The sequence below is a fragment of the Melanerpes formicivorus genome, unplaced genomic scaffold, assembly GCF_026170545.1.
Source record: "Melanerpes formicivorus ecotype bairdi unplaced genomic scaffold, bMelFor1.0.p_v2 SCAF_34, whole genome shotgun sequence".
NCBI classification, from domain to species: domain Eukaryota; kingdom Metazoa; phylum Chordata; class Aves; order Piciformes; family Picidae; genus Melanerpes; species Melanerpes formicivorus.
In genome coordinates, this window is record NW_027142386.1 from 690,342 (window position 1) to 828,582 (window position 138,241).

The following is a 138,241-nucleotide window of genomic DNA, read 5'->3' on the forward strand; positions in this document are numbered from 1 at the left end:
CCCCCAGTAGCCCACATCTGCCTAAGCAGCCCTGTTGAAACAAAACAAAACACAAAAGTGGTTTGACTCCTCTCTGCTTAGGGACACCAAATGCTAAACTTTTTGGTTGGCACAAGCAAAAAATAAGCCAAAACCAGACAGAAAAATGAACACCAGAGGCCTCAGCCAGCCCTGGAACACGTTTTTTTTCCCAGACTGTGCTTCTGTGGTGTGCTGGGTTCAGCAAATGGCTTGTGAAACCCTTTGTTAAAGCCTGATGTGACTTGTGTTGAGGTGTTGGGGGGGTGGGGGGAGGAGGGAGGGACAGGGAGGGGAGGGGTGGCAGGCAGTGTTTTGGAAGCCCTTCCTCTCGATGTCTCTGTTAATGCACTTCTGCTTTGGCAGGCTGAAGGGGAGAGGGACGCTCGCCGGCGGAGCTGAACGAGAGGATGCTGAGGGAGGAGGGGTCTGAGGAAGGCAGGACCAAAGGCTTGGGCTTGCCAACCAGGTAATAACTGCTCCTTGCCCTTCCCCTGGTAAAGGTTGAGAGGAGAGGATCTAGTCAGTGTAAATAGAGGGGGAGTGTGGTGTCTTGAGAAGGCTGAGAGGGGATCTCGTCAATATCTAGGGGTAGGTGTTGTGAGACGGCTGAGAGAGGATCTCAATATCTATGAAATAGGGGCAGGTATCTTGAAAAGGTTGAGAAGGGATCTCATCTATATCTAGGGCTAGGTGTCTTGAGAAGGCTGAGAGGGGACCTTACTAATACCTATAAACTGGGGTAGGTGTCTTGAAAAGGCTGAGAGGGGATCTCAGTATCTGTAAATAGGGGTAGGTCTCTTGAGAAGGTTGAGAAGGGGACCTTATTAATACCTATAAACTGGGGTGGGTGTCTTGAGAAGGCTGAGAGGGGACCTTACTAATACCTATAAACTGGGGTAGGTGTCTTGAGAAGGCTGAGAGAGGATCTCAATATCTATAAATAGAGGTGGGTGTCTTGAGAGGGGATTTCATCAATATCTAGGGCTAGGTGTCTTGAGGAGGCTGAGAGGGGATCTCATCAGTATCTAGGGGTGGGTGTGTTGAGAAGGCAGAGAGAGGATCTCATCACTGTCTATAAATAGGGATGGGTATCTTGAGAAAGCTGAGGAGGGGATCTTCTCAATGTCTATAAATAGGGTAGTGGGTGTCTTGAGAAAGCTGAGAGGAGATCTTCTCAGTATCTATAAATAGGGCAGTGGGTGTCTTGAAAAGGATGAGAGGGGATCTTCCCTATAAATATCTGAGGGGAGGGTGTCAGGATGAAGGTGCCAGGCTGTTGGTGGTGCCTAGTGACAGGAATAACAGGGACAAACTGGAAGCCAGTAAGTTCCATCTCCCCATGAGGAGAAACTTCTTTGGGGTGAGGGTGCTGGAGGCCTGGAGCAGGCTGCCCAGAGAGGTTGTGCAGTCTCTTCTGGAGACTTGCAAGACCCATCTGGATACCTTCCTGTGTGACCTGCTCTAGGTGACCCTGGTTTGGGAGGGAGGGTTGGACTCCCATCTCTTAGAGGTATCTTCCAACTCCTAACATTGATTCTAGCTTTGATTCTGTTACCATTGTATAGCCTCATTCTCTTTAACTGTGGAAAGTCTCACCAGTAGTTCCTGGTTGAAATTCTCCATGGCCATTCCTTGCCTTGATACTCACTTGGCTTTAATTTCATTTCAGCAATGAAATGCATCAGAGAAGACAGGAGGAGGAGACAGCCATTGACTGGAGTGGTGGAGATGGAAGAGCTTTGAGCAGTGGTGTGACTGGTTTTGTATAGCTCAACTGACTTGAGAAATCACTTAAGCTAGAATAAAACACTGGAATGTGGGGGGAAAAAAAACCCCAAACCCTGAATTCAATCTCTGTAGTACTTTGTGGGGGATACAGCAGAACATCCAAGCTGGTGCTCAGGGCGTGCAGCAGAGAAACCAAATCACCTGGTGTGAAAGGGACAACCAACTGCTGCTGCTTTGGCTGTGGGGAGGTGGGCAGAGGGTAACCTGCAAGGGCTTGAGGGAGAAATTCAGTTGCAGTCTTGCAAGGTCAAATTAAGCAGCCTCCACTTAGTACACATCTGCAAAACCTTGGATGGTGAACTCTCCACACAAAGTGGTTTTGCTGCTGGAAGCTCTCAGAGAGGAAGTTGGAGCTGTTTGTGAGGTCTTAGGTGTGGGACATGAAGAGGTTCAGCTGTCCTGCAGCTGTTCCTCTGTTGAATACTTGGCTCTAGATCAAGGTTGCCTCAAGTTTCCCACCTAGGTGAAGTTATTTGTGTCTCAAACCCCACAGTTTGGGGTTTAGAAGATTTAACTTGGGGGGGGTGGAATGTTAACAGTAGAGCAGCTTTATCAGATGAAAGCTTGGAGGGGAGTGAAGGGAGGGGGGACAGCCTGGAGAGGGGAGTGAGGAGAGGAGAGGGGGGACAGCCTGGAGAGGGGAGTGAGGAGAGGAGAGGGGGGACAGCCTGGAGAGGGGAGTGAGGAGAGGAGAGGGGGGACAGCCTGGAGAGGGGAGTGAGGAGAGGAGAGGGGGGACAGCCTGGAGAGGGGAGTGAGGAGAGGGGGGACAGCCTGGAGAGGGGAGGGAGGAGATGGGGGGACAGCCTGGAGGAGAGGGGAGTGAGGAGAGGGGGGACAGCCTGGAGGAGAGGGGAGTGAGGAGAGGGGGGACAGCCTGGAGGAGAGGGGAGTGAGGAGAGGGGGGACAGCCTGGAGGAGAGGGGAGTGAGGAGAGGGGGGACAGCCTGGAGGAGAGGGGAGTGAGGAGAGGGGGGACAGCCTGGAGGAGAGGGGAGTGAGGAGAGGGGGGACAGCCTGGAGGGGAGTGAAGCCAGCACTGAGCTGAGCAGCTTTGGAGTACTGCAGTTAGCTGCAGACAGATTGTGGGAGCATCCAGACTGACACAGGCTAGCAGAGTGCTAGTAAAGGTTGCTGGCAGGACGGTAACTGGTTTCAGCATCTGATTAATGCTGTGAGGGTTCCCTGAGCTGCCTGGCTGTGTCCTGACAGCTGGGGATTTCTTGCCACTTGGGGAACATTTCCCTATGTCCGAAGAGGAGCTGTAGAGCCACGACAGATCCTTGCTGCTAGGTGTGAAGGAGAAATTCAGCCCCAGATGAGAGCCACCAGTTGCTGAGGCTGCAGTTCTGTGCTGATGGCTCTGGGACAGAATGGGCCCTAAAATGCCATCTTCCCTAATTAGCAGATGGTGCCTTTTAATTGCCATGTCCATTTTCTTCTGCAGAGCCTTCAGTGTGCAGGAGTTCAAACACTTGGGTGTTTAATTAAGGCTCTTGATTGCAGTTTTGTTGCCCTGCTTTGCCCTGCCTTTGATCCAAACAGCTCCTGGCTGCTTGGATGTGATTCCTGCAAGGCTTTCACCAGCTGTAGGTTGGTGTTGGGACACCAGGGGTGGCTCTGTAGCAGGGGGGCAGGTAAGGGCACAAATTTCCTTGCAGGAGGTTTGCACTCTGGCATTGATGAAACATTTCCCTCTGCTCTGTTCCCTTCACCCCTGAAGTTAATGAGAGACCTTTAGCCTTTTGTGGTAGCTGGGGCTCTGCCACAGAGCTCAGACTTCCCAACCCCAGCTTTGTTGGTGGCTTCTCTTCCCCACTTTTGTCCTGGACCATCAGAAAAATGAACCCAGGCAAGCTGCCCTTTTGTCTTCCTCTAGAATATTTGTCCTTTATTACTACTTTTGCTGCTCACTTGCTGCCAAGTCCATGGCTTGGAGTCAAGTCAGATGAGTGCTGGTTGCTGAGTTCCTCCAGCTGGTCCTTGACTTCATCTTGCATGGTGTGAGCTTTAGGAACTAAGAAGTGGTGGTGGTTTACTTCAAACTCTCCTTGAGTGGAAGCAGGTTGGATTCCTTCATTGAGCCCTGGAGCAGGCTGCCCAGAGAGGCTGTGGAGTCTCCTTCTCTGGAGACCTTCAAGACTCATCTGGATGTGTTCCTGTGTGTGACCTGCCCTGGGTGCTGGCTGCTTAGGCAGGGGGGTTGGGTTTGATCCCTGGAGGTCCCTTCCAACCCCTGTGATGACCACTAGGTCACTGGCTGGCAGGAGAGTCTGAAATGGATCTGGAACTGTGCTCCTCTGGCTCAAAACCACGTGCCTGGCGCCCGTGAGAAAGGAGGTCTCATTCTTGGCTAAGCCCTGCCAACGTGGCAGCTCAACAAGGGGGATTTATGGTGCCAGAGAGGCTGGCAGCTGGGAGCCTATTTTTGGCAGCTGTGAAGAGAATGGGGCAGGAGGCAGCAATGTGCTATGCAAAGGCAGTTAAAAAGGTTTCTGATGGTCCCTGCTCACCTTCTTTTGTGTGTGTATGAACACATTTGATTGCTTTAGCCTGCCTTTCCTCCCCCCCACCTCCCACCCCCCCTTTAAAAAAGCTAATTCCCTGGGTTTTGGTTCTGCTGTGCCCCACTTGAAGGCAGTGTATGATGCAAAAACCTCTCTCTTTTACTCTGAAGAAATCGTGTGGGCATTGTGCGTGGTTAAGAGGCTGCTGCAGTGGTTGAAGGGCAGCCTTGGATGCACATTTCCCTGCTCCAGTTCCTAAGGCAAAGCCGTGGTGGCTGCTCAGCCTGCTGAGGTGGAGCTGCTGCCTCTGGGCTTGTGCTCAGACAGCTGTGATGGAGGCCAGACGCGAGCTAAACGAATGGGGAAAGGCAGCTTTAAAAATCGAGGCTGCTACTCAGTGTTTCCTCTTGCCGAGGAGCTGCAGGGAGAAGACTGCAGCAGGCTGCTCTCTGCAGCTCGCTGAAAGGAGGTTGCAGTGAGATGGGGGTTGGGCTCTTCTCCCTAGGCTTAGGTGATAGAGGGAGAGGAAATGGCCTGAAATTGTGCCAGGGGAGGGTTAGGTTGGAGATGAGGAACAGCTCTGTGCTGCCAGAGCGGTCAGGGATTGGCACAGGGCTGCCCAGGGAGATGGTAGAGTCCCCATCCCTGGTGGTGTTTCAGAACCCTGGGGCCATGGTTTGGTGGCCACGGTGAGGTTGGCTTGAAGGTTGGATTCGATCTTAGAGGTCTTCTCCAACCAAAACACTTCTGTGTGGTTGGAGCCCCATCCCTGGAGGCATTCAAGATCAGCCTTGCTGTGGCCCTGAGCAGCCTGCTGTAGCTGGAGGTGTCCCTGCTGCCTGCAGGAGGGTTGGACAAGATGACCTTTGAAGGGTCCCTTCCAACCTGCTGCTGACTTCCGTGAGGGAGCAAGCAGGGTGTGCTGGCTCATCAGCCCTGAGGGCTTGCTGCCCAGGAGCCATCACAGCTCGACTGTGATTAACAGCTGTAGAATTTGAGTGGTTTGGTCGGGAAAAGACCTTCTTAAGATCATCCCAGTCCACAAAGGTCAACAGAGGAGCCCTGGGGGGCATTGATGCATGGATAAAGCTTACCTCCCCAAACCTAATTTTCCTTCACTTTTTCTTAACCTTTTCTACATTATCTAAGGGAACAGGGTTTAAAAAAAGGCAACCAGCTGACACGCTTCTGGGGGCTGGAACACAGTCTCAAGCTGTGCCAGGGGAGGGTTAGGCTGGAGGTGAGGAGAAAGTGCTTCGCAGAGAATCGTTCACCATTGGAATGTGCTGCCCAGGGAGGTGGTGGAGTCCCCATCCCTGGAGGTGTTCAGGAGGGGATTGGATGTGAGCCATGGGTTAGTTAGTCAGGAGGTGTTGGGTGACAGCTTGGAGTTGGTGATCCCTGAGGTCTTTCCCAACCTTATTGATTCTATGAGTCAGGGTGGCACAGAGACACCCCCTGGGCTCCCGCGGTGAAAGGAGGAAGCCAGGAACGCTCAAAGTGCTCCTGTTTGAAAGCAGTGTTCAGAGCTGGCCCCGAAATGGGCTTCGTGGCAAGGGAAGGGCAGCCTGGAAGGGGGAAAGGGCAACACCCAGAGGGCAACCATGACCCCGAGGGGGAAACGGTGGCCCCGGGGCGGGCGGGGAGGCTGCCTGTGAGGGGGGACCCGGGCGGGAAAGGGTGGCCCTGAGGGGGCAATAATGGCGCTGAGGGGGTAAAGGGTGACCCCCAGGGGGAAGTGGCAGCTCAGAGCGAGAGGGAGCCTTGCTGAGAGGGGGGAATGATGGCTCCCAGGGGAAGTGGCAGCTCAGAGGGAGGGAGAGCCTTGCTGCGAGGGGGTAAATGGTGACCCCCAGGGGGAAGTGGCAGCTCAGAGGGAGGGAGAGCCTTGCTGTGAGGGGGTAAATGATGACCCTCAGGGGGAAGTGATGGCTCAGAGCGAGGGGGAGCCTTGCTGCGAGGGGGCAAATTATGACCCCCAGGGGGAAATGGCAGCTCAGAGGGAGGGAGAGCCTTGCTGCGAGGGGGAAACAATGGCCCTGGGGGGTAAATGGTGACCCCGAGGGGGTAAATAATGACCCCCGAGGAGGAAGTGGCAGCTCAGAGCGAGAGGGAGCCTTGCTGCAAGGGGGGAACGATGTCCCCGAGGGGGTAAATGATGACCCCCAGAGGGAAGTGGCGGCTCAGAGCGAGAGGGAGCCTTGCTGCGAGGGGGGAACGATGGCCCCGAGGGGGTAAATGATGACCCCCAGGGGGGAGTGGCGGCTCAGAGCGAGGGGGAGCCTTGCTGCGAGGGGGGAACGATGGCCCCAAGGGGGTAAAATGGCGGCCGCGGGCGGGAAATGGTGGCCCCGAGGGAGAGCGGACAGCCCTGAGGAGGCCATGGCGGCCCCGCGCTGGACTCGCACTGTGGGGGTGGGGGGAAACCCAACACCTCTCGGAGAGGCGGAAGGGCGGGGGGTCGAGGCTCGGGCCGGCCCGGAACGGCGCTGCCCCGGAACGCGGCGTGCGGCTCCGCAGGGCCCAGCCGGCTCCCGCACCGTGCGGCACCGTCCCGCCGCCGCCTTCCTGCGCCAGCCCGGCCGAGGCTCCGCTCCGCGCCGGCCATGCCGCGGCCGGAGCCCTTCTGCCTCTTCCTTCTCCTCCTCCTGCACGTCGCCCGGGCCGACTCCCCTACTGCTCCGACCGCCCCCAGCCCGGTCAACGGCACAGAGGCATCGCGGGCCGCCGCGGGGAACGGGACGCAGCAGGATACGCCGCCGGTGCCGGCATCGCGGCGGCCGCCGGGCTCGGGGCTGCTGCCGGGCTCGGGGTTGCCGGTGCTGAAGCGGGCGGTGTACGTGCTGAGCGCCCTCTCCTTGTTGGCTGCTCTCTATTTCCTGCTCTGGGCGTTCCGGTGAGTGCGGCCCCACACGGTTTGTCCCGGAGCCCCTATCCGAGCCCGGAGCCCTGCCCCTGCTTGTCCCGGAGCCCTCGTCCCGGCCCGGAGCCGTGCCCCTGCTTGTCCCGGAGCCCTCGTCCCGGCCCGGAGCCCTGCCCGTGCTTGTCCCGGATCCCCTATCCCGGCCCGGAGCCGTGCCCCTGCTTGTCCCGGGTCCTCATCCCGGCCCGGAGCCCTGCCCCTGCTTGTCCCGGATCCCCTATCCCGGCCCGGAGCCCTGCCCCTGCTTGTCCCGGATCCCCTATCCCGGCCCGGAGCCGTGCCCCTGCTTGTCCCGGATCGCTCATCCCGGCCCGGAGCCGTGCCCCTGCTTGTCCCGGATCCCCTATCCCGGCCCGGAGCCGTGCCCCTGCTTGTCCCGGATCCTCTATCCCGCCCGGAGCCGTGCCCCTGCTTGTCCCGGCCCGGAGCCGTGCCCCTGCTTGTCCCGGACCCCTCATCCGAGCCCGGAGCCCTGCCCCTGCTTGTCCCGGATCCTCTATCCGAGCCCGGAGCCGTGCCCCTGCTTGTCCCGGCCCGGAGCCGTGCCCCTGCTTGTCCCGGATCCTCTATCCCGCCCGGAGCCGTGCCCCTGCTTGTCCCGGCCCGGAGCCGTGCCCCTGCTTGTCCCGGACCCCTCATCCGAGCCCGGAGCCGTGCCCCTGCTTGTCCCGGATCCTCTATCCGAGCCCGGAGCCGTGCCCCTGCTTGTCCCGGCCCGGAGCCGTGCCCCTGCTTGTCCCGGACCCCTCATCCGGGCCCGGAGCCGTGCCCCTGCTTGTCCCGGCCCGGAGCCGTGCCCCTGCTTGTCCTGGATCCCCTCTCCGGGCCCGGAGCCGTGCCCCTGCTTGTCCCGGATCCTCTATCCGGGCCCGGAGCCGTGCCCCTGCTTGTCCTGGATCCCCTCATCCCGGCCCGGAGCCCTGCCCCTGCTTGTCCCGGATCCTCTATCCGAGCCCGGAGCCGTGCCCCTGCTTGTCCCGGTTCCCTTGTCCCGGCCCGGAGCCCTGCCCCTGCTTGTCCCGGATCCTCTATCCGAGCCCGGAGCCGTGCCCCTGCTTGTCCCGGATCCCCTATCCGAGCCCGGAGCCGTGCCCCTGCTTGTCCCGGATCCCCTATCCGAGCCCGGAGCCCTGCCCCTGCTTGTCCCGGATCCTCTATCCGAGCCCGGAGCCGTGCCCCTGCTTGTCCCGGATCCCCTATCCGAGCCCGGAGCCCTGCCCCTGCTTGTCCCGGATCCTCTATCCGGGCCCGGAGCCCTGCCCCTGCTTGTCCCGGTTCCACTCTGCCCCGGGCCTTGCGGTTGTGCCCCGGATCCCCCTTCCTCCTTTCCCTCCTTCAGGCCACAGCTGAGCCTCCCTTTGGCGGCACTATGGGAAAGGCCTTTGTAAATCGATGCCGCAGTTAATTACCGAACGTAATTAGCAGCGAAACCTCCCCCCTGTCCGCTTTGTTTTGCCCCTCGGCTGCTGAAGGCCCTTGCAAGTGCTCTGGTGTGACCCTGCCCTCTCCATGTCCCCCAGCCCTAGGTCGGAGGGACCCAGGCATGAGCGCAAAACTCGTTCCAGGTTGAAGAAGCCCCAAAGGAAGAAGTATGGCCTGCTGTCCAGCTACGACGAGCACATGGAGATGGCCTCCTTGGACAGCGACGAGGAGACCGTGTTCGAGACCAGGAACCTCCGGCGGTGAGCAGCTGCTGTGTGTGCTGCCCTGCTCCCCTCCAGGGGCTGAGGCTGCTTTGTGTGCTGCCCTCCAGGGGCTGAGGCTGCTTTGCTGAGCAGTGTGTGCTGCCCTGCTCTCCTCCAGGGGCTGAGGCTGCTTTGCTGAGCAGTGTGTGCTGAGCAGTGTGTGCTGCCCTGCTCCCCCCAGGGGCTGAGGCTGCTTTGCTGAGCAGTGTGTGCTGCCCTGCTCCCCCCAGGGGCTGAGACTGCTTTGCTGAGCAGTGTGTGCTGCCCTGCTCCCCTCCAGGGGCTGAGGCTGCTTTGCTGAGCAGTGTGTGCTGCCCTGCTCCCCCCAGGGGCTGAGGCTGCTTTGCTGAGCAGTGTGTGCTGCCCTGCTCCCCTCCAGGGGCTGAGGCTCCTTTGCTGAGCAGTGTGTGCTGCCCTGCTCCCCTCCAGGGGCTGAGGCTGCTTTGCTGAGCAGTGTGTGCTGCCCTGCTCCCCTCCAGGGGCTGAGGCTCCTTTGCTGAGCAGTGTGTGCTGCCCTGCTCCCCCCAGGGGCTGAGGCTGCTTTGCTGAGCAGTGTGTGCTGCCCTGCTCCCCCCAGGGGCTGAGGCTGCTTTGCTGAGCAGTGTGTGCTGCCCTGCTCCCCCCCAGGGGCTGAGGCTCCTTTGCTGAGCAGTGTGTGCTGCCCTGCTCCCCCCAGGGGTTGAGGCTCCTTTGCTGAGCAGTGTGTGCTGCCCTGCTCCCCCCAGGGGCTGAGGCTGCTTTGCTGAGCAGTGTGTGCTGCCCTGCTCCCCTCCAGGGGCTGAGGCTCCTTTGCTGAGCAGTGTGTGCTGCCCTGCTCCCCCCAGGGGCTGAGGCTGCTTTGCTGAGCAGTGTGTGCTGCCCTGCTCCCCCCAGGGGCTGAGGCTGCTTTGCTGAGCAGTGTGTGCTGCCCTGCTCCCCCCAGGGGCTGAGGCTGCTTTGCTGAGCAGTGTGTGCTGCCCTGCTCCCCCCAGGGGCTGAGGCTCCTTTGCTGAGCAGTGTGTGCTGCCCTGCTCCCCCCAGGGGCTGAGGCTGCTTTGCTGAGCAGTGTGTGCTGCCCTGCTCCCCCCAGGGGCTGAGGCTGCTTTGCTGAGCAGTGTGTGCTGCCCTGCTCCCCCCAGGGGCTGAGGCTGCTTTGCTGAGCAGCGTGTGCTGCCCTGCTCCCCCCAGGGGCTGAGGCTCCTTTGCTGAGCAGTGTGTGCTGCCCTGCTCCCTCCAGGGGCTGAGGCTGCTTTGCTGAGCAGTGTGTGCTGAGCAGTGTGTGCTGCCCTGCTCCCCCCAGGGGCTGAGGCTGCTTTGCTGAGCAGTGTGTGCTGCCCTGCTCCCCCCAGGGACTGAGGCTGCTTTGCTGAGCAGTGTGTGGTGCCCTGCTCTTCCCCAGAGGCTGAGGCTCCTTTGCTGAGCAGTGTGTGCTCCCCTGCAGAGGCAGCCCTCATCTCCACTCTGAGCCTCCCTGCATTGCACAGGAAACCTGAAGCTCTTGGGTGTCTCTCAGCTCAGGAGCTGCTGGCCCATCACGTGGCAGCTAAACCTGGCAGCCCCCTGGGAGCAGCTCCTGTTGCTCTCACAGTGCTGTGCTCTCACCCTGGGGCTTTGATCATCAGCTCCTCAGCTCTCCCAGCCCTGCTGAAGTCGGCTGTGGTCTCCACCTTGTCCCTGCTTGCTCTCTGACTGTGGCTCTCTGCTCTTTTCCAGATGATTTGGGCCTGGCCACAGCAGCTGCACAGAGTGACCCACGGGGGTGCAAGTCCAGTGGAATCACCCTACACAGTGCTCAAGTTTTCTTTGCTTCTGACTCTTAATTAACAGGACAAAGGGTTCCATAGCTGGGGCAAGGGCAAAGGGACCAAACCTGTTTTCTTTACAAGCATTTTAGAGGGGAGGGAGGGGGGGAAAGTTGGAGCTGAGAGCTAAATGATGCTGCTCTGGCTGCTAAGTGCACAGGGAGAGGCTGAGGAGAAGGTGGATCCCCAGGATGAAGGCTCAGCAGTTGGAAGTCTTAACCACTCTGGACTCAAAAAGCAGTGGTGTCTGCTGGCCCCTGGGTGTCTTAGAGGTGCTCACACCCCTGTGGCTGGTTGGAGTGTGGAGCAAGTGGAATTCCTTTTGCTTTCCTTCATGCACCATCAGGGTTGCTGCTTTAGGATCTGTCTCTGTAATCAGCTCTTGAGCTGGTGGGGTCGAGGAGAGCTCTTTGTGTGGGGATGGTTTGGAGAGGGAATAGCTTTGGGAATGAGTGAAACTCATCCCATTTCCATGGGTTTACAAAGATGTGTTTACAAATGAAATGTGCCCAGAGTTGGGGGGAACACACACACACACACATCTCCAAGAGAGCAATGGGTTGGGAGGCTGCAGGGCTGCCCAGCTCCAGTGGTTGTGTTCACCAAAGGGACAAGCTGACACCTGCCAAGCTTCTGGGTTTGGAGCTGCTGGCTCTGTCTGAGGAAGACCCAGAGAAATTGAACTGCTGGTGTGATGAGTGCCCATCTGATGGCTGGAAAAGGAGACACCCCCCCCTCCCACCTCCAAGCCCTTCAAAACCCAGCCAGCCCTGCCTCAGAAATCATCTCAGTTTGAAGATCAGTGGAGCCTGACTCCAAGCTGCTGGTCCCAGCTGTGCCCCAGCGCCAGCCCAGCAAACTGGGATGTCTCTGTCTTGGTCTTTGGGATCTTCTTGTGTAGGACCAAACCTGAATGTGTTAGGAGGTCCATTGTTAAGTGGATCTGCTGCTAAAATGCTGCAAACAGCTTCCAGAGTGCTCCCTGTTGCCCCCAGCACTTTTCAGCCCTTCCTTCAAATCCCCTGAGCCGGTAGCAGACCTGAATCTCCTGGTCCCACTTCCACCCCCAAGCTGGCAGTGCCTTTGTTAGGAGGACCAGGGAAGAACCTGCAGGCCAAGGTGTTCCCTGAGTGACCTTATCTTGAGATAAAGATGGAGAATGTCTCTGGAGTGATGCCTCTCTTCTTTTGCTTCCCAAATCCTCTGCAGCTCAGGGGACAAAGCTGCCCCAGAGCACGGAGTGAGCACCAAGGGGAGTCCTTGAGCAGCTTGCAAGGACAGAGGGCTTTGCTGCAGACCACCTGGGAGCTTGGGGGCTGCTCCACATGCTCCAAATCATAGAATCATGGAGTGGTCTGGGTTGGAAGGGACCTCTAAAGGTCATCCAGTCCACCCCTGCAGTGAACCAGGAGCATCCTCAACTGCATCAGGGTCCTCAGAGCCCCAGCGAGGCTCTCCTTGAATATCTCCAGGGATGGGGCCTCAAACCACCTCTCTGGGCAACCTGTTCCTGGGTCTGCTCTTCAAAACACAGGATATGCTCTTGGAGTGCCAGGTCTGTTCCCCCAGAATCCTGAGTCTGCTCTCAGAATCCTGTCTCTGCTCCCCAGAATCCTAGATCTCCCCAAGTCCTGGATCTACTCCCCAAATCCTGGCTCTGCTCTCAGAATCCTGGCTCTGCTCCCCAGAATCCTAGATCTCCCCAACTCCTGGATCTGCTCCCCAAAATCCAGGGTCTGTTCTCAAAACCCTGAGTTTGCTCCCCCCAAATCCTGGATCTGCTCCCCAAAGTCCAGGGTCTGCTCCCCAAAACCTGGATCTTCTCTCAAAATCCTGGATCTGCTCACCCCAAATCCAGGCTCTGCTGCCCCCAAAATCCAGGCTCTGCTCTCAGAATCCTGGCTCTGCTCTGAGAATCCTAGATCTCCCCAAATCCTGGCTCTGCTCCCCAAAGTCCGGAGTCTGCTCCCTAAATCCTGGCTCTGCTCCCCAAATCCAGGGTCTGCTCTCAAAACCCTGAGTCTGCTCCCCCCAAAGTCCTGGATCTGCTCCCCAAAGTCCTGGGTCTGCTCCCCGGGATCCTAGATCTCCCCAAATCCTGGATCTGTTCCCCAAAATCCAGGCTCTGCTCTCAAAACCCTGAGTCTGCTCTCAAAATGCTGGCTCTGCTCCCCCCAAATCCTGGCTCTGCTCCCCCAGTCCTGGCTCAGCTCCCGGAATCCCTCCCCGGGGCAGCCGAGGGGGTGGTGTGATGCTGGGAAGTGCCTTTCCCAGCGCAGCCTGGGGGAGGTTTCCTGGGGGAGGTTTCCTGGAGGATCCTCAGCCCAGGTGCCCGCAGCAATCTCGCACACGTGCAGGAGGGTTTGGGCTTTAAGAGCTTTCTATTTTTAGCGCCCCAGCCCTCGGCTCTGCCCTAATTTCATCCCGTTTCTACCCTTCCACGCCTCTCTCAGGTGCTCTCTGCTCGCTTTAGCTGACAGTGAAGCTTTTGGCCGTATTCCTTCCGCGAGGATCCCAGCGATGGCTTCAATCAGGCTGTGGCCACCCCCTGGGGTGAGCAGAGAGTTGGTTTGCCTGGGGGTTGGAGCTTCCATCCTCCCACAGCCTGGCAGGTCTGTGCCTGTGCTGAGCGCTTCCCCAGCTCTTCAGCTCCCTCTGCGCTGCTGTTTCTTGCCTGCTGTTGGGAGCCTGAGCTGTGGCTCAGTCCACCAAGGTGCCCTGGGCTTGGTCTTGAGACCTTTATGTGGGGAATGGTTCTTTCAGCTCTGCTCTGCCTGAGGACGGGAGGGGGAAGGTTTGATGCCTCTTGAGGTGGTGGTTGAATGGTACCAGAATGATTTGGATCAAAGAGGGGACCTGGAGCTGCAGGTTCCCTGCCAGGAAAATGATTCTTGAGAGGGTTTTGACTTTGCTGCGACAGGGAAAGATGTGGAGGGGCACAGCTGAGGTCCCTGCTCTGGCCCTATGCAGGCAGATGGTGGTGGAGGGGAAGGCTGGAGGGTGCTCAGCCCAATCCCTCTGCACCACCTAAGTGTTTTCAGGCTCCTGCTGGCTGGCTTTAAAAGGGTGAAGAACGAAAGGGTGGTTGTGGGGCTGTGGCGCAGCACTGCTGTCACTGATCCTGTTTGGGCTGGAGACAGGTTTGAGCTGCAATCAATGACCCTGCCTGGCTGTTTCCCCTCTTTTTTTCCCCCCTTCCCCCCCTGCCTTGCAGCATCCTGCAGCTGGGAAGGAGGATTTGCTCTTCACAGGCTGAGACATGACATTGCTGCTCTGCTCTAAATCACACTGAAAGGCACCATTTGAGAGGAGCAAAGCAGGCTGCTGATTGCAGATCTCAGCCTCCTTGGAGGGACAACATCTATTGCTTGGCACAGCTGCTCCTGACTCCATTTCCCCCTGGAAGAATAAATCTGGAGCTGTGGCAGCAGTGGAGCAGTGCAGCTGAGGGCAGTCAGCAGGAGGCCTTTCTTCCTTTGGTGTTTTTTGGGGGGGTGGTGTGTGGATGTGGATCTTGCTAAATCATAGTGGCTTGGAAAGGCTTTTTTTGTTTCCCCCCTTCCCTTTTTAATGGCCTTTAAAGCCTCACATTTCTTCCATAATCAGTGAGCAGCTCAGAGTGACCTCAGTTAAGAGTTTGGGTTCTTCCTATTCAATGTCTGTGGTGATTCATAGCCCTAGAATGGGTTGGACTGGAAGGGAGCTTCGAGATCAGCCAGTTCCAACCCCCCTGCCTTGGGCAGGGACACCTCCCACCAGCCCAAGGCCTCACCCAGCCTGGCCTTGGACACCTCCAAGGAGGGGGCAGCCACAACCTGACCTTCCTGTGGGCTCCTGCTGATCCTTGCCCTAAAGCTGCTGGGTGCAGGGCAATAGGGAGCCAGGTGTGGAGCAAGAGGTTCCCTCTGATGCTGCACAGCCAGTGGTGCCTGCATGTCACAGGTGAGTGTGACAGCACTGGCCTGAAGCTGTCACTGCTGTGTAAGCCCAAGCCTGGTTTCAGAAGTTTGCTTAATTGCCTCTCTGATCTTCCTGGAGGGCTGCATTCAGTCCTCCCCTGTTGGTATTGAGTGCTGAGGCTGATGGACTGCAGCCTCTGCTGAGGTTAACTGCCAGGGAGAGGAGCAGCAGCTCTGCTCCTGGCACCAGCTCCACTGCTCCTGGCATCAGTTCAGCTCCTGGCATCAGCTCAGCTCTTGGCATCAGCTCTGCTCTTAGCATCACCTCCACTGCTCCTGGCATCAGCTCTGCTCTTAGCATCACCTCCACTGCTCCTGGCATCAGCTCTGCTCTTAGCATCACCTCCACTGCTCCTGGCATCAGCTCTGCTCCTAGCATCACCTCCACTGCTCCTGGCATCAGCTCTGCTCTTAGCATCACCTCCACTGCTCCTGGCATCAGCTCTGCTCCTAACATCACCTGCACTGCTCCTGGCATCAGCTCTGCTCTTAGCATCACCTCCACTGCTCCTGGCATCAGCTCTGCTCTTAGCATCACCTCCACTGCTCCTGGCATCACTTTCACTGTTCCTGGCATCAGCTCTGCTCCTAGCATCCTGCTTTCTGTTTCTGTCTCCCTTTGTACACAGAACTGGAGCAGGATCTGCAGCCCTGGAGTGCTGGGGTGGAGCTGGTCTGAGCAGAATGCCAAGAAGTCAATAAAGCAGCACTGGAGCTCCTCATGTTGCCTGGAGAGCCTGAGGAGCTGAAGTCTTTCAGGCCCCTGTGCTTCAGTCCCTGATTCCTTTTTCAGTAGCAAGCAGCCCTGTATTGATTGAGGAGTTTGCTGTTGTTTGCAGCATCCTCTCACCCTTGTCATGTGGAAACAAATCAAATAGAAGCATTTTGTTCCAGCCTCCTCCTCCCTGGCAGCCTGCTGGGGGGGTGGTTGGGTTCTGTGGGGACACCTGGAGCTGCTGAGCCCCTGGGATGGTGGCTTCATGGAGCTTGGCTCTGGTTTGTTGTCCTGAGCAGTGCCTGGCAGCAGAGAGATGCTGGCAGCCTCTGGGGGTTACATCCAACACTTCTCTCTCCCCACCCCTGGAGGTATTTAAATGGTTGGAGAGAGGTTGGGGTTGGTCTTTTCTTCCAAGGAACAAGCAACAGGACAAGGAGAAAAGTCCTTAAGTTGTCCCAGGGGAGCTTTAGGTTGGTCATGAGGAACAATTTCTTCCTCTTGAGGGCTCTCAAGACCTGGCCCAGGCTGCCCAGGGTGTCCCCAGCCCAGGAGGGGTTTCAAAGCTGTGGAGATGTGGTGCTGAGGGCCATGGTTTGGGGGTGCCCTGGCAGTGCTGGGCCAAAGGTTGGTCTGGATGATCCTGAAGCTCTCTTCCAACCAAAGCTGTTCTGTGATTCCCTGTCTGCTGCTCACCTTCACCCCAGGGTTTGTTTCCATTCTCTTAATGACACAAAATGGTTTAGGCTGGAAGAGATCTTTTAGATCATTGAGTCCAACCCTTCACCCAGCACTGCCAGGGCACCACCAACCCATGGCCCTCAGCACCACAGCTCCACAGCTTTGAAAACCCCTCCAGGGATGGGGACTCCACCACTGCCCTGGGCCAGACCTTGGCAGCCCTTTGGGGGGAAGAAATTGTTCCTCAGGTGCAACCTGGGGCAGCTCAAGGCCATTTCCTCTTGTCCTGTTGCTTGTCCCTGGGAAGAAAAGACCAACCCCAACCTCACTGCAGCCTCCTTTCAGGAAGCTGCCAGGTTGATCCCAACCTCACCCCAGCAGAGCCCAGGTTGGGTTACTTGGGAGTCAGGAAGCAGAGGCTGACCCCTGGGTGGGGATGTCCTGGTTCCTCCATGCAGAGAATGAAAGCCTTGACCAGAAGGAAGGCTGTTCCCTGGCACTAACCTCTGCTTCTCATCCCTCTTGCAAGGGAGGGTGGCTGTGCAGATTTTGGATGCCCAGATGATGATGGACTGAGAGAGTTGGGGCTGTTCAGGCTGCAGAGGAGAAGGCTCCCAGGAGACCTTGTTGTGGCCTTCCAGGATCTGAAGAGGGCTACAAGAAGGCTGGGGAGGGAGTTTTGAGGGTGTCAGGGAGTGATAGGACTGGGGGGGATGGATCCAAGCTGGAGGAGGGGAGATTTAGATTAGACATCAGGAAGAAGTTCTTCCCCATGAGGGTGGTGAGAGCCTGGCACAGGTTGCCCGGGGAGGTGGTGGAAGCCTCAGCCCTGGAGGTTTTTGAGGCCAGGCTGGATGCGGCTGTGAGCAACCTGCTGCAGTGTGAGGCATCCCTGCCCATGGCAGGGGGGTTGGGACTGGCTGATGCTTGAGGTCCCTTCCAAGCCTAACAATTCTTTGACTCTGAGTGGCACTGAAGGGACAAGAAGGCATATTCCCTCTGTCCCACTCTGCCACCTGGCTTTCTGGGTCGTGTCCCTGTGTCTGATGCATGGGAGGCAGCCGGCACAGCCCCAGAGGCTTTCATCTGCTGCACTTTAAACCTCCTCACCGGCAGCTGCGTCTCCTGTGCTGTGCAGAGAGGGCAGCGGAGGTGGGACCAGGCAGGCAGCTGGCAGGAGAGGGGCTGGAACCCTGTAGATGGCACTCACAGACCAAACATGCAGCTGGTGGGGCACTGGCAGCACCTGGGCAAGCTGCAAAGAAATCCTCATGGCAAACAAAACAAAACAAAATCAAACCAAAGACAAAAACCAAACTAAAGCAAACCAAACCAAACCCAAATCAAATCAAACCAAACCAAAACCAAAACCAAATCAAACCCAAACCCCAAACCCAGCCCAACCCAAACAAAAAAACAAGCCCAACCCAAACCTAAACGAACCCAAACCAAAACCAAACCAAACCCAACCCAAACCAAAACCAAACCAAACCCAACCCAAACCCCCAAACCAAACCCCAAACCTGGCTGGGATCAGCAGTGCTGAGTCCAGCAGGAGCAGGGAGGGGATTGTCCCCTGGGACTCAGCTCTGGGGAGGCCACACCTCAAGTGCTGTGTCCAGTTTTGGGCACCAAGAGAGCTGTGGATGTGCTGGAGCCAGGGCAGAGGAGGGCAAGGAAGCTGGGAAGGGCCTGGAGAATAAATCTGACGAAGAGCAACTGAAGGAGCTGGGGATGGTTGGTGTGAAACAGAGGAGGCTGAGGGGAGACCTCCTGGCTGTCTACAACTACCTGAGAGGAGGCTGTGGAGAGCTTGGTGCTGGTCTCTTCTCCCAGGTAGTTAGTGACAGGACAAGAGGGAATGGCCTCAAGCAGCCACTGGGGAGGTTTAAACTGGACAGTAGGAAACAATTTTTCCCAGCAGGAGTGGTCAGGGGTTGGAATGAGCTGCCCAGGGAGGTGGTGGAGTCACCAGCCCTGGATGTTGCTCAGTTTTGATAGGTGGTGGTGTCTGTGTGAGCCATCCCATGGCCATACAGCCATCCCATCCTTATTGCCATCCCCTGGGGCAGTTTTCCTGGTGTCTGGAGCAATTCTCCTGGTGCCTGGGGCAGCTTTCCTGGTGCTTGGGACAGCTTTCCTGGTGCCTGGGGCAGCTTTCCTCACATCTGGAGCACTTCTCCTGGTGCCTGGGGCAGCTTTCCTCACGTCTGGGACACTTCTGGTGCCTGGGGCAGTCTTCCTGGGGGTTTGGATGTGGTGCTTGGGGCTGTGGTTTAGGGGTTCTGAGTTGGACTTGGTGATCCTGAGGGTCTGTTCCAAGCTGAATGTTTGATTCTGTGATCCTGTGAAAGCAGAACAAGTGAACAAGTAGGGGTTTGGGGGTTGGAACAGGCTGATCCTTAAGGTCTTTCTAACCCAACCCACTGCAGGACTCTGTGATTCTGCCTGCTCCAGGCTGCTTTCCCCTCTGCTCTCGCCGAAGCCTCCAGCTGGGGAGCAGCTCAGCCTGGGATTCCAGTCACAAACACAAGCTGGCGGCATGGATCTGCTCTGGATTGATTTCAGACTCCACTTGAAGTGCTCTTGATGCTTTGGATGCAAATTCCCTGCCTTGAGCCGGGGGCTTCCTGCCCAGCTCTGGTGTGAAAGCTCTTTTTGATTCCAGCAGCTGTGGAGAGCAGAACAACTCCTGCAGCAGGGCTCAGGGTGGGGAGGAACCAACCCTTGGCTTTGTGCTGGAGTGGAAAAGGGCTCTCCTCGCGCTCTCCCTACTCAGACCTGCTTTGGATTGAAGCATGGAATCATTTGGGTTGGGGAAAAATAACCCCTCCAGGATGATCAAGTCCAAGCACTAAAGGGTTGGTTGGACTCTGTCTGGGATCTCTGAGGGATGAAGCTGGCAGGGGGAGGTTTGGGGGCTGTGTGGATGAGAGTTCCTGTGGGAGTGTTCTGGTCACTGTGTGGAGGAAGTGGTGGTCCAAGTGCCTCCAGTTGCCTGGAGAAGGCTCCAGGGAGACCTCAGAGAAGCCTTCCAGGACCCTTTTTTTCCCCTTCTCCCCCTTCCCCCCTTTTTTCCCCTTTTTTCTTCCCCCCTTTTTTATTTTCTCTTCCCCCCTTTTTTCTTTTCTTTTTCCCTTTTTTATTTCTTCTTTTTTTCCCTTCCCCCCCCCTTTTTTCCCTCCTTTTTTCTTTTTTCTTCCCCCCCTTTTTTTCTTTCTTCTTTTCCCCCCCTTTTTTTCTTTCCCCACCTTTTTTTTTCTTTTCCCCCCTTTTTATTTTCCCTTTTTTCCCTTTTTTTCTTTTTTATTCCCCCCCCTTTCCCCCTTATTTATTTTTTCTTTTTTTTCCCTTTCCCACCTTTTTTCTTTTTTATTTTTACCCCTTTTTCCCTTTATTTATTTTTTTTCCCCATTTCCCCCCCATTTTTCTTTTCTCTTTCTTTCCCTATTTAATTTTTTTCCTTTCCCCCCTTTTTTCTTTTATCTTTTTTCCCTTTTTTATTTTTCCTTTTTTTAATCTCTTTTCCCCTTTTTTCTTTTCTCTTTTTTCCCTTTTTTATTTTTTTCCCTTTCCCCCCTTTTTTCTTTTATCTTTTTTCCTTTTTTCCCTTTCCCCTTTTTTCTTTTTTTCTTTTCTCTTTTTCCCCCTTTTTTATTATTTTTCCTTTCCCCCCTTTTTTCTTTTACCTTTTCCCCCTTTTTTCTTTTTTCCTTTTTTCCCTCTTTTTTTCTTACCTTTTTTCTTTTCTCTTTTCCCCTTTTTATTTTTCCCCTTTTCCCCCTTTCCCTTTTTTCTTTCCTCTTTCCCCCCTTTTTTCTTTCCTCTTTTCCCCCTTTTTTCTTTCCTCTTTTTTCTTTCCTCTTTTTTCTTTCCTCTTTTTTCTTCCCCCTTTTTTCTTTCCTCTTTCCCCCCTTTTTTCTTTCCTCTTTCCCCCCTTTTTTCTTTCCTCTTTTTTCTTTCCTCTTTTTTCTTTCCTCTTTTTTCTTTCCTCTTTTTTCTTTCCTCTTTTTTCTTTCCTCTTTTTTCTTTCCTCTTTTTTCTTTCCTCTTTTTTCTTTCCTCTCTTTTCTTTCCTCTTTTTTCTTTCCTCTTTTTCCTTTCCTCTTTTTTCTTTCCTCTTTTTCCTTTCCTCTTTTTTCTTTCCTCTTTTTTCTTTCCTCTTTTTTCTTTCCTCTTTTTTCTTTCCTCTTTTTTCTTTCCTCTTTTTTCTTTCCTCTTTTTTCTTTCCTCTTTTTTCTTTCCTCTTTTTTCTTTCCTCTTTTTTCCCTTTTTTCTTTCCTCTTTTTTCCCTTTTTTCTTTCCTCTTTTTTCCCTTTTTTCTTCCCTCTTTTTTCCTTTTTCTTTCCTCTTTTTTCCCTTTTTTTCTTTCCTCTTTTTTTCCCCTTTTTTCTTTCCTCTTTTCCCCCTTTTCCCTTTTTTCTTTCCTCTTTTTTCCCTTTTTTCTTTCCTCTTTTTTCCCTTTTTTCTTTCCTCTTTTCCCCCTTTTCCCTTTTTTTCTTTCCTCTTTTTTCCCTTTTTTCTTTCCTCTTTTTCCCCCTTTTTTCTTTTCTCTTCCCCCCCTTTCTTCCCCCTTTTTTTCTTTTTCTATTTTCCCACCTTTTTTCTTTTTCATTGTTCACCTTTTTTTTTCTTTTTTTTTTTTTTCCCCCATTTTTTTCCCCACCATTTCCCCTTTTTTTCCCCCTTTTTATTATTATTATTTTTTTTCCCCTTCCTTTTTTTTTCTTTTTTTTTCCTTTGGAGCACCAGAGCTAATTGAAGAAGGAATTCACACAACAAATCCCCCCCTTTTTTTTTTCCCCCTGCAATCTAAGGATGAGTAAACATTAAAGAGGATGCAGCAACTCCTGCTGCATGCTAATGGGAGGCTGCATGCGTGGCAAAGGGAGAAGGTTGGCCCTAAAATGAAACCTGAGCTGAACATCTGAGGTGTTCCACTTCAGAATCTTCTTCTTTTACCTTGCCAGATCAAAGCCAACAGCTGAAGCCCAGGTCCAAGGATACCTGTCAGGAGGATGGATCTTCAAGGCACCTAGGAGAGGAAATTCCAGGCAAATGGAGGGTGGTAGGGATGGGTTGGTGGAAGGGATTCCATGGATGGCTGTGGATCCCTGGGGTTCATAGAACTCTTTGAATTGGAAAAGACCTCCAAGATCAGCCAGTCCAGCCAGCAACCCAACCCCACCATGGCCCCAAGTGCCATGGCCACAAGGTTGGAAGAGGTCTCTACAGTCATCCAGGCCAAGCAGCAGCCCAGCCCCACCATGGGCACCAAACCACGGCCCCAGGTGCCACGTCTTGATGTTCTTTGAACACCTCCAGGCATGGGGACTCCATCACCTCCCTGGGCAGCCTGTGCCAAGCCCTGACCACTCTTGCAGCAAAGAAATTGTTCCTCAGCTCCAACCTAACCCTCCCCTGGTACAATTTCAGGTCATTCCCTCTCCTTCTATCACCTGAGCCTAGGCAGAAGAAGCCAACCCCCAGCTCACAGTCTCAAGCTGTGCCAGGGGAGGCTTAGTCTGGATGTTAAGAAGAAATTCTTCACAGGAAGAGGGATTGGCCACTGGAATGTGCTGCCCAGGGAGCTGGTGGAGTCCCCATCACTGGGAGTGTTTAAAACCAGACTGGATGAGGCACTCAGTGCCATGGTTGAGTTGATTAGGTGGTGTTGGGTGATAGGTTGGACCTGTTGATCGTGAAGGTCTTTTCCAACCTGGTTAATTCTGTGTTCTGTATTCACTCCAACCTCCTCTCAGGGAGCTGTAGAGGGCAATAAGGTCTCTCCTCAGCCTCCTCTTCTCCAGGCTGAACCACCCCCAGCTCCCTCAGCTGCTCCTCCTAGGCTTCATTCTCTGAATATCTCTGTGCTCACACCCAGCAGCACCTCCACACTCCCTCACCCACTGGTTCCCTCACCCTCTCGGTTCCCTTTCCGCTCTGCAGCCCCCGGCGGGGGTGGCTGCAGGCACTCGGGGATCCTCTTGCTCCCATCCACAGTCACAGCAACTCTCTTGCCTGTTGCTCGGAAAGAGCTGGGGGGGACCAGAAGTGTTGAGATCTGCCAGGATGTGCAGCTAGAAGAGACCAATCTGTTGGTGATGCTCAGCCCCCTGCAGAGCACCCGGCTGGGTTCGTCCTTCCCCGCCCCGGGTGTCTGTGTGTGCCTGCTGCAACTTAAAGGTTTCACTTGGAACAGAGCCTTCAGCTGAAGCAGCTGAGTGAAGGAGCAGTGAATATGTCCCTGATATGCTGCTAATGTGTTCTGCTGCTTAATTATTCTCCTTCTTTTAAAGGAGAAGGGGCGGGGGGAACCCACCCAGGTGTACTTAAAATAATCCTGATGGGTTCATTGTTCAGCCCCAGCTGAGAGCCTGCTCTCCCCTCTACACCCCCCCCCCCGAAGAGCTCTAAAATCTCCTTTTGGGAGTGAAAAACCTAAAGCCCTGAACAAGCACTTGAGGGGAGGGGGTCTTTGAACCTTTTATTTGGGGGGCGTGGTGCTGCTTCACCTTGGAATGGCCCTGGAATTGCCCCAGGCAAGGGTCAGGTTGGAGATTAGGAGCAGTTTCTACACTGCCAGAGTGGTCAGGGCTTGGCACAGGCTGCCCAGGGAGGTGATGGAGTCCCCATGCCTGGAGGCCACCACCTCCCTGGGCAGCACATTCCAATGACGAACGACTCTCTTAGCGAAGAACTTTCTCCTCACTTCCAGCCTAAACCTCCCCTGGCACAGCTTGAGACTGTGTCCTCTTGTTCTGGTGCTGGCTGCCTGGGAGAAGAGACTAACCCCCACCTGGCTACAACCTCCCTTCAGGTAGTTGTAGACAGCAATGAGGTCTCCCCTGAGCCTCCTCCTCTCCAGGCTCAGCAACCCCAGCTCCCTCAGCCTCTCCTCATAAGGCTGTGCTCCAGACCCCTCCCCAGCCTCGTTGCCCTTATTGTCCCCATGAAGGACAACGGCTTTGAGCTGGGAGAGAGGAGGTTGAGACTGGAGAGGAGGAAGAAATTCTCTAGAGTGAGGGTGGGGAGAGCCTGGCACAGGTTGCCCAGGGAGGCTGTGGCTGCCTCCTGCCTGGAGGTGGATGGATGAGGCCTTGAGCAAGCTGGGCTGGTGGGAGGTGTCCCTGCCCAGGGCAGGGGGGGGTTGGAACTGGAGGATCTTGAAGGTCTCTTCCAACCCAACCCATTCCAGGATTCTGCTTCTGTGCTGCTGAGGGCACAGCAGGACCCAGGGCTGCGCTGGTGCCAATCCTCTGCTCCCAGGGTGAGTTCTCCTCTCCTCCTCCTCCTTTTTTTTCTGTTGGTGTGGTCAATGTTATTTTAATCTGAGTTTCTCTCACATCCACATCAAACTCTCTCTCTCTGAACAAGAGGCATTAGGTTTGTGGCCTTTGTGAAATCCAGCAAAAAGGGTTTGAGATGCAGCTCCTCTTTCTTTTCCTTTCAGAAGTGGAGGTTTTTATCCATGTTTTATAGCTTCAGCTTCTCCACAGTCATCGTTTTTGGTTTCTCCACTGGCTTGGTTGAGTGCCCTGAAAAATGATTCCTGTGTTTATCAGGGGCAGGGAGGACTGAGTGGCCTTAATGAATGTTCCCATGCCTTCCTCACAGGCCTGGGCACGGTGCCTCAGGTCGGTTTGGAAAGCAGTGTTCACACCAGGATAACCCTGGAGGTGTTCCAGGCCAGGCTGGATGAGGTCTTGATGCAACCTGGGACTGGTGGGAGGTGTCCCTGCCCCTGGCAGGGGGTTGGAGCTGGCTGAGCTTTGAGCTCCCTTCCAGCCCAAACCATTCCATGAATTTCTGGGAATTCTCTCTCCACTTTGAAGCTGGCAGCAAGGTCCTTTCTCAGCTTTCTTCCCAGGATCCCAGCGTGGTGGGGGGTGGAAGGGGACCTCTGGAGATCACCCAGCCCAACCTCACTTATCCAGCAGGGCCACCCATGGCAGGCACTGTCCCTGTTACCAAATCAAAACAATTCCAGGGTCCTTATCAGACTTCAGCTCAATTCCAGGATCCTTGCTACACCCCAGATCAATTCCAGGATCCTTATCACACCTCAAATCAATTCCAGGATCTTTGTTACTCCTCAGATCGAGTCTAGGATCCTTATCAGACCTCAGATCAATTCCAGGATCCTTGCTACACCCCAGATCAATTCCAGGATCCTTATCACACCTCAAATCAATTCCAGGATCTTTGTTACTCCTCAGATCGAGTCTAGGATCCTTATCAGACCTCAGATCAATTCCAGGATCCTTATCACACCTCAACTCAATTCAGGATCTTTGTTACTCCTTGGATCAATTCCAGGATCCTTGTTACACCCCAGATCAACTCCAGGATCCTTATCACACCTCAGATCAATTCCAGGATCTTTATTACTCCTCAGATCAACTCCAGGATCCTTATCACACCCCAGATCAACTCCAGGATCCTTATCACACCTCAGACCCATTCCAGGCTCCTTATCACGCCTCAGATGGAGGTGTTTGTTATCACCTCTCCCCAGGGGTTACCTGGAGCAGCTGGACTCTGCTGGCAGGCAGCCAGGCTTCCCTTCCCTTCCCAAACCTCTCTTTCCCAGGCAGGAATTGTGCAGGGAGCCTCGCTGGGGTTCGCTGTTGTTTGAGTGAAGGAAGGATTCAGGTGCAGCCAGAGCTGATCTGCCAGGGGGCGGCCGGGGAAGCGGTGGGAGATCAGAGGAAGCTCAGCCAGCTCCTCAGCTCACAGCCCCGCCGCTGTGTTCCTCCCCTGCTCCTTGGCTGCCCGCAGCATCTTATGGGATAAGCAGGACTTGGATTCCCAGCCTCTGAAAAGAGGCAGTTTAAGGAGATTTCCAAGGGAGCAGAGCAGCCACCGTGCTCCTCCTCGGCCACCTCCCTGCTCAGTTCTTGCTGCAGGTCCTCTCTCCTTGGCTGGAGAGGGTTTTATTTTCCTTCCCCCCCCTTTCTCCATCCACAGGCTCCTTTCAGAGGCTCTTTGCTCTCCTCACTTTCCCACAGCTTAGAGCCATTCTCCCAGCTTCAAAAGGTTTACTAATTACCCTAATGAGGTCAGGAGAGACCAAACGCTTCTGTGACTTAAAGCAAGGGGTGGGAAGGGGGTTGAAAAGGGGGGGTGGGGTGGGGTGGAGGGGGTGCAAAAAATATCCTGACGGGTTCCTACACCGAGGTGTCAGCAGGAAGGGCTCTCTCTCTCCCCCCCCTCCCTCCACCACCACCTTCCCATCTCCAGCAGAAGGAAGGAGGGGAGGGAGGGAGGGAGGTGGGAGGGGGGGAAAAAAAAAAGCACACAACACAGAAAAGATGTGGACAGAAGGTCTCAAATGTATCAAACAGCTTTTAAAAAGAAATTCCTTTTGCCTGTCAAAAGAACAAACAGATACACCAAAACCTGTCAGAATTAGTGTTGGAGTAATTGCAGAAGCTCTCCAAGGTTAATGCTCCATTAACGAACAGCTCTGGCGCAGCTAAAAGCCAGGACGAGACAGGTTGTCAAAGGCTTGCTGGAGATTAAAGAGCTGCGTTCCCAGCCTAAACTCTCTTGTGGATGTTGTTTGGAAGGGGAGGGAGGGGTGGGGAGGGGGGGCGGCGGCGGCGGTGGTGGTGGTTGTGGCTAAAGATAACAGCAGCCCTGCCTGGCTGCTGCCCTGGCGTCGATGGAGAAGTGTGAACCCTCCACCCCAGAGATGGAGGGATGGTGATCAGACCTCGGTCAGGTCCCCTGCTCCCTGGATTTTGGGGGTGTGTGTGGGGGGGTGGGTTTGGAGGGTTTGCTCTCGGTTTAAAACACTCCAGAAATCCTTGAGAGCGTTTAGGCCAAGCTGAAAGGTGAATCCTGAGGGAAGAAGCAGCCTGTGGGGGGGTTGCTGGCAGCGCTGGGCTGGGGGAAGCTTTCTGGTCTGGTCTGGCCTGAGTTGGTGTCTCTGGAAGGGAGCAGGGCTTGGGGAAATCATCCTGGGCTGGCCTGAAGTCCTCTCTCCTGGAGAGAGGTGGGGATGGGAAACCATCGTGGTCTGGTCTGAGTTGGAGACTCTGGGGAGGAACAGGGCTGAGGAAACCATCCTGGGCTGGTTTGAGTTGGAGACTCTGGGGAGGAACAGGGCTTGGGGAAACCATCCTGGGCTGGTTTGAGTTGGAGACTCTGGGGAGGAACAGGGCTTGGGGAAACCATCCTGGGCTGGTCTGAGTTGGAGACTCTGGAGAGGAGCAGGGCTTGGGGAAACCATCCTGGACTGGTCTGAATTGAAGACTCTGGAGAGGAATGGGGATGGGGAAACCATCCTGGGCTGGTCTGAGTTGGAGACTCTGGAGAGGAATGGGGATGGGGAAACCATCCTGGGCTGGTCTGAGTTGGAGACTCTGGAGAGGAATGGGGATGGGGAAACCATCCTGGGCTGGTTGGAGACTCTGAAGAGGAACAGGGCTTGAGGAAACCATCCTGGACTGGTCTGAGTTGGAGACTCTGGAGAGGAATGGGGATGGGGAAACCATCCTGGGCTGGTTTGGTCTGAGTTGGGGGCTTGGGGGAACTATCTTGGTCTGGTTTAAGCTGGAGTCCCTGGAGAGGAGTGGGGCTTGGGGAACCATCCTGGGCTGGTCTGAGCTAGAGCTGCACTGGGTCTGCAGAGAGGAGCAGGTCTTGGGGGGCTGCTGGGTGCTGGAGACCCCAGCAGCTCAGGAATTCATCCTGCCTGGGTTTCCATGAGCCCAGTGGGATTTGTAGGGAGCAAGGCATCAGTTCTAAATCAAACTGGGACCCAATTTGATCTCCCAGGCCAGTTTAAGGCTCATTTAAATAGAACTGACCTTGATTCTTGTTTTAATGGGAGGCAGGAAAACCATTTCTGACTTCCAGTGAGGCAGCACCTTCGGTGCCCTGGTTGGGGGGGTGGGTGGGTAGGTTTAACAGGTCTGGGAAGACACAATAGCAGTGATGGAATCACCTTCTCCTGTGGCCCTGCCTTTCCAGCCTCTTCCAGCCAGGCTGTGACCTTTCTTAATGCTTCTGGGTCTGAGCTTGGGGTTGGTGTTTGGCTTTTTTTCCCCCCCCTTCCTCCACGCTCCACTTCTTCCGAAGCAGAGCATTGTCTCGCCGCTTTCTACCCGTGGCGAAGGTGCATTTAAAGGAGAGTGGCAAGAGGCAGTTAAGCTCTGCCCAGCCTTGGAAATGCCACGCTGAGGACCGGCCCAAGCCATTTCCATTGCAACTTTCCCTGCGTGTAAACAAATCCCCTGCTCAAAAGGAGCCAGCGGGTGCCCCGCAGCCGCTCTTGATCTGAATGCGGCCGAGCCTGGCGTGGCTGTGCTCTTTGTGAGGGCTGTCGCCGCTCTCCAGCTATTATGATGGTGTTATGATAGTGCCTGAGATCCCTGCCAGGAGCAGGGCTTTTGTTATGCTGGATGCTCCGCTCGCAGATGCTGAGAGCTTGGTTCCCTGCGCCGCAGCCGTGGCAGCCTCGCCTGAAAAGGCTGCTGAGAGAATGGGGATGGGGAGGAAACGAAATAGAAACGGTGATGATGATGATGATGATGATGGTGATGATGATGAGGCAAGGTCTTGTTGAAAAGGCGGGTGGGTGGAGAGCAGGGGTGGTTTTGTGGCTCTTGGATGTGGCTGCGATGTCCTCTTGTCCCTGCTGGAGCAGCTGCACCCCCAGAACGCAGGGCTGGGATCACAGGACGGGTTGGGTTGGAGGGGGCCTTAAAGCTATCAAAACTGAGCTTCTCTGTGCCCCTAGGGGAATCTACCTCCTGGAAGGTGTCCAGAGAAGGGCAACGAGGCTGGGGAGGGGTCTGGGGCACAGCCCTGTGAGGAGAGGCTGAGGGAGCTGGGGTTGCTTAGCCTGGAGAAGAGGAGGCTCAGGGGAGACCTTATTGCTGTCTACAACTCCCTGAAGGGAGGTTGTAGCCAGGTGGGGGTTGGTCTCTTCTCCCAGGCAACCAGCAGCAGAACAAGAGGACAGAGTCTCAAGCTGTGCCAGGGGAGCTTTAGGCTGGATGGTAGGAAGAAATTCTTCACAGAGAGATTGGCCATTGGGATGTGCTGCCTAGGGAGATGGTGGAGTCACCATCACTGGAGGGGTTTAGGAGGAGACTGGATGGGGTGCTTGGTGCCATGGTTTAGTTGATTAGATGGTGTTGGGTGATAGTTTGGACTCGATGATCTTGAAGGTCTCCCTTCCCTTCCCTTCCCTTCCCTTCCCTTCCCTTCCCTTCCCTTCCCTTCCCTTCCCTTCCCTTCCCTTCCCTTCCCTTCCCTTCCCTTCCCTTCCCTTCCCTTCCCTTCCCTTCCCTTCCCTTCCCTTCCCTTCCCTTCCCTTCCCTTCCCTTCCCTTCCCTTCCCTTCCCTTCCCTTCCCTTCCCTTCCCTTCCCTTCCCTTCCCTTCCCTTCCCTTCCCTTCCCTTCCCTTCCCTTCCCTTCCCTTCCCTTCCCTTCCCTTCCCTTCCCTTCCCTTCCCTTCCCTTCCCTTCCCTTCCCTTCCCTTCCCTTCCCTTCCCCTCAGGGTGGTGAGATACTGGATTCCAAGCCTGGGATCCTGCTCTGGCACTGCAGCCACGGATCCATTCCTGGCAGCAGAGGGGCTGGGAGCTACCTGGAGGCAGCTGAGCCTGGAGCCGCTTGCGAGGGGCCGGTGCGAGAGGCCTCTTCAAGCAGAACAGCCACGAGCAAGGTGGGGGGGGGGAGGTGGTGCTGGTGGGGTGGTGGTGGTGGTGAAATGAACAATGTCCTAATTAGAGGGAATTACAACCTTTCCTGTTCCTTTCTTTTCCCTACCCCTGGTATCATCTGGAACGATTAGACCTGGGGTGCAGCGCAAACAGACAATGCAGGTCGCCCTGTACAAGAGCAACAAACAAGGCTCCTGCACGGCTCCTCTCTCTCTCTATTAAGTTGATTTGCATTCATAATCTTCATTTGCCGTTATTATTTCCACCCCCCCTCGCCCCCCCCCTTGTGCTCAGTGAGTGATATTAGCATAAAGTCCCTTTTTTCTTGTTTTCTATTCACGCTCAAGGTCAGAGACTTAGTGAGACACCAACGAAAACAATCTCTGCCTCACCCTCTTTTAATTCTTTGCAGAAACATGTCCTGGGGATTTTAACATAACAATCGCTGGGAAAGGAGGGAGAGGCGGGGAGGGGAAGACCTGAACAGAGCCCTTTCTGTGCTGGAAATGGGAGCTGCCCGAAAAGAGAGAGATGCAAATCCACGGCAGGGAGGGAGCGAGGGCGGGGAGGGGAGGAAAGGATCTGGGAGCAGCCCCAGTCCTGCCTGGCTTCTCTCAAACAGGAGAGCTCCTGGAATCCCAGAATCCTGGACTCCTGGAGTCATAGAATCCTAGGATCCTAGAATCATAGAATCCTGGAATCAGAGAATCCTAGAATCCTGGACTCCTAAAATCTTGGACTCCTAGAATCATCAAATTCTAGGATCCTAGAATCATAGAGTCCTAGAATCTTGGAATCCCGGAATCCCAGTCACTAGTGGTGTGCCCCAAGGATCAGTGCTGGGCCCTGTGCTCTTTAACATCTTCATTGATGATCTGGATGAGGACATTGAGTCCATCATCAGTAAATTTGCTGACGACACCAAGCTGGGGGCAGGAGTTGATCTGCTGGAGGGCAGAGAGGCTCTGCAGAGGGACCTCAACAGGCTGGGCAGATGGGCAGAGGCCAAGGGCAGGAGATTGAACACATCCAAGTGCCGGGTTCTGCACATTGGCCACAACAACCCCATGCAGTGCTACAGGCTGGGGTCAGAGTGGCTGAGAGCAGCCAGGCAGAGAGCTGAACATGAGCCTGCAGTGTGCCCAGGCAGCCAAGAGGGCCAATGGCATCCTGGCCTGCATCAGGAACAGTGTGGCCAGCAGGAGCAGGGAGGTCATTCTGCCCCTGTACACTGCACTGGTTAGGCCACACCTCGAGTCCTGTGTCCAGTTCTGGGCCCCTCAGTTTAGGAAGGAGGTTGACTTGCTGGAACGAGTCCAGAGAAGAGCAGCAAAGTTGGTGAGGGGCTTGGAACACAGCCCTGTGAGGAGAGGCTGAGGGAGCTGGGGTTGCTTAGCCTGGAGAAGAGGAGACTCAGGGGTGACCTTATCACTCTCTACAACTACCTGAAGGGAGGTTGTAGACAGGCAGAGGTTGGTCTCTTCTCCCGGGCAGCCAGCACCAGAACAAGAGGACACAGTCTCAGGCTGCGCCAGGGGAGGTTCAGGTTGGATGTTAGGAAGAAGTTCTATACAGAGAGAGTGATTGCCCATTGGAATGGGCTGCCCAGGGAGGTGGTGGAGTCACCATCACTGGAGGTGCTCAGGAGGAGACTTGATGGGGTGCTTGGGTGGGTTGGATTGGTTGGTGGGTTGGACAGGATGATCTTGAAGGTCTCTTCCAACCTGGTTTGGTTTATTCTAAATAAAGGTTATTCTAGAATCATAGAATCCTGGACTCCTAGAGTTCCAGAATCATAGAATCTTGGAATCCTGGACTCCTAGAATCCTGGAATCATCAAATCCTAGAATCATAGGATCCTGGACTCCTAAAATTCCAGAACCCTGGAATCCTAGAATCATCAAATCCCAGAATCCTGGAATCTTAGAATCACCAAATCCTAGGATCCTGGAATCCTAGAATCCTTGAATCCTAGAATCCTGGACTCCTAAAATCCCATAAGCCTAGAATCCTTGACTCCTGGAATCCCAGAATCATAGAATCCTGGACTCCTGGAATCCTGGAATCATAGAATCAGAGGACCCTAGAATCATAGAATCCTGGACTCCTGGAATCTTAGAATCACCAAATCCTAGGATCCTAGAATCCTGGACTCCTGGACTCCTAAAATCCTGGAATCATAGGAAAACAGAACCCTAGAATCCTGGAATGGGAGGGGTTGGAAGTGACCTCTGGAGAGCATCCAGTCCAACCCCCTTGCCAAAGCAGCATCCCCCAGGGCAGGGCACACAGGAACACATCCAGGTAGGGCTTGGAAGGCTCCAGAGGAGACTCCACAACCTCTCTGGGCAGCCTGCTCCAGGCTCCAGCAGCCTCACACCGAAGCAGTTTCTCCTCATGGTGAGGTGGAACCTCCTGGCTTTCAGTTTGTGCCCATTGCTCCCTGTCCTGGCACAGGGCACCACCAAACAGAGCCTGGCAGCTTCACCCTGCCACCCACCCCTCAGATATTGATAGACATTGATCAGATCCCTTCTTAGCCTTCTCATGGAGCAGTGGCACAGCCTCTTCCCTGGAGCTGTGGTTGGAGTGGACCAAACAAGGCTCAGCTCTTTGGTGCATGCCAACAGGTCTGATGCTGTGGCACAAGCCTGTGGGATGGGGGCAGAGGGGCACCTGCTCTGCCCTGTGTGAGTCAGGTGCTGCTGAACCCTTATCCAACCCTCTGGAACTGGGGATGGAGGGAAAAGTCTCCTTCTGAGGCCAGAGGTGTTGGCAGGTTACTGTTGGCTTCGGTAGAGAGGGCAGTCAGGAGCTGGTGTGTGCCTGAGCTGTGATGATTTGAACGCCTCTGGGGCCATCTGAGGCTCCACTTTTGGGGCTGAACTCATCAGGGAGCTTGAGCAGGGGCTGAATTGTGACTTCTGCTGATGGCCCAAAGTTGTTATGGTCTCAAGTTGCCCCAGGGGAGGGTTAGGTTGGAAATTAGGAACAATTTTCTTTGCTGCCAGAGTGCTCAGGGCTTGGCACAGGCTGCCCAGGGAGGTGGTGGAGTCCCCATGCCTGGAGGTGATCCTGAACCCTGTGGCCATGGCACTTGGGGCCATGGTGGGGTTGGGTTGAAGGTTGGATTGGATGACCTTAGAGGCCTTTTCCAACCTATTCTCTATAGGCTCAGGTGATAGAAGGAGAGGAAATGGCCTGAAATTGTGCCAGGGGAGGGTTAGGTTGGAGATGAGAAACAGTTTCTTGGCTGCCAGAGCAGTCAGGGCTTGGCACAGGCTGCCCAGGGAGGTGATGGAGTCCCCATCCCTGGAGGTGCTCAAAGAACATCAAGACATGGCACTTGGGGCCGTGGTTTGGTGCCCATGGTGGGGTGGAGCTGCTGCTTGGCCTGGATGACCTTCAAGACCTCTTCCAACCTTAATGGCTCTCTGAACAGGCCTACAGGAAGGCTGGGGAAGGACTTCTCAGGATCTCAGGGAGTGATAGGACTAGGGGGAATGGAATGAAGCTGGAGGTGGGGAGATTCAGGCTGGAGGTGAGGAGGAGGTTCTTCCCCATGAGAGTGGTGAAACCCTGGAATGGGTTGTGCAGGGAGGTGGTCGAGGCCCCAGCCCTGGAGGTGTTTAAGGCCAGGCTGGATGAGGCTCTGGCCAGGCTGATCTAGTGTGGGGTGTCCCTGCCCATGGCAGGGGGGTTGGAACTAGCTGATCCTTGTGGTCCCTTCCAACCCTGACTGATTCTATGACACTATGATAGCATGAAACGTTCCCAAGTGACCCACGCTGGGAACAGGCAGGGATCAGCTGCAGGAGCTGCACAGCATCCAGTGGCCAGGCTGGAAATGGGGCTGGGAAGGTGGCTGGGGTGTGGCAGTTGCCTGGCACTGAGGCAGGTTTGCTGTGTGCAGAATTTGTCTCATTTCACACAACTGGGAGGTTGCTTTTAGTAGATTTTTTTCTCCCCCCCCCACTTTCTCTCTTTCTTTCTTTCTTTCTTTTATTTAGTGGTTTTTTTCTTCCTGAGGATGCTTCAGGGCTTTCAGTGCTCAGATGCAATGTGAGTATTTTCATGCCCCTTTAATGCTTCACTAAACAGTTTGAGATGCTGCCTCTTAATGCCCCAGCAAAGCACAGAATGCTCTAGAGCGGAAAGAGCATGCGAGGGAGATGGGAAAAGAGGAGAAAAGAGACTGTGAGGAGACATAAAACCAAGGAGAAGTCCTTCCCCCCTCCCTTTTCTCTCTGTACTTACCAAGTCCTTGCTGCTGGGAAGGCAGCTGGTTGCTGAGGGTCCCCCCTTGGCTTCCCTCACCATCTCCCAGCCCTTCCCAAGCTCTGTCCCACAACCTGGGGGGCTGTGTTGGAAGGGGAGAGGACCCTCAGCTTCCCTTATCATCTCCTAGCCCTTCCCAAACTCTCTCCCACAACCTGGGGGGCTGTGTTGGAAAGGGAGAGGACCCTCAGCTTCCCTCACTATCTCCCAGCCCTTCCCAAGCTCTATCTCACAACCTGGGGGGCTGTGTTGGAAGGGGAGAAGAAGACCCCTGGGCTGCTGGAGTGAAGCATGAGCCATGGCTGTGCTTTGGCCCCTGGTGGGGCAAGGGGAGATGCTGAGGGGTATTGAGCAACTTGGGCTGGTGGGAGGTGTCCCTGCCCATGGTGGGGGGGCTGGAGCTGGATGATCTTTAAGGTCTCTTCCAACCCAAACCATCTGTGGCTGATTCTGTGATATCTGAGTTTCTTCAGCCTTTTCCTGCCCTGCATTGTTGCCTCTGGTGTGCATGATGGGGCCACCACCCACGGGATGAGCACTGGGGTGGGTCCCAGCTTGCTGTCCTTAGGTGGGGGTGGGGTGGGGGTGGTGTTTCCCAAAGGGAGAGGACAAGGTGGGCTACAAGAAAGCTGGGAAGGGACTTTTCACAAGGGCTTGTGGTAGGGTGAGAGGGAATGGATTGAAGCTGCCAGAGGAGAGCCTGAGAGTGGAGATGAGGATGAATAGAATAAAATCAGTTAGAATGGAGTTAACCAGGTTGGAAAAGACCTTCGAGATCATCAAGTCCAACCTACCACCCAATTCTTGACAGTGAGGGGGGGTGGGGTGGGGAGAGACTGAAGCAGGGGAGTGGCTGCCCCCTCCCTGGGAGGTGCTGAAAGCCGGCTTGGATGCAGCCTTAAGCAACCTGGGCTGGTGGAGCCTCCCCTCCCACGGCAGGGGGGAGCTGAAACCCAACGATCTTGAAGATCCCTTCCAACCCAACCCACTCTGCGAACGCAGGACGAGGGCAGGGATGAGGATGCAAATAGAGAGAGAGAGAGAGATGCGAAGTTTTAACCCGAGGTGGCAAAGTTTGGGTCTCCTCCCGAGCAAGCAGGGAGCGGGGAGCCGCGGCTGCGGTGTTGTTAATTCAAGTCATTAAGTCTCCTGCACTCTGTGTATCGCTCCCCGGCACCGCTTGCCCTGCCCGTTTGATCTCTAAGTACCAAAAGTAGCGCCTCGGGCTGCAACATCGGCATCCTCCGTCGCCATAGGAACGGGAGATGGGGGCTCCCCTGCGCCCCCCTCCCCCGGGGCTCAGCTCCTGGGGCTGAGCTCTAATGAGCCTCTGAAGTTGGGTTTATCAAGGCTGGGCTACACGGCCCCCAAGGCCGGCAGGCTGCTGCTAACCTGAAAGGCAGAGTTTTTTGTCTGAGGCAGGAAGCACAAAGGCAGAGGTTATTGGTGTCAAAGAACTTGCAGATGGGGAGGCTAAACTGCTATTACAGTTCTGTTAGCAGAGGGGAGTTGAAAAGCAGGAGGAGGGATGGGGGGGGGAGAGCTGTGACGGGGGAAGGAAGGAGCAGGCTTGGAGCCAGTTAGTGCAGATCAGGCTGAGGGAGCTGGGGGGTGTTTGGTGTGGAGGAGGCTGAGGGGAGGCTGAGGGGAGACCTCGGTGCTCTCTGCAGCTCCCTGAGAGAAGGCTGCAGTCAGGTGGGGGTTGGGCTCTTCTCCCTAGCCTCAGGTGATGGAAAGAGAGGAAATGGCCTGAAATTTGTGCCAGGGGGTGGTTAGGTTGGAGATGAGGAACAATTTCTGTGCTGCCAGAGTGGTCAGGGCTTGGCACAGGCTGCCCAGGGAGGTGGTGGAGTCCCCATGCCTCGAGGTGTTCCACAACCCTGTGGCCATGGCACCTGGGGCCATGGTTTGGTGGCCATGGTGAGGCTGGCTTGAAGGTTGGACTGGATGACCTTAGAGGCCTCTTCCAACCTATTCTCCATAGGATCAGGTGAGGAAAAGGCCTGAAATTGTGCCAGGGGAGGGTTAGGTTGGAGGTGAGGAACAATTTCTGTGCTGCCAGAGCGGTCAGGGATCGGCACAGGCTGCCCAGGGAGGTGGTGGCCATGGTGGGGTTGGGTTGCTGGCTGAGCTCAAGTTTCAAAGGCTTCTCCAGCCTTAATGACCCTGTGGTTCCAGCAGCCCTGGGGGCTTTGAGCCTTGGTGTCCAGCAGAAGCACCCAGCTCTGGCTGCCTTGTGCTGGTGGTGTCCCAACACTCAGCTGGGATAGGCAATGTGGGAGAGAGACCTTTTCCTCCCACAATAAAAGGCACTTTCAGCACAACCTCTGGGTGCTGCTTCCCACCAGGTACCTCTCAGCCACTGCTCCATGGTGGCCCCAGGTACAGCTGCAGTGGATCCCTCAGGGGATCCAATGGCCTCAAGTTGTCCCTGGGAAGGTTTAGGTTGGATGTTAAGGAAATGTTTCTTTACTGAAGGGGTGGTCAGGGATTGGAACAGGGCTGCCCAGGGAGTCACCACCCCTGGAGGTGTTCAAAACACGTGTAGACATGGCACTTGGGGCCATGGTTTAGTGGCTGTGGTGCTGTGGGGCTGATGGTTGGATCTGATGACCTTAGTTGTCTCTTCCCACCTTAATGACTCTATGATTCCAGCAGCCCTGGGGACTGGGAGCTTTGATGGCAGCTGTGCCCCGGGCAAGCCACGGTCCAGAGGCATCTCTGCCCCTGCAGACATGGCCCCAGGGCTGCTGCTGGTGGCCCCAGCTCCTCGTCGCCCCTGTGATTGATGTGCTGGAGCTGCCTGCTTCCTCCTCCCCCCACCCCTCCCCCCGAACACCTACACTCCCTAATTGCTGACAGTTATTTACTGTAAAGACAGGAGCACACGCACCACCAGCTCTGACAACCGGTGTCAAAACCCCACCAGAAACTCCAGCTTTACATCTTCATTCCTTTCCCCTTTTCCCTCCTAAACAGATCTATTTGCTCTTTCCCCTCTGGCTGCTGCTTTCCAGCTGCGGGGTTCCCTCCTCCCTAACCCCTCCTCCCCCCAACACTCTCACCCTGGGAAGTGGGGGGGGGTGTGTGGGAGAGCTGCCCTGGCTAACCCCCTCCCCCTCTTCTCTCCGGTCCATGCCTGGCTGCTCCCTGACGGATGGGTGCAAAGCTACCTCCAGTAGATCCCAGCACACGCCTGCTTGTTTATTTGCCAGCTCTCAGCCCCTCGATGTTCAAACATAATTGGTTCTGCTGCGAGCAGTAAACAATGATGTGAGATGCATCAGCGAGCCCTAAACGGCACCTACAAGGCAATTAAAATAATTGGGTGCATACCTAGCTCTGATTCCAAGCCCCCCCCCCGCCCCAACCTCCCCCCTCCCCCCCTTTCAATTGCTTTCCCTCTCTTCATCTCCTTTTGTTCCACCTCAGCAGCCCATCACACACCTCCCTGCCCTGCTCCTCCTTCCCAGCCCCGGAGTCGTTTCTCTGTCCCGAGGCGGTGACCCCTGACCAGGGTTGGGTGGCGGCGGTCGGTGGTCTCGGCCTCAGCACGAGTGCAGGATGAGCTCCTGGAGTGAGGGATGATATTCTCCAACCCAGGCCCATGAAATATAATGAAGGCTCAAGGGACTGGAGCAGCTCCTTGGTTAAAAATGATGCTGTTATATTTAGACAAGGTAACTGGAGGCCCCTCTGGACAGCGAGGAGGACGAGGTTTTGTTTAATGATTCCATAATCTGATATAATATCGGGGCCTGTAAGACATAATGAAGACCTGGGGGAGTTTACATCTTTGCAGCATTAAAGGGCCTCTGCTTGGGGACACAGACAGGTGGAGGTTTGAACTTTGATGCAGTCAAACATGTTTTTCACTGGGTTTGTTTGACATGATTGAGAGGGAACCCGGCAGCCACGGGGAGAGGGAGAGGGGGAGAATGGTTGCAAATTCAGGAGTGCTTCAGCCAAAGCCAGGCAGCTGGGGCTGTGCTGAGAGAGCTCCAGGGATCATCCATCAGGGCTCTGTGGGGCTGCAGTGTGCTGGCATCAGCATGGGTATGGTCATGGTTATGGTGGTCTTCAAGCGGTGGCAGTGCCTCTGGGGTGGGGATGGCTGAGCTCTGCTGCAGACCATGGGCGAAGCCTTGGCTGGAGGGTGATGGTTTGGGTTGGAAGGGACCCAGAGAGGTCCAGAGATGTGGTTGAGGCCCCATCCCTGGAGACATTCAAGGTTAAACCTGCTAGGGCCTTGAGCAGCCTGAGCTGGCTGGAGATGGCCCCCTCCAGCTGAAGGGGCACTCTCTCAGGGGGCTTGGACAAGGTGACCTTTGAGGATGCCTTCCAACTCAAGGCACTCTGTGATGGTCTTGTGAGGGTGATTTGGGGACTACCAGACAGCAGGGTGACATCTGCCAAAGGCACACAGTGACATTCTGTCCAGGCTGAGAAGGGATCTTATGACTATCTGAGGGGTGGGGGGCAAGATGAAGGTGCCAGGCTCTTTCTGGTGGTGCCCAGTGATAGGACCAGGGGCAATGGGCACAAACTGGAACCCAGGAGCTTCCATCTGAACAGGGGGAGAAAATTCTTTGCTGTGAGGGTGCTGGAAGCCTGGAGCAGCCTGCCCAGAGAGGTTGTGGAGTCTCTGGAGAGCATCCAGCCTCCCCTGACCACCGTGCCGCTGGGCAAGCTGCTGTGGGTGCCCTGCTGGAGGAGGAGGGATCGGCTTGGATGATCTCCGGAGGTCCCTTCCAACCCCTCCCTGCTGGGATTCTATATCCAGGATCCGTTTTGGAGTGGATCTTCACCTGGAGGGCTTGTGCCCCACCCCGCAGACCCAGGGGCCAAGCCTCGGTGGGGGTGCGAGGAGGAAGCGCTGCGGTGAGGACTCCGCCGGCGGTGCGGCGCCGGCTGCGGCGCGCCCGGGGCCGCTCTGCGCCGCTCTCTGCGCCGCTCTCTGCGCATGGCTCGGTTTCAGCACCGGGAGAGATAACCTAATCCCATTTAGGCTTGGAGAGAGCTGGCGGATTCCTCCCCTGGGAGCCCCTGCTCGGCGGGGGGTGGTCTGTAATGAATTCCTATCATCCTGGCACAAAGGTAGCTTTACAGCAGCGCTGGCTGCAGAAAATATGAGGGTCGCTGCCCTATCATCCCTCGGAGACAGCCGTTGTAGATCAGTGATTCCTGCCTGACAGGCAGGAGGCCCTGGGGGGGTATGGGAGGGGTGGGGGCTAGGACTGGCTTTGCTTTCCCCAAGCTTCCTTCCTTCCTTCCTGGAAAAATGCCTTCTTCTTTTTTTCTTCCTGTCAAAAGAATCAGAAGATCCTAGGATGGGTTGGGGTGGAAGGGGTCTTAAAGCTCATCCAGTTCCAACCCCTCCCACCAGCCCAAGTGGCTCAAAGCCTCGTCCAGCCTGGCCTTGAATACCTCCAGGGAGGGGACATCCACAGCCTCCCTGGGCAGCCTGTGCCAGGCTCTCCCCACCCTCACTCTAGAGAATTTCTCCCTCATCTCCAGTCTCAGTCTCCCCTCTCCCAGCTCAAAGCCATTGTTCCTCATCCTGGCACTCCCAGCCCCTGTCACAAGTCCCTCCCCAGCCCTCCTGGAGCCCTTCAGGTTCTGGAAGGCTGCTCTGAGGTCTCCCTGGAGCCTTCTCTCCAGGCTGAACAGCCCCAACTCTCCCAGCCTGTCCTCACAGCAGAGGTTCTGCAACCTCTGATCATCTTGGTGGCCTCCTCTGGACCCTCTCCAGCAGCTCCAGGTCCTTCTTGTGCTCTGGGGGCCCCAGAACTGGAGGCAGTGCTGCAAGTGGGGTCTGAGCAAAGCAGAGCAGAGGGGCAGAATCCCCTCCCTGTGCTGCTGCTCTGCCTTCTGATGCAGCCCAGGACATGGTTGGCCATTGGGCTGCCAGTGACCACTGCTGGCTCCTGTTCAGTTTTTCATGAGGCAGTGAAAGAAGGAAGGGCTTTGTCACCTTGCTCAGGGCTGTGTCACCCACAGGAACAGGCATGTGGCCCCACCTGAGGCATTGCTCCCCTTGTGCCCTCCTTTGTTACTGAGCTGCACATTGGCATCTCCTTGGGGGTCCTGTGGAGGGTGTAAAGACCCTGCCCTGAGTCCTACTGGGAGCAGGGTGGAGTTTGGCTTCACACCACCCTTGGGGACAGCTCAACTTCAGGGGCAAATTTTGATGGGACAAGAGAAAAAGGCCTCAAGTTGTCCCAGGGGAGGTTTAGGTTGGACATGAGGAACCATTTCATCCCCAAAGGGATTGTCAAGGCCTGGCCCAGGCTGCCCAGGGACTCCCCAGCCCAGGAAGGGTTTCAGAGCTGTGTGAGATGTGGTGCTGAGGGCCATGGCAGTGCTGGGCTGAGGGTTGGACTCAAGGATCTGCAAAATCTTTTCCAACCCAAACCTGATTCTATCTATCAGATTCTATCAATCAGTGTGGGGAAAGGTCCTCCTTGGGGACGCTGTGGTCATCTCAAGGGGGGGCACAGTGCTGTGGCCAGCCCTGAAGACATCCCTGTGCTCATCCCAGGGTCTGTGGTGCTGTGGCCAGCCCTGAAGACATCCCTGTGCTCATCCCAGGGTCTGTGGTGCTGTGGCCAGCCCTGAAGACATCCTTATGCTCATCCCAGGGTCTGTGCTCTGTGTGTGTGTGTGTGTGAGAGAGCCCTGCCAAAGCCTAGGGCAGGTTTGGAGGGGGAGTCCCCGCAGGGAGGGGAGGGAGTCCCCCTAGGGAGGGGAGGGAGTCCCTAGGAGCCGCTACCCCTGCTGGGGTCCGTTCCAGCTCCTTGCTCTTCCTCTCCTCTTCACCTTTATTTATTTAATTCATGCTTTCCCTCTGTGGAAAACAACCTAATGAAACCTGCCCCTCTTCCAGCCGGGCTGTAGCACGGCTCCGTGGCTCGGGCCGGGATGTTTCACCTCGGGAGCTGCCAATCCTTCTCTGTCAAGCTGTCAGCTCTGATGTGTTGGCGCCTGGGCTGAAGCCACCCTGCAATTCAAAGTGGATTAACTCTTTGGGCTTGCCCTCCCCCTCCTCCCCTTCCCATTCCACTTGGGTGGGTTCAGGCCAAACAGAAAGATGCTTTTTTCCCCCCCCTTCCTCTCCCTGTGTTTTCCATATTCAAAAGCTCCTGGAGCTCAGCCGGGTGCCCGCGGGGTGGTTCTGCTCGGCGAGATGGCAGCGGCGGCTGCAGGAGGCTCTTGGGGCCTTGGTGCCAAGCAGGGGAGGGGGTTGGGGTCTGGTGTGGGGTCTGTGGTGAAGCTGGGAGAGGGAGAAGGGGGGTTGGGGTCAGTGATGATGCTGGGAGAGGGAGCAGGGGGCTGGGGTCAGTGATGATGCTGGGAAAGGGAGCAGGGGGTTGGGGTCAGTGGTGATGCTGGGAGAGGGAGCAGGGGGTTGGGGTCAGTGGTGATGCTGGGAGAGGGAGCAGGGGGGTTTGAGTCAGTGATGATGCTGGGAGAGGGAGCACGGGGTTGGGGTCAGTGGTGATGCTGGGAAAGGGAGCAGAGGAGGTTGGGGTCAGTGATGCTGGGAGAGGGAGCAGCGGGGTTGGGGTCAGTGATGATGCTGAGAGAGGGAGCAGGGGGCTGGAGTCAGTGGTAATGCTGAAAGAGGGAGCAGGGGTTGGGATCTGGTGTGGAGTCAGTGGTGATGCTGGGAGAGAGAGCAGGGGGTTGGGGTCAGTGGTGATGCTGAAAGAGGGAGCAGGGGGCTGGGGTCAGTGATGATGCTGAGAGAGAGAGAGCAGGGGGCTGGGGTCAGTGGTGGTGCTGGGAGAGGGACCACAAGCCTGGGCTGCACATCCAGTGGCACCACACCGTGTCCTCATTACTGGGGTGTTCTGTGCAGGGGTGCAGGGCCCCGGCTGTCCAAGAGGGGTGTAGGGCTGCAGACCCCCACCCAAAGCTCCTGGTTCTTTATCTGACCTGCTGCTGCTTGTTCCCAGTTGGCTGCAGGGTTGGGGGACTGTGGGGTTATGGGGCTGGGAGGCTGTGGGGCCAGGGACTCTGTGGCTGTAGGGCTGTGGGGCTTGGAGCTTGTTGAGCTTTGGGGCTGTGGGGCTGGGGAGCTGTGGGACTGTGGAGCTGGGGGGCTGTGGAGCTGGAGGCTGGGGGGCTGGGGGACTCTGAGACTTTGAGGCTGTAGGGCTGGGGGCTTGGGGGTTGTGGGGGCTTGGGGGTTGTAGCGGCTTGGGGGTTGTGGAGCTGGGGGGTGTGGGGCTCTGGAGCTGTGGGACTGTGGAGCTGGAAGCTGGGGGACTCTGAGAGTTTGGGGCTATGGGGCTGGGGGCCTGTGGAGCTGGGGGGTTGAGCCCCATGGGGCTGGGATTTGGGGGGATCTCTACACGTTTTCCCAGGGGATAAAGCTCCCCCCACTCCCTGGGAAGGGCCAGGACTATGCAGAGCCGAGTCCACGGTGATGGCCACAGCGTCCCCTGCCCGGGGCGGGGATGTGTGCGGGTGGTGCCCACGGTGCGGAGCGCGGGCAGGATGCCGTCCCCGGCCCGAGCAGCCCGCGGAGGGGCACTGGCACTAGGGGGGGGTATTGCCTAAGCCATGAGGTGCTGCTCGGCTCCGCGCTGCTGCTGTGGCTGCTGCTGCTGCTGCGGCTCAGCCTCCCCCAGCTTTGGGGGAAAACCACCAGCGTTTGGGTTTGCAGACCTCGAGGTTCGCTGCAGCCGCCGGCTGCGGTGTGCTGTGGGCTGCATCTTCGTCGCCAGGAGAGAGGTCTTGGTGGGGGGGACACCCACATCCACCTCCCCCTTAGAACGTCTGGAAAACCCTATTCAGACCCTGCAGTCCAACCATTCTCTAGCCCTGCCAAGGCTGGGGCTGAGCCACGGCCCTCAGCACCACATCTCCACTGCTTGGAAGCACCTCCAGGGATGGGGATTCAAACCCTCCCTGGGGAGCCTGCCCTGGGGTTCGAGGCCCCTTCCAGTCCAGGCATTTCTTGTCCTTGGGTGGTGCTGGCTGTGGTCACCCTCTTGCCATGGGGGTCCTGTGTGGGCCTGACCCAGGCTGGGGCAAGGAAATGTTGGTTACAAAGGGGAAATAAAACTTGGACCTCTACAAACCTCTGCCAGAGGGAGGCTGGCGGCTTTGACACTGACCTGGAGCTCCTGTCCCACGATGTGCCCACTGCTGGCAGTGCCACGTTGGTGCCAGGTACACGCCGGTGCCAGGCACATGCTGGAGAGCCCCGGTGCTCTCTCCACCGTGGCACGGGCAGAGCAGCAGCTCCCGGGGACCGAGCGTATTGCTGGCTAACAGGGCACAGCCGCGGTGCCCGCGGGCGTGATGGGCACAAGCTGTTCCTCGCTTGGCCGCCTGCCGTCGCCTCGTCCGTCTGTCCGCACGCTGCTGGCCCGCTGGAGGGCATGGCTGGCCGTCTGTCTGTCCCTTGGCACGCTGTGGGGGGCTGGGCCGATGCTGGTTCAGCCCTGGCTGGCTTTGCTCACCCAGGTGCTGGGGCTGCAGCGAGCGTCTCCGGGTAGAGGCAGGAGGGGGAAGGCTTCGTTGGCTTCCTTGCCAGGGCACAGGGGGAGAGCTGGAAGCTTTGGCTCAGAGTTGTTTTTTTCCTGCTTTTAGCCATTTTTTTCTTGGAGGGGGTTGGATAAGCTCAGCTCAGCTCTGCTTGTCTAGACACTGAAACAAAACCCTGAGCGAGGGTTCAGCCTGGTCATCCTCTGGTCATCACCTGTAGACCTAATTCCCAGCCATCTGCTGGACCCCAGGGGAGGTTTGTCCTGAAGGCAGCTTCCCCAGCCCTACCCATGGCCTAGATTCGTGGGCAAACTGTGCCAGCCTGGGCTGTGGCACCTGTGGAGCCCAGAGAACCACAGAACTGTTTGGGTTGGAAAAGCCCTCAGAGATCATCCAGTCCAGGCAGAACCCAACCCCACCGTGGCCACCAAACCATGGCCCCAAGTGCCATGGCCATACCTTTCTTGCACACATTCAGGGATGGGGACTGCCTCCCTGGGCAGCCTGTGCCAATCCCTGACCACTCACTGTGGGCAGGAAGGAGCAGAGAGCCCTGCCTGGCTTTGGGGACTTCCAGAGCCCTGGGGGAGAGCCAAACAACCCTCACTGTGACAATAAATCTATACTGCTCTGTTCCCCCAGTGCTGTCACAGAGGTGACCATGGGAAGGAGGAGACAGTGCTTGGAGCAGAGCTCTGGGGTCCACTTCCCACTCTGGGCAGAGCCAGAAGGGTGCTGCTGCCATGCCAAGGGGGCATGAGTGACCCTGAGTGACCCAATACCATCTCCCTAGGCTCAGGTGATAGCAGGAGAGGAAATGGCCTGAAATTGTGCCAGGGGAGGGTTAGGTTGGAGATGAGGAACAATTTCTTGGCTGCCAGAGTGGTCAGGGCTTGGCACAGGCTGCCCAGGGAGGTGGTGGAGTCCCCAGCCCTGGTGGGCTTCAAGAAATGTGTGGATGTGGCACTTGGGGCCATGGTTCGGTGCCCAAGGAGGGGTTGGTTGCTGCTTGGACTGGGTGATCTTAGAGGACTTTTCCAACCTCCATGATTCTATGACCCTGGGCTGCAGGTTGGGTGGGGGTCATGGGCCCTGTCCCCGCCTCCTGGGGGGGGGGGGTGTCACTCCCAGCTGTGACCTCGGCAGCCATCCCATCGCCTGCCTCAGTTTCCCACGCTGCTCTGGGCAGGTTCTCCAAGTGGCAGCTGCATCAGCATCGAGGTGACACTCCTGCATCCCTTCCCCCCCCCCCCCCCTCCTCGGTGCAGGGGCTGTGGTTTAATCACCGTTTGCAAATTGCTTTGAGGCCCTTGGCTGCTGGGGGAGGTGTGTGGCTGCTCGCCCTGCCCACAGCTCTGCCAGCACCGAGCAGCGCTGGCAGCTCACGGGGTGCCTGAGCCAGCTGCCAATTGCACAGACTCACAGAGTGGGAGGGGTTGGGAAGGGACCTTTGGAGAGCCTCCAGTCCAACCCCCACCTCATGCCGAGGGCAGGGTCACCTTAGAGAGGCACACATCCAGGTGGGCTTCGGAATGCCTCCAGCGATGGAGGCTCCACCACCTCCCTGAGCAATCACCACCATGCTGTGGTGTGGGAACAGCTCAGCAGCCAGGTGAAGGCTTCACCTGCAGCTGGTTTTTGGGGCTGGATGTTTTAATAAGCATCAGATGAGGCAGCAGAACGTGCCCAGCGCTGCTCTGGCACAGCCCCGGGCAGAGCGTGTCGGTGCGTGGAGGGCGTGGGAGAGGTTTGGGTGTTTCCCTCCTCTGGGTTTCCAACCCTGAGCTGTGGTTTGGGGCTGTGCCACCCTTCCTGCTGGAGAGGAGATGGTGCCTGAGCTCCCAGGGGGATGCAGGCTGGAGCTCTGGGCTCAGGGGTGCAGCCTGGTTTGGGTTGGATTTGGAGGCTTTTATCCAGGAGGGGGTTCCCTAAATGAAGTAGGGGCACAGGGAGCCCAGGCTGGGGGCTCCAGGGGCCTCTCCTGGCTGCCAAAACCTGGCTGATTGAGCTGTGCTTCAGTGTGGCCACGCTGATGGACAGCCTGGGGTCATCCCCTGCTGTGGAGACCCCACACCTGCCCCATGGAGCAGCCCTGTGCCTGCAGCACTCACCCCAGGCTCCTCCTGAGGCAGCTCAACCCGAAGTGGTAGCTGCCCCTGGCCATGGCCAATGATGGCTGGATGTGAAACAGCTCTGGCTGGGACATTTCTGGGTTAGGAGGCTTGTGTGAGGCTGCCCTGCTGCTGGCAGCCTGCTGGATGGTGAGGAATCATAGCATGGTTTAGGTTGGAAGGGACCTTTCAAGGTCATCTCATCCAAGCCCTTATGGGATGAAGCAAGCAGCAAGGCTCAGCACCCTTGGAGGAGCTCCCCACAAGCTGGGGGCTGGAGGAGAGCTGAGCACTGTGGCACTTAGAGTCACACTGGGCTGGAAAAGTCCCTTCAAGATCATCCAGCCCAACCATCAAGCCACCACCACCATGGCCACTAAACCATGGCCACTAAACCATGGCCACTAAACCATGGCCCCAGGTGCCACAGCCACACATCTCTTGAACACCTCCAGGGATGAGGAAAAATGAGGAAAGGTTTCTGCCCAGGGAAGGAACTGCCCAGGGAGGTGCTGGAGCCCCCAGGGTGCTGGGCTCAACAGCTGGCCAGGGTGGTGTTGGGTCAGCAGCTGGACTCGAGGGTCTTGGAAGTCTTTTCCACCTCCAAGGGATGTGGTTTAGTGCTTGGTAGCTTAGCAGCAGCGAGCTCCAGGCGAGCAGTCGGACTTGATGGTCTCAGAAGGGCTCTTCCCACCCCCCTGACTCCCTGATTCTATGATTCTAGGGATGGTGCTCCCTGGGCAGCACTTTCCAATGCCTCACCACTCTTCCACTTAGCTCCAGCTACCCCAGGAGATGGAGGAACCGTGGCCAGCGGCTCGCAGCCCTCACCCTCGGTTCAGGCAGGGCTGCCGGCGGTCAGGAGCTTTGCCTTCAGCACCAGCACAGCTCCGGGGAGCAGAGAGCCCCTAGCTGACAGCAGCCACTAATGAGGCAGCAGTAAAGTGCTGGTGGCTCTTCATTACTTCAGGCTTTCTGACACTCAGAGCTCGCTTAATGGCTTTGTCTCTTCCCCTCCCCACGTCCTCCCCCTCCTCTGCTGCTGGCTGCCCAAGACCAGCTGTATATTGGCCCTGAATTTCTTACATGTGTCTTTACTTACAGAGCAAAAGAACTAAACCAGCCAACCCCCCTCCTCCCCCCAGCTCACCCCCTCCCCAGCCCCTGCTGGTGGATGCCAAGAGCTGTTGGGGCATCCCCACGACGCTGCCAGCCGGGGTCCCTCCCCCCCTCCATGCTCTGACCCTGTGGCTGCACCAGGGTTTGTGTTAGACCCCTGAAAGCTCCGAGGGACCCTCCTGGGCCCCCCTTTTTTTTGCCTGTTTCAGCTAAATGATAACCAGGCTGGGAAGGGAAATAGCAGCCCAGGCTGGGAAGGGAGGCAGAAAGGAGGCAAAAGGCAGGCAGAAAGGAGGTAGAAAGGAGGCAAAAGGGAGGCAGCAGCTCAGGCTGGGAAGGAAGGCAGAAGGGAGGCAGAAGGGAGGCAGGAAGGGAGGCAGAAAGGAGGCAAAAGGGAGGCAGAAGGAGGCAAAAGGGAGGCAGAAAGGAGGCAAAAGGGAGGCAGAAAGGAGGCAAAAGGGAGGCAGAAAGGAGGCAGAAAGGAGGCAAAAGGCAGGCAAAAAGGAGGCAGAAAGGAGGCAGCAGCTCAGGCTGGGAAGGAAGGCAGAAGGGAGGCAGAAGGGAGGCAGCAGCTCAGGCTGGGAAGGAAGGCAGAAGGGAGGCAGAAAGGAGGCAAAAAGGAGGCAGAAGGGAGGCAAAAGACAGGCAGAAAGGAGGCAGCAGCTCAGGCTGGTAAGGAAGGCAGAAGGGAGGCAGAAGGGAGGCAGCAACCCAAGCTGGGAAGGGAGGCAGAAAGGAGGCAGAAAGGAGGCAGAAGCCCAGCCTGGGAAGGAAGGCAGAAGGGAGGCAGCCTCCCTAACTCTTCTGCTCCCACTTCTCCCCTTTTAAATCAGAAGTCTGGGTGGTTTATTCCACCCCCCCCCTTTCAGGGGCAACTATTTTCTGTAATTTCTAGGCTGAAACAATTAAAACTTCAGGCAGGGGTGGGGGTGGGTGTAGATTATACCTCCTGCAATCAGCTTCACCCACCCCTCCCCCCAGGAGCAGCTGGGGGCTGGGCAGAGGAGGGTTTATAATGATTAAAGGAAAATAGTTGTTGTTTTTTTGGTTGGGAAGCAAAACAACCTTGATGCTGTTGGGGAAGGAGGCAAGAAAAGGCATGAATCCCAGAATCCCAGCATCCCAGCATGGTGCTGGGGGTTGGGAGGGACCTCTGGAGCTCATCCAGCCCAAGCCCCCCTGCTCCAGCGGGGCACCCACAGCAGCCTGCCCAGGAGCATGATGCCCAGGGTGGGGGTTGGGAACTCTCCACAGCAGGAGACTCCACAACCTCTCTGGGCAGCCTGCTCCAGGCCTCCAGCACCCTGACAGGAAATTAATTTCTCCCGAAGTTCAAGTGAAACCTCCTGGGTTGCAGTTTGTATCCTTTGTCCCCATGTCACTGAGCACCACTGACAAGAGCCTGGCCCCTTCTCCTTGCCCTCCATCCTTAAGGTATTTGTAAATGTTGCTCAGCTCCCCTCTGGGGCTGCTCTCCTCCAGGCTCTCAGTCCCAAGGCTCTCAGCCTTTGCTCCTCACAGAGCTGCTCCAGGGCCCTCAGCAGCTTCCCAGACTCCCCTGGACTCTCTCCAGCAGTTCCCTGGCTCAGTGGAACTGGGGAGCCCAGAAATGGCTCCAGGACTCCAGCTATGATCTCACCAGGGCAGAGCAGAGGGAGGGGAGATCCTCCCTTGCCCTGCTGGCCACACTCTCCTTCATGCACCCCAGGACACCACTGACTTTCTGGCCACCAGGGCACCTTGCTGGCTCATGGGCAACTTCTTGTCCCCCAGCACTCCCAGGTCCTTCTCCTCAGAGCTGCTCCCCAGCAGGTCCCTCCTCAGCTGTTCTGGTGCAGGAGGTTCTTCCTCCCCAGGGGCAGGACCCCAGTTGGTCCTTGTTGAACCTCAGGAGGTTCCTCTCTTCCCAGCTCCACAGCCTGGGCAGGGCTCACCGAAGGTCTGCACAGCCTGAGGGGGTTTCAGCCTCCCCTCCCCCATCAGCAAACTGGCCGAGGATCCACTCTGTGCCTTCCTCCAGGTCATTGATGAAGATGTTGGACAAGGCTGGGAAATGTTTTCCTTCCAAGAAAAGGGAAGGAAAAGTCATTAGGTGCAGGGCTGGGGCTGGGCCCTGCTGGGGGCAGGGATGTGTGGGAATGAGACCAGGGGAAGGGAACACCCTCTGGGGAGCAGGGTGGTAGGGATTAGCTGGGAAGCTTCCTTCTCTGCCTCTCTTTCTCCAGAGAATTTGATCCATGACCTCCCACAGCTCCAGTGGAGCATGAGCTGGTGCCGTGCAGTGTGCTGGGCTGAGCTGGGCAGAGCTGGGCTGAGCCAGGCTTGCTCTGAGCTGACTTGCACGGGGCTGAGCCAGGCTTGCTCTGAGCTGACTTGCACGGGGCTGAGCCAGGCTTCCTCTAAGCTGAGCCAGGCTTGCCCTGGGTTGAACTGTGCTGCACTGATCTGGATTGAGCTGGGCTGCACTCCTCTGAGCTGGGCTGCACTGATCCAGGTTGAGCTGGGTTGGACTGGTCTGGGGTGAGCTGGGCTGCACTGATCTGGGGTGAGCTGGGCTGCACTGGTCTGGGGTGAGCTGGGCTGCACTGGTCTGGGGTGAGCTGGGCTGCATTGATCTGGGGTGAGCTGGGCTGCACTGGTCTGGGGTGAGCTGGGCTGCATTGATCTGGGGTGAGCTGGGCTGCACTGGTCTGGGGTGAGCTGGGCTGCATTGATCTGGGGTGAGCTGGGCTGCACTGGTCTGGGGTGAGCTGGGCTGCATTGATCTGGGGTGAGCTGGGCTGCACTGGTCTGTGTTGAGCTGTGCTGCACTGGTCTGTGTTGAACTGTGCTGCACTGGTCTGTGTTGAACTGGGCTGCACTGATCTGGGGTGAGCTGAGCCTTGCCTTGCCTGAGGTGATTTAGGGCTGGAGTGGAAGTGGCTGTTGGGCACCTGGTGCCTGAGCTGCTCCCTGGGTTGCATTTCTGAGTCCAGGAGGCCTTTTTGGGTCATTTCAGCCAAATTTGTTTAGCTGTTTCCCAGAACCAGGCTTGAGAAGAAGACATTTTCTAATTTTTCTTTTTAACTGTGTTAAAATATTCCAATGACCTTTTCCTTCAAAAAGCTGAGTGCCTGGGAGAAGAGACACGGAGCCTGGCATGGAGCAGTGCCACCTCCCTGCCAGCTGCCGGCCCTGTGGTCCTGCTGGGAGCCCAGACCAAGCCAGGGCTCAGCAGAGGAACTGGGAGGGCACAGAAGTGTCCCTCAGGCTGTGTGGCTGCCACCAGCAGAGCCAAAACAAGGCTGGAGCCAACATTTGGAATGTCCTGTGCCCAGCCCTGAGCTCCCCTGGCATTCCTGGAGAGGGAAAGGAATGTCCTGTGCCCAGCCCTAAGCTCCCCTGGCATTCCTGGAGAGGGGAAGGAATGTCCTGTGCCCAGCCCTGAGCTCTCCTGGCATTCAGGGAGAGGGAAAGGAATCTCCTGTGCCCAGCCCTGAGCTCTCCTGGCATTCAGGGAGAGGGAAAGGAATCTCCTGTGCCCAGCCCTGAGCTCCCCTGGCATTCAGGGAGAGGGAAAGGAATCTCCTGTCACCAACCCAGACTTTGGAGTTCTGCAACTTGGAGCTGATGGAAACCCACCTCAGTTTCCAGGATGGGAATCCTGCCCCATCCCCTCCTGAGCTCTCCTGGAGTCTCCCAGCCCTGGCCATGAATTTTCCAGTGGATTTTCTCATTCTTCCAAGGCCCATCCAGGGCTGTTTGGGGCTCTCCCAGCCTCCTCCAGCCACACTCGTGGCAGCCATCCTCCCTTTCCCTCTGATTTTAGCTTTCTTATGTGCTGGTGCTTAGTGCTGGGCAGCAGGAACCAGCTCCCCAGCAGCTCCCACGCTGGTTTGGCAATGGAGGAGGTGTGTTAGCTGGGCCTGGTGGCACTTGTGGTGGGCACTGGGCACCCCTTAAGCACCCTGAGAGCCATCCCTCCACCTGCACCCACTGCTGGACCTCCATGGGTGGCCAGAGAGCTCAGGAGCTGAGGAGCATCTCAAGCAGGGCTCTGAGGGAGCTCATCTGGGGTTAGCCCTTTGGGTTTTGAGGGCAGCTGAAGCTCCTGGAGTGGTTCTGCTCCAGCAGAACCTAACCTCACAAGGTGCATAAGCCCCAGTGTGGATGGGCTGGATCAAGGTCCACCTCTTCCACCTGGAGCCACCCCTAAAAAGCTCCTTCCAGCCTCTCTGAGGAGGTTTTTCCACTGCCTGCAGCCATCCAGCTTCAGTGGCTTCAGATCCCAAACCATCTCCTTTGTGGGCAGTGCCAGCTCTGGATTTTCCCAAGCTGCAGGTCCCCTCTGGAGGTCACCCCCCAAAGGTTTCCCTCTGAGGTTCCCTCCTAAAAGGTCCTCACCGAGGCTGTGCTCTGTGGTCAGGCTCTGCTGGGGCTTCCTTCACCATCCCCCATGCTGGGGAGGGGCCACCACCAGCAGCCCCTTGCTGTGCCTGGGGGAGGCCTTGGGCTTGGTAAATGAAAGCAGATCAAGGTGATGCACAAGCAGGGAGCTTCAGAGGGGCTTCAGGAGAGCTTCCACCCACGGCAGGCTGGAGAAATGCCTTGCTGGAAGCAGGCTGGAGCGATGCCTAACCTTGCTGGTGGAGGATGAGGACCTTCCTCCCTGGAGGACACCCAGTCAGCCTCATCCCAAAATAATCCCAGCTTGATTTGTTTGGCTTTTTGGTGGGGGTAGGAGGGTGGGGATGGGGGTGGGGGAGGGCTGCAGAGCCCTGAGGCTTGCAAAATAGATCCACTAAATAAATAATGCCCAGGATCCATCTTTTATTCATGTCCCACCTCTCTCCCCTGCCGCACCAGAGGGGCTTCTCCCACCTGCAGCTTCCTCTGCTGGAAGCCAACCAAGTCCAGACCAAAAGCCCTTCAGGTGAGGGCAGGTTTGGGTGGGGCTTTTTTTCGGGGGGAGGGGGGGCACATTGAAATGCTGAAGCACAAAGATGTGCAGTGAGGCAGAGGGGGAGGTGTGGGAGCACCTCAGCTGCTTGCTCCCCTCAGATCTTCCATGCAACTGGATGAGGATTTACACCTGGAGGCACCTGAGGAGCTTGCAAGGGGCTCAGGGGTGGTCTGAACCCCTTCCAAGAGGGACTCCCCGCGGTCCCTAGGGTCTGCCCACCCATGTCTGCTCCTTCTGCAGCAAGAGCCACTTGGATGCTTGAGTTTGCTGAACTTGGAGGAGAGCTGGGAGCAGGATTTGGGGATCTGATGGGGAGATCCTAGGGGGGTGAAGGAAAGATCTGGAGACCTGAACTGGGGAACTGAGGAGGATGATCAGGGTAACTGGGGAGGGTTATGGGGACCTGAGAGGGGAACCTAGGGGTCTGAAGTAAGGATCTGGGATCCTGAGGGGTGAACTGGGGACCTGAGAGGGGAACCTAGGGGTCTGAAGTAAGGATCTGGGATCCTGAGGGGTGAACTGGGGACCTGATGGGGATGATCTGGGGACCTGATGGGGATGATCTGAGGATCTGATGGGGATGATCTGGGGACCTGATGGAGACGATCTGGGAACCTGAGGGGTGATGTGAGGACTTGAGGGACCTGGGTCCTGCCCTGCTGAGCACCACCAGCCTCCCCAGGCAGCCCAAGCAGGGTTGTCTCCTCCTGGGAATGGGGCTCCCTGTGCCATAGCTGGGTGGGTGCCTCACCTGCAGTCAAAAATCCCTCTGGATTTTCCCATAGGGCTGAGGTCTGGCCTCGCAGGTGCCAGACACAGCCCTGCAGCTGTGCCAGTGCCCTGGCAGACCGTAGTGCCCACGGGGTGGGGCGAGGGCTGTGGCACATGGTGCCCGTGGCTGGCAAGGACACAAGGCTGTGGCTGGCTCTGCCCAAAGTGCCACTAGTCCTGGATTGACACTACCTCCCCCCTCCCGTGTGACCACCCCTGGGGCCTGTTGCTTCCCCCTATTTCCCTCCTTTCCCCCCTCGGTGCCCGTTCCGTAGTCCCCAGTCCCCTGACCTCCTTCCCCTTTCCGTGCCCCTAGTGCCCAGCTCCCCACCACCTCGCTGCCTGGTTCCTACCTCCATTCCCTATCCTCGGTGCCCGGTTCCCTCCCTGCTGTTTCCTGCTACCGATCTCCAGTGCCTGGTTTCCCCCTCCCGGTGCCCGTTCTCTCTCCCGGTATCCTTTCCCCCACTGGCGTCCATTACCCCTCCCGCGCCCGTTCCCCCTCCCGATTCCTGTTGCCTCTCCCGGTGCCCTTTTCCCCTCCCGCATTCCCGTTCCCCCTCCCGGTGCCCGTCCCCCCTCCCGATTCTCGATCACTCTCCCGGTGCTCTTTCCCCACCCCGAGCTCCCGATTCCCCTCCCCCCTGCTGATTCCCCTTTTCCCTCCCGGTTCCCGTTCCCTCTGCCGTTCCCCTTCCCCCTCCGCTGGCCGTTTCTCCTCTCCCCGTGCCCCGTTTTCCGCGTCTCGGCTTCCCGGTTCCCGTACCCCTTCCCGGTGCTCGTTCCCTCCTTCTGATTCCCGTTCTCCCTCCCGGTTCCCGTTCCCTCTCCCGGTGCCCTTTTCCCCCCGTCTCGGTTCCCGGTTCCCGGTTCCCCCCTCCCTTCTCTCCGCAGATGTATGACGGAGGCGGCGCGCGCGGGGGCCCCACCCTGGGACCGGCGCCGGGGGCGCGCGCGGCGGCCGGTGGCGGCAACAACGTGTCAGAGGCGGCGGCAGCGGCGGCGGCAGGGGGCGGGGCCCCGCTCGGGGCGTGTCCCGGGGCGTGTCCCGGGGCGGGGGCGCGGGCGGCGGGCGCAGCATGGCGCGGCGGCACTGAGGGAGCAGCGGCCTCCCCGGCCCGGCCTTTGTCTCTCCGGTGTTACCGGAGCGGAGGAGCCGCGGGTAGGGAAGAGGCGAAGGGAGGGGAAAGGAAGAAGCTGAACCCGCACCTGCGGAGATCGCACCGGGAGCTCGGTACCGGGCGGCGGCGGCGGAACGGGGCTCGGAGGAACTTGGCTGAAGTTTCGGTGCGGGGTGGTGGTTGGTTGGGAAAAAGGGGAAGGTTCCCGGTTCCGGGGCCGCCATCCCGGCATTTAGCGGGAACCGATTTGGTCCCCGCCGTCCCCGGGGTAACGGGATGCGGCTGCCCCGGTTCCGCCGCACCGCGGCCGCCCCCAACTTTCCCCGCTGACGGCGCCCGGGGCCGCGGGCGATGGTGAGGGCTGGCCGCCCTCCCGCCGCCGCCCGCCGCCCGCCCGCCGCCCCCGGCCGGCCCCAGGGCTCCGCCGCCCGCCGCCGCCGCCGTCGCCGCCGCCGCCGCCCCGCCGCCCCCTAAAGCGGCCGGAGCCGCGCCCGCCGCTGGCCGGGACGATGTTGCGCTGGGAGGCGGCCGCGTTGCTCGCCGCCCTCGTCGGTGTCTGCGTCTGGACCGACGAGACCGGGAAAGTTATCTCGGATCGGTACGCTGTCTACTGGAACCGGAGCAATCCCAGGTGAGGCCCGGGGGGGGAAGCGGCGGGGATCGGGACCGGGGATCGGGACCGGTGGGGCCCCAAGTTTTAATCGTTATGGTCGTTATCCCCCTTTCCCGGTGCGCCCGCAGCCCCCGTTCCGCCGGTGACAGGCGGCCGCTGCCCTCCGTTGTGGCTCCGGTCTCGCTTCAGCCCCCGGTTCACTCCGGTAAACGGAGCTGGGCAACCCCCGGCTGCCCTCCCCCTCCCCAAAGTTCTCTAGTGGGAGCCGTCCCCGGGGGCTGCGGCAGCCCCGGGAGCATCACCGGCGGGCGGGTCGCGTTCCTCGGGAGGCAGAGCCGGGGGTGGCGGTGGGGCCCCCCTCTCCCCCAGTCCCTCTACAACCAACTTGGGGCAAGTTCAAGTTCTCACCCCCTACCCCCCAACCCCAACTCCCCGTCCCCGGTCCCTCTCCCGGGGGCGGTCGGTGAAGATCCCGCGAAAAAAACCACGAAATACGGTAAAAGGCGCCTGGGGCTGCAGGGGGAGAGGCGGCCACGGGAGGGTTTAAAGTAACGATTTGGGGGGGGGGGGGAAGGGTTGAAATGGGCCCGTTTAGGGGGCGGGATGGGGGGTACACGGGGTATGGGGAGGGGGGTGCCCAGTAGGGGTACGGGGGGGATGCCCAGTTGGGGTACGGGGGGGGTGCCCGGGAGCTCGGGGCAGCCCAGCCCCGTTTTGCTGCCCGGTTTCTTTCCCTCCTGGTAAAGAACTCTCTGCCTGGTTCCGTTTTCTGCTCTCTCTTTGAATTTAGATTTTTATTTTATTCCCCCCCCCCTCTTTTTTTTTTTTTTCCCTTTCCTTTTATTTTTTTGGTGTTTTCCCAAGCATCCTTTTTTTTTTTTCCTTCCTTTCCCCCCCCCCCCTTCCCCCTCTTTTCCCAACCAGAGTTTTCATTTCTGTCGTCTTTCTTTTGTTCAGTATTTTGAGGAACCCTAAAAACTGTTGAGGAGCTGGAGGTGAGCTTTGGATTCTGTAGCCACCTCAGGTAGCCGTGACCCGAGCACCCCCCCTCCCCCCCCCCCCGCAGGACCACCTCCCTCCAAGCTCCTTTCTCCCCTCAATACAACCCCAGGGAGGCTGAGCTTGGTGCCTCCTGGAAAATCTCCCCCCCCAAACCTCATTTCAAACCCCCATTTTCCTCCCCCACTTAACCCATGTTGCCCTGCAGCGTCCCCCGCCGAGCTGAGCCGGGAGGGGGTCACAGGGCGATGCCCACTTCCGCGGTGGGCACCACTGCGCCCGCGGCCCTCTCCGTTGGGCCGTTCTCTTTTTGGGGTGAAACGAGCCGCTCTTTGTCCCTTGCTTGGGACAGAGCACCCTTGGTGCCATCACCTCCTCTCCCAACCACCCACCTCCCTCTGGCACCCTCTCAGTCCATCCAACTTCTCGGCCGCCCTTCCGCGGGGTGGCCGTGGTGGGGCACCCAGCGCCGGCGCCCTGGTCGGTGGAGGGGGGGAGCGCCGAGCGCCTCGGAGCGTGGGGCGTCCGTCTGTCTGCGCAACTGGCCGTGTGTCCCCCCTCACCGCAGGGGTGGTGGTGGTGGTGGTGAAGGGTTTTGAGCGACTGGGTGCCATCTTCCCAGAGCTCACCCCAAAAACTGGGGGCCTGCCCGTCCCCTTTGTGCGCGGCGGTGCCTCCGCCGCGGGCCGCCCGCGGTGCATATGGATTTTATTATCTCCCCTCACATTTTTGTGGGGGATTGGAAGAGGCAGGGAATTTTATTATGATTTTTTTTTTTTGTGTTGGTTTTTTTTTTCTTTCTCTCCCTCCTCTGCCCATTGCAAAGTTTTTGGTTACAGTTCCTCCTGGTCCTTCCTCTGACTCCCACACTTTGGGGCTCTTTTTTTTTCCCCCTCTTCTTTTTTCCCCCCCTTTCTTTCGTTTTTTTCTTTCTTTCTTTTTCCCCCCCCCCCCTTTTTTTCTTTTGTTCTCCCAAATACCAAACATGTGTGAGGTTCCCCCCCTTTCCCCCCCTTTTCCCCCTCTCTTCCACTTCCCTGGGTCCATCCTGGTTGGGGGAAGGCCGGGGCGGCATTGCCTGAGCGGTCGGAGCCGTTTGGCACCCAAAGGTTCCTGTGGCTTGTGCCCTGTCTTCCAACAGCAGCCTTCGGTGGGCCTCGGGTGAGAGGTGTCCCAAGAGCCAGCAATTGGTCCTGGTGTTGGTGGTGGCTCTGGGGGTGGCTTCGTCTCGACCCTGCCAGCCGCCCGTGTTCCCCTCGTAGAGAGAGAGAGAGGCTGGGGTGGATGGAATTCACCCTCAGAAATAGGTAGTGGTTTGGCATGGGCATGAAAATCCCAATGGATTTTTCTCCATCTGACATTGGCAAGGAGTGTAGGGGGGGAAAGGAATTTGGGGTTGGTGGTGGTGGGTAGTGGGGAGAAGATAAAACAGGGGAGGGGGAAGAGCGAAAGGGGCAGGAGGGGAAGAGCAGACAATGGCTGGTGGGTTCAGCAGGCACGTCCGCAGCGCCGGGCGCCGGGGCTGTGACCCAAATTTCCCCAACCTGGGAGCGCCCCTGTCGCAGCGGGCTCGGGGGCTGGCTTCCAGGCCATGACTCTTAACGACTGAAACCTCACCAAGAGAGAAATTGCCAACGAGCTCTTTGACTCCCCATTTATTTCCACCCCCCGCCCTGCTCCCCGTTCCGTGCCCAGCGCTGGGGTTTTATTTCGTCTGCCTTTGGAGCTAACTGGAAGACAAATCTCATCCTTAAAGAGGGGAGAAAAAAATCCACACACAACAAAACCCCCAAGAACAGCCTAGCTCTGCTTTTTTTTTTGCTGCTTTATCTTTCCTTCCCCCCCCCCCTTCAAAAAACAAACAACACCCAACCAAACCCAAAAGGGGGGGAGAAAAAAACCTCCCCACCTCAACCCCAAACCCACACAACCCACCCCTGATTTAAACCGCTCGGTGCTTTGGTAGACCTGCTCTGGTGAGGAATGGTGGTGGGGGGTGTTTCTCCCCCCCCCCCCCCCATTTCAGGTAGGATCTATATTTTTATCAAAGGTGGTAATAAATCTCCCAGGTTAGAATAATTCTGGAGTTCAGAATTGAGGCTAAATGATAAAGAAGTGGCTCCTTGGGATGCTGCTTTCTTTTTTGCCGGCTCTCGGGAGATCCTTGAGCCGCTCGTGGTGGATTTGAGAGATTTTCTTTGGGGGGTGGGGGGATCTTGGTTTGGTTTGGGCTTAGTGAGGTTTTGGGGTTTTTTTTGGTGGTGGTTTTTTAAGTGTATGAGTGGAGAAGGACACAGGGGTGGTGTTCGCTCTGACTCCTGGGGACGGCTGAAGGAGGAAGAAGAGATCTTCCTCTCCCAGCGCTGTTCCCTGTAGGGTTTGCTCCGTGGCTGCGGTGACCTGCTGGGATCTTCTGGGTGTGTTGGTCGTGCCCTCAGCAGGGCCAGGGGATGGTGTGGGTTTTCCCTGGCCAGGGTGATGTGCCTGCGGGTGGGAACGTGAGGGGCAAGAGCTCAGTGGGGCTCTTGGCGGCTCTGGCATCGTGGGCAGGGGTCTAGATGGGGCAGAGGTTCCATGTCGTGGGCAGGAGTTTGAGATTGTGGGCAGGGCTCTGGGCAGGCATCTGGCCAGGTCAAGGATCCAGCATCATGGGCAGTGGTCTGGCCAGGACAAGGATCCAGCATCATGGGTAGTGGTCTGGCCAGGACAAGGATCCAGCATCCCAGGCAGAGGTCCGGTATCGTGGGCAGGGATCTGGCCAGGACAAGGATCTGGTGCTGCAGGCAGGGTTCTGACCAGAGCATCATGAGCAGGCATCCGGCATTGTGTGCAGGGGTCTGGCTGGCACAGGGGTCTGGCATTTGTGGGTAAGGGTCTAACCAGGACAAAGCTCTTCCTTTCATAGGGTCTTGGGGGTCTGTGGGGGCCACCGTTTTCCAGCCAGCGTGGCCGGGAGCCGCTCTCCCCATAAGGCTCCCGTGTGGATTTACAGCCTTGGGACCCGATGAGAGGCACGTCCTGATACCCACCAGCGGGATGGCATCACCTCGGTGGCTTGGGGGGCTCCAGCTTCAGCCCCCCACGCTCACACAGCCCCTGTGCTGCAGCAGGGTTCAGAGCAAACACCTCAGGCTCGCTACGGTGCGGCAAAAAAGGGGGAAACCACCGCGGAAAGGCGGGAAAAGCTCCGCGGGAAGGAGCGACCCAGCCTCAGAGGGACCCCAATCCTGGGACCTCCCCCCACCCCTTCGACTCGTGGGGCTGTGAATGGAAAGCTCTGGAAGGCTGAGGAAGGACGAAGGGTTTGGGATGTGTTCTCAATCCCCTGCTCTACGCAGGGCTCCGGTGCCGGGCAGGTTACGGTGCCGCCGGGGGATGTGTTCCCGCAGCCCAACGCCGTTCCCGGCCGTGCTGCCGAGGGGTTTTTTTTGTATCCACAGAGAGGGAACAGGCAAAGTATTTGGGATTTTCCTCTTCCCTGTTTACAGAACAGCTACAAATGCTGTAAATGGTCTGGATTTTACCCGTGGCCTATATTTAACTGTGAGGTCATTTCCCTGCCTCGCAAAGCTTATTTTCCTGATTCTTTTTCTTTTCCTTCTTCTTCTTCTTCTATTCCCCCCCCCACCTCCCTTTGGTTTTGTGAGCACAGCTGGGATTTCTGTTCTGCTCCTCTGCACTCCCCAATCCCGGGATGGAGAAGCTGGAGGAATGGTTTCTAGCAGGGGGATTTAACCACGGCTGGCCAGTGATGCTCCGCTGATGGCGGAGCAGGACTTTGAGGGGGGGATGGTGGTGTCTTTTTGTGCACCCTGTCTTTTGGGAGTGAGTGAAGGGTGGTTGTGCTGCAGGGATGGAATACTTGGGGTGATGAGGACACATCTTGGAGGGCGCAGGTCTGGATTGTGCTCCCCAACCCCTTGGCTTTTGTGCCCCTTTTTCCCCGCGTTGCCATCTCCCAGGGCCGCGTTGCCGGTGCTTTGTGCGGGAGCTCAGGGTGCGGAGAGCGGTGGCAAAGCCCCCGGTGCTGGGGCTGTGCCCTGTTAACTGCCCATGTCTGAGCACTGTGCCCACCCCTGGGTCACAAGGGCTTGTGCCAGGATGCTGGCATCCTGCCTGTGCTGGCTTCTTTGAGGGAGTGAAGCCAGCGCACATTTGGGCTCTTTCCCAGCAGAATTTGGTGCTGGAGTGGGGTGGTTGAGGCAGAGAGCTTGACCTCGGGGGAGCGTGCATGGTGCTGGATGTGCCCATCCACATCCACACCTCTGTACCAGGGCAGGATTGGTGCTGTTGGGGCTGGGTCCCAAAACCTCCGTGTCCCACCCAAAACCTCCATATCCCATCCCAAACCTCCATCTCCCAGCGCCATCCAGAGCCGAGACCTTTGGGGTCAACTCCCAACCCTCCATTCCCCACCTCTGCCTTCCTGTAGCTAACACCCTGGGGTCTGCACCATTCTCTGCAACGAAAAACCCCAACCCCCTTGGGGTGATTTGGACACGAATTTGACCTCAGCCCCTCAGGTGGCTCTGGCATAACCAGCAGGTCCTGTCCCCTCACCAGGCACACCGGGCTGGGGGTGGACCGGCAGCGGTCGCGGGGTGGTTTCGGTGGTTCCAGTGGCCACGTCCTGCGTCCTCCTGCACAATCCTTGCTCTTATATATGTATATATTTATTTCTTTTTCCCCTAGTTGTGATCTGCTCCCTTCTCCCTTTGTGCTGAGATCGTTTGCAGCCCTTCCCTCCCCGCTTTTCCAGCCCGTTAAGCCGCGTTAGCTATTCTCCACCAGCCCAGGTCTGCGGCGAGTGCGGTTAATGGAGAGCAGATACAAACAGGTCCAGCGTCTCTGACAAGGGTTTTTTTTCTCCCCCCCTCTCCCTTCTTGTCTCTCTGCCTGTCCCTTTTCCAGGGACAGCAATTACATTCCCTGCTGGTCACACGTTTGGTATCCAAATGCTGGCCACGAGTCGCATCCTAATGCGAGGAAGGGCTGGGGGCAAGCGGTGCTGCCGCCGGGTTGGCATCTCCCCCGGGGGGGGGTCTCCATCCTGTCCCGCAGTGGGGAGAGGCACAAAGGGGATGGGAGTGAGGATGGGGTAGAAGGGGAGTGGGATGCCTTCAGTTAGCCACTGGAGAGCTTTCCAAGTGCTCTCCTATATCTCTCTCTATTTTTTGTGTTCATTCGTAGAGTGGTTTGGGTCCGAAGGGACCTTCAAGATCACCCAGTTGTGACCCCACTGCTGTAGGCAAGGACACCTCCCACCAGCCCAGGTTCCTCAAGGCCTCATCCAGCTTGGGCTTGTTCAAAAAGCTCCTGTAGGCATAGCAGGTGGGGGATATGGTTTGATGGCTGAAGTGGTGGTGGGCTGATGGTTGGTCTTGGTGATCTTCGAGGCCTTCTCCAGCTGGCGTGGCTCTCTGTGTGTGTGTGGACGTGCAGCCTCCAATTAACTTCCCCCGCATAAATTCAGGGCATGGTTTGATGGCCAGGGGCGGTGTTGGGTTGATGGTTGGACTTGATGACCTTTGAGGGGGGCTTTTGCAACCCAAACAGTCCTCTGATACTGTGAAATGGATTCGCTTTGCACACATCAGTAACCACTCCAGATGCCCCCAAACCCAGCGGCGTGCTGAGGACCACCTGCCTGCGACCATCTCCACGTCGCTCACATTCGCTCCTTTGGTGGAGAAATCACTCGGGGGCTGCACACACAGATCCTCAGCAGCCAGGGGTTTTGTCTGTCTGTCTGTCTCTCGGCATCCACCCCGCGTGCTGTGGCCACCCAGCTCCCCGACCTGCATCGGGGCTGACACCGAGGGTTCAGCTGCAAAAATTGCAGCAATTGTTCTTTAAATAGCTGCTTGTTCCTGACGGGGGAAATGTTCACTCCTTTTGTGTTAGATATTAATCAGGATTTTAAGAGGTTTAATTTTCATCCAAGATGGGTTGGTTTTTTTTTTGGTTCTTTCTCCCCACCCCCCACCCCCTCCCTCCCTTTCCACCACCTTCACTCAGGGCCGAGATCCTGCCCTGCTCCGTTGGATTTAATGGGACCCATCTGGGCGTTGACACCTGAAGAGGAGCTGAAATTCTTTTGTCCCCCCCCCCTCCCGACCACTCTGACCCACTCAGAGCCCCAGCTCAAGGCTCGGCCGTTTTCCTGCCCTGGGAACATCCTCTTGAAACCAAGAGCCAGCCCCAGGTTGGCCTCTGAGCTCCCAGGGGTGGTGACACAGCCGGCAGCGCTGACACCGCTCTCCGTGTCAGCCACACTGGCACTGACCCTTTGGTCTTTGCCAAAGGAATTCGGGAGACCTCTGCAAAGCCAGGGACACCCTGGGCTGGTGTTTTCACTGAGGTCTTTGTGTGGGTGCCAACTCTTTGCCAACAGCCTGGTGAGCCTTTCTTCGCCGGGCGTGAGGTGCCTGGTGCCCACCGGGCTGAGTGGGAGCCGTGTCAGGGTGGCAGCAACCCACTGGGTGATGCTTTGGGGCTCTTTTTGAACCCCAGCAGGAAAGCTGGGAGTGGATGAAGCTGGAGAGCAGGACAGGCAGGAGGAAGGCTGTTTGGCCAGCCCTGTGCCGTGGCACCATCCGGGCAGGGTGCTGGCAGCCGGCAGGGTCCTGGTGTGCTCCTGGGCGGTCAGAGTGGTGCCATTTATTGAGTTATTTTATTTATTTAGTTATTTATTTATTTTCTCCTCCCTCCTCTTCCCCCTTTTGCTTGTTGCTGCTGCTGTGGCTGGGCTGCTAAATAGCTTCCCCATTGTTCGCCAGCTAATTACCTCTTAATGAGGCTCCTCGCTCAAAAGCCCAGCAGAAAAGGCTGTGGGGTGGGCTGCTTGTTCAGGGGGTGAAGGCAGCCTGCCTAGTAGGGCACTGGGAGGGCTTGGGGGGTGGCGGGGGTGGGCACTGGACCTTCCAGGGCACAGGGGTTGGGTTTGGCTCTGCTGCTCCAACGCTGTGGAATTTGGGTTGCTTTGGTTGGCCGTGGTGAGAGCCGCGGCGATGGAGCTGCCAAGGGGTGGCTGGGAGATGGCTTTGCTGGAAGGTCTCCTGCTGAGCCCCAGAGCTGGGAACTGCTGGGAGGAATGGAGACCTGGGGCGGGTTGCTGAGGTGGTTCCAGCAAAGAGCAGGTTCCCAAGGCTTCCTCTGCTGGGACACCTCCTCACCAGCCCTGCCTGCGGGCACCGGGGTGACCTTCAGGGCATGGCTTTCGTTTTGGCAAGAGGAGTTTAAGCCAGGGCTCCTCCCAGCTCAGTCCTCAGGGTGTCCACAGCGTCGGTGGGACAAATTCTGCCCCGCTTCACCCATCCTCTCCTGGCCTTATCCTGTTCCTCAGTGAGAGGCTGGCGTGAGCCCTCACCGCCGATGGGATGCAGGTGGAGGGTCCCCACCCAGCCCAGGGTGAAGAGCCAGGAGCTTGGCCTCCAGATGCTGGCTGGTGGCCATCCCTTGGTGCATGCCCCTTGAGCTGGTGGGGCTGGACCAGCAGCCCTGGGCACGAGGCTGCGGCAGCTCTGCCATGTGCCGGATGGCGACGCCGGGGACGTGATGTGGGGGAACAAAAAAGGGATATGGGATCCTTCTCCAGAGGGATTGGGAGAGCCACCCCCCCTCCACCCTACCCCTGATTGAAACTGGGCTTTGTGTATACACACCCCCCTCCCAAGCCCTCAGTGCCAGGGGTGGGAGGATCCCAAACTTCAGAGGGGGACGAGGCGGTCAAAGCACCAACAGTGGGGGGAAAAAAAGGGAACAAAGGAGGAAAATTTGCTCCCTGGAATAATAACGAAGATGAGGAATGACTTCCCCTTCCCTTGTGCCCTTGGCAGTGCTCGGGGCAGGGAGGGGTCTGACCACACTGGTGCTCAGGGACTGAGCCTGTTGGGGCTGATGGTGGTTCGGAAGTGCTGGAGATGCTAGGCACGAATCCCAGCTTGGGCTGGCGGGAGCTTTGGGGGTGTCCCCATTGTCCTGCCCGGCCCTACTGGGCTGCCAGCTGGGGCTCAGGCTGGTGCTGGGTGAAGGGACTGGTTTGGTAGGGAGTCTGATGGCTCTTACCCATGTAGCAACCTTGGTGGGGACCAGACTGGGCTGGACTGGGAGGGGTCTTGGCGCAGAGAGGGTTCAACTGGGACTCCAGACTGGGCTGGACTGGGGAGGATCATGGTGCAGAAGGGGTTCAGCTGGGGCGCCCGGCTGGGCTGATGGGGTCCTGATACAGAGGGGTTTCAACTGGGCCTCCCATGCTGTTTGGAAATGCCCCCCAGCACCCACTTTGCCCACAGCTTGCCTGCTGAGCCTGGTGCTGGTGGTGGGGGCAGGCAGTGCTCTGCCCTATCGATCCCTGGCAGCGCTTTAAATGCCACAAGGCGCAGCTATCGATGCCAGGCAGCGCCGGGGGCCAGCGGGACCCTGCGCTCCTGCTTCCCAGCCCTGCTCCGATCCGTCAGACCTTCTCCTCTGGGTCATTACTGGAGGGCAGCGATGCACAAGAACAGCTCAGGCTGGGGTGGGTTTGATTTTTTTGGGTTGGTTTATTTATTTTTTCCCCCTGTTCTTCTTCTCTCTCTGAATTTTTTTCCCTCCCATCCCACATTTTGCTCCCCGAATGGTTGGGAAGATGGTGGAGGAGCAGCAGGTGATGCCGCGGCGCCCAACCGCATCCCGGCCGGCCGGACAGCTGTGCTGGGATGAAGCTCCACACCCTGAGCTCTTCCTCACCTGCCAGTCTTCTGCCTGGTTTTTATTGGTGTTTCCCATTTTTGGGTGTTTGTTTCCCATTTTCCCTGCCGCCGTCGCCTCCCTGCGCGCCCGGCCGGTCGGTGCGGATGCCGCCGGTGCCGAGTCGACCTCCACCGAACATCAGCCTGGTGCTGGCCCCTGCTGTGGGTGCCCCTGCCTCAGCTGGGGTGGGGTTTGGACTGGATGATCTCCAGAGGTCCCTTTCCACCTCCTACCACGCTGGGACCCGGTGCTGCGGCACTGCCGCTCCCCTGTGATGATGCAGCAGCAGGTCCCACAGGCGTCGCTCCGGCACCGCCGGCGTTCCCCGCGCTCCGCCGGCCTCCACCAAGTTCAAACCAGCGCTGCAAACTCTCAGCCCAGGAGAACCTGCTGGGGATAAAGCTCCTGCTCCACGCAGCCCCCACCCCCAGAATCAGAATTCAACTTCGTGTTTCGGCTCTTTAGTACAGCCCCAATCTCCCCCAGCGCCGTTCCCTCCGCCGCCGGCTGGGCCTAAAAGGCAGAGAAATCGCACAGGGGGGTTGGGACAACTTGGGGGGCAGTGGGGAAGAAACTGTTGGATCCCCCCCATCCCATTCCATCCTATCCCATCCCATTCCATCTTATCCCATCCCATTCCATTCCATCCCATCCCATCCCATCCCTTCTCCCAGTGCATCAGGATCATCTCCTCCGCCTCAGCGCCGCGGTTGCCCTCATTTTGGGGCCGCAGCTGCCGTTTCCCCTTGCAGCTAAGTTTTGTAGGCTTCATTTTATTTTACTGTTTAAGTTAACTTTATTTTATTTAGTGGTGGTTTTTTTTTTTTATTCGACTTTATTTTATTTTGGTTTATTTCATTTTATTTTATTTTGGTTTGGTTTATTTCATTTTGTTTCCTTTTGCTTTATTTGGTTTTGTTTTCTTTCTTTTGCTTTCTTTTGTTTTGTTTCCTTCTGCTTTCTTTTGGGTTATTATTTGGCTTTGTTCTGTTTTGTTCTCTCTCTCTCTTTATTTTTTTTTTTGCTTTACTTTATTTTTCTTCATTTTATTTCATTTTATTTTGGTTTATTTTGCTTCATCTCATTTTATTTTGTTTGTTGCTGGTTTGTTTTTTTTTCCTCCCCTGTGGAAAAGGAGAAAATTATTTGTCTCAGTTTTTCGTCTTTCCCCCTCCTGCCCTGCTGCCTCTCTTTCCCCCTCCTGCCCTGCTGCCTCTCTTTCCCCCTGCTGCCTCTCTTTCTCTCTCCCTTTCTTCCTCCCTCCTGCCCTGCTCTCTCTCTTTCCCCCTTCTGCCTCTCTTTCCCCCTCCTGTCCTGCTCTTTCTCTTTCTCCCTCCCTCTCTTTCTCCCTCCCTCTCTTTCCCCCTCCTGCCCTGCTGCCTCTCTTTCCCCCTCCTGCCCTGCTGCCTCTCTTTCCCCCTCCTGCCCTGCTGCCTCTCTTTCCCCCTCCTGCCCTGCTGCCTCTCTTTCCCCCTCCTGCCCTGCTGCCTCTCTTTCCCCCTCCTGCCCTGCTGCCTCTCTTTCCCCCTCCTGCCCTGCTGCCTCTCTTTCCCTCTCCTGCCCTGCTGCCTCTCTTTCCCTCTCCTGCCCTGCTCCCTCTCTTCCTCTCCTGCCCTGCTCCCTCTCTTCCTCTCCTGCCTTTCTCTCCCTCATTGCGCAGAGAGCAAAACTCTCCCATGTGCTGGCAACCAGCTAAAGCCTTTCACCAGCACACAGAAATATTTCTGAGCGCTCATCCTGGCTGCACCTTCCAGCAGGGCTTTTTTTTGTTGTCTTCACCCTGCCTTTCTGGCTGCTTTTCGTTTGAAACCGCTTGGATTTGGGAGTTTTCCTCTTTTCCTTTGCTATTTTATTCTCATTTAAAGGGAAAAAGAAAAGCAACCCAAACTGTTTATATTTGCAGTCAAAGCTTGACCCCGGGGAGACCTCAGAAAATCCCAATTCTTCCTCTCTCCCCCCACCAGTCCTGTTTCCACTGAGTCCCTGCACCTCGTGCCCCGTGCCAAATCCAACCGGGATGGGATTATTCCGGCGGCAGAGCTCTCGGCAGGCACTGGGATGGGGATAAACCTCTCCCCCCCCCAGCTGTGCCTGGATGCTGGGATGGATTTAGGCTTGTAGGCAGGGAGTGGCTGCTCCTGTGGGATGAGTGTAGTGCATCCAGAAATGGATTGATTATTTGGCCTCTTTTAATTATCTATGAGCTGATTCTGCTCCCTGGCTGCATCCCGGCTTGGCTGTGCCCAGGACTCATCCCAATCCCACCAGTGGCCCCCACCAGTGGCCACTGTCAGCCCCGTGCCAGGTGCTGGAGTGGCTGCTGGGGCCACCAGGAGCTAAAAAGGATCTGCACCTCGTACCCCCTCCCAAATCCAACTGGGATGGGATTATTCCGGCGGCAGAGCTCTCGGCAGGCACTGGGATGGGGACAAACCGCTCCCCCCCCCAGCTGTGCCTGGATGCTGGCATGGATTTAGGCTTGTAGGCAGGGAGTGGCTGCTCCTGTGGGATGAGTGTAGTGCATCCAGAAATGGATTGATTCTTTGGCCTCTTTTAATTATGGAGGAGCTGATCCTGCTCCCTGGCTGCATCCCGGCTTGGCCGTGCCCAGGAGTCGTCCCAGACCCACCGGTGGCCCCCACGAGTGGCCACTGTCACCCCCGTGCCAGGTGCTGGAGTGGCTGCAGGGGCCATCAGGAGCTGGAGGAGAAGCTCTTTCCCAGCCAGCTCGATAATCCCAATTATTATCTGGTTTCTCCATCAGGGTTGCTTATTAAACTTGGCACTGCTGGCTCTGCCGTTCCGGCTGCCTGCCTCGGCTCTGGGATTTATCTCCTGCAAGCTCGGGAAGCAAATTGAGTGGAAAAACGTGGGGCAGAGCCCCCCGGGGACAGTGGGGCTGGGGGGTACCCCCTGGGTGCTGGTCCAGCCCTGGATGATGCCAGATGGGGTCAGGTTGGGGGTGCGGGCGGCTGGGCCGTGTCCAGCCCTCCCTCCTGGGGCATCCCTGGGGCTTCCGTGGAGGAGTGATCCCAGTCCTTGGATTTCAGAGTGGTTTGGGAATGGGGGGGTTTGAAAAGAGCCATAAATGGGAGGGCTAAATACTCAGCAGTTTCCTTTGGCCCTGGAATTTGTTTCCTTTTCCCCTGGAATTTTTTTTCCTTTGGCCCTGGGATGCTTTCCTTTTGCCCTGGAATTTTTTCCCCTTTTGCCTTGGAATTTTCCCCTTTTACCCTAGGAATTTTTTTCCCCTTTTGCCCTGGAATTTTTCCCCCTTTTGCCTTGGAATTTTTCCCTTTGGCCCTGGAATTTTTTCCCTTTTGTCCTGGAATTTGTTTCCTTTCACTCTGGAATTTTTTCCCTTTGGCCCTGGGATTTTTTCCCTTTTGTCCTGGAATTTGTTTCCTTTAGCCCTGGAATTTTTTCCCTTTTGCCCTGGATTTTTTTTTTCCCCTTTCACTCTGGAATTTTTTCCCTGGAATTTTTTTCCCTTTTGCCTTGCATTTATTTCCCCTTTTACTCTGGAATTTTTCCCCTTTCGCCCTGGAATGTCTTCCCCCCTTTACCCTGGAATTAAGGGAACCTCCATCAGGCTGCCCTTCCCTTTTTTTTTCCCTCCTATATATAGACCTTCCAGTCTGAATTTCCCTTGTTCCCCAGCACACCAAAGTCCTTTAGTGCTTTGCAGTTGCTTCTTTTTCTGCACATTTTCACTTCATTTTATTTTTCTTCCAAGACAATTTGCCTGACTCAGCATTGGAGCTGCTGGAACCTGAGCTCATATCCCAGCCCTTGGGGAAGGGACTTTTCCCAACTCTTGGGCCAATTCTTGATGCTGCTGAGATGGGGCTGGGGGTGGGAGAGTTGCTGATGGGGAAGACACTCCCCTGAGGGTTTTGGTCCTTGGGTGCTCACCAAAGCCACGGGATCATAGAATGCCAGGTTGGGAGGGACCCTGAGGATCCTCTGATCCAACCTTTCTCCCTTGGTTCAGCTGGAAAACTTGGGAGCTGGGGTGTGGGGAGGGTGGTCCCAGACCCAGTCATGGCATCAAATCCCAGCAGAGACTCTCAGCGGGCTGCAGTTGGCCCCACACTGCCCTCCTGGCATGGGACTTGTCACCTTTTGGGTGACATCTGCCATGGGTCTGCCTGGATTTCTTTGTTCCAGGTGTGGGAGGGAAGGGGAGCTCGCTGAGTGGAATTTTCCCTACTGGGACAGAAACATCCCAGGGTTCCTCAAGTGGCTCTGTGCCCTGCACAGCCCTGGCCCCACCCAGGGAGGGGGGAATGGTGATTTGTTGGACTCACTGATCTGTAAGGGCTTTGCCAACCAAAATGATTCTGCTCTCCCCACAGCTTCTTTCTTTGGGTCTGATCCCAGCTCCTCCTCCTCCTTCTTCCCTTCCACTGTTTTCCTTCATTTTAAGCAGCTGCACAAACCCCCAAACTGTGTTTCCTTCTACCCTGTAGGGTCTTTGTCCAGCTGGTGAATGCTCACCTTGAGGTCCCCCTTTTGGGGTGGGCACCATCCTCCATCCTCTCTTTGTGCCAGAGTCTTTGGGAGAGCAGTGAGGACAGGGGAGGCTCCAAAATCCTTTAGTCAGGAAAATTGTTGTTGTCTCAAACCCAGCAAGGTTCTTATCTCTGGGGGAGCCTCATGCTGCAGACTGTGGTGTCCATCCTGCAGGTCCTCCAAACCTCTCCTTGGGTATGCCAAGAGCCTTCCCACTGGGTGGTCAGGACCTGCTGCCCCACAACATCCCAGCTCTGCCAGCACCATGGCACCAGGGACGGAGCTGTGGCCGTGCCAGTCTGTGCCATGCCACATCCCCAAGGCTGTGAGGAGAATGTCCTTCTGCCACCAGCACCCTGGCACCGTCGTACAGCCACTGTTGGAGGTGGCACCAGCACGTGGCAGTCCTGGCTCCAGCTCCTGGTCAAAACGATTCTCAGTTCGGTTTCTGACAGAATCCAAACCATCAGCCAGGGAGAGACCTTTGGCTATGGCTTTGACAATGACTTTTGGCTCCAGTCCCCAGCCAATGTCATCACTGCTGGGTTCTTCCCAGGTCTGGGTTTGGCTGGAGGCAGGCACGGTGCCGAGTGTGGGACTTCAGAATCCCCCTGCAGCGCGGCACCCGCGGAGCTCCGGCTGTGATGGGGGAATTAAGGACTAAAACTAGGGATGGGAATGGGAAAGGGGGATCACCGTGCCACGGGACTGTGCTCTGCAGGTGGCATTGTGCCTAGCATTCACCTCCCTGGATTGATTACCTTCAGCTTGCAGCAGATCTCAGATTTCGCTGTGTGTGGATCCCGCATTTCCCTGCCCTGCGGATCGGACGTTTCCCTGCCTGTGGATCCCACATTTCCCTGCCCGCAGTCCCTCTCCATGCCAGTTCCTGGGCTTGGTGGCTCAGGTGCAGCCAGCCCGACCCAGCCGCCACATCTCCAGCCGGCCTCATCCCCACCGTGATCCGCAGTTGTTCATTTTCCACCTTGGCTCCCTCCCGGAGCTCTCCCCAGCGCTGGGATGCGAAGCAGCTGCGGGAGGATGCCGGGGCCTGGCTTGGGCATACGGCAGCAGGAATTTGAGCTCCAGAAAAGCATTTCAAAGCTGATGAACACCAATAAATCACTGCGGTGTCTCCTCAGGGAGAAGGCTTTTGGCGGAGGTGGAGGGACGGCTCGGCGTTAGGGCAGCGAGCTGGGTGTGAGCTCGGCAGCCGCGTTCCAGCTCGTTACGCGGAGACAAATGGCTCCCCCCCACCTTCCCACCCCTCCCCCCAGCCCCCACTCCACCTCCCAGCCTGGGTTAAGGTGAGGATTCGCTGCCAGGGGCTAAATTAAGCAATTAATATTTGTAGAGTGCAATGGAGAGCTTGAGAAGGACGCGGCTCTCCCGGCGCGGCACAGCCGGGGCTGGGAATTCCAGCCGGGAGCTGGAGCATCGCCGCCTGTGAAGTCCCTTCTCCTCCATATCCCCAAAGCACTAGGAGGGGATGCAGCCCCCCCCCCCCAACACTTCACCCTAAGGCTCCTTTCGGGCTGGTTTGGGGCTGCGGGGAGGGTCGTGGCGGCTCAAAGCTGCGCCGATCGCCCGGCCCGGTGCGTTCGGCGGCGCCGCAGCCCAGCTTGGCGCTGCCCCTGCCCCTGCCCCGTGGTGGGGGGAGGCTGGAACTGGATGAGCTTTAAGATCCCTTCCAACCTAAACCATTCTATGGCTGGCAGGTCCCACGGTGCCCCATAAACCTGGGTGGCACCCAGAGTGCCCCCGGTGCACGCCGGCAGCCCCGTTCCGGGTGCGAGGGGAGCCCAGACGGATGGGTTTGGGTTGATTTCTGGTTTTTTTTTCCCCCCTTTCTTTTATTTCTTTCTTTTTTTTTCCCCTTAAACATTGTAATATTTGTTTCACCTTATAAATCACCACCGCCGAGCTGCCTCCAGAGGAGGATTTATGGCCGCAGGTGTAGCCGCGGCGCCGGGAACGCCGATGCCGGGACCGACCTGCTTTAATGTTTGTATAATGACGGCGCAGGGAGAGGTTCTCCCCACACCCCACCCCCCCCCCCGGGCTATAAATCCTCCCCAGGATGGGAGGTGTGGGGTTGGGTCCCCAGGGTGGGATGAACCCAGTTAAGGCTGGTGGGAAATCTGGCACATGGCTGTGGTGCTGCTGAGAGGTTTTTGCTTCTCTGTGCTGGAAGGGGTTGGCACGGCGGCGTCTTGGGTCCCTAAAGGATGGAATTAGAGGATGGGTTGGGCTGGAAGGGAGTTGAGAGATCGTTTTCTGCTTAAAGGTCATCTGCTGGTGGGTATCAGTTGGAGAGAAATTTAGGAAATGAGACAAAAAGGAGATTTTGTTTTGGAGGCCTGGGGGGTGGATGTGGGTCCCTCGGCCGCAGTGAGCTGCTGCCGGCAGAGGGATGGAGCCGTGCGAGGTGCCGGGAGGTGCCGTGGACTTAGACCTGCTCTGACGCCCTGTGCAGGGGCTGGTGGGGCCAGATCCTGCTGTGATGCTTCGGGGGGCATCAGCGCCCCTAGGGCAAGCAGCCTCACTAGCCTCCAAGGGGCATTTTGTGTGCGTTTCATCTCACTTTGCTCTGACACCTCAGCCCGGCCCCCAAGGACGCGGGTGGCAGCGTGGGGACACTCGAGGAGCCCAAGCTGGGACTCAGAGCTAGTGCAAAGCTGGGGAGTCTGGGGGGGGGGAAGGCTTCCTCATGAACCTCCAAGGCCAGGTTAAATCCCGGGAAGGTTTCACTTTCCCACCGCAGCCGCATCGGTGTCGCAGGGGGGATGTGGGAAAGGCGTTAGCCGGCTGCTAACGACGGCAGCTCAGGGGCTAGGGCGCGGTGGGGACGTTTTGGGGGTGCGCGATGAGGCTGGGGGACACTTCAGGTCTGGCAGGGCTGGGAGGGGGATCCTCCCCCACCCCCACCCCCCCGCTCCCTGGGGGGCCAGGGCAGCTCCGGAGGGATTTTCCCTGCGCCGGCGCTGCCCGCAGCAGCACAAACGAACCAAGTAATTGGCAACATGGAAATATTTTGTGCTCATTAAGCAGTGGGAAGCGGGCGGGTGAGGAAGCTTCGTTCTCCGGCACGGGCAGGGGCTGCCGCCGGTGTCCCCCGGGGGCTGCCAAGCAAAGCCAAACCCCTGCCGACTTCCAACTGGAAAGTGGAGCTGGTGATTGCCAGCTGGCATGGGAACGGCCTGGGATTTGAGGGGCTGGTAACGGGAAGCCCCCCACAACCCGGCGGGCATCAGAGGAGCTGGGTCCCAGCCCGGTGTTTGCTGGGGGTGGTGGTGGTGGTGGTAAGAGCAAAGCTGGGCCGGGGGGGTCACAGCTGCTATATTGGGTAGGGGGTGGGGCTGCCACTGTGGATTTTTTTCCTAACTACTCTAAATCCTATGGATTAAAACTTGGAATGGTGAATCTCAGCTGCTGCCTTCGAGCTGCCCTGACCCTGGTGCTGCTGGTTCTCAAGGGTTGTATTTTGGGGAGCACTGAGGGGCTTGGCATCCCATCCCAGTTCCCTTTCTGTCCCATCCCAGTCCCCACTCTGTCCCATCCACGTCCCCTCCGCTCCCAGCAGAGCAGCAGAAGCAGGGAGGGCAATACTGGGGGGTGATGACCTCATCTCTGAAGAGAGACCTGGCTCTCCACAGCTCCCTGAAAGGAGGTTGGAGCCAGGTGAGGGTTGGTCTCTTCTCCCAGGGGACAAACGATAAGACAAGAGGAGATGGCCTCAGGTTGCCCCAGGGGAGGGTTAGGTTGGAGATGAGGAGCAATTTGTTTGCTGCCAGAGTGGCCAGGGCTTGGCACAGGCTGCTCAGGGAAGTGGTGGAGTCCCCAGCCCTGGAGGTGTTCCAGAATCCTGCGGCCGTGGCACTCTGGGGCCATGGTTTGGTGGCCGTGATGGGGTTGGGTTGAAGGTTGGACTGGATGCTCTCGGAGGTCTTTCCCAGCCCAAACAATTCCATGACTCGGAGGTCAGTGCCCCAGGGACAGCTGCTCCCTCGGGCTCGGGTGCGAGCTGGCGGTGACCCCCAGCATCTCCTGCCGCGCCGATGGCAGGGGCCAAGGCTTTGCCGCCTGTGTGTGTGTCTGTGTGTCCCCTCCCCAGCCCCGGTGCGTGGCTGGCAGGGCGGGGGGGGACGCCCGGCGGTGCTGCAGGCGGGGGAAGCTTTATGGCTGTGGTTAAAGTGACTTTATGATATCGTAGCTGAACAATTGCCGGCTATTATCCGGATCGATGCCGCCTGATGGAGACACCGGTTGATAACCCAGCCGGGGCCTCTCATCGCCTTCCAACCACTCAGGGTCCTTTGTGCTTTCCAGAAACCACCCCCCCCCATCCCCCACCCCCATCCCTTCATCGTTTCCTAGATCCATTCCCTGCCCCAGGCTCTGGTGGGTTTTCCCCTCGGGGTGGGGGGAGGGGGCAGAGCTCTGCCTGCTGTGGTGGCTACTGGGACTGGGCTCATCCCGGCTCATCCCTTGTGCCGCCCCACCCCATCTCCTGCCCCTTAGACTCATCTAATCAACTAAACCGTGGCACTAAGCGCCTCATCCAGTCTGTCTTTAAACCCTTCCAGGGACGGTGCCTCCATCACCTCCCCAGGCAGCCCATTCCAACGGCCAATCACTCTCCCTGTGAGGAATTTCTTCCTAACACCCAGCCCCAAACCTCCCCTGGTGCAGCCGGAGACTGTGTCCTTGGGTGATAGGTTGGACTCAATGATCTCAGAGGTCCTTTCCAACCTGGTTAATTCTGTGACTCTGTGACTCTCTGTTTGCCTTGGGTGGGGAGCAGGGTGCTGGGATGTACTGGGGTGGGTGCTTGGCGAGGGGGGGGGCGGATTTTGGGGTCCCCCTTCTCACCTTCACCCTGCCGGCAGCGACCTTGGGTGAGCCACAGGGTCACCTCTTGCCTGCTTCATTCTTTTCCAGAGCTGTGAAAGGAGGACAATGCTACCTTCCCCACCTCGCAGAGGGGTTGGGAGGCTTAATTAGTTAATGTTCCTAAAGTGCTTTGAGGATTAATTAATATTGTGACTCTAATTTTTTTTCCCTTTTCCCCCGACGGTAAAACGCTGCTTAAATATCTCTGTGCTGCTGCCTTCCTCCCTGACCCTCCGAAGGAAACCTACCTGGGGACTGTCATCAAGCTCTGCAGGAGCTGCTGGGTGGCTCCATCCCTGGCAGGCATCATCTCTCCCCACTGCTGAACTGGGAGATCACTGGTAGCAGGAGAGTGGGGCTGAGCTGGAGGCCCTCTTGGTGTCCTCCGTGGGTGGCTCTCCCACCAGAGCTTGAGCTCCCCAGGGCATCCTCCTGGGCCTGATCCTTCTCCTTTGCCAGGCCTTCCCAGCTGGAAGCAGCTGGCATGTTGGGAGGAGAGGGAATGGATGGAAGCTTGAGGAGGGCAGATTGAGACTGGAGATTAGGAAGGAATTCTTTTCAGTGAGGGTAGTGGAGAGCCTGGCACAGGTTGCCCAGGGAGGCTGTGGATGTCCCCTCCCTGAAGGTATTCAAGGCCAGGTTGGATGAGGCCTTGAGCAACCTGGGCTGGTGGGAGGTGTCCCTGCCCATGGCAGGGGATTGGGACTGGATGATCTTTAAGGTCCCTTCCACTCCAACCCATTCTATGATTCTATAATTGTGCCTCTGTCACCTCCCTGTGACTGCGTTCACCCTGCCCAGCCTGCTGGGGCACCTCTGGCATCGCCCATCCTCAGCGTGCTTGACCTGCTTGCATGCTCCTGTCCCCACCTGTGCTGTGGGAAACTGCTCCCAGCAAACCCCACATCCAGCTTGCAGGGGCTGTGGGGGCTGCCTGGGAGAGCAGCTGGGGAAAGGCAGGAGTGGGAAAGGCAGGAGTGGGAGTGGCACGAGCCAGAGAGCTGAGCGCAGGTTGTCAGCACCATGCGGGCACGGCCTTGGCCTTCACAGGGAAAAGAAGTTGTTGGGAACACCCTCCCTGGCTGGCAGGCTGCTGGCAGCTGTGGGAGGGCATCTGCTGGTGTCTCAATTCCCATCTGCCGTGAGTCAGATCCCTGCCTGGCAGCTTTGGGCTTGTCCGAGATGATCTCTCATCAGCAGCTGTGCTGTGCTGTCTTCTCCTGCCTCCCTCCTGCCTCCCTCCTGCCTCCCTCTTGCCTCCCTCCAGCTCAACCTGGGGAGAGGGACTTCAGAGAAGTCCCAGGAATGGACATTGGAGAGGTCCTGGAGATGGGCATTGGATGGGTCCTGGAGATGGGCATTGGAGGGGTCCCAGTGATGGATATTGGAGAGGTCCTAGTGGTGGACATTGAAGGGATCCCAGTGATGGACATTGGAGGGGTCCCAGTGATGGACATTGGAGAGGTCCCAGTGATGGACATTGCAGGGGTCCTGGAGGAGGCATTGCAAGATGTTGGGTGTGAAACATCCCTCAGTAGTGGGATTGTGAGCTCCAGGCAAGCATTTGGATGTGATGATCCCCAAGGTGTCTTCCAACCTCAACAGTTCTGTGATTGCATGAGACTGGGATTAGCTCAGCTCTGGTGCTGGGAGGGCACTGGGCATCTCCAGATGGTCACTGGTGGGAGGTTTCCTGCAACCAAGGTGAGAGTTGGAGTGACCTAGAGGAGCCCAGTCACAAACTGGGGGCTTTTTGCTGTGTTGGAAACGTGCAGCTATCAAGAGAGGCTGGTGGGAGGGAGACTGAGGGGTGGGGGGTTGGTGCAGGACAGAGTGACAGCAGTGTCCCCACTGCCCAGACCCTGGTTAATGACATCCTGGCAAGGAAACTGGAACGGATGCAAGGATAAAAATAACACAGCTCTGTGTCCCACCAGCTCAGGGCTGTTACAAACCCACTTAGAGCTGGATCCTGGGGTGGGGAGAGTAGCCTAAAAGTACCACAGTGGGGAGCAGAGTGAAGGGCAGAGTAGGGGGCACGGGGGTCTGTGCGAGCATGGGGCTGGGATCCTGCCTTCCAGCCCTGCCTATCTCCCTGCCTTCCTCAAGCTGGGAACAGCCCCAGGTCCCTCCAGTCGATGGGAGGGATGCAGAGTGGGGGCAGAATGAGGGCAGAGTGGGGGCAAAAGTGGTGTGCAGAGAGGGGGCAGAATAAGGGGCAGAGTGGATGCAGACTGGGGGCCAGAGTGGGGGGAAGAGTCAGGGGCAGAGTAGGGGCAGAGCAAGGGTCAGAGGGGGTGCAGAGTGGGGCCAGAGTGAGGGGCAGAGTGGATGAGAATGGAGGCCAGAGTGGGGGGAAGAGTGGGGTGCAATGGGGTGCAGAGTGAGGAGCAGAGTCAGGGGCAGAATGGGGGCAGAGGGAGGGGCAGAGGGGGATTCAGAGTGGGGACAGAGTGGGGAGCAGAGTGGGGAGCAGTGAGGTGCAGAGTGGATGCAGAATGGAGGGCAGAGTTGGGGGAAGAGTGGGGTGCATTGGGGTGCAGAGTGGGGAGCAGAGTCAGGGGCAGAGGGGGATGCAGACTGGGGGACACTGAGCTCTGCATGCCCATGGGGCTGGAATCCTTCCTTCCATCCCTGGCTATCTCCCTGCCTTCCTCAAGCTGTGAGCGCCCCCAGTTCCCTCCAGTTCAAGGGACTGGTTTGCTACCTACCAGCTCTGGACTGAGGTCAGTGAGGTGATTTTTTTAAGTCATTTTTCTTCTTTCTGGAGGGGTTTGATCCCCAGGGGTTGTCTGCATCATGTGAAGAGCAGAGCCAGGCTCTTGTGATGGGAGTTGAGGTTCTTGCACCGTGTCAGGACCTGGAAGCTGTCATGGGCCTGAAGTTTACTTGTGAGTGGGTGAAGCTGGGCTCTGGCTCTTCAGACACCTTCCTGAGGTTTTCCTGTGCTTTTCCTCCCTCTGCTCTGAGGTCAGAAGGGTCAGAAAGCCACATCCCTGTCCCACGTGGGTGGCATGCTGTCCTGAGCACCCTCCCCAAAGCAGAATGTGACCTGGCAGGCAGGGGCAGGGACCCTGTGAGCTTGTGGTGTCCTTCAGGAGACCTCTTGGGAAGGCTCTGGCTGTGACCTGCATCCAGCACTGCCTGGAGCTGCCTGCCAGCCCTTTCCCAAACCACTCACACCTGAATGTTGGAGCTGGATCCTCCCAGACTGAAACTTGGAGGGGGAGGGTTTGGCTTTGCTACCATCTGCCTGGCACAGTGGGCACTCAGCCTGGTGGGCACGCAGCCTGGTGGGCACCCAGCCCTACTTCTGCTGCAGCACCACCACATCTGCAGAGGAGGAAGCTCTGGGGCAGGGATGTAGCTATCCTCGAGCAGAGCAGCTCTGCAGCAGCTTCATCCCAGCCCCTGTGCCAGACACCAGCAGGCTCCTGTCCATTCCATGAGCCCTCAGGAGCCCTGGCTCCCATTTTCCCTTGGCTGTGGTGGAGAAGGTGATGCCCTCCTTGCCTGCTGCAGCACCTCCCCCCTCCACCCTTCAGAAGGCATTGGAAGGTGGGGATGAGCAGTGGGGTGAAGGGCAGCAGCTCGGTGGGCAGCCCTGTGCCAGCCTGGCTGGGTGTGCAGCCAGAGCTGGGATCCCAGCGCTGCGTGTCCCAAATGCTGGGGCGCAGGAGCACCGTGGCAGAGCTGACCTTGCCGTGCCAGTGCCCTGCCAAGCTGGCCTGTCCCTCTGCCTAGTCTCTCCACACCGGGTAAATCCCTTCCCTGGCACCGTCAGGGCTCACCCCTGCTGCCCATCCCCACCAGAGCTGGCATGGGGCGGGGGAAGGAGCTGCTGAACACTTTCCGGGTGGGGGGGAGGCAATTTCCGGCTGCTGGCAGAAACATCTGGAGTCAATTGCTGCTGCTCCATGTGCTGGACCTGCTCCTGCACCACAGGATGGGAGTCAGGACCTGCTGGGTTCCTGTTCTGTGGCTAGGAGCCACCTACCAAGTCCCTATCCCACCGGGAGCCCCATTGTGTCCTCATGAGCCTCCTCCTGTGTCCACATCCCACCGGGAGCCTCTCCAGGTCCCCATCCCACCGGGAGCCTCTCCAGGTCCCCTTCACCAAGATCCCCACCATGTCTCCATCCAACCAGGAGCCTCACCATGTCCCCAGCCCGCTGGGAGCTCCACCATATCCCCACCCCACCATGAGCCCCACCACATTCTTGTGAGCCACCGCCATATATCCCCAACCCACCAGGAGCCCCACCACCTCCTCATGAGCCCCACCACCTCCTCATGAGCCCCCTCACCTCCTCATGAGCCCCCCCACATCCCTATCCTCCCTCCCCCCCACTTCCTGCCCTAGACATCCCCTTAAGCCGTCTAGGGGCAGCACTCAGGGCTACCCACACCCAGTCCTAACCTGCCGCCTCCCCATTGCCAGCTCCCCGGCAGGGCTGGGGGTGGGTGGCAGGGGAGCCGGTGGCCCTCCCCACGCCTTTTTGTCACAGCCTCAGAAGAAATTGACCTTGAAGCTGGCTGGAAGAGCCCTGCAGCTAATCGTGTTAGGAGGTGTCTGACTGCGGCTCCCAGCGCCTCTACCTGAGCGGCATTAGCAAGGGGCCCGCGGCAGGCTGGCCGCGCCCCGGCTCAATAATTGATGGCGTTTCTCTCAGCTCCCCCTGCCGTGAGAGGAAACCCAAGTGCTTGGGAAGGATGGATGGAAGCATGGATGGAGGGATGGATGGCGAGGATGGAAGGAGGGATGGTGAGGATGAAGGCAGGAGAGCAGGGCGAGGGCTTGCGCCGGAGCAGGCACCGCGCCGCGGGGAGCAGGGCTGGAGCTGTGGGGACGCTGGGTGGTGCTCGCTGCGGATGTGCCAAGGGGGTTGTGAGGCTTGGGATGGGCTGTGGAGGTCGGAGCAGGCCCCTGGGCAGCCTGTGGCCAGCTGCTCTTTTCTGGGAGTCCCTGCAGAGAGCTTTAAAATCCCCATGGGGGCACCGAGCAGCCTCCCAGCTGGCATCTTGGTGCCAAGCGTCTCCCTTCTGCCTCTGAGCATCTCCTCTGCAGCCTGGCATGACCCTCTTGGTGCCCCCAGCACAGCCTCCTCCTTGGCCATCCCTGCTCTCACCAACGATCCCCATCACCCTCAGCCATCCTGGCCCCCATGGTGGTGGTGGTGTTATAGCCCTGGTTGCCCCCAAGTCAACCATCCCACAGCCAGCAGAGCTACCTTATGTGTTCCCTTATTGGGTACACCTGCTCTGCCCAGGCAGCTCCATCACATTCAGCCACCCTGCACCCCAAGGTGATGGTCAAGGGGGTTGCCCCCAGCTCAGCCTCCTTGGCCACCCAATTGTGGGGGAAGTTACAGCCCTGGTTGCCCCTGGCTCAGCCTCCTTGGCCACCCCTGCTCTCCTCAGGGATCCCAATCACCTTTAGCCGTCCTGGCCCCCAGGGTGGTGGGGATGTTATAGCCCTGGTTGCCCCCAGCTCAGCCTCCTTGGCCACCCCTGCTCTCCCCAGGGATCCCAATCACCTTTAGCCATCCTGGCCCCCAGGGTGGTGGGGATGTTATAGCCCTGGTTGCCCCCAGCTCAGCCTCCTTGGCCACCCCTGGCCTCCCCAGGGCTCCCCTTCCCCCTCAGCTATCCTGGCCCCCACGGTGGTTGTGGTGAGGATATCATAGCCCTGCTTGCCCCCAGTTCAGCCTCCTTGGCCACCCCTGCCCTCACCAGTGACCCCCATCACCCTCAGCCATCCTGACCACCACGGTGGTGGTGGTGCTGGTGGGGATGCCCTAGCCCTGGCTGCCCCCAACTCACCCACCCCGCGCCCAGCCGAGCTGCTTTACTATGGCACAAACCCTCCTGCCCTCTGCCTTGCTGGGGGGCTTTCCCCTTTTCCCCCCACTGCTCCTCTCTCAGAAGCATAGGCAAGGGGAAGGGGAGAGATGTGTAACCTTCTGCCTGGAACCAATTAAAAAGGTCTTTCCAGAGAGACCAAAGTGCTGGAGCACCTTTGTGTGCCTCTAACGGGGGGAAGAAAGCCGAGGCAGCCTTTGAAGGGGGAGCTGGAGGTCCCTCCACTGGGACCCCTCCAGGCTTTTCAAAGCCTCCCTTAGTTCTTTAGTTTTAAATAGCCAAATTAAAGTGACTCCTGCGTCCTCTGTGCCCACCCCCCACCCCCCCCAGGCACACGTGGGCCCCGCCAGCTGCAGGGGCATGGGGGGCAGTGGGTAGGTGGGGCTCAGAAAGGGCATGGTGGGGGGCAAAAAGGGCAGGGTGGGGGGCAAAAAGGGTATGGTAGGGCTTGTGATGGGCATGGTGGGTGGGGCTTGTGATGGGCATGGTGAGGATTGTGATGGGTATGGTAGGTCTTGTGATGGGCATGGTGGGGCTCATGATGGGCATGGAGGGTCCTGTGATGGGCATGGTGGGGCTCATGATGGGCATGACAGGGCTTGTGATGGGCATGGTGAGGCTCATGATGGGCATGGTAGGTCCTGTGATGGGCATGGTGGGGCTCATGATGGGCATGACAGGGCTTGTGATGGGCATGTTGGGGCTCATGATGGGCATGGTAGGTCCTGTGATGGGCATGACAGGGCTTGTGATGGGCATGGTGGGGCTTGTGATGGGTATGGCAGGTCTTGTGATGGGTATGGCAGGTCTTGTGATGGGCATGGCTGGTATCACAGTGGGCATGATGGATCTCAAGGGTGTAGTGGGTCTCACAGTGGGCATGACTGATCCAGTGATGGGCACAGCTGGTCCGTGATGGGCTCAACTGGTACCACCATAGGCATGGCTTATCCACAATAGGCACAGGTGGTCCCCGATGGGCACAAGTGGGCCCACGATGGGTACACCTGCTCTGTGATGGGCACAACTGGGCCCACAATGGGCACAGCTGCTCCATGATGGGCACAAGTGGTCCCAGGATGGGTACGCCTGCTCTGTGATGGGCACAACTGGGCCCACAATGGGGACAGCTGCTTCATGATGGGCACAAGTGGGCCCATGATGGATACAGCTGGTCTGTGATGGGCACAAGTGGTCCCAGAATGGGTACACCTGCTCTGTGATGGGCACAAGTGGGCCCATGATGGATACAGCTGGTCTGTGATGGGCACAAGTGGGCCCATGATGGATACAACTGGTCTGTGATGGGCACAAGTGGGCCCATGATGGATACAGCTGGTCTGTGATGGGCACAACTGGGCCCACAATGGGGACAGCTGCTTCATGATGGGCACAAGTGGGCCCATGATGGATACAGCTGGTCTGTGATGGGCACAAGTGGTCCCAGAATGGGTACACCTGCTCTGTGATGGGCACAAGTGGGCCCATGATGGATACAGCTGGTCCCATGGTGGGCATGGCTGATCCTACACCCAGACACACAGGGCATGGGGAGGGTGTGGACACCCCAAACCCCATCCCAACCACGCAGGACCCCTCTGAGGTGGTGCAGCAGCTCCTTCCTTTCTCCCTGGGCTTCCAAAGTCCATCAGCAGAGGCAGAGGTGGGGGTGCTGGGGAAGGGCAGGGGAGGGTTCACGGCAGATCCAAAGCAGGCACAACCCAGCCCCCTGCTCACCGCAGCAACCCCTTGAACTCAAGCAGCCGATCGGTTGAGTGACTTCCTTCAAAGGGACTTCCCCCCCCCCCCCCCCCCGCCACCCCTCCCGCCCCGTAAAGCCCCCTGAGCCCCCTCCCCGCTGCTCTCCCTGCCGGGCGGGTGAAAAGGCAGCGGAACAAAGCGCAGGAAGGGTTGGAGGTGGCTTCCTCCCAGCCCTGAATGCGAAGCCGCTCAATGGAAGAGGAGACTCTGCCGCTGCGCTGCTTTCATCCCCGCGCCCGGGGCCGGCCGAGGGCTGCGGAGCTGCAACCTCCCCACAGCCTCGGCCTCGGTTTTTTACCCTTTTCTCCCTTTTTTTTCCCCGCTTGTTTATCGTTCTCTCTCTCCCCGCCGCCCCTTTAATTTTTTTAACTTTATTTTATTCTTTTTCTTTCTTTTTTCCTCTTTTTTCCCCCCTTTCTCTTTCTCCCCTCTTATTTTATTTTTAAAAGTTTATTCTTTCTTTCGTTTTTCCTCATTTTTTTTTCTCTCTTTTCCCTTTCTCTTTTTTCTTTCCTTTTCCCTCTTTTTTTTTTCTTCTTTCTCCCTTTTTTCTTTCTCTTTTTTCTTTTTCCCCTCATTTTGATTTTTTCTGTATCTTTTTTCCTTCACTTTTGTCCTTTTCTTCTTTCTCTTTTTCCTTTTCCCCCTCGTTTTTATTCTTTTCTTTATCTTTTTTCTCTTTTCTTCTTTTTTCTTACTCTTTTCTCCTTTTCTTCTTTCTCTTTTTCCTTTTTCCCCTCGTTTTTATTCTTTTCTTTATATTTTTTTCTCTTCTTTTTTCTTACTCTTTTCTCCTTTTCTTCTTTCTCTTTTTCCTTTTTCCCCTCGTTTTTATTCTTTTCTTTATATTTTTTTCTCTTCTTTTTTCTTACTCTTTTCTCCTTTTCTTCTTTCTCTTTTTCCTTTTTTTCCTTTCTCTTTTCTTTTTTCGTTCTCCTTTTTTCCTCATTTCTTCTTTATTCCTTTCTCTTTTTTATCTTTTCTTTTTTCTTTCTCTTTTCTCATTTTTCTTTCTTTTATCCTTTTTTTTTTTCCTTCTTTTTTCCTTTTATTTCCTTCCTCTTTTTTAACTTTTTTCTTTCTTTTTTTTTTTTTACCTTTTCTCCTTTTTTCCTTCTCTTTTTTCTTTTTTTCCTCATTTTTCCTTTTTTCCCCTCTTCCTCTTTTTTCCTCTTTCCCCCCTTTCTTTTAATTTTCTTTCTTCTTTCTCTTTTTTCTCCCTTTTTTTCTTTTTCCTCCTGCTTTTAAAATATTTTCTCTTTTTTCCTTTCTTTTTCCTTTCTCTTTTCCCACTCCCCCCCTTCTTTCTTTTTTCTTTCTCTTTCTTCTTCTTTCTCTTTTTTCCTTTCTTTCTCTTTTTAATTTTTCTTTTTTCTTTCTCTTTTTTCCTCCCTTTCCCCTTATTTTTTCTTCCCCTCTCCTTTTTTATATTTTTAAATTTCTTTCTCTTATTTTTTCTCTTTTTTTTCCACTTTTCTCTCCTTTTATTTATTTTTTTTTGTTCTCTTTATTGCTTTATTTTTTCTCCCTTTATCTTTTTTGCTCTTTTCAAATCTTCCTCTCTTTTTTATGCTTTTTCCCTATTTTTTTTCCCTTTTTTCCTTTTTCTCTTCTTTCTTTTTTCTTTTTATTTTCCCCCGATTTTTTTCCTCTTTTTTTCTTTTTTCGCTTTTCCTTTTTCCTTTTTCTCTTTTAATTTTCTTTTCTTTCTATCTCTTTCCCTTCTTCTTCTCCTTTCTCCCTTTTTTTTTTCCCTGATAGTCTCAGATTTATTTTTCCACAGTATAATTCTGAAAGACAGGGCAGGATGAATTATTCATTGACCCCTAACTGCCTTTGCATACAATCCTGGCTGGGGGAGAGCCCCCGTGTCGAATGCATTTGTCTGCAGAGCTGGGCCAAAGGGAAGCCAAAATCAATTTTTCAGCTTTAGGCAGGGGCTGGGGGGGGGGAAGGATTTGGGTGATTTGGGGGTTAAGGAGGAGGCTGGAGCACGTTTGGGAAGTGAGTGGGATAAGACCTGGAAGTTTCTGGTGAAGTCTCAGTCTCCTTCCAGTGCTGTTCCAACTTCCATAAGAGGAAGCTCAAGTCCCCATCCAAGGAGTTGGATGATGGGGGGGGGGGGGGGGAGCCTCTGACATGGTGTGAGGCTGGGGGTGAAGTGGGGGGTCCTGGAGAATGGTGGGAGGGACTGCTGGTGGAGCAAGGGGTCAGTGGGGGTAGGTGCTGCTGGTGGAGTTAAGGGTCCCAGGGGACAGGGCTGAGTGCTGGTGGTGGAGTTAGGGGTCCCAGGGGACAGGGATGGGCACTGCTGGTGGAGTTAGGGGTCCCAGGGAAAAGGGATGGGTGCTGCTGAGGGCTCTCAGGGGACAGGCTGCTGGCTGTCCCCAGTGCCTGGATGTTGGGTCCGGGTCTCCTGTGTGTCCTGGGGGCTCTGAGGCCACCATGGTCCCAGCTTGGTCCATTGCTGCCCATGGGCAGGCAGCTGTTGCCCTCCTCAGGGGTGGATGGAGGGCAGCTGATGGCTCCTGGATGAAAAGAGAGGAAATTAGTAAAGCCATCATCTTTTTTCTCTACATTTATTTCTGTTCTTGGATGCTTCTTGGACCTCACTTGAGATGTGTGAGGGTGGCTGGGAAAGGGAAGGGATCCTCCAAAGAGCACAATGCTGCCTTCCTCCCCATCCCACTGCCTCCTGTTGCTCCTCTTCCCCACCCCCTAACCCCTCCACCTTCCCCAGGGGCACCTCAGCTGCTGAGTACCACCCTGGCATGGTGATGGTGCCCAGACCTTGAGTGCCAACAGGCACCCGAGGGGCGTGGGGGTGAAGCAGGGCAGGAGGGCAGGAGGGAGGGAGCACCCTGGGCAAGGCTTTAATCTGATTAGTTGTGGAGTGAATGGAGAAAGTGAAAAGGCTTAAACCCCAGTGAAAGGAGCGAGGAGGGGCGGGGGGGCTGTGCCCCCAGAAGGGGAGACCTGGGCCCACATCCCACCAAATTAGGTCAGCTTTGGCTGAGGGAACACAAGGAGCAGGATAAAGGGGGAGGAAGAAGCAGGAGAAGGAATAAAGGTGGTGCTGTTGGCTCTGTGACCTCCCCTGGGCTTGTGGATGTGACCCCCACCCTGCCAGGGATGCTCTCTCCCACCCCTGCTAAGGGGGTTGGGGTGCCCCTACTCCCCTCCAGCCTTGCATGGTGTTGGAGGTGCCAGGGAGGACCCCCCCCAGTCACCCAGCTGCTTGGATGGGGACAAAGGGCTTCCCTGTGCCCCCCCCCAGGACCTACCAGGGTGCCAGAGTGCTGGTGCCAGCCCCTTGCCCAGTGAGTGGAGCTCAGGCATTGTGGTGCCAGGGAGCTGGTAGAACCTGCCAGGTCTCTGTCACCATGGAGCCATCCCTTCTGCTCCCTGGGGCACTGCGATGCCCAGGCACAGCCCACGGTGCTCACTGGGCATCCCAGTGCCATGGGGGCAGCCCCTGTGGGTGGAGGTGCACAGATGCTGGTTTGGGCAGAGCTGTGCTGGACCAGGCTCTGCCCTCCCATCTTTCCTGCTCCCAGTTCTGCTCCATGCCAGGATGTGGCACCCTGTGCCTCCTGTGGTGCCAGTGCCAGAAGCAGCCCTGCCTGGGTCATGGTTTAGCTCCAGCAGTGCCCAGGGCTCAGTTGTGCCTGGCATTTGGGGGTACAGCCAGGCAGTGTGGGGTGTTGCTGTTACTGTTTGTGTGTGTGCCACAGGCTGGCACAGCTGGCACTGCCCATGCCATCACCAGTGGCACAGGCACATCCTTGTGCAGGCAGATCCTCCTGGGGGAGGAAGCTTGGGAGACACTGTGGGCATGGCCAGGAGGGTCACACCAATCCCTGGCACTGTCCCTGGCATCACCTGTGGTGCTCGGGGGTTGGACTTAGTGGCAGCAAAGGCTGCCTGGGGGTTTCACTCCGCCCAGTGCCCCCCACGTGGGCGTCTGCCCTCCCCTCCGTCCTCCTCCCCATCTGATCAATGCTTGCCCGGATCGATGGGCACTTCCCTGCGGGCACAGGGCGGTGCTGCCAGGCTGGGCAGGCACGAGGGGAGGAAGGGCTGCTGGCAGAGCCTTGAGCAGGTTCCAGCATCGATCTCCCCGGCGAGGAGCGGTGTGAGGAGCAGATCAATTAGGCCACTCATTAGCTGTGCCCCAGAGCCAAGCCTGAGCCTGGCTGCTGAGCTGGAAGGGGAGCAGGGAAAATGCCAGGCTGGGAGGAGCTGCCCACCCTGCAGCACCGCTGCCCTGAGCTGCTGAGTGGGGCTGGAGGCATGGAGGAGGGTCCCCCAGGTCACCACTTGCCTGCAGGAGCAGGGATGTCACAGAATCAGGGAACTGGCTTGGCTTGGGAAAGATTCCCAGGATCATCCAGTCCCAGCAGCAACCCAACCCCACCATGGGCACCAAACCAGGGCCCCAAGTGCCATGGCCACAGGGTTCTGGAATACCTCCAGGGATGGGGACCCCACCACCTCCCTGGGCAGCCTGTTCCCAGCCCTGGCCACTCTTGCAGCAAGGAAATTGTTCCTCATCTCCAACCTAACCTTTCCCTAGCACAGTTTCAGGCCATTTCCTCCCATCCTATCAGCTGATTGTAGGGAGGAGAGCCCAACCCTGCCAGAGGTGTCCTGGCAGTTTGCTGGTACCTCCATGCTTTGGTGCCAAGCACACACATCCCAGCCCAAGCATGCACAGACCTCTCTGTGCCTCAGTTTCCCAGACTAGCAGCTGGGCTAGAAGCTTCTTCCAACAGGAGCAAGGGGCTGGCTGTGGACCCAGGGGTCATGACAGCCTTGGGACACCCCATGGCCAGCAGATGTGCAGCTGCAGCCTCCTCCTGATGGGGAATGTTTGTTTGTGGAGCCCTTTGGAGGCTCCTTTGGAGGTCCAGGGAGCATGGCCAGCCCAGGAGCTGAGGAGTGCCTCGTGGTGTTTGCACAACCCCAGGCGTGTGTCCATCCTGGCTCTGGGAAAGCAGCCCCTGGGAGGCCAAGTCATTGTCCCTCTGCAGGAGGCATGCAAGGCAGTGAGCATGGCTGAGGCCACCCATGTGGTTGTGACAGAGCAGCCTTGGGCTCAGCATCTCCTTCCACCTATCAGCCCCCAGTAATCACCTCCTAGACTCAGCATCTCCCTGGACCCAGCATCCCCCAGACCCATCCTCTCCCTAGATCCATCACCCCCCAGTAATCATCTCCTAGACTCAACATCTCCTTAGACCCAGCATCTCCCTAGACCAGTCATCTCCTATCTTCCACATCCATCACCCCCCTAGACCCATCACCCTCCACACCCATTGTCCCCTGGACCCATCAGCCCCCACATCCATCATCCCCCACCCCATCATCTCCCACATCCATCATCTTCCACACCCATCATCTTCCACATCCATCATCTCTTCCTCATCCTCATCATCTCCTCCTTATCATCCCCCTAGATCCATCATCCCCCAGTGATCATCTCCTGGACTCAGCACCCTCCAGCAATGTCCCAGTCCTCTCCCATCCCAATTTCTCCCCCAGCTTCCCAGGTTTGTGCTCTCAGGCAGGCAGCAGAAGCTGGAGGGAGCAGCAGACAGAACATTTGACATCCACCCTTGGTGCCACTGCTCCGTCATCCACTGCCTGAAAGGGACCTACAAGAAAGCCAGGAAGGGACTTTTGAACAAGGGCTGGGAGTGTCAGGGTGAGGGACAAGGGCTGTGAGCTGGGAGAGAGGAGCTTGAGACTGGAGGGGAGGAAGAAATTCTTTCCAGTGAGGGTGGGGAGAGTCTGGCACAGGTTGCCCAGGGAGGCTGTGGCTGCTCCCTCCCTGGAGGTGCTCAAGGCCAGGCTGGATGAGGTTTTGGCCAAATTGAGAAGCATCCTTGCCTATGGCAGGATGGGTTGGAACTGACTGATCTTGAAGGTCCCTTCCAACCCAACCCCACTGCATGATTCTGTGCCCTCTCCTCGCTTCCCTCAGCTGAGGCAGAGCCGGAGAGCGAAGCCAAACAAAGCAAACCCTTGGGTTAAAGGAGGAACGACCCGGAGCAGGCATCTCCTGCCGACAGCTGCTTCTGCCCAGGAGCTGCAGCTTCTGAGTAAGAGAAAATGAGAGGAGGGTTTGGAAGGAGAGAGGGAAAAAAAAAAAAGGAAGAGAAAGGGGAAAAAAAAGGCAAAGTTCCCCGATTACATCTGGTGAAGTGACAAATCTGCCAGGCAGGTGATTACGCTGTGTAGGGACGTGCCCAACACAGATGCCGATAGGATTAAAGGGGAAGGGGAGAGAGAGAGGAAGAGGGGGGGGGTGAAGAGCTCACCCCCTTAAACCAACACCTGATAAAGGGAAAAAAAAACACCCCACCTCCCAACCAAGCCCGAGGAGCAAATTCCCTGCGCTGCCAAGGTCGTGCGCTGCCAATCCCTCTGCTGCCACCACCTCCACCTCCGCCACCACCTCCACCACCGCTGCACAGGCACGAGGAGCCCCCAGCCCATCTCCTCCCTCCAACCACCCAGCAAACAACCCCCTCCCCATTGCTCCTACCCCCTCCTCCCTCCAACCACCCAGCAAACAACCCCCTCCCCACTGCTCCTACCCCCTGCTCCCTCCAACCACCCAGCAAACAACCCCCTCCCCATTGCTCCTACCCCCTGCTCCCTCCAACCACCCAGCAAACAACCCCCTCCCCACTGCTCCTACCCCCTGCTCCCTCCAACCACCCAGCAAACAACCCCCTCCCCATTGCTCCTACCCCCTGCTCCCTCCAACCACCCAGCAAACAACCCCCTCCCCATTGCTCCTACCCCCTGCTCCCTCCAACCACCCAGCAAACAACCCCCTCCCCATTGCTCCTACCCCCTGCTCCCTCCAACCACCCAGCAAACAACCCCCTCCCCATTGCTCCTACCCCCTGCTCCCTCCAACCACCCAGCAAACAACCCCCTCCCCATTGCTCCTACCCCCTGCTCCCTCCAACCACCCAGCAAACAACCCCCTCCCCATTGCTCCCACCCCCTACCTCCCCCAACCTCCCCAACCTCTCATCCCTGCTGCATGAGCACAAGGAGCCCCCATCCCATCCCTTCCCTCCAACCACCCAGCAAAGAACCCACTCCCCTTTTTGCCCCTCCTCCCTCCCCAACCTCTCATCCCTTCTGCATGGGCACAAGGAGCCCCCATCCCATCTCCTCCCTCCTACCACCCAGCAAACAACCCTCTTCCTGTTGTGTCTCATTCCCCCCCCCCTCCCCACCCCCTCATCCCTGCCGCATGGGCACGGGAGCCCCCATCCCATCCCTTCCCTCCAAGCACCCAGCAAACAACCCCCTCCCCTTTGTGTCCCACCCCCAACCCCTCATCCCTGCCGCACGGGCACAGGGAGCCCCCATCCCATCTCCTCACTCCAAACAACACCCTCCCCATTGCCCCCACCCCTCCCCAAGCCTTAACCCTGCCACACGGGCGCAAGGTGCCCCCATCCCATCTCTTTCCAACCACCTAGCAAACAACCCCCTCCCCTTTGTGTCCCACCCCCAACCCCTCATCCCTGCCGCATCCCCCCGCCCCCCCCAGCGCCCCGCCCCTCCCCTGCTCCCCTGCCGGTGCCGTGCCCGGTACCCGGCATGCCCTCGGCCGCCTCGGTTGCTTTTCCAGGCACGTCCCCGGGCATTCCCTCGGGACGGGCGCAGAAAATTAACAGCAGTTCAGATCTGAGGAACTTTATGACACGTGTATGATAGGACTGAACCGGGGCTGTAATTGAATGACGGATGAGCTTCCAAGAGCCACATTTCCAGGGAGTAATGAAAAATAGAAGTGCTATTGACTAAAAGGAGCTGGCGGCGGCCGGCGGCGCGGCGCGGGATGAGCAGGGGCTGCCGGCAGGGGGAATGCATCAATACGGCGGAGTAATAGCTCAGTTATTATAACTCTGGAAATGTCATTCAGGCCTAACCAGAGAACACTGGGCTATTAACTAGCCTTAAACAGAAAGCACCAGGCAGGGAGGCCCGAGCTGGCAGCCTCTGATAATTGTTTTAACTCCTTGGCACCGTTCCGGCAGGTTCGGGGGGTCTTGGGGTTTTTCTTCTGACGCAGGCTGATCGGCCGCTGGGTGTTGGCAGCCCCAGGGGTGAGCATCTCTTCCTGTGTCCTGCTCACAGCCCTTCCCTGTATCCCTCTCACAGCCCTCCCTGTATCCCTCTCACGTCCCTTCCCATATCCCTCACACATCTCTTCCCATATTCCTCTCAATCCCTTCCTATATCCTTCACACATATCTTCCCATATCCCTCTCACATCCCTTCTCATATCCCTCTCACATCCCTTTCCATATCCCTCTCACATCCCTTTCCATATCCCTCTCACATCCCTTTCCATATCCCTCTCACATTTCCTCCCATACCCCTCTCACATCCCTTTCCATATTCGTCTTACATCTCTTCCCATATCCCTCACACATGTCTTTCCATATCCCTCTCACATCTCTTCCCAAATCCCTCTCAATCCCTTCCTATATCCCTCTCAGTCCCTTCCCATATCCCTCTCACATCCCCTTCCATATTCCTCTCACATCTCTTCCCATATGCCTCACACATCTCTTCCCATATCCCTCTCAGATTCCATCCCATATCCCTCTCACATCTCTTCCCATGACCCTCTCACCCCCCCCCCTTCCCTGCATCTCTCCCTGAGTCCTTCCCCCGTCCCTCATTCCTTACATCCACAGATTCACAGATCCACAGGTCAGGTTTGGAAGGGATCCTCAAAGGGCATCTTGTCCAACCCCCCTGCAGGCAGCAGGGACACCTCCAGCTAGATCAGGCTGCCCAGGGCCACATCAAGTCTGGTCTTGAATGGAGCCTCAACCACCTCCCTGGGCAGCCTGTTCCAGTGTCTCCTCACCTTCACTGTGCAGAGCTTCCTCCTGATGTCCAACCTAACTCTGTCCTGCTCCAGTTCCAAACCACTGCCCCTCATCCTATCCCCACAGGCTCTTCTGCACAGTCCCTCCCCAGCCTTCCTCTAGGTCCCCTTCAGATATTGAAATGCAGCTCTAAGGTCTCCCTGGAGCCTTCTCTTCTCCAGGCTGAATAGTTCAAATTCTTTCAACCTGTGTCTGTAGGAGAGGTGCTCCCTCTCTCCCTCCCTCCCTGCATCCCTTGTCTGTACCTGTCTGTGCCTGCTGTGCCCGCTGTGCCTGCTGCCCTGCCCATGCTGCAGTGCTGAGCTGGGCTCCACGGGAGCTGCTTCAGGGCAGGGTCATTGTTGCACGCCTGGAGTTTGGCCCTGGCTGGCCCTGTCACAGGGCTGGGGGATGCTGATGGTGCTCTTGCTACCTGCGGCTGGGAGCTTGGGGATGAAGCAGTTGTGCAAATACCCTTGTGCAGAGTCCTCCCCACATCCCTCCCTAGTGCTCACATCCTTCCCTGCATCCCTTGTGCTCACATCCCTCTCTGCATCCTTCATGCTTGCATCCCTCCCTGCATCTCTCTTACACACTTCCCTTCCCTCATGCCTCCCTGAATCCTTCCCTGAATCCCTTCCCCAAATCCCTTCCCCATATCCCTCATTCCCCACATCCCTCCCTGCATCTCTTCCCGAATCCCTTCCCCTTGTCCCTCATTCCCCACATCCCTCCCTGCATCCCTCCCTGAATCCCTTCCCCACATCTCTCATTCCCCACATCCCTCCCTGAATCCCTCCTTGAATCCTTCCCCCATCCCTTGTTCCCACACCATTCCCCACATCCCTGTCTGCATCCCGCCGGATCCTCTGCTGTGAGGCAGCTGCACAGCCGAGCCGTGCTCGGGGTCCGGGTGCTGTGCAGACCCCTGGTGTGTAATGGGAGTCCGTGGGCGAGGATCGAGTGACCCTAAATGGATTTTCTCCATTAAGGCGGCCCCCAGCAGCCACCAGTTAGCAGCTCCGGGGCTGCGCTCGCAGCCGCCGCCACTTAAAGTGCTCTCCACCGGCGCGGCCGAGAGCTGCTGCCGCAGCGCAGCGCCCACCCGCTGACACTGCCGAGGTGGGCTCCATCCTGCCGTCCCCGCTCCCTGCAAGCCTCAGGACAGGCACTTTCCTCCTTATGGGGCCAGCGGGTTTCGGGGATGTCCTTTTGGGGGGACATGGGAAGGATGGGAGGATGCAGGGGATCCTCAGCCCTGGACACCCCAGCTCCCCCCTAATCCAGAGTTAGCCCTGGGCACCCCAACATCCCCCTGCCACAGCTCGCTGTCGTGGGGATCCCGTGAAGCATGGCAAGGGTCCTGCTGGGCATGGTGGTCTTCCCATGGGCATGGTGGAAGTCCTGAGGGGCATGGTGGAGGTCCTGTGGAGCATGGTGAGGGTCCCATTGGGCATGGCTGGGGTCCCATGGGGCATGGGGAGGGTTCTGTGGAGCATGGTGGAGTTCCTGTGGGAAACGGTGAGGGCCCACAAAGCATGGCACGGGTCCCACAGGGCATGGTGGGGTGCCCATGGGGCAGGATGGGAGTCCTGTGGGGCACGGTGAGGTTTCCATGGAGCATGATGAGGGTCCCGTGGGGCATGGCAAGGGCTCCACAGGGCATGGTGGTCTTCCCATGGGGCTTGGTGAGGGTACCGTGGGGTACAGTGGGAGCTCCGTGGGGCGTGGTGAGGTTTCCCGGAGGCACGGTGGGTTTCCCATAGGGCATGGGGAAGGTCTTGTGAAGCATGCTGAGGGTCCCATGGGGCATGTTGGACTTGAGGGAAGGGGGGGGGAGGGGGGGGGGGCGGGGAGCGAAGGGAAAGGCTCATTCCTGCGCTCAGCCACTACCTGCTTTGCAAGTCGGAGTTCATCATTAGCCGGGAAATAATTAATTGTTGGGCAGACAAAAGGCATCGCTCGGCCCCCCGGGGACCCCGTCAAAGGGAGCTGTCAGGGGCTGGCGTGATAAATTACGGCTCCGTCGGCTCCGCAGCCCCGGCAGCGTCAGGGCTGGCAGGGGAAAAGTCCTGCGTTGTCCTTTGGATTGGGGGTCACCGCGGGGCTGCATGCCCCTTGGCATCCCCTTGGTGACCCGGAGCAGCGGGGTGTTGTTGGCGGGGGTGGCATAGGGATGGGGACGAGCAGGCGAAAAAAAACCCCCTCCAGATCCCTGCCCTTATGGCACGGCGGTGCCCGCTGTGTCCTTCCTTCCCAACCACGTCCCTCTGGCCACCTTGTCCCCAGCCCCGGCGTCCCGCTGGGCAGCCAGCGCCGCGTCAAGCCGCCGATTTCCACCTCGTCGGCGATTTTTTCGCCGTGATTGCGGGGCCGGCTCTGCCCAGCTCCCGCCGCTCAAATTACCGCGGCCGCGCTCGCCAGCCGAACGCGCTCAGAAATGGCTCCCGCCGCCGGCGTGAAATTTCCTGCAAATTAAAGTGTTGCAAGGTTAAAGAGTCGCCTTGTGCCCCCCGCTGCCCACCCAACTCCCCCTCCCTCCCCCTTTCCCCCACCTCCCTCCCTCAGCCCCGGCCCCGGCAACCGAGACGCTGATGGAAAATCAAGTGGCCGACGACCGAAATCATGCAGAGCTGCGGTTTTATCCCTCCTAATTTGTGTTTCTGGAGCCGAGCAGGCTGGGGAGGGATTGCTGTGGTGCTTGCTTGTGCTGCAGGGACCTGCCGGTGGTCCTGCAGGGACCTTGTGCAGGGAAACTGAGGCACGGGAGCGGTGCTGCCATGGCAGGTCCGTACCAAGTCTCAGTCACGGTGCTGGGGTGGGGCCCATGGAGTCATAGATGCATAGAATGAGTTGGGTTGAAAGGGGCCTTAAAGATCATTCAGTTCCAACCCTGCTGCCATGGGCAGGGGCATCTTCCACCAGACCAGGCTGCTCAAGGCTGAACAGCCTCAACTCTCCCAACCTGTCCCCACAGGGGAGGTTCTCCAGCCCTCTGATCACCTTTGTGGCTCTTTGTGGCCTCCTCTGGACCCTCTCCAGCAGCTCCAGCTCCTTCTTGTGCTGGGGGCACCAGAACTGGATGCAGTGCTGCAGGCAAGGTCTCATGAGAGCAGAGCATAGGTAAAGAATCACCTCCCTCATCCTCCCAGGGCAGTGATGTTTGTCTCAGTGACCCCAAGGCTATACTGGTCCCCCAGTACCCTTGGCAGCTGGGCAGCTCAGGGTGCTGCTGCCACCCATTCCACTACCCAGCCCTTGCTACTCCCAGCTCTGTCCCAGCCACCAGTCCCTGAGCCACGTGGCACAAGTGTCACCACCAGGCTGGGGTGAGCCAGTTTAGGCTCGCAGGCTAGGACAGTGGTGGCCTCTGGGGACAGGCGAGATGGTGGCTGTCACCTGGTGGTGACTGGTGGGTCACTCTGAGCACCTCCCTCCAGCCTGGCAGTGGTGGGGCTGGCAGAGTGGGCACCCCAAGGAAGATCTTTCCCTCACCTGTGCCATGGCAGTGTGAGATGATGGGGAGGTGACAGTGGATGGGACAATGCCAGAACCATTTACCCAGAGTGAAGAGAATCCCAGGAAGAGTTTTCCCTCACCTGTGCCATGGGAGTGCAAAGTGATGGGGAGGTGACAGCGGATGAGACAGTGCCAGAACCATTCATCCAGCCTCAAGAGCAACAAGGGCCTGGCACAACCCATGCCACGCTGCTGAGCGCCGACAGCCACGGTGCTGGGGGCCTCTGCAGCCTCAGGCTCTGCCAGGCCCAAGCCTTAAGGAGCGCTGGGGCTCGACAGCACTAACGAGGTCAGCCCAGGGAGGGGGGCAGCGTCTGTGGGGGGACTCTTTACCCCATTCCCCTGCGGGAGACCCCCAAACAGAAGCCTTGATCTGGCTGTCGCAGCGGGCAGCGGCGGCGGCGCGGGCGGCGGGGGGCCCGGCTGCGGCCGGGAGATAACCCCCAGCGGCTCCCGTCCCGTGCCCGTTATCAGCGCCCGCCCGCCGCGCCAGACGCGTTAATTAGGGCGCTCAGCGTGAGCAGCCGCAGCCGGGGACGGGCGCGCCCGGCCTCGTGCACCGGCTGGCACGTGGCCTGGCGCGCTCCGCCTGGCAGCGACGTGCCCGGGCGCCGCGGAGGGCTGGGGAGGTGAGGGCGGGATGCGGGCGTGGGGCTGGGATCTTCTGGGTGCTGGTCAGTGGATAAAGGGTGAGGGAGCAAGGGCCAGGCGCTGCTCAGCGGTGCCCAGCGGCGAGGGGGCGATGGGCGCACGCTGGCAGCCAGGAGGCTCCAGCAGAGCAGGAGGGAGAAAGTTGTTTGGTGTGAGGCTGCTGGAGGCCTGGGGCGGGATGCCCAGAGAGGGTTGTAGAGTCTCCTTCTCTGGAGGGATTCTTAACCCCACCTGGCCATTGTGATCCTGGGCAAGCTGCTGTGGGTGCCCTGCTTCAGCAGAGGGAGGGGGTTGGACTGGATGAGCTCCAGAGGTCCCTTCCAACCCCTGCCGTGGTGGGATTCTGGGATGGGTGTGATGGGTACGCACATGCTAGCACATGGCAGGCTGTAATGATCTGGTGGCCTGTCCTCTGCTTGCCTCCCTGCTGGAGTCCAGTGCCCCTCTCACCTTTGCTGTCAACCAGCACTGTAAACACCTTCTGCCACCGCGGCTCTGCCCTCCCTGGAGCCATCTGGCTGCCTGCTTTTGCACAGCTCCGCTCGCCCTCCCCTGACCCTCTCACTGCTCCCTCCCTCCCTCCTTCCAGGACTTTCTGTCCTATCTCTGTGCTCCTTGCTGAGACCCCCACTGGCCCCCTGGCATTGCCATGCCCATCCCACCATGTGCATCCCACCTTTCCCATCCCACCATTCCCATTTTGCCATTGCCATCCCACCATTTCCATCCCACTGGGTCCACCCTGCTGTGCCAATCCTGCTGTGCCTATTCTCCCATGACCATGACACCATGTCCTGTCCCACCGTTGTCCATCCTGCCATGCCCATCCTTCCATTGCCATCTCCATCACTGCTATTCCACTATTTCTGTCCCACTGTGCCTATCCCTCCCTGCCCATCCCACCATTCCCATCGCACCATTCCCATTCCCCCATTCCCATCCCACCACTGCTATCCCACCATTCCCACCCCACCATTCCCATCCCACCACTGCTATCCCACCATTCCCATCACTCCGTTGCCACCTCATCATTCCCACTACCCCATTCCCACCCCACCATGCCCCTCCCACGGTGCCAACCCCTCCCTCCCTCCCTCCCTCCTTTCCCCCCTCCCTCCCCGCCGTGCCCTGCCCGCGGGGGCGCTGCCGGCGCTAACGCAATTCCTGTTCCATTTCCCAGCCGGCGTCTCTCCGGCAATGAATTTTCTGAGCTGATTCAATTTGTGCCGCCCTGGCTGCCTGCCGCCGGCCCCGCAGCCCGCCGGGCGCTGCCTGATCCCCGGAGAGGGCGAGGGGGCAGCTGTGGCTGGAGACACCCCCCCCTCCGCCCCGACCCTCCCCCCCCCCTCCCCATTCCCAGGTGCCGTCCCCCTGGAGAAGAGCTGAGCTGGCAGCACTTCGCCTCCGTGCCACGGGCTGGCAGTGAGGGATGTTGCCGCATTCCTGATTGCCAGCTGGTGGTCCTGAGGTGACGCCCAGGGGTGCCTCTGGCCGAGCTGAGCTGTGCCAGGGTGGGAGGACAGTGGTCAGCCTCTCCTGTGGCCCCAGGGCAGAAGGGATGCAGGGCAGCATGCCCGGGTCTGGCTGGGATGCCAAGCAGAGAGGGTGGAGAGTGGTGAACTACTGGAACAGGTTGCCCAGGTTGAGGCTCCGTGCCTGGAGACATTCAAGGTCAGACAGGATGTGGCCCTGGGCAGCCTGCTCTGGCTGGAGCTGTCCCTGCTGCCTGCAGGGGGTTGGACAAGCTGCCCTTTGAGGATCCCTTCCAACCTGATGCAGTCTGAATCTATGGTGCTGGGCTGTGGATCCAGTGGGAACCTGGGGATGCTGTGGCTGAGTGTCTGGCATCAGGGCAGGGAGGCCAGGGTGGGGTTCCCAGGGTGGTCCTGGGGCCCTTCACCCTGGGGTCCTTCCCCAAGCCCTGGCCCATGGTGGCCACAGCTGACATCGGCACAGGCTGCCCAGGGAGGTGATGGAGTCCCCATGCCCAGAAGTGTTCCAGAGCCGTGCGGCCATGGCGCTTGGGGCCACGGCTTGGTGGCCGTGGTGGGGTTGGGTTGAAGGTTGGACTTGATCACCTCAAAGCTCTTTTTCCAACTGAAACAATTCTCTGATTCTCTGTCCCCTGCTCCCTCCTGGCCAGCAGAGAGTCCAAGGCAGGGCTGGGTTGCAGGAGGGGAGCGGGGAGAGGGGGGGGAAGCAGGGGACCTCTGCACCCCCCTCTCTTTATTATTGAGTTTAACCTCCAGTCTTCCTTACATGCCACAGTGCCTGGCACTGGTGCAGAAGCTGCTTTTATGTGCAAATGAGGGTTTTTTTTTTTTAATCTTTGACAGAGAATGTGCTGTGTTTACATAACAGAGGGCCCTGGTACTCTGGAGAGGGCCACTGACAGTGCTGGCAGGAGATGTTAAGAAAGATCTAACATTTCTGATCTCTGGTTAGCCAGAGGCACTGCGAGGAGAGAAGGGAGCAGCAGGGGAGGGTGGCTCTGGGGTGCCAGGGAGGAGGTAGGGGGGAGAGCGACCTGCTTGCTGCTTGCTGCTGCTGCTGCTGCTTGGGCTCCAGGAGGGCGTAGGGGACATGGACCTGTGGCAGTGGTAATGATCTAGTTGGGGATGTCCCTGCTTGCTGCAGGGAGGTTGGACGAGATCACCTGTGAGGGTCTCTCTTCCAACCAGGTGCAGTCTGTGATTCTGGGGTTTCTATGCTGGATTCATCATCCCATTCCCATTTCCATACCATATCCACCCTATTCCCATTTCCACCCCATTCCCATTTCCATTCCTATTCCATCCCATTCTCATTTCCACCCCATGCCCATTTTCACCCCATGCCCATTTCCACCACATTCCCATTTCCATCCCATTCCCCTTTCCATCCCGTTCCCATTTCCACCCCATTCCCATTTCCACCACATTCCCATTTTCATCCCATTCCCATTTCTACCCCATTCCCATTTCCACTCCATTCCCATTTCAAGGATGGGAATGGGGAGGTGGTGGAGTCACCGTCCCTGGAGGTGTTCCACAACTGTGTGGTCATGGCACTTGGTCCCACCTGGCCATGGTGGTGTTGGCTTGAAGGTGGATGGTCAGACTGGATGATATCAGAGGGCTTTTCCAACCCAAAGAATTCCATGAGTGGTTCTCTGGACCAGCCTGGGCAAGCTGCAGGGATGGGCTGGCACTGGAGGGGTCCAATCTTGGGGCTCATCACAGAATGAAGAAAGGACCTTAAAGATCATCCAGTTCCAACCCCCCTGCCATGGTCAGGGACATCTCCCACTAGCCCAGGTTGCTCAAGGCCTCATCCAGCCTGGTCATGCTGGGGGTGAGGCTACAGAGACCTCTTGAAGGTCCTTACACCCATGGCCATGGGGTAAAGTGCTGTTGATGGTCCCTGAGGTTCTGGAGCATCCAGCAACCATGGGCTGATCAAAAGGTGGTGGTGAAGCCAAAGGTTATTGGCAAAGCCCAAAGCTGGTGGTGAAGCCTGAAGCTGATGGTGAAGCCCAAAGCTGATGGTGAAGCCCAAAACTGGTGGTGAAGGCCAAAACTGGCAGCCTGGCAGAAGAGCTCCCAGCATGGTAGGCTCCATCCACTCCAAGGCTCCTGGGGGAGGGGTCCTGCTCCTCTTTGGTAGCATCTTGGGAGGAGTTGGATCTGGTTGGGGGTAAAGTGTCCCCTCCCTGAGCTCTGGCCACGCTCACCAGACACCAGCAAAGGGCAGAGCTGCTCCTGGCAGGTTAAGTGGAGAAATGGCAGGGCTGGGAAGGGCTGCCAGGTGAAGAGGCATTAATTCAGGCTGTTAATGGCACTATTGATTAGTCTCAGTGCTGGGCTAACGAGCGTCCATGTTAATGAGGGGAGGGTGAGTGCTGGGAGCTGTGGCAGCCAGAGCTGTGGTTGTGTGTGGGGAGGAACACCCCAAAAAGAGGCTGTCCCCGTGGGGCTGTCCTGTGGGGTTGATCCCTCCAGGGATGGGCTCTGGCAGATGGAAAAATCACAGAGTCACAGAATGGTTTTGGTTGGAAGAGGCCTTTCAGATCATCAAACCCAACCCTTAACCCAGCACTGCCAGGGCACCACCAAACCATGGCCCTCAGCCCCACATCTCCACAGCTCTGAAACCCCTCCAGGGAAGGGGACTCCACCACTGCCCTGGGCAGCCTGGGCCAGGCCTGGACAACCCTTTCAGGCAAGAAAAATTTCCTTGCTTTAAGAGTGCTCAGGGCTTGGCACAGGCTGCCCTGGGAGGTGGTGGAGCCCCCATCCCTGGTGGCGTTCAAGGAACCTGTGGCCGCGGGCGCTCGGGGCCAGGGTTTAGTTGCCATGGAGGTGTTAGGTGGAGGGTTGGACTCGATGCCCTTAGAGCTCTTTTCCAACCCAGCCAATTCACTGAGCCTCTGATTCTATTTTCCAGACAAGTGAGAAACCTTGTGAGCACAAGGAATAATCCTGTCTGCTCCGTGCTGGCACCACAGGAGCAGCCTGTGGGATCCATCCAGCCGGATCCTGCCTTGTTCATGCTGTGCTGGGTCAGCAGCAGCTCCCAGCTCCTCGGCACTGGTGTTAAAAGCTCTGCTCCTCTGCTCAGGGCTGCTTCCCAGGCACGTCTGCTGCTGACATGCTCCAGCTTCCCTCCTAAGCAGGTGCTGGGCTGGGAAGTGAAGGGAATCTCCCCAAGGCAGGAGGCGAAATCCACGGCGTGTTCCCGATCCTGTGTGCGGGGAATGGCAGCCCGGAGCCTGGCACAGCGCAGCAGCAGCCCTGGCCCTCTCCTGAAAAGCTGCTCAGGGTTTTGGGGCTTTTTTTGAACTTCTTTGCTTTGTTTTGCCTTTGCCTTTTCTTGCAAAACACTTGAAAGGCTCCGTGCCTTCCCCCTCCTCTTTCCCAGCAGCTCTCCCTTGCTCTCCTCCCCCAGCCCTCTTGCTCCGTGGTGCCAGTGCGGTGCCCACGTTTGGCTTTGTGCAGCCTCCCAGAATTCGGGGGGAGGAAAGGGGGGAGATGAAACCTGGGCTTTCAACTAGCAATAGCTTCGGGGTGCCCATGGGTATCCTTTTGGGTAGCCCTGCAGTGGGGTACTGGTACCAGAAAGGGGTGCCAGATCTCCAGTGAGACGCCAGCTCTGCAATGGGATGCCAGCCCCGCAGTGGGGTGCCAGCCCTTCAGTGGGGTGCCAGCACTGTAGTGAGATGCCAGCTCAGCAGTGGGGGTGCCAACTCTTCAGTGGGGTGCCAGCCCTGAACTGGGGTACTAGTCCCAGAATGAGGTGCCAGCTCTGCAGTGGAGTGCCAGCTCTTCTTTGGAGTGCCAGCCCCACAGTGGGGTGCCAGCACAGTGGGGTGGCAATGAAGCACCAGTCTCAGAGTGGGATACCAGCCCCACAGTGGGGCTGCTGGCACTGCTGTGGGGTATCAGCCCCGGCCTGGTGCCAGCTGCCCATAAGGTCCAAGTTGTCCATGAGTGCCTATGGGAAGAGTTCTTCCATCCAAGTGGTTTTATCCCTTTCCTGGTGCACCCCAAATGGATTCTGCCCCCCACATTCATCAGCTGGGCACATCTTGTGCCAACCCCTGTGTGGTCTGGAGAGCATTGGGGGGGGGTGTGTGTCAGTAGCTGGGCTGTCCCTACCAAACAGCAATGGGGCACCCCTGGCACTGTGTGGTCTCTGCCATAGGACCATTTGTGGCACCGGTGTGGCAGGAAACCCCTCTGACTATGCCAGGGAGCATCTGTGGGCTGTGGCACTGCTGCTCTGCCACCAGGCTGGGCAGGCTGGAGCTTGCAGTCAACCAAATCCTGTTTTCTTCTTGTAAAGCTTCTCCTGGCTCGGGGGAAGGGGAGGTGAGGTGGGAACTGCTGCCCTTTATCTGGTGGTGAGGCCAAAAGCTGGAGGTGAAGCCAAACACTGGCAGCCTGGCAGAAGGTCTCCCAGCACCTTCTCCTCCATCCCCTCTGCAGCTCCCCATCCTGCTCCCCTTTGGCAGCATCTCAGGGTGGGTATTGCTCTGGTTGAGGGTGAGGTGCCCCCTCCCTGAGCCATGGCTCACCAGCCCCCAGCAGAGGTGTTTTGCAGGCTGGAGCTTGCATTTAAGCAAATTTTGTTTTCTTCTCCTCCTCCTAAAGCTTTCCCTTGGCCTGGGTGAGGGGTGGGGAGGAGATGAAGTGGGAACTGCTGCTCTTTTATCTGGTGGTGAGGCCAAAAGCTGGAGGTGAAGCCAAAACCTGGCAGCCTGGCAGCAGGGCTTCCATCATCTTCTCCTCCTCCATCCCCTCTGCAGCTCCTGGGCAGGGGTCATTTGGTAGCATCTCGGGGTGGGGGTTATTGCTCTGGTTGAGGGTGAGGTGCTCCCTCCCTGAGCCATGGCCACGGTCTGCAGCCCCGGGCCAAGGTTGGGTTTTTTTTTGCAGGCTGGAGCTTGCATTTAAGCAAATTTTGTTTTCTTCTCCCTCTCATAAAGCTTCCCTTTGGCCTGGGGGAAGTGGGGGGAGATGAAGTGGGAACTGCTGCTCTTTATCTACGTCTGCAAACAGGCTGAAATAATAGCTCGGGGTGTACCCATTCATCTCCACGTCCCCCCCTCTGTCGTGCATCCCCTCTCGTCCCACTCTGTCACCCGGGTCCTGTAATAATCTTCAACATCTCCCTACAGCAAAAAAAAAAGACCAAACCCACCCCCCCAAAAAAACAAACCCAAACCAAGAGATGCCAATAAAGTGTAAATGGGGGAGTGTTAGCTCTGGAGCATAATGATGGCAATTTAGATGCCAGCCGTAATTTCCCTGCCGTTGCCCCAGGTAACAGGAGCTGTTGTCTCCTGTGGGAGCGGCGGCCGAGCCGGCGCAGGGACGAGGTTAGCGCCGCTCTCCCGCGGCTCCGAGCTGCTGCAGAGGGATTTGCTGTCGTCGCTCTTAAAAGGAGGCGGGGGGGGGGAGGAAGGGAAATGGTCACAAATGGAGGAGCAAGCCCCAGGAGGGCCAAAACTGAGCTAGGCTTGGGGATGGGGGAGGCTGAGAGGGGGTTGCTGCTCCCCTTAGTCGTGGGTGGGCTGATGGAGAGTCCTTAGGGCTCAGCTCGTAGTAAAGCAGTTGTGTGTCCCACTCCGGCATGGCAGAGTTGGGCATGGCTTGGGCAATGAGGGCAGGTGGTGTTGCTCGTCCCTGTCCCTGGCCTTGGCCTCATCCCTGTCCCCATCCCTGTCCCAGTCCTCTCCTCCTCTCTGTCCCTATCTCTATCGCCATCCTTATCCCTATCCCTATCTCTATCCCTATCCCTATCCCTATCCCTATCCCTATCCCTATCCCTATCCCTATCCCTATCCCTATCCCATCTCCATCCCTATCCCCATCCCTATCCCCATCCTTATCCCTATCCCCATCCCTATCTCTATCCCTATCCCATCTCCATCCCTATCCCTATCCCTATCTCCATCTCCATCCTTATCCCTATCTCCATCCCTATCCCTATCCCAAGGGTACAGCCCTTGATGCAGCACCTGCAGTGCTCAGGGTGTCACCCACAGCCCTGGAGGTGGCACCCACATGCTTTGAGGTGGCACCCACAGCCCTCAGGTGACACAGTCCTGGAGGTGGCACCCACAGCCCTTGAGGTGGCACCCACAACACTTGAGGTGGCACCTGCAGCCCTCAGGGTGGCACCCAGAGCCTGACTCACCCAACAAATCATCAGCTGGTGGGCACAGCACTCCAGCATCTTGGCATTTCCAAAGTGAACTGAATCCTGCCAGTGCTATCCCTGCCTTTTGGTTTATTCCTGCTGGATTTTCCTTGATGCCACCTTTCTCACTCTGCCAGGATGCTCCCCGGGCCTGGCTGGGCCAACAGCAGTCCCTGAGCAGTGGCATCACCGGTGCCAGTGCCAGCTGAAGGGGTGCTGGTGCTGGGGGAAGAGCTCAGCAGCTGGTTTTGCATGGGAATTTGCATACATTACCCACAGTGCCCTGCAATGCCCACTCCTGCCTGTGCCAGCTCTTCCTTCTGCCACGTGCCCCGGCTCACTGTCACCACATGGTGCCAGTGTGGCAGAGCTGGTGGCTTCTGCTGCACCCCCTGAAAGCTCCCTGGGGAAAAAAGCTGCTTTCAGAAGGAGCAAAGCTGGGAGTCATGGCAGAGCTGGCTCTGTGCCGTGGGCACGGTGCCCACTGCGGAACCGCCTGTGCCATAAAGCTGCTGCTCGGTGATGTGGCTGAGGGAGGGCTCAGGGATGTTGATGCCAAGGTCTAGCTGGGGCAGGCCAGGCTGGCCCTGGTGACAAAGGAAACAAGAAGTGTGTGTCAGAGCTGGTGGCACTGGGCAGTTCATGCTTCCTGCTCTGTGCCAGCTGCTGCTGGGCACAACTGGTGCCATGGGGGCTTGGTGGGCTGCTGGGGGTCCTTAGGGCTCAGCCCATAGTAAAGCAGTTGTGTGTCCCACTCTGGCATGGCAGCATTTGGCATAGCTTGGGCAATGAGGGCAGGTAATGCTGCTCATCCCTGTCCCAGTTCCTGTCCCCATCCCTGTCTCTGTCCCATCCCCGTCCCTATGCCTCTCTATATCCCTGTCCCCATCCCTGTCTGTATGCCTGTCCCTATCCGTATCCCCTATCCCTCTGCTTGTCACCATCCCCATCCCAGTCCCTATCCCTATTCCCATTGCTTTCTCTATCCCTATCCCCATCCCCATCTCCATCCTCATTCCCATCCCCATCCCTATCCCCTATCGCTATCCCTATCCCCATCCCCATCCTTGTCCCCTGTCCCCATCCCTATCCCCATCCCCATCTCCATCCCCATCCCTGTCTCCTATCCACATCCCGATCCCTGTCCCTCATCTCCATCCCTGTCCCCCATCCCCATCCTTGTCCCCTGTCCCCATCCCTATCCCCATCCCCATCCCCATCCCTGTCCCTCATCCCCATCCCTGTCCCCCATCCCCATCTCTATCCCCTATCCCCATCTCCATCCCTGTCTCCTATCCCCATCCTCATCCCTCTCCCCCATCCCCATCCCCATCCCTGTCTCCTATCCCCATCCCCATCCCTGTCCCCCATCGTCATCCCTGTCCCCTACCCCCATCTCCATCTCCATCCCCATCCCTGTCCCCCATCCCCATCCCTGTCTCCTATCCCCATCCCCATCCCTGTCCCCCATCCTCATCCCCGTCCCCATCCCCGTCCCCTATCACCATCCCCATCCCTGTCTCCTATCTCCATCCCGATCCCTGTCCCCCATCCCCATCCCTGTCCCCCGTCCCCATCCCTGTCCCCCATCCCCATCCCTATCCCCTATCCCCATCCCCATCCCTGTCCCCGCCCCCGCCGCGCCGCCGCGGGCCGCCCCGGGGCTGTCAAGCAGCATTACGGCCGCGGTGACCTGCGGTCGGAGGGAGCTGTCTCCGTCACTCCGATCACTGTAATCGGAGCTGCTGAATATGGAGCTGGGCTCCCAGCTTTGCCGTCGAGATAAATATTGAGATTAAAGCTGTCAGGGCTGCCCAGGTGACAGTGACACCTGCTCTGCTGCTGTCTCACCCAGCAGCTCCCAGGGCTGGATGCAGCCCTGCGTGGCACCACATGGCACCAGGGAGTCCACCCTGGCCCCAAAGAGACAGGCACTGGAACAGGGGAGGTGGTGGTGTCCCCGTCCCCATGTCAGGAGACATGGACATGGCACTTGGGGCCATGGTCTAGTGGCCATGGTGGCACTGGCTGGATTGGATGATCTGAGAGGAGTTTTCCAACCCAAACGTCTCTCTGTGGTTCTGTGTGCTGGGCATGGGGGGAGGAAGGTGATGGAGGTGTGTGCAGTGGGGAGGAGGTGGGGGCTGAGGCTCAGGGTGGTGTTCATCGCTCTGCTGCTGCCTGTGCTGTAGGAGTCTGGCTGCTGGGAGGGATGAGCTGCAGCCCTGGGCTTCCCACCTATAAATTGGGATGGTGATCAGGGTGTTCCCCCCAAAAACCTTCTGTCCTTCTCCTGCCCAGGGAGGTGGAGGAATCACCGTGGCACTGTTGTGGGCAAGGGGATGGAGTTGTGGCTGGCCCCTCCCTGGAAGTGTTCAAGGCCAGGCTGGGCTGGTGGGAGGTGTCCCTGCCCATGGCAAGGGGTTGGAACTGAATGGTCTTGAAGGTCCCTTCCAACCCAACCCATTCTATGTTTCTGTGGGGTGAGAGGGATGCTTGACCCCTCTGGTCCAACACTGGGTGGAGGCATTCCAGAAACATGTGGACATAGCACTCGGGGCTGTGGTTTGCTGCCTGTGGTGATGTTAGGCTGAGAATTGAACTTGATGACCTTAGAGGTCTTTCCCAACCCATCCAGTTCCACCTTTTAAGCTGCTTTCCAACCCAAACCATTCCACAACCAGTCTGCAAGCAACCTGTGCCCCTGGAGTGCCCGGTTGGGAGCCCCTTGTGCCCGTGGCCCTGTCGTGGTGCCCATCCCCTCCCTTGGAGGTCTTTCCCAACCCATCCAATTCCACCTTTTAAGCTATTTTCCAACCCAAACCATTCCACAACCAGTCTGCAAGCAACCTATGCCCCTGGAGTGCCCGGTTGGGAGCCCCTTGTGCCCGTGGCCCTGTCGTGGTGCCCATCCCCTCCCTTGGAGGTCTTTCCCAACCCATCCAATTCCACCTTTTAAGCTATTTTCCAACCCAAACCATTCCACAACCAGTCTGCAAGCAACCTGTGCCCCTGGAGTGCCCGGCTGGGAGCCCCTTGTGCCCGTGGCCCCGTGGTGGTGCCCATCCCCTCCCTCGGAGGTCTTTCCCAACCCATCCAGTTCCCCCTTTTAAGCTGCTTTCCAGCCCAAACCATTCCAGGGCCGGTCTGCAAGCGCCCTGTGCCCCTGCAGTGCCCGGCTGGGAGCCCCTTGTGCCCGTGGCCCCGTGGTGGTGCCCGGCCCCTCCCTCCCGCTCCTTCCTTCTTTATTTTTTTAATTAGCTGATTCGCTATCTGGCACCGGAGAGCCTTCCCAGCCGCCGCGCTCAGGAAACCTCATTAACACAGATCAAAAGGAGCTTTTAATGATTTATAAAGGTGCAGCAGTTTGGAGAAATTAAATAATTTAGGTGGTGTGTGTACGGCTGCTCCCTCAGGACCGCATTACAGCCTCTCCGTGAGCTGCAGCCCGAGCCGTGCCTCTCACCACCTACCCCCTCCCCTCACCAGCTCGGCCCCGGCAACCGCTGTCGCCGCTGCCGCCGCCGGCGCCGCTGCCGCTGCCGCCGCCGCCGCCGCCGCGCTGGGGATGCTGCCGGAGCGTGCTCGGTGCGGCGCGGTTCCCCCTGGGGCTGGGGCTCAGCACGACAGGGCCAAGGTGGTTCCTGCCCTAACTGTTGAGCGGCGTCTTGTTCACGGAAGCGCAGAATGGGAGGGGTTTGGAGGGGAGCTCTGGAGAGCGTCCAGTCCGGCCCCAAGCCAGGGCAGGGGCAGCTAGAGAAGGTCACCCAGGAACATATCCAGGTAGGGTTTGAAGGATCCAGAGATGGAGACTCCATCACCTCCCTGGGCAGCCTGCTCCAGGGCTCTACCACCCTGCAGTTCCAGAAGTTCCTCCTCGTGTTCAGATGCAGCTTCTGCTGGGCAAGTTTGTGCCCACTGCCCCTTGGCCTGGCACTGGGCACCACTGAACAGAGCCTGCTGCCCCCCTGCTGACAGCCAGCCTTGAAGTGTTGCTCAGCACTGCTCAGATCCCCCTCAGGCTGCTCTGCTCCAGCCTAAAGCCCCAATGCTCTCAGCCTGTCCCCACCAGAGATGTTCCACTGCCCTCAGCACCTTGGTAGCCCTTTGCTGTGCCCTCTCCAGCCACTCCCTGTCCTTCAGGCACTGTGGCTTGCCTGGGTTGGGATGCCAGGAGCCACCAGCACAGCCCAGTGAGGTTTGGGATGGGAAGTGACAGGTACTGGTGGCACTGCCAGGGTGGCCATGCTTGCTCTCCAGCTGTGCTCTACAGCTATTCTACCAACATAGTTAGAATCAACCTTGGCACTGCTGTGGGCACTGGGGTGGAATTGTGGTTGGCCACTCCCTCGAGGTGCTCAAGGCCAGGCTGGATGAGGCCTTGAGCAACCTGGGCTGGTGGGAGGTGTCCCTGCCCATGGCAGGGGGTTGGAACTGGATGATCTTGAAGGTCCCTTCCAACCCAACCCATTCTGTGGTTCTGAGGAGTGAGAAGGATGCTTCACCCCACTGGACCAACCCTGGATGGAGCCAGGTGTCCCAGTGCACCCAGCTCCATCCCCTCCCAGACCCCCACTTTGGCCACTACCTCTCTTGAGCAGGGAAGATCACTCTTCCTCCAGGAGGTTCAGCTTGGAGATTAGGAACAATCTCTTCCCAGCAAGGCTTCTCAGGCACTGACTGGCACAGGCTGCCCAGGGAGGTGGTGGAGTCACCACGCCTGGAGGGCTGACAGAGCTGCAGGGATGTGGTTTGGTGGCAGCGGCTCAGCAGCAGTGGTGGTGGCACTGTGAGCTCTGGGTGAGAGGTTGGTCTGGATGATCTCTTGATGATCTTGTGATGATCTCATCCAACCTCAACACTTCTATGGTTCTATGCCCCTGGGACCAGCAGGTGGCCACAGTGCTCTCACCCCTCCTGCCTTTGGCACCCCACAGGCTGGCTCCAGTCTCTGTGCCAGGGTGGTGCCAAGTTCTCCAAGGAGACAGAGAAGCAGTTGGGAGCAACCAGATTAGACATTCCTGATGTGATGTCCACCACCAGCTATGGACATGCTGGGACCCAACCCTGTGCTGGCATTACTGGAGGAGAGAGCCTTGAGGCTGCAGAGAGGAGCCTGGGGAATGCTTCTCCAGTGGGGGCCATTCCCTGCTACCCCCTCCAGCACCAGGGAGCAGCTTTTGTGCTTTTCTTGTGTCTATTTCCTCCCCCCTGGCAGGGGCAGGCAGGTGGTGGTGGTGGGGCTGGCCCTGACCACTGGGGTGCTGCATTTTCATCAGGTTGTCTTTAGAGGGGGAGGTTGGGGGGGGGCTGGGGAGGTGGGGGGGTGGGTTGTGGTGGTGGTGGTGGTGGGGAGGGGGTGGTGGTGGGGGGAGGCTGCTGTGTTTTATTTTGCTCTGTAATAGGCTTATTACTGCTGATCACGCTGTGACCATTTGAATGAAGGAGATTTGAGGAGATGAAAGCTTCAGGGAGATTTTAAGTATCTCAGTGCCTGGCCCCTTGCAAGGACCTGGTGCCCTTGGAGCTGGGTGACCCCCCACATCCTCCTCTCCAGCAGCACCTTGTCCCACATTCTCACCTCACTTCCCCCCCCCCCCTTCCCCATGCCCTCCCCCCCCCGCCTTTTCTAACCTTTCCAGTGGTTCCACAGCTCCTAATTTCCAGCCTCAATTTATTCATGGCCGGTTTATACCCATTTGTTTATGTGCCAACAGTGTTCTTCAGCTTAAATAGCTCTTTTCCATCCATAATATCTCCTCTCCTCCTCCCCCCCCCCCTCCTATTTCAGCAATCATATCTCTTTTCAAGCTGTTCAGCAAAGAAAAAGCTGAATTATTTAACCCTTGGGACACTGCCTGGTCATGCAGGGGGTAGGGAGACACAAACAGGAGTTGCTGCCCTTCTAACAGGGGTTTTGGAGGGGGATGATGCAAAGGGGAAACTGAGGCATGGCCCTGGGGGGAAGGACACTGCCTGGTCATGCAGGGGGCAGAGAGACACAAACAGGAGTTGTTCTGGGTTGCTGCCCTTCTAACAGGGGTTTTGGAGGGGGAAGATCCAAAGGGGAAACTGAGGCATGGCCCTGGGAGTAAGGACAAGGGAACAGGTTGCCCAAGGGGGTTGTGGCTGCTCCCTCCCTGGGAGTGTTCAAGGCCAGGCTGGATGAGGCCTTGAGCAACCTGGGGCTGGTGGGAGGTGTCCCTGACCATGGCAGGGGGTTGGAGCTGGGTGATATTGAAGGTCCCTCCCAACCCCAACCCATTCTGTGATGAGAGTTGGGGGTCTCCTGACACCCAGGGGCTGGGGGAGCTGCAGGGGTTTCAGGCACAGAAGGGTTGGCTCTGCCCCACAGGGGAGAGAGTGCTCCAGGTGAGGGTGGCTCCAGGTTTGCAGGATGGGCTCTTGGGTTGTGGTTTTTGTTCCCCCAAGAGGTGAAAACTTTGGAAGGCAGCAGGTCAGGCACTGGAGCAGGCTGGCCAGGGAGGTGGTGGAGTCCCCAGCCCTGGAGGTGTTCAGGAAAGGTGTGGCCATGGCACTGGGGACAGGGTTTGATGGCCATGGTGGGGTTGGGCTGATGGTCAGACTGGATGAGCTTAGGAGGCTTTTCCAGCCCCCAAATTCTATGATTCTAGAGGGTGTCCACCCAAGGAGGGTATCCTGGCAAGGCCTTGGTTTGTCCCTGGGGGGTTTCCCTCACCAGAGCCCACATGTGGAGGGGCTGTAGAATCACAGAATCATTTTGGTTGGAAGAGGCCATTAAGGTCAAGTCCAACCCTTAACCCAGCACTGCCAGGTCCCCACCAAACCATAGCCCTCAGAACCACATCCCAATGGCTTTGAAACCCCTTTAGGGATGGGGACCCCACACTGCCCTGGGCAGCCTCAGCCAGGTCTTCCCTCAAGGGGAAGAATTGTTCCTCATGTCCAACCTAACCCCCCCTGGGGCAACTTGACGCCATTTCCTCTTGTCCTGTTGCTTGTTCCTTGGCAGAAGAGACCAACCCCCACCTCACTGCAGCCTCTAGAGAGCAATAAGGTCTCCCCTCAGCTGCCTCTTCTCCACACTAAACACCCCCAGCTCCCTCAGCTGCTTTACCAGACCCTTCCCCAGCTTCATTGCCCTTCTCTGGACCTGCTCCATCTCCTCAATGTGCTCCTGGGAGTGAGGGGCCCCAGACTGACCCCAGGATCCGAGGTGCAGCCCAGGGAGACAATCCCTGCCCTGCTCCTTTCCCGCTGGCCACACCACCGCTGGTCCAAGCCTCGGGGCGAGCAAAGGCGGCGAGCAGGCTGCAGGGTCCCCAGCCCGGAGCGGAGCAGCCGGGGCTGTCAGGCAGCGCTAACGGTAACGAATGCCCCTAATGAAGCACCCAATTAGGCAGGATCCCGGCGCTAATGGTAGCTGACAGAGCTGCAAGCTGCGAGTAGTCAGTTGTCAAGTGGAACATCCCGCCGGGGTGAGGCTGGAGCCGGCTCCATCCGTCTCTGTCAGGGAAAAACAATGTTCCCACCTTAACCCCTTTGGTGGTGGCCGAGATCTGGGCCCCTTCAGCGGGGCTCTGGGGGCCGTGGTGGGTGGTGGTGGCATCAGCCACAGTGATGGTACGAGCCCCATCCCATGGCATCGCTCCTGGTGAAGGCATCATCCCATTCCCGCTGCAGGCACTGGAATAAGCTGCACAGGGAGGTGGTGGAGTCCCCATCCCTGGAGGTGTTAAAGAAACCTGTGGCCATGGCATGTGGGGACAGGGGCTGATGGCCATGGTGGGGTTGGGTTGATGGGTGGACTTCAGGGCTTTTCCAACCTGTTATTCTGTGGTTCTGTGATCCCGTGGCATCAGCCTTGGGAGTGTCATCATCCTGTTGCCGTGGCATCAGCCCCATCCCATGGCATCACCTCTGGGGAAGGCATCTTCCCATTCCGATAGCATTGGTCCCAGTGATGGCATCATCCCATTCCCATGGCATCATCCCTGGTGAAGGCATCATCCCATTCCTATGGCATAAGCTCCATTGATGGCATCATCCCATTCCCCTGGCACTGGCCTCAGTGATGGCATCATCCCATTCCCATAGCACTGGTCCCAGTGATGGCATCATCCCATTCCCATAGCATCATCCCATTCCCATGGCATTATCCCTGGTGAAGGCATCATCCCATTCCCATGGCACCATTCCTGATGAAGGCATCATCCCATTCCCATGGCATTATCCCTGGTGAAGGCATCATCCCATTCCTGTAGCATTGGTCCTAGTGATGGCATCATCCCATTCCCATGGCATCATCCCATTCCTATGGCATTATCCCTGATGAAGGCATCATCCCATTCCCATGGCATCATTCCTGATGAAGGCATCATCCCGTTCCCATAGCACTGGTCCCAGTGATGGCATCATCCCATTCCCATGGCATCATCCCATTCCCATGGCATGGTCCCTGGTGCAGGCATCATCCCACTCCCATGGCATCAGCCCTGGTGCTGGCACCGTTGCTGCGGTGCCAGGAGGGATCTCTCCTCTCTCCCTACAATCCCTGGCAGACCAAAGTGCCAGGGGTCTGCCCTGCACTGCTGTCCACGTGGCAGCTGCCACAGCCCTGCTTGGGAGGTGGGCACACACTCTATGAGCACCCCCTACCCCACACTCCCTGCCCCCCAAACCCTTCTCTTGTCACCCTGAAAAGGCTGAGCTGGGCAGGCAGGGGGTGGGGATGGGGACGCTGAGGAGCAAGAGGCAGGCTTGGCTGGTGGGGGGGGGGGGAGAGGAAACAGCTGGGCTTGGGGGTCTCTCCAGTGCTTGATGAGGAGCCCAGACACCCCCTCCAGCCTGGGGTGCACCATTCCTAGAGCCCCCTTCATCCTCCCCACCCCCCAGACTGAGCTGAACCCTTCCCTGCAGCCCATTTCTCAGCCTGGATTTGCCTCCTGCCATTCAGTTGCTTTCCCTCTTCCCTCCCTCCCTCCCTCCTTCCCCTCCCTCCCTCCCCCCCTGTTATTATTATTTTTATTGCTATTAAACAAATTTATTCTCATTCCCCTGAGCCCTCCTGGTCCCTTTCACCTTTCCTGGCCCTTTAAAACCCATCATTAAAATAAATAATTCCTTTAACAAATGAAAGGCAGAGAAGAAGAGGAAGGAAGGAGGGAGGGAGGGGGGGGGGGGGTTGGTTGTTTTGGGTTTGGGGTTTTTTAGGGGGGGGGAGGGTGGGGAAAGGACTTGAAAATGTTTTTCTTTTCCATTTCTCTTGTTTTCTCTACCTTTGAAAATGATTTCCCTCCCCCCACCCCCCCCAGAATCTCAATCCTTTGTATGAATTTTACATCTTTTTTGGGCTGTTACCTTGCCAGGGGCAGGGTTGGCACAAGGCAAGAGAAGGAGAAAGGAAGAGAGAGAGAGAGAGAGAGAGAGGGAGAGGGAGTGAAACCCTTCTCCTTAATTAGTGCTGGTCCCTGTGTGTTCAGAGTTGCTTATGAAGCAGGTAATGAGCTGGAGGTGGGGGGGGTGGCTGCCACCCCTTGGCTGCTCCAGTGAGGCTGGCACATCAGCTTTGCCCCCCACCTTCCCTCCCATCTTCCCTTCCTGGGGGTGCTTTTGGGGCACCTTCCCGCTTCAGCACTCAGCCACTGGAGGGCTGGACCTTGAGGCGTCTCATGGGATGAGTTTGAGGTGGTCTCAGCCTAGCTGTGTCACTGCAGGGCACTCAGGGTTGGGTTGGGGAGGAGGAAAAACTTCTGTGCTGCCAGAGTGGTCAGGGTTTGGAACAGGCTGCCCAGGGAGGTGTCCAAGAACTGTGTGGCCATGGCACTTGGGGCCATGGTTTAGTGGCCATGGTGGGGTTGAGTTGCTGCTTGGACTGGATGCTCTTGGAGGGCTTTACCAACCTATTCTTCATAGGTTCAGGTGATAGAAGGAGAGGAAAGGGCCTGAAATGGCACCAGGGGAGGGTTAGGTTGGAGATGAACAATTTCTTTGCTGAAAGAGTGGGCAGGGGGGTGGTGGAGTCCCCACCCCTGGAGGTGTCCAAGGACCACCTAGGACATGGCGCTTGGGGCCACGGTTTGGTGACCATGGCGGCGCTGGGCTGAGGGCTGAGTGCTCCTCACTCCCACTGGGAGTGGCTGGGAGTTGACTTTATTCCCCATCCAGGGGTCAGTGGGTGAGGAACTAATGAATGCACCGACCCCATTGCCCTGCAGCAAGGAGCTGCCAGGCAGGCAGGGAGCAGAGACCCTCAGAAGTCCTCCCAGCAGTCACCCCGGGACGTTAGGGCTTGGGAAGGGGGGAGGGAGATACCTGCTGGCCATCCACCCTCTGCTCCTGCCGCAGGAGACCCTCAGAAGTCCTCCCAGCAGTCACCCCGGGACGTCAGGGCTTGGGAAGGGGGGAGGGAGATACCTGCTGGCCATCCACCCTCTGCTCCTGCCGCAGGTTCCACCGCGGGGACTACACGGTGGAGGTGAGCATCAACGACTACCTGGACATCTACTGCCCGCACTACGAGGAGCCCCTGCCCGAGCGCATGGAGCGCTACATCCTCTACATGGTCAGCTTCGAGGGGCACTCCTCCTGCGACCACCGGCAGCGCGGCTTCAAGCGCTGGGAGTGCAACCGCCCCGACTCCCCCAGCGGGCCCCTCAAGTTCTCCGAGAAGTTCCAGCTCTTCACCCCCTTCTCGCTGGGCTTCGAGTTCAGGCCCGGCCACGAGTACTACTACATCTGTGAGTGCCTGGGAGGCAGCTCCCTTGCCTGTCCGGGGGGGCTCTGGGGGAGGAAGGAGTGGAGGCACCAACCTATAGCAAGGAGATGGCAGACAGGCAGAGGGCAGAGACTCTCAGAGGTCAGAGAATCACAGAGACATTCAAGTTGGATGCCCAATGAAAAGGGTGGAAGCTGAGGCATAGAAGTTCCAGCTCTTCACCCCCTTCTCTCTGGGCTTTGAGTTCAGACCTGGCCGTGAGTACTACTACATCTGTGAGTGCCTGGGAGGCAGCTCCCTTGCTTGTCTGGGGGGGCTCTGGGGGAGGAAGGATTGGAGGCATCAACCCTGTTGCCCTAGAGCCAGGAGATGGCAGACAGGCAGAGAACAGAGAACCTCAGAAGTCAGAGAAACATTCAGGTTGGAATAGACCCTCGGGATCACCAAGTCCTGGGTGGGTGGTGGGTTTATTCCCCTTCCAAGCAGCCATTAGGGGAGGAAGGCAGGCACCAAGCCTGTTGCCCTATAGCAGGGAGATGGCAGACAGGCAGAGGGCAGAGACTCTCAGAGGTCAGAGAATCACAGAGACATTCAGATTGGATGCCCAATGCCAGGACAAGAGGGAAAAGGGTGGAAGCTGAGGCATAGAAGTTCAGCTCTTCACCCCCTTCTCACTGGGCTTCGAGTTCAGACCTGGCCACGAGTACTACTACATCTGTGAGTGCCTGGGAGGCGGCTCCCTTGCCTGACCGGGGCGGCTCTGGGGGAGGAAGGAGTGGAGGCACCAATCTATAGCAAGGAGATGGCAGACAGGCAGAGGGCAGAGACTCTCAGGAGTCAGAGAAACATTCAGGTTGGAATAGACCCTTGGGATCACCAAGTCCTGGGTGGGTGGTGAGTTTATTCCCCTTCCAGGCTGCCATTAGGGGAGGAAGGCAGGCACCAAGCCTGTTGCCCTATAGCAGGGAGATGGCAGACAGGCAGAGACTGTCAGAAGTCAGAGAATCACAGAAACTTCCAGGTTGGAACAGACCCTCAGGATCACCAAGTCCAACCCAGAGCTCTGCTCTGCAAGGTTCAGCCTTAAACCACAGCCCCAAGCACCACATCCAGACCACCTTTAAACACCTCCAGGCTTGGTGACTCCACCACCTCCCTGGGCAGCTCATTCCAATCCCTGACCACTCTTGCTGGGAAAAATATCTTCCCACTGTCCAGTCTCCAGTGTTGGAGCTGAGGAACAATTTCTGTGCTGCCAGAGTGGTCAGGGCTTGGCACAGGCTGCCCAGGGAGGTGGTGGAGTCCCCATCCCTGGAGGTGTTCCAGAACCCTGTGGCCATGGCCCTTGGGGCCATGGTTTGGTGCCCATGGTGGGGTTGGGTTGGTGTTGGACTGGATGCTCTCAAAAGGCTTCTCCAACCCAAGCAATTCTGAGTCTCTGCCACCTCCTCACCCTCTGGAGCCAGCCTTGTGCTTATCTTTCCTTTCTTATTTCTCTCCCTTCTTTTTTTTTACCCTCTCCTCCTCCTCCTCCTCCTCCTCTACAGCAGCTGTTTGCAGCCCACTTCATTTGTTCCTTTTATCTCTATTAAATTACCATCCTGACTCCCCCCTCTGCTTTCTCCCCCTCTCAAATGTCACTGGTGAGTGGCTGCAGAAGCCACTTTGCTCCCCTTCCAACCTCCCCTCTCCCCTTCCAACCTCCCCCCTCCCCTTCCTCCCCCCCCAGCCAGCTCTGCTCTGCTTTTCTTTCTGTTTTTTTGCTTCCTTTAATGTGGTTTGGAGGAGCTGGCAGCAGGCTAGAGGGGCACTGGGGGGGCACTGGGGGCTGCCAGCACCGTTAGGATTCCCCTCATGTGGAACAGTGGAAATTAGCCTCTTGGAGGAGCCCTCTTTAGCAGCCAGGAAAGCAAAGCAATCACCTCCTGTGCCAGCCCTGCCGCCTGCAGCGGCCTCAGCCCCCCGGGCACGGGCATGGGGTGGTGCCAGCTGCTGGGTCAAGGGCACTGGAGGAGCCTGAGGAGGCAGATGAGAGAGAGGCCTGTGGAGGGAGATGGGAAATAGGGGTGGTGAGGGGGGTGATTGGGCACAGTGTGGCATGGGGTGGCACAGAGTGATGTGGAGTTGCATAGTATGGTATGGCATGGCACAGTATGGTATGGCATGGCACAGTATGATGTGAGAGGACACAGTATGATGTGGGAGAGCACAGCATGATGTGATATGGTATGGCATGGCATGGCATGGCACAGTATGATGTGGGAGAGCACAGCATGATGTGGCATGGCGTGGCACAAGATGGCATGGCACAGCAAGGCATGGTATGCCACAGCACAGCATGGCTTGGCACCCTATGGCATGGCATGGCCCAGTGTGATATGGCATGGCCCAGTGTGATGTGGTATGGTATGGCCCAGTGTGATGTGGTATGGTATGGCATGGCATGGCACAGTATGACATGGCATAGCCTGGTATGGTATGGCATGACACACCATGGCATGGCACAACATGATGTGGTGTTGGCAGGGCATGGCACCACACAGCATGGCATGGCACAATGGTGCCAGTGGCTCCTCTGGGGCTGCCCTGTGGTTTGGTGGAAACCCCCCTGAGGCCTGTGGCGCAATGAGGGGCAGCCCTCCCCCTCCCCCCCCCATCCCTCTCTGCCCCCCATGCCACCAGCCAGGCCCAGGACCCTGATGTGTCCCCGCTGGTGGTGCCCAGTGCCAGCTGAGGGGACTGTGTGTGTGGATTTCTGTCTCCCAGGGTGGGATTTTCATTCTGGGTCATTATTCCCCACTCAGCACCCCTCCTTTTCCCACCCCCCACCCCCCCCAGCGGGGACAAAAGCCACCTGAGCCATTGTCCCCTGTTCCCAGAGCTCTGCTGGGACCACCTCAGAACAGTAGAGCTTGGCCCCTTCTGGGCCCAGCTGGAGCAGGGCTGTGGTGGCTTTTAAGGTTTGATGCCACCATGAGCTGGGCAAACCCACGGTGGAGCTGCACCCCCCCACACCCTCCCCTGCCTCCCCCTTAGCTTGGACACCCCCAAACCAATCTGTGCAGTGGGGGTTGGATGCCACCAGCCACCCTGTGGGCGTCTCGGTGACAGCACAGAGCTCACACCGTGCCCCCCACCCACTGAGGGGGGGTCCTCGAGGCAAATCCCAATCCCACACTGGGCTCTTTGCTCCATCCCCACGGTGGGCACCCAGCCACTGTGTGTGTCCTCCCCCCCACAAACTGACCTCTTCTCCCCTTTTTGCTTCTCCCCAGCTGCATCCCCCCCGAACCTGGTGGACAAGCACTGCCTGAAGCTGAAGGTTTATGTTCGACCAACAAGTAAGTGCTGGGGGTTGGGAAGGGGAAGGGTCCAGACCACAACCCCCCTGGGGGCTTTGGGGTTTTTTTTGGGGTGCTCCCCCCAAGTGAGTTGGGAGCAGGGAGGTGGCACTGAGAGGAGGGGGGGGGGGACAGGTCCCCATCAGGCACCCACAGCCCTGAGGCGCTTGGGGTTGGCTTTCAAGTTGGGAGCGGAGGGGGGAGGGAGAGGGGAAAAGAAAAGAGGAGAAGAAGAATTTGTGGCAGCTACTTAATCAAACAAACCCAAAACAACCCCCCCAAAAAATAAAAATTTAAAAAAACAACCAAAAAAAATCCTCAAATTAATAATTTTCTTCTCCTGTAATTAGCAGCTGGCAGCAGCTCTCCCTGGGGGACCTGCTTGCAAAATGTCACCCTCTGCAAGGATCCCTTCCCTGCCCCCTGCCTCTTCCTTTCTCCTTTTCTCTTTGATTTAATTGATTTAGAACCTTCCCAACCCGAATCCCACCACGGTTTGGGGGTTGGAAGGGAGCTTCAGGATCATCCAGTCCCACCCCCCACCCCCTCCCCCTTGCCTGCCGTGGTGCAAGGGATGCGACACAGGGAAAGCACCGACCCCAGAATCACTGAGTCACAAAAGAGCTTTGGTTGGAAGAGACCTGCAAGGTCATCCAAGTCCAGCCTGGTCTTGAGGGTCCAGAGGTGGTCACCAAGGGGAGCAGAGGGCTGCAGAAACCTCCCCTGTGGGGACAGGCTGGGAGAGTTGGGGCTGTTCAGCCTGGAGAAGAGAAGGCTCCAGGGAGACCTCAGAGCAGCCTGCCAGGACCTGAAGAGGCTCCAGGAGAGCTGGGGAGGGACTTTGGACAAGGGCTGGGAGTGCCAGGATGAGGAACAATGGCTTTGAGCTGGGAGAGGAGACATTGAGACTGGAGAGGAGGAAGAAATCCTTGAGAGTGAGGGTGGGGAGACTCTGGCACAGGTTGCCCAGGGAGGCTCCTGCCTGGAGGTGTTCAAGACCAGGGTGGATGAGTCCTTGAGCAGCCTGGGCTGGTGGGAGGTGTCCCTGCCCATGGCAGGGGGTTGGAGCTGGATGATCCTTGAGGTCCCTTCCAGCCCTAACAATTCTCTGATCTAAAGGTCATCAACTATAGAGCAGATTGAGACTGGAGATGAGGAAGACATTCTTGCCAGCGAGGGTGGGGAGAGCCTGGCACAGGTTGCCCAGCGAGGCTGCGGCTGCCTCCTCCCTGGAGGTTTTCAAGGGCAGGCTGGATGGGCACTTGAGCAACCTGGGCTGGTGGGAGGTGTCCCTGCCCAGCCCTGCCCCCGGCTCACCCCTCCCTCATCCTCTTCCCGCAGACGATTCCCTCTACGAGTCCCCGGAGCCCATTTTCACCAGCAACAACTCCTGCTGCAGCCTCAGGGTCCCCCACGCCGCGGTGCTGGTGGTGGTGCCAGTTGTCTGGACGCTCCTGGCATCGTAGCACCCACACGGCCGTGCCAGGAAGCGGCTCTGGCGGCCAAGGAGAGCAACCGGGAGGGGACAAATCCTGGGTTCTGCTCCCCACCACCACCACCACCACCACCAAACCGCCTCCGAGCCGCGGCTCCGGCGGCAGCAGCAGCAGCGGCAGCGGCAGCGGCAGGACGGTGCCCGCCGAGATCGCCCGCGGGGAGGGTTGGTGCTGCCAGGCAGAAGCTCGCCCGCATCCTGCCGCCGCCTGAAGTCCCTGGCACGGCAGGGTCACCTCCCTGGCACCGGTGAAGGGCTGCCCCTTGCTTGTGCCCACTGAGAGCTCCCCAGCAGATGCCACTTTTGACCTTTCCAGACCAAATCCAGGAGCCTCGTTGGGGTTTTGGTTTTTCGGTGCTTTTGGGGTTGGGTTTGGTTTTTTTTTTGGGGGGGAGGGAGGGATTTTTTTTTTTGCGTTTTTTTTTTGCCTTTTTTTTTTTTGGTTTTTTTTAAAGAAAACAAAGATTTTTATTTTTATTTCTTGGATTGTTTCAGTCCAGGCTCCACCCCCTCCCCACCCCCCCACCCCCTCCCCGTGCCAGACTGACCCGCACGGGGCTGGGCGCTGCCCCTCTCCCTCTTCAGCCCCTCCCTGGGATCGTCACCGGCACCCAGCTGCCAGCCGGCGCAGGGACCTCGGGAGAGCCAGGTGCCAGCCATGGTGCCAACGCCTCCGTTGGCACAGACTCTTTCCCAGCCTGGCCTTTGCTCTGGCAGCAGGACGTCAAGGTGCCAGCCCCTGCCAGCCCCCTGCCGTGGGGCCACGGGGGGGCCCAGACGGACACAACGCCCCCTGGCTGAGCTCCTGAGGAGGTGACCGCATCCCCACCGCTTGTGCCGCGGATGGCACCATCGTCCCCATGGCACCCTGGGATGACTCCACGAGCAGCAAACTGGAGGCACCCAAAGGGGAGCACTGGGCGCGGCTGGCACAGGGGGCACCGAAGATGGGCAGTGGGCACAGAGAGCACCAGGGATGGATGGCCTGGCACAGGGGGCACCGAGGATGGCCAGTACGTGTGGCACCAGCGTGGAGAGCAGCGAGGATGGGCAGTGCCAGCAGCACCAGGGATGAATAGCTGGCACAGAGAGCACCAGGAACGGCCAGTGGCAGCAGCACCAGGGATGGTTAACCGGCACAGAAAGCAGCACCAGGGATGGATCACTGGCACAGAAAGCAGCAGGGATGGATCACTGGCACAGAAGGCACCAGGGATGGATCGCTGGCACATGAAGGCACCAGGAATGGCCAGTGCTAGGAGCACCAGGGACAGCTGGCTGGCACAGAGAGCACCAGAGATGGCCAGAGCCAGCCTGGGGAGCACTGCCAGGCGCTGGGAGCTGGCAGGCCAGGCTCACCCAGCAGCAGGGCTTGCTCCGAGGGCATTTGGCCAAAGCCGGGGCTGGAGCCTTGCCCACAGCAGGGCTGACCTCACCCGGGCAGGAGGAGTGTGCCATGCCATGCCAACCCCACGTTGCCACGGGGCAGCTTTCCTCCTCCTCACCCTTCTGCTCTGCACCATGTCCCCAGCAGCATCCTGGGGGGGTGCCAGCCCCCCCACGGCGGGGCCGGTGGGTGCGTGTGGGACCCTCGCTCCCCACGGTCACCCCCACATCCCCCCCAGCTGCTGCCCCTGGCCCAGGGCTGGGCTTGGGAACTTTTTCCTTCTTTGCATTAAATGAGAACAAACTCCCCCCTCCCCCCCCCCAATCCCCCTCTTTGAGGCTGTCCCTGACCCCAGGGTGGGTGGCAGGTCCCCAAGGAGGGCATCCCCCACCCCCCCCCCAGCCCTGGGACCTGACCCCCTCCTCGCCTTAAATCTGGGGCTGTCCAACCCAGGCTGGGGGTGGTGGGGGTGGGGAGGGAGGTTCCCCCCAGCACCTGGTTGGGATTGGTGGTCCTGGGAGGGGGGAATGGCAATGGGCTTGGACCTGGCTAAAGCCTCTCCTGTGGGGGGCACCTTTGGACCCCCGTGGTGGGGTGGGGGGCACCCAGGTGGGGTGGGGGCCGCCCGGGGGGGGTGTGGGGTGGGGGTGGGGTCTGTCCCTGTACATAGAGCGCTATACTGTGAGCGGTTTTTTTTATGTATTGTTGAGAATGAATTTTATGGAAGGGTTTATTCTTATTTTTATTTTCTAGACTAGGAAGCTGGAATCTCGCAATAAACTCATCTCCACCATCCCCCCCTCCACCCCCCACCCCCACCCCCTGCTTCCCCCTTCCTCAAATAAATAATAATAATGACAATAAAATAATAATAATGATGATGATGATGATGAAAAGAACCTGATTGGAATCGCGAAGAAGAAAGAGCGACAGAAAGCCAACAGAAGGCAGCAGCAGCAGCAGCAGCAGCAACAAAACCAACCACCACCGACAAAAAAGGCAACACAAGAAAAATCAACACACACACACACACAAAAAATCAACACACAAAGGAAACTCAAGGAGAAAAATCACCACAGAGAAAAATCGCCACACAAAAAAACATCGGCACAAAAAAATTCCACACGATAAGAATCAACAGAGAGGAAAAAAAATCAGCACACAAAAAAATCAGCACCAAACAAAAATCAGCACCAAAAAAAATCAACACCAAAAAATTCGACTCAAAAAATTCAACACAAAAAAATCAACACCAAAAAATTTGACCTAAAAAAACCAACACACAAAAAAATCAGCACCAAAATCAACTCAAAAAATGCAACACACAAAAAAATCAGCACCAAAAAAATCAACACACACAAAAAAATCAACACACAAAAAGTTCAACTCAAAAAATTCAACACACAGAAAAATCAGCCCCAAAAAAATCAACACACACAAAAAAATCAACACACAAAAATCGACTCCAAAAATGCAACACACAGAAAAATCAGCACCAAAAAAATTCACACACACAAAAAGTTCAACTCAAAAAATTCAACACACAGAAAAATCAGCACCAAAAAAATTAACACTCAAAACCAGCACCCCAAAAAATTTGACACAAAAAATAATCAACACCAAAAAATTCTACTCCAAAAGTTCGACACACGAAAAAATCAGCACAAAAAAAATTAACACACACACAAAAAAAATCAACACTCAAAAAATTCGCCTCAAAAAAGCCAACACACAAAAAGATCAGCACCAAAAAAATTAACACTCAGAAAAAATCAACACCCAAGAAAAAATTGACACAAAAAAATCAGCACCAAAAAATTCAACTCAAAAAACCAACACACGAAAAAATCAGCACAAAAAAACACACACAAAAAGTCAACACACAAAAAGTTCAACTCAAAAAGAATTAACACACAAAAAAAATCAGTACCAAAAAAATCAGCACTCAAAAAAAAAAATCGACACCCCAAAAAAATCGACACAAAAAAAATCAACACCAAAAAATTCAGCTCAAAAAGTTCAACGCACAAAAAAAACAGCACCAAAAAAATACGGCACCAAAAAAGTGAACACAAAAAAAATTCAACAAGAAAATCGACACAAAAAAAATCAATGCAAAAAAAAAACCACCCCCCAAAAATTTCCACACAATAAAAAATAACATACAGGAAAAAATCAACACCAAAAAAATCAACACAAAAAATTCAACACCAAAAAAACAAACACAAAAAACCCACCAAAAAAAACAACTAAAAAAAAGTCAACTCCAGAAATTCAACGCCAAAAAATCGACACTGAAAATCCAACAGGAAATCAACAGCAAAAAACTGACACAAATAAAAACCCAACACAAATAATTCCACACAATAAAATCAACACAAAAAATCGACTCAAAAAAATTCAACACAAAATAATCGACACAAAAAATTCCACACCAAAAACATCAGCACCAAAAAATCAACTCAAAAAAAAACTCAACTCAAGCAATTTGACACCAAGAAAATCGACACCCAAAAAAATGACAGCAAAAAAAACAACGCAAAGAAGTTCGGTACAAAAAAATTTTGACACCCAGAATTCGACACCAAAATTTGACACAAAAATTCGACACAAGAAATCAACACACACAAAGAAATCCAACTAAAAAAATGGACACAAAAAAATTGACACCAAAAAAGGACACAAAAAATCAACGCAAAAAAATACAACTCAAACAATTCGACGCCCCAAAATCGACACAAAATAATCGACGACGACGAAAAAAGTCAGCACCCAAAAAATCGGTGCCCAAAAAAGTCAGCACCAAAAGAATTCAGCTCGAAAAATTAAGAGAGGAAAAAAAATAAAGAGCACCCAAAAAATCAACCTAAAGAATTAACACAAAAAAAAAATTCAGCTCAAAAAATTCAACACCAAAAAATTTGACACCAAAAATTCAACACAAAAAATTTGACACCAAAAAATCAACACAAAAAATTTGACACCCAAAATTCAACCCAAAAAATTCTACACCCAAAAAATCAATACAAAAAATTCGACACCCAAAATTCAACACAAAAAAATTGACACCCAAAAAATTCGACACCCAAAATTCAACACAAAAAATTCGACACCCAAAAATTCAACACAAAAAATTCGACACCCAAAAAATCAACACAAAAAAATTTGACACCAAAAATTCAACACAAAAAATCAACACAAAAAAATTCGACACCAGATATTCAACACAAAAAATTCGACACCCAAAATTCAACGCGAAAAATTCGACTCCCAAAAAATCAACACAAAAAATTTGATACAAAAAAATCAACACAAAAAATTCCACACCCAAAAATTCAACACAAAAAATTCAACACCCAAAATTCAACACAAAAAATTTGACACCCAAAATTCAACACAAAAAATTCAACACAAAAAATTCGACACCCAAAAAGTCAACACAAAAAATTCAACACCCAAAATTCAATGCAAAAGATTCGACACCCAAAATTCAACACAAAAAATTCAACACCAAAACATGGACAAGAAAATCGACACGGGCCCAGCAAGGAAAAAAAAAAAATCAACACATAAAAAACAGGAGCAGAAAAATCAAGGGGGGGAAAAAAATTGATGCACAAAATGATCGACACCAAAAAATCACCAAGAGGAACAACGAGAAGAAAATCAACGCCAAAAAGAAAGGGAAGAAAATCAACACCAAACAAAGGGAAGAAAATCAACACAAAAGTCAGCAAGAAAAATGAGCAGCAAAAATCAACAAGAAAAATCAACAGCAATAAAAAATGATAGGAAAACAAACAGCCAAAAAGGAAGGCAACAAAAAAAATACCGACACGAAAAAATCCACTGAAAAATAGATTAAAAGGAGAGCAAACAACAAAAATCCACCCCCCCTAAAAAAAAACACATAAAAGAATCCAGCAACAAAAATCCACCCAAAAAAAAACCACGTAAAAAAGTCCAGCAGCAAAAATCCACCCAAAAAAAACCCACATAAAAAAATCCAATAACAAAAATCCACCATAAAAATCCAATAAAAATCCACCAAAAAAAAACCCACATAAAAAAATCCAGCAACAAAAATCCACCCAAAAATAAACCCACATAAAAAAATCCAATAACAAAAATCCACCATAAAAATCCAATTAAAAACCACCAAAAAAAAACCCACATAAAAAAAATCCAGTAACAAAATTCCACCAAAAAAAACCCACCCAAAAAATCCAGTAACAAAAATCCACCAAACCCATAAATCCACCCCAAAAAGCCACAGAAATAACCACTGTAAAAAGCCTCTGTAAAAACAAACCAACAAACAGAAAGCCACCCCCAAAAATCCACCCAAAAAAATCAATCATAAAGCAAAAAAAAACCTAAACAACAAATAAGAAGCAAAAAAAATTCATTAAAAAGATATCAAGAGAACAAAGCAGCAAAATCCACCCCCCAAAAAAAAACATAGATCAGGAAAAAAGATGTTACAATCCCCCCTCCCCCCTCCCCAAACCCCACCCCAAAAATCAGGGGTGGGGAAAAAATATATATCTATAAATCCACGACTCCCCCCCAAAACTCACCCAAAAAATCAGAGGGGGGAAAAATAAAGACAAAAGAAAGGGAACAACAACCAAAAAAAGCTATGACTGCCCTCCCCCTCCCCCCCCCCCCAAAAATCCACCTGAAAAAAATAGGCAAAAAAGAAGATTCGCAAAAGAGCGGCAAAAGCCAACCAGAAAAATCAGAGAGAAAAGAAAAACAACTAAAAACAGGGAAAAAACCAACAAAAAACAACAATAAAATCCACCAAAACCCAACAAGAAAATCTCCCCCCAAGCTTCCCTTCCCATCTCCTTTCCCTCCTCTCCATCTCCTTTCCCTCCTCTCCATCTCCTTTCCCTCCTCTCCATCTCCTTTCCCTCCTCTCCATCTCCTTTCCCCCTTCCTCCATCCCCTGGCCCCACTCCATCCTCTGTCCCCACTCTCCATTCCATGTTCCTCTGTTCCTCCCCTCCATCTCCTTTCCCTCCTTTCCATCTCCTTTCCCCCCTCTCCATCTCCTTTCCCTCATTTCCATCTCCTTTCCCTCATTTCCATCTCCTTTCCCTCCTCTCCATCTCCTTTCCCTCCTCTCCATCTCCTTTCCCTCCTCTCCATCTCCTTTCCCTCCTCTCCATCTCCTTTCCCCCTTCCTCCATCCCCTGGTCCCACTCCATCCTCTGTCCCCACTCTCCATCCCATGTCCCTCCTTTCCATCCCCTTTCCCCACTCTCCATCCTCTTTCCCCCCTCTCTATTCTCTTCCCTTCCCCAACTCCATCCTCTGGCCCCACTCTCCAACCCCTGTCCTGTCTCCATCCCTTGTCCCTCTCTCCATGCTCTTTCCCTCCTCTCCATCCCCTTTCCCTCCTCTCCATCCTCTTCCCCTTCTTCTCCATCCCTTCCCTCCTCTCCATCCTCTTTCCCCTTCTTCTCCATCCCTTCCCTCCTCTCCATCCTCTTTCCCCTTCTTCTCCATCCCTTTCCTCCTCTCCATCCACTTTCTCCTTCTTCTCCATCCCCTTTCCCTCCTCTTCATCCCGTCTCTCCTTTCCATCCTCTTTCCCTCCTCTCCATCCCCTTTCCCTGCTCTCCATCCCCTTATCCCCCCAGCTCCATCCCCTGTCCCCACTCCATCCCCTGTCCTGCCCCCATCCAGCCCAAGCTGATGATTCCCCAGAGCAAAGCAAACAGCCTCCTGGTGTTCCTTTAGGGGCTTGTGGGATGAGGGCACCCGGCCTCCCCCCACGCCCCCCAACCCGGGCGCTGAGCACCCCCTTGTCCCCTCCCCGAAGTGGTGCTGGGTGACAGCGATGCCACCCCTCCCCCCATACCCCCGGACCCCCTCCTTATTTTGGGGGCTGTTTTCTCTCTTATCCATAGATTCTATCTCTGAATGTTGTGTGGGACAGTGGCCAAGCGACCGCGGCAGCCGGGGGCGGGGGGCTGGGGGTGAGGGGTTGAGGGGTGGCTGGGGGGTTTGTTTTGGTTGTTTTGGGTTTGTTTGGGGGGGGTTCTTTTCTTTCCTTTTTTCTTTTTTGGGGGGGGGGAGGGGATGGGGAATTAAAGGGGGGGGGGGGGAGGGGGGAGCTAAGGGGGGCTTTGCTGTTGACTGGGCTGTCCCCGGTGGGGAGCAGCTCAGGGTTGGGTCTGCGTGTTGGTCTCCGTTCCGCCTTAGCTTCGTCCGTAGACAGCGCCGCTTCCGTCCCTCGACGTCGTGCTGATGGTTCCCGGATCCTCCCCCTGCCCCCCTCCACCCCCACCCCCCCCCCTCCCCGCCCCCTCACCTTTGGATTCTGTATTTTTTTATAAGAAAATCCAAATAAATGTCGTGCCAGGCCCCTTCGCCTCCAGGAGTCGCTTGCCTCGGGTGTGCCACCGTGCCAGCCTGTGGGTGGGTGGCTATGGGGAATGGGAGCCTCCAGGCAGGGTGGGGATGGCACTGAGGGAGTCAGAGGGTTCAGTGCTGGTGCTGGGTGAGTCAGAAGGTCCAGTGCTGGCACTGAGTGTGTCAGGAGATCCAATTCCCTGGCACTGAGTGAGCCAGAGGGTCCAGCACTGGCACTGAGTGAGTCAGGAGATCCAATTCCCTGGCACCAGGTGAGCCAGAGGGTCCAACACTGGCACTGAGTGAGTCAGGAGATCCAATTCCCTGGCACCAGGTGAGCCAGAAGGTCCAGCACTGGCACTGAGTGAGTCAGATCAATTCCCTGGCACCAGGTGAGCCACAGGTCCAACACTGGCATTGAGTGAGTCAGGAGATCCAATTCCCTGGCACTGAGTGAGCCACAGGTCCAACACTGGCACTGAGTGAGTCAGGGGAGCCAATTCCCTGGCACTGAGTGAGCCAGAGGGTCCAGCACTGGCACTGAGTGAGCCAGGAGATCCAATTCCCTGGCACTGGGTGAGCCAGAGGTCCAACACTGGCACTGAGTGAGTCAGGGGAGCCAATTCCCTGGCACCAGGTGAGCCAAGGGAGGTCCAACGCCAACACTGGGTGAGACAACAAGGGCCCAGTGCTGGCCCTGTGTAAGCCAGAGGGTCCCACACTGGTGCTGGGTGAGCCTGAGGGTCCAGCACCAGCACTGGGTGAGACAGAGGGGTCCAGTGGTGGCACTGGGTGAAGCAGAGCTCAGTGCCAGGGTATCCAGTGCCCACCACCAGCACAAATTGAGCCAGGGGGGTCCAGCACTGGCACTGGGGGAGCTGGGTGGGTCCAGTGCCAATACTGGATGAGCCAGGGGGGTCCAGCACCCTGGCACCAAGTTGGCCATGCTCAGCTTGGTCCCTGCTCCCCGTGCAGCCCTTTCCCTTGGTGCAGCCAGACTGCTCTGCTGGGTGGTGTGTTAATTACGGGAAGGATTTAATTACCACCTTAATGAATAATAATGGATATTATATTAATTAATAGGCAATTGTTGATAGTACTTAATTAGCAGAGGCAACACAGCCTGGCAGGTGGGTGCTCAAGGCTGGCATCTTCTGGGGTGTCCTGGGGTGCTGCTGCTGCTGCTCACCCTCCTCTGCCTCAGTTTTGCCAGTGCTGGGATGGCATCAGGCCACCAGTGGGTGACATCCTGGGGTGCTGCCACCAAAGCCAGGGGGACAATGCAGTCCTTTGCTAATCCTGTTGCAACTCCCACCCCTCACAGAGCAGACCCAGGCTCTCCCCAACCTGGACCTGCTTTTTCTTTTCCCTCACAGCATCACACATTGTGGCAGGGCTTGGAAGGGAGCTCTGGAGAGCATCCAGCCCAACCCCCTGCCAGGGCAGGGGCACCTAGAGAAGGTCACCCAGGAGCACATCCAGGTGGGGTTTGAATGTCTCCAGAGATGGAGACTCCACCACCTCTCTGGGCAGCCTGCTTCAGGCCTCCATCACCCTTCAGCCACAGAAGTTCCTCCTCATGTTCAGATGCAGCTTCTGCTGGCCAAGTTTGTGCCCACTGCCCCTTGGCCTGGCACTGGGCACCACTGAACAGAGCCTGCTGCCACCCTGCTGCCACCCACCCTGGCAGTATTGCTCAGCACTGCTCAGATCCCCCTCAGGCTGCTCTTCTCCAGCCTAAAGCCCCAATGCTCTCAGCCTGTCCCCACCAGAGATGTTCCACTGCCCTCAGCACCTTGGTAGCCCTTTGCTGTGCCCTCTCCAGCCAGTCCCTGCCCTCCTTGAGCTGGGGAGCCCAGAGCTGGCCCCAGGACTCCAGCTGTGGCCTCACCAGGGCAGAGCAGAGGAGCAGGAGAACCTCCCTCGACCTGCTGGCCACACTCTTCTTGATACTCAAGTACCAAACACCTTCTGCGTGTGGCCTGTGCCCATTCCTGGAGTTTGATGCCCATTTCCCCCTAATTAGCAGAATAAACCAACATGCTGTTAATTGATTCAGACTTGCTCAGCCCAGCCCAGGCTCTGAAGTTTGCCACATGAGGGTGAAAGCCTCATTTTGCTTTTTAATCAGAGCCAGGAGCATGGGGGAGATCCCAGCACCCACAGCTGGGGAGGGAGGTCCTGGGTTGAGTTCTGCAGTCCCTGCCAGCTCTGGGCAGGAGAAAGTGCCAGGGAAAGAGCCTGGTGGGGGCTTGCCAGAGGGGGAAAAGAAAAAAAAAGGACATTTTTTAGACCCTCATAGGGTTTTTTGAGGCCTGACTCATGATTTTTTTAACACTGGGGGTTGGAAATATGGAGTTAAAAATAGCAAACTGGCAGGCGTGAGGCTGAGACAAATCATCCTCAGTGATTAATGAATGGAGTCCTGGAGCTTTAAGGCCTGAAAGGGATCATTTAGAGCTGAGGCATCGAGGTTTGATGTGACTGCTGGTGATGGAGAGCTGGTCCAGCCCTGGATGCTGCTGGCACTGTGTCTTGATGAAGCCAGTTCTGCTGCAGGCACCACATGGATCACCCACTGGGTACCACCTGTTGGGTATCACCCTTTGGATATGGCCCACTGGGTATCACCCATCAGGTATTGCCCACTGGGTATCACCCATCAGGTAGCTCCCATTGGGTATCAACCATCAGGTATTGCCCACTGGGTATCACCCATCAGGTAGCTCCCATTGGGTATCACCCATCAGGTAGCTCCCACTGGATATCACCCATCAGGTAGCTCCCATTGGGTATCACCCATCAGGTAGCTCCTATTGGGTATCACCCATCAGGTATTGCCCACTGGGTATCACCCATCAGGTAGCTCCCACTGGGTATCACCCATCAGGTAGCTCCTATTGGGTATCACCCATCAGGTATTGCCCACTGGGTATCACCCATCAGGTATCACCCACTGGGTATCACCCATCAGGTAGCTCCTATTGGGTATCACCCATCAGGTATCTCCCATTGGGTATCACCCATCAGGTATTGCCCATTGGGTATCACCCATCAGGTATTGCCCACTGGGTATCACCCATCAGGTATCTCCCATTGGGTATCACCCATCAGGTATTGCCCACTGGATATCACCCATCAGGTAGCTCCTATTGGGTATCACCCATCAGGTATTGCCCACTGGGTATCACCCATCAGGTAGCTCCCACTGGGTATCATCCATCAGGTAGCTCCTATTGGGTATCACCCATCAGGTATTGCCCACTGGGTATCACCCATCAGGTAGCTCCCACTGGGTATCACCCATCAGGTAGTTCCCATTGGGTATCACCCATCAGGTATTGCCCACTGGATATCACCCATCAGGTATTGCCCACTGGGTATCACCCATCAGGTAGCTCCCACTGGGTATCACCCATCAGGTAGCTCCCATTGGGTATCACCCATCAGGTATTGCCCACTGGGTATCACCCATCAGGTATCTCCCACTGGGTATCATCCATCAGGTAGTTCCCATTGGGTATCATCCATCAGGTATCTCCCATTGGGTATCACCCATCAGGTATTGCCCACTGGGTATCTCCCATTGTATATTGCCCAATGGGTATCTCACAGAATCACAGCATCAACCAGGTTGGAAGAGACCTCCAAGACGAGGAACAATTTCTTTGCTGTGGTCAGGGCTTGGCACAGGCTGCCCAGGGAGGTGGTGGAGTCCCCATCCCTGGAGGTGTTCCAGAACCGTGTGGCCATGGCACTTCGGGGCCATGGGTTGGTGGCCAGGGTGGGGTTGGGTTGCTGCTTGGACTTGGATGCTCTCAGAGGGCTTTACCAACCTATTCTTCATAGTCTCAGGTGATAGAAGGAGAGGAAAGGGACTGAAATTGTGCCAGGGGAGGTTTGGGTTAGAGACTAGGAACAATTATGATCCTTGTGATCCCTTCCAACCCTGACTGATACTATGATACTATGAATTTCCTTGCTGCAAGAGTGGTCAGGGCTTGACACAGGCTGCCCAGGGAGATGATGGAGTCCCCATGCCTGAAAGTGTTCCAGAACCCTGTGGCCATGGCACTTGGGGCCCTGGTTTGGTGGCCATGGTGGGGTTGGGTTGCTACTTGGACTGGATGCTCTCAGAGGGCTTCTCCAAACCAAACAGTTCTCTCATTCTCTGACTCCCATCACCATCTCCCCCAGTACCTGATCTGGATGCAGGGCTGTGCCTGGTGCTGGCAGGTGGCTGGGCTGGGCAGGTGTGGGGGTGCTGCTGGGGCTCCCTGTGCTGTCCCTTTGGGGCCATCGATTTCCCTGTGCCGAGGCAGTCGGCTGTGTAATTGTGCACAGCGCTGGCAGCCTCCTGCCCGTGGGGGCCCTGCGCCAGCAGATGAAACTTCTCAGCCCACTGGACACTGAGTTTGCCTGGGATGCTCATTTCCCACCCCCCAGCCCCGGGGAGAGGAGAAGGCTGGGGGTGGCCTCAGGAGGAAGGTGGTGGAGGAGGGGAGTTTTGTGCAGCCCCCCACGCTTGGGAGCATCTGGAAGCATTGTAGAGTGGATTGGGTTGGAAAAGAGCTCTAAGGACAGGGACTGGCTGGAGAGGGCACAGCAAAGGGCTACTAAGGTGCTGAGGGGATTGGAACATCTCTGGTGGGGGCAGGCTGAGAGCATTGGGGCTTTAGGCTGGAGCAGAGCAGCCTGAGGGGGATCTGATCAGTGCTGAGCAACACTTCAAGGGTGGCTGTCAGCAGGGTGGCAGCAGGCTCTGTTCAGTGGTGCCCAGTGCCAGGCCAAGGGGCAGTGGGCACAAACTTGCCCATCAGAGATTCCATCTGAACATGAGGAGGAACTTCTGTGACTGAAGGCTGGTGGAGGCCTGGAGCAGGCTGCCCAGAGAGGTGGTGGAGTCTCCATCCCTGGGACACTCAAACCCCACCTGGATGTGCTCCTGGGTGACCTTCTCTAGGTGCCCCTGCCCTGGCAGGGGGTTGGGCTGGATGCTCTCCAGAGCTCCCTTCCAAACCTTTCCCAAACTGTGTGATACTCTGATCACTGAGACAAACAAACCATCAACCCAGCACCACCATGGCCACCAATCCCCATGTATCCACTGGGAAAAAGCCAAACAGCCACCACTTCCCAGCTCCTTTATCCCTATCCCAATCCCAATGGACCCACTGGGAAAACCCCACACAGCCACCACTTCCTAATCCCTTTTTCCCCATCCCAAGCTCAATGTATCCACCAGGAATGACCCAAATGGGACAAACCCAAAAGGCCACAGCTTCCCAGCCCCTTTTCCCCCATCACAATCCCTAAGTATCCATCAGGAAAAAGCCAAACAGCCACCACTTCCCAGCTCCTTTATCCCTATCCCAATCCCACAGAGCCACCACTTCCTAATCCCTTTATCCCCATCCCAAATCAATGTATCCACCAGGAAAAAGCCAAATAGGACAAACCCAAAAGGCCACCACTTCCCAGCCCCTTTTCCCCTATCCAAATCCCTATGTATCCATCAGGGAAAAGCCAAACAGCCACCACTTCCCAGCTCCTTTATCCCTATCCCAATCCCACAGAGCCACCACTTCCTAATCCCTTTATCCCCATCCCAAGCTCAACCTATCCACCAGCAAAGACCCAAACAGGACAAACCCAAACGGCCACCACTTCCCAGCCCCTTTTTCCCCATCCCAAGCTCAACCAATCCACCAGCAAAGACCCAAACAGTACAAACCCAAACGGCCACCACTTCCCAGCCCCCTTTCCCCCCTCCTCCCCCCCTCATCCCTACCTATCCATCACAATAAAAGCCACACAGGCCCCCGAGCATCCACATCCCATCTCTGTGCGCTTTTCCAGGGCGTGATTTCTCCCCCTAGGCAGGGAGTGAGCATCCATTCCCCTCGGCCAGCTCCTCTCTCCCAAGGTAAAGGGGAATTATATTCGGCCCAATTGCTCCAGCATGATCCTGCTGAATGTTGCACAGCATGAACACGGCGTCTTATGTAAAATACATGCCCCTGGGTGAGCCTTTTAATAGCAATGGCTCCTACCCCGGGGGGAGGTGGGGGGTTGGGGAAGGGGGAGGAGGATGGAGCGGGGGGGGGGAGGGGGAGGAAGGGGGAGTGTGGGCCACGACGGTGCCAAGAAATGATTGAAAAGTTGGGGCTCGCCGTAGGAAACACCCCGCTGGGGGGAACAACGTGTTTTCATTCCCCTGCCAGGTAAGAGATGAAAAGAGTTGCAATGAATGCTAATGGGATGGGGAGAGGGAGGTTGAGGAGGCTGCCGGGGCTGGAGAAAGGGGCTGGGTGAGATCTGGGCGAGGAGGGAGTGGGGATTGGGAGAGAGGGGAATGCAGCCCTGGGAACGTAGCCCTGGGAACGCAGCCCTGGGAATGGAGCCCTGAAAATGCAGCCCTGAGAATGGAGCCCTGAGAATGGAGCCCTGGAAATGGAGCCCTGGAAATGGAGCCCTGGGAATGTAGCCCTGAGAATGTAGCCCTGAAAATGCAGCCCTGAGAATGGAGCCCTGGGAATGGAGCCCTGGGAATGTAGCCCTGAAAATGCAGCCCTGAGAATGGAGCCCTGAGAATGGAGCCCTGAGAATGGAGCCCTGGGAATGCAGCCCTGAGAATGGAGCCCTGGGAATGCAGCCCTGGGAATGGAGCCCTGAGAATGGAGCCCTGGGAGTGCAGCCCTGGGAATGCAGCCCTGGGAATGGAGCCCTGAGAATGGAGCCCTGGGAATGCAGCCCTGAGAATGGAGCCCTAAGAATGGAGCCCTGGGAATGTAGCCCTGAGAATGGAGCCCTAAGAATGGAGCCCTGGGAATGTAGACACTTGAGGTGCTGGAGGGAGTGAAGTAAAGGGCAAAGAAGGTGGTGAAGGGTCTGGAGAATAAATCTTATGGAGAGAGCTGGGGCTGGTTGGTCTGTAGAAGAGGAGGCTGAGGGGAAACTTCATTGCTCTCCACAACTACCTGGGAGGAGGCTGTAGAGAGGTTGGTGCTGGTCTCTTCTCACAGGTAATTAGTGATAGAACAAGAGGGAATGGCCTCAAACTGCATCAGGAGAGCTTTAGACTGGACAGTAGGACAGACATTGGCGCAGGCTGCCCAGGGAGGTGGTGGAGTCCCCAACCATGGATGTGTTTAAAGGTCATTTAGATGATATGGTTTAAGGGTGGACTTTGTAGAGTAGGTTGGACTTGATAATCCCAAAGGCTTTGCTCAACCTGAGTGATTCTGTGAATGAAGGATCTGTTTGGGAAGCTCGGTTTGGCAGCCTGGAGCTGGCCACCCAAAGGATGGTAGCAGGGCACAGGGATGATGCCTTGGGATGATGCCTTGGGATGCTGCAGCAGCTTCTCCCAAATCACCATCCCTGGGAGGTGTTCTGTAAGAGATGTGGCACCTGGGGACATGGCCTAGTGGTCACTGAGGGGTTGGGTAGCAGGTTGGATTTGATGATCTTTGAGGGGTTTTTTCCAACCCCAATGACAGGACAAGGGGCAATAGGCACAAACTTGAACAGAATAAGTTCCATCTGATCACGAGGAGGATCCTCTTTAATGTAAAGGCTGACAGAGCCTGCCCAGAGAGGTGATGGAGACTCCTCTGGAGACATTCAAACCCCATCTGGATGTGTTTCTGTGTGACCTTCCCTAGGTGACTCTACCTTGGCAGAGGGGTTTTGGGCTGGGGGATCTGCAGAGGTCCCTTTCCAACCCCTATCATTCTGTAGTTCTGTGGTTCCATGATTTTATGATCCCATTATTCCAGGACTCTATTCTTCTATAATTCTATTATTGCACAATTCTATGATCCCATGATTTTATGATCCCATTATTCCAGGACTCTATTCTTCCATGCTTCTATTATTCCACAATTCTATGGTTCTAGGATTCCATTATTTTATGATACTAGGATTCCATTATTCTGTGATTCTATTATTCCCTGATTCTATGATTCAATGATTTTATTAGTCCAGAATTCCCTGATTCCCTGATTCAATTACTTTATTATTCCAGAATTCCATGATTCTATGATTCCATGATCTATTAGTCCAGAATTCCCTGATTCTATTATTTTATTAGTCCAGAATTCCCTGATTCCATGAGTCAATGATTTTATTAGTCCAGAATTCCCTAATTCCATGATTCAATTACTTTATTATTCCGTAATTCCATGATTCTATGATTCCATGATCTTATTAGTCCAGAATTCCATTATTCTATTATTTTATTAGTCCAGAATTCCCTAATTCCATGGTTCAATTATTTTATTAGTCCATAATTCCCTGATTCTATGATTCATTGACTTTATTAGTCCAGAATTCCATGATTCTATGATTCTATTATTTTATTAGTCCAGAATTCCCTGATTCCATGAGTCAATGATTTTACTAGCCCATAATTCCCTGATTCTATGATTCTATGACTTTATTAGTCCAGAATTCCATGAGTCAATTATTTTATTAGTCCAGAATTCCCTGATTCTATGATTCAATTACTTAATTATTCCAGAATTCCATGGTTCTATTATTTTATTAGTCCAGAATTCCCTGATTCCATGATTCAATGACTTTATTATTCCAGAATTCCCTGATTCCATGATTCAATGGCTTTATTAGTCCAGAACTCCCTGATTCTATGATTCAATGACTTTATTAGTCCAGAATTCCCTGATTCTATGACTTTATTAGTCCAGACTTCCCTGATTCCACGATCCAATGACTTTATTAGCCCAGAATCCCACGATTCCACGACGCTATCATTCCACCACCCCTTAATTCCACTGTGCCCTGTGCCTCTCCGTGCTGCTGTGACTGCACGACTCCACCATTCGACGTCTCCATCACTTTATAATCCCATTATTGTGCCATAACTCCACAGCTCTGCAAATCCACCACTCCACAATCCCATAATCCCACGATTCCAAAAAGCCTCTCTTTATTTTTCCCCACCGAGGGGAAGAAACCCATCACCTTCCCCAAACCACCCCTTTTCTCTGTGTGTGTGGGTAGAGAGCTTCAATCCCGTCGGGATCCCCTCCCAGCTGCCCTCATCTCTTCTGCCACCACAACCTCGCCGCCGCCGCCGCCGCCGCCCGCCGCCCGCAAAGGGTTGCGGCGGGGCTGAGCTGTTTGTAAATGCAGCTGAGCAAAACGGGGGGGGGATGGTGAGGGGGGTGGCGAGGTGGGGGGAAAGCAAGGAGGATAAACACGGCTGAGCAGCCTTCATCCACCCCGGTAAATATTTTATATTACACCCCAAGAAAAGACACTCCTATTTAAATGATTTATAAAGGAAGATCATGGAGAGGTTCCTATAAAATATGTAGGGCTCCTAATCCCGACATCATCAAGCAAAAGAGGGACTGGAATCATTTATTACCCTTGCAACAGCCTCGCCGGCTTGCAGGGAAGACGACTGACAAATAAAAGTGTGTTTACAGCTTTTGGGCTCCTCCAGGGAGAGGTAAATCACAGCGGGGGTGGGAGGGGGGTGGGGGGTGGGAAAGGAAGCCGGAAATTAAGTGGCAATTTCTGGCCGTCGCCATGGAGCAGGGGCAAGGGGGGGGGGGGGGTGGCGGCTGGAGAGGTCGCGCTGGTTGTGGGTTGTGGGTGAAGGGATGCTCCGTCCTCCCCCCCAACCCCACCCCTCCCCCCGAGGGGTGGGAATAGAGTGTGAGGCCCTCTGGGATCAGAGGATCGTGGAATTACAGAAGCAGGGAATCATGGAGTGGTTTGAGTTGGAAGGGACCTTCAAGATCATCCAGTTCCAACCCCTCTGTCATCACCAGGGGCACCTCCCACCAGCCCAGGCTGCTCAAAGCCTCATCCAGTCTGCTCTCAGACACTGCCAGCAATGAGGCATCCACAAGGTCCCTGGGCAACCTCTTCCAGTGTCTCCCCACTCTCACTGCCAAGAATTCCTCCCTAATCCCCACTCTCAATCTCCCCTGTTCCAGCTCAAAGCCATTCCTCCTTTTGGATCCATCCATTGAGTGTCCAACTATCCAGATCCAGAAACAAACTGCTGAGGCTGCACCTCAAATCCTGGGGTCGGTTTCAGGCCACTCCAAGAAGGACACTGAGGGGCTGGAGCAGGTCCAGACAAGGGCAACAAAGCTGGGGAAGGGTCTGGAGAACAGGGCTGGGGAGGAGGAGCTGAGAGACCTGGGGGTGTTTGGTGTGGAGGAGAGGAGGTTGAGGAAGACCTCCTGGCTCTCTAGAACTCCCTGAAAGGAGGTTGGAGCCAGGTGGGAGTTGGCCTCTTCCCACTAGGAACAGGCAACAGGACAAGAGAAAATGGCCTCAAGTGGGACCAGGGGAGGTTTAGGTTGGAGATTGGGAGAGGTTTCTTTGCTGCAGGAGTGGTCAGGGCTTGGCACAGGCTGCCCAGGGAGGTGGTGGAGTCCCCATCCCTGGAGGTGTTCCAGAACCCTGTGGCCATGGCACTTGGAGTTATGACTTAATGCCCAAGGTGGTGTTGGGTTGAATGTTGGACTGGATGATCTTAAAGGCTTTTTCTAACCCAAACCACTCTCTGAACCTCATCCTTTGGCTCCATTTCCTTCTGCCAAACCCACCTACCCACCACCTAACCCACGAGGTGGTGCAGTCCCCATCCCTGACCTGAAGTTGTGCCCAGGGAGGGTTAGGTTGGAGATGAGGAACAATTTCTTTGCTGCAAGAGTGGTCAGGGCTTGGCACAGGGCTGCCCAGGGAGGTGGTGGAGTCCCCATGCCTGGAGGTGTCCCAGAACCCTGTGGCCATGGCACTTGGGGCCACGTTTTGGTGCCTGTGGTGGCGCTGGGTTGCTGGCTGAACCAAACAACCTCGAAGCTCTTTCCCTGCCCAAACCACTCTCCGAACCTCATCCTTTGGCTCCATTTCTTTCACCCACGAGCACCTAACCCACGCGGACCCACAAGGGGCAGGCGGCCAGGGTGGCAGCTTGGCAGGGAGGGGGGCACGGCCGGGCGGGTTGGCAGCGGCGGCAGCGGCGGCGGCGATTTGGCATGCGGCGGGCAGGAGCCGGCAGCCGATGGGGCCCTGGCCGCGGCGTTATTAAGGGATTAGCAAGTTGTCTTGGCGCTCAATTGTAGATAAGTGCCGTCGTTGGTATTATCTTTTCACGCTGCACCGCCAAAGGATGACAAAGAGACAACATGGGTGTCATGGCCTTCAGCATATCATTAAGGGTAATTTGTCTTCTGGGGGACTTGGGGAGGGGGGGGGAGGGAGGGAGGGAGAAAAGGGAGAGAAGGATGGAGAGGAGGAGAGGGGAGGGAAGAGCAGCCCGGGGAGGAGAGAGGGGATTAAAAACTAAGGAGAGGAGATTAGGAGTGAAATGCGAGCTGTATTCAGAGGCAGCCAGGCAGGGAGAAGCAAATAGCCAGGGAGGGGATGGTTTGTGCCGCTGGGGGATTGGCACGGAGGTCGTGGGCCAAGCTGGCAGGAGAAAGCTTCAGGCTTGGGATGGAGGAGGTAGGGTGGTGGGGAGGGCTTTGGAGACAGCCCCCCACCCCACTCCCACCCCCCCTCTTCTTTTCACGGAGTCAGAGAATGGTTTGGGTTGGAAAAGCCCTCTGAGAGCATCCAGTCCAACACCAACCCAACCCCACCACTGCCACCAAACCATGACCCCAAGTGCCATGGCCACAGGGTTCTGGAACACCTCCAGGCATGGGGACTCCACCACCTCCCTGGGCAGCCTGTGTCAGCCCCTGACCACTCTGTCAGTAATCTTTCCCAATATCCAACCTAACCCTCCCCGGGTACAATTTCAGGCCTTTTCCTCTCCTGTCACCTGATGCCAGGGAGAAGAGACCAAGAGACCAACCTCCGAATCCAACCCTAGCCCCAGTCTATAGCAAGGAGCCCAGCCGGTGGCACCAGCAGTGAGAACCCCCCCAGAGTGAATCCTTTCACCCCTCCCTCTTGGACCAGCTCTGCCATGGGCCTGGGGGCCTCCTGGGGGCCCCCGAGGGGCTTCTGTAGGGCACAGCAAGGGGGACCACGGCACAGTGACAATTCCCTTGTGAAACCCAGTGCTGGTGCAACCTGCCCCTTGGTATAACTTACTCCTCAGTGCAACCTTCTCTTTGGTACAGCCAGCACCCTGGTGCAACCTGTTCCTTGGTGGAACCCACTCTCTGCAGCCTGCTCCTTGGTGCCACTCTTTCCTGGCACAAACTCATCCTTGGTGCAACCTGATCCTTGGTGCAACCCAATCCTTGGTGCAACCCACTCCGTTCAACCTGCTCCTTGGTGCAAGCTCCTCCTTGGCACAGTCCACTCACACTGCAACCTGCTCCTTGGTGCAACTCACTCCTGGTACAGCCTGCTCCTTGGTGTAACCTCCTTGGTACAACCCCCACACAGTGCAACCCACTCCCATTGCAGCCTGCTCCTTGGTGCAAACCACTCCATGCAACCTATTCCTTGGTGCAACCTGCTCCTTGGTGCAAGCTGCTCCTTGGTGCAACTCACTCCTGGTACAAGCTGCTCCTTGGTGTAACCAGCTCCTAGCTGTAACCAGCTCCTAGGTGTAACCAGCTCCTCGATGCCCCCTCACTTCTCCTAGGGGCTTTGCACCCCCTTAGGAGCTGCCATGGCACAGCAGGGTCTGCTGCCCACCTCGCTGGGCAGCGAAGGGTCAAAGAAAGAGCAAGAAGAAAAATGCAGCAGAAACCCAGCAAAGAGCCCCCCACAGCCTCCCCCCCTTTCCCCTCCCCCCGGAAGGGAGGCTGAGCCGGTGGCGCTTTGCTCTATCGGTCAATCAATCAATCAGGAATAAAGGCGTGGGTATTGATCGGGAAGATGGCTTTGCAGAGGCCAGGTAATGGAAATAAGCATCTGGAGACAGTCAAATGGAACAGCTAATGCCACGGTCACTGCTGCCAGGAGACACCGACCTGAGCCACGGCAGAAGAAACCCTCCTGATGACAGCCCACCCCCACCCCCTACCCCAAACACCGCTTCCAACCCCTTCCCACAAAGCCCAGGGGCGGCCAACCCCACCCCGCGGAGCTGCCGCTGGCCCCCGGCAGGATGCAACCCCTCCGAGTGAGGAGCATTCATCTCCCATCGCGGTTCCCCTCCGCCCCAAACTCTTCCTCCACCGAAGGGATTGGGCTGGCTGGGGCTGGGGACGTCCTCCCTCACCCCCTCTGCCCCTTCCCCCCCACCCCCTCCCCTCCTTCCCCTCCCCTTCTGATAATCCTATTTTTGAACCAGGGGATTAGGATCAATACTTCACTCCTAATGCTGTGGTAATACAGTGTTACACCGCCAGCGCCAGTTCCCTGCTGAAACACTTAAGGTAGTTTAAACCCATTTGTGCCGGGGAGTGCCATGAATCCACAACGAGCTCGGCGCGGCCCAAGGCACAGCCGCGGCAGGGGTGGCACAGGAGGTGCCAACCTGGCAGCTGCCTGGAAGGGCTGGCTGGCTAAATCCGCCCCTGGGTGGCCACAACCAGCGTGGCAGTGGTAGAGCTTCGAACCCACAGGGTTTCTAGACACCCCCCCCCACACACACACACACATGTCCCCCCCTCCATCCCCCACCCTTCAAAAGAAATTCAGGGCTGGAAGGGACCTCTGGAGATCGTTCAGTCCAAGCCCCCTGCTCAAGCAGGGCACCCCCAGCAGCTTGCCCAGGAGCACAATGGTCAGGTGGGGGGGGGCTTGGAAGCTCTGCAGAGAAGGAGACTCCACAACCTCCCTCTGGGCAGCCTGCTCCAGGCCTCCAGCACCCTCACACCAAAGAAGTTTCTCCTCCTGCTCAGATGGAACCTGCTGGCTTCCAGCTCATAGCTGTTGTTCCTTGTGCTATCACTGGGCACCACCACAAAGAGCCTGGCACCTTCTTCTTGTCCCCCACCCTTCAGATGTTTCCAGACAGTCAGAAGATTCCCCTCTCAGCCTTCTCCTCTCCAGACTAGCCAGCTCCAGGTCTCTCAGTCCCTCCTCACAGCAGAGCTGCTCCAGTCCCTTCCTCATCCTCATCACCTCCATTGGACTCTCCATCAGATTCCTGCTTCTCTGGATCTGAGGAGCTCAAAGCTGGGCACAGTATTCCAGGTGTGGCCTCAGCAGGGCAGAGAGGAGGGGGAGAAGAACCTCCCCCAGACCTGCTGGCCACACTCTTCTAGACACTCAGGTACCAAACCACCTCTGCACGTGGCCCATGCCTGCTCCTGGCATTGGATGCCCACCCTGG

At 56.7% G+C, this 138,241-nt stretch overlaps 3 protein-coding genes across 12 annotated transcripts in view; all 3 read left to right on the forward strand.

Moving 5' to 3' along the window:
- CIRBP (cold inducible RNA binding protein) overlaps window positions 1-1,867 on the forward strand; it is an 8,908-nt gene extending 7,041 nt beyond the window's left edge. For 5 of the 8 annotated variants that reach the window (XM_068156261.1, XM_068156266.1, XM_068156265.1 and 2 more), the window contains 2 exons: window positions 1-487; window positions 1,691-1,867. The exon at window positions 1-487 is cut by the window's left edge. Coding sequence is in view for 2 of the 8 variants with exons in the window: in XM_068156268.1 (XP_068012369.1) it covers window positions 385-389 (5 nt within the window). In the remaining 6 variants the exon portion in view is untranslated. The remainder of the gene's footprint in view (window positions 488-1,690) is intronic. The other 3 variants (XM_068156264.1, XM_068156268.1, XM_068156269.1) reach the window with 1 other exon arrangement.
- Window positions 1,868-6,872: 5,005 nt separating this feature from the next.
- Window positions 6,873-11,869, forward strand: FAM174C (family with sequence similarity 174 member C). 3 transcript variants are annotated; one of them, XM_068156170.1, is made up of 3 exons: window positions 6,873-7,212; window positions 8,760-8,921; window positions 10,617-11,869. In XM_068156170.1, the coding sequence occupies exons 1-3, from the start codon at window positions 6,923-6,925 to the stop codon at window positions 10,618-10,620; spliced, it is 456 nt and encodes a 151-aa protein (XP_068012271.1). In that variant the 5' UTR covers window positions 6,873-6,922; the 3' UTR covers window positions 10,621-11,869. The 3 variants fall into 3 exon arrangements, with proteins under 3 accessions (XP_068012271.1, XP_068012274.1, XP_068012273.1); XM_068156173.1 differs by having other exon boundaries at window positions 8,805-8,921; XM_068156172.1 differs by lacking the exon at window positions 10,617-11,869 and having other exon boundaries at window positions 8,760-8,925.
- A 40,642-nt stretch (window positions 11,870-52,511) lies between these two features.
- On the forward strand, window positions 52,512-116,661 carry EFNA2 (ephrin A2). The gene is made up of 4 exons (XM_068156277.1): window positions 52,512-53,210; window positions 111,152-111,441; window positions 114,695-114,760; window positions 116,102-116,661. The coding sequence occupies exons 1-4, from the start codon at window positions 53,089-53,091 to the stop codon at window positions 116,224-116,226; spliced, it is 603 nt and encodes a 200-aa protein (XP_068012378.1). The 5' UTR covers window positions 52,512-53,088; the 3' UTR covers window positions 116,227-116,661.
- Window positions 116,662-138,241: the final 21,580 nt, after the last annotated feature.

Excerpts from the sequence above, each read along its gene's own strand:
- FAM174C (XM_068156170.1), top strand. The coding sequence starts at position 6,923 with ATGCCGCGGCCGGAGCCCTTCTGCCTCTTCCTTCTCCTCCTCCTGCAC. Across the intron at positions 7,213-8,759 it reads TTCCTGCTCTGGGCGTTCCG|CCCTAGGTCGGAGGGACCCA; the intron begins GTGAGTGCGGCC and ends CATGTCCCCCAG.
- EFNA2 (XM_068156277.1), top strand. The coding sequence starts at position 53,089 with ATGTTGCGCTGGGAGGCGGCCGCGTTGCTCGCCGCCCTCGTCGGTGTC. Across the intron at positions 111,442-114,694 it reads CCACGAGTACTACTACATCT|CTGCATCCCCCCCGAACCTG; the intron begins GTGAGTGCCTGG and ends GCTTCTCCCCAG. Across the intron at positions 114,761-116,101 it reads GGTTTATGTTCGACCAACAA|ACGATTCCCTCTACGAGTCC; the intron begins GTAAGTGCTGGG and ends CTCTTCCCGCAG.